A 144,179-nucleotide genomic window follows, 5' to 3' on the forward strand; every position below is an offset into this window, starting at 1 on the left:
ATATTCCTGGACAGTGGGGCTATTTCTTATAGTGTACAGTTGAAATCCTCCTCGGTTCACAATCTTAATTATAATGGCTCTGCATATTGAAATGCTAATTATTTCATTTCTGGCATATCAAATGTGTTTTTTAAAAAGGACTTTGATTGAGATCACAAAGGTGTACTGGAGGGAGCGTCTGTGGAGTTATGTTCCTGAGCGCAGTGCACATAACAACTTGCTTCCCCCTCATGCTCATCACACTGGGGATTACCACCCTTATTTTTCTTCATCAGTCTTATATTGTGGGGAGAAAAAAAAGACCTTGCTTTCATTTGCATTTTTATTACTTATTATTCATCATATTTATTGAAGTTTTTTTTTCCTTTTGGTTATGATTCAAAAATGGAAATCATTTCAGCCTCGGGGAGCTAAAGATTGAGATGCCAGTGCCCTGCTCTGGTGCTGCAAGGGTTAACCGCGGTGTGGTTAGCCTCATTCACAGCATTAGCTGTTCAGCTACAGCTCCTGCTTGACACTGTCTCCTAGAGTCAAAGCATGACGTGTATTGATTAATAGTGTCTCTGTGGAAGTAAAGTCCAGAGAATTTCAGGGCAGTTCGACCCAGCTTGTCAGCATTGTTTATTGATAACAATGAGACTGAAGAGTTGCACCTGGGCTTGAAGCTCTGTTCCCCCTACTCCCGCCGCCCACTTGCCTCGCCTTCCTCGGAGATGGAGAGCTGCTGGTTCCACAAGCGGAAATGTCTATATGACCAGCAACCCAGAAACAACCTCAGCAAAGCCTTCATTTGAATCTTCCACTTGCAGAGGATGCTCGCCACACATCAGTGGGTCCTAAGCCGGGAGACATTTGGCCTGGCCTTTACAGATAGCCAGCCTGAGAAGAGCCCGCATCTGGCCCCTCCAGACACCCTGCTGGGAGTTGTCTGCTATGATGCCTAGCCTGACTTTCTTACCATAATGTGCCCTTTCTTTGTGCAGATATTTGAGCGTGGGGTTTGGGGGAGGGATCATTCTGACTTTTTAGTACAAGGATTGAACCCTTGTGTATGCTGAGCACAGTCTCACTCCCCAAGCTATACCCCCTATCCTGAAGACTTTTTACGTGCCAGTCCTGGAGCAGCATGATTGGGTTTCTGTAAGTGCAGTGTGGCCACCAGGAAAAAAAGGCATATTGTCTGCTAGAAGGGTTTCTTTCAAGGAAGCTATTAAATAAGACAGACGAACCATATTTTTAACTGAATCCCCATCTTACATTATCTTTATACATTTCAGTACTGTTTTACTTGGGTTGTTTTGGTCTCACATTCTACTAGTTTAAATATTTTGACCTTTGGTTTCATATAATTTGCATCTGTTTTGTATATTTTCTCATTCTCTTACATTGGCCTTTGTGTGAGAGTGGATTCTTTCAAATACCACAGAATTGACTTTTCTAATGTAATCTGTAAGGTTTTGATTTTTAATTGCATTAAATTTATTTTTAAGATAAATTGCATTTACATTTATCATCAAAACTACTACATCAAGTTCACTAGGTTTTATCCCTTTCCTACTTTAAATGATTCACAGCCCTTTTGTTTGATGGTTTTTTTTCTCTTTTTAGTTTTTTTTGTTTTGTTTTTATCAATCATCTTCATTACCTGGGAGGGCATAGAGAAGTCCTTTTGGAGCTAGTAAGTACAGTCTTTAAGCATACTGGGTCTAGGAAGAACATATACAAGATTTATAGACTCGTGCGCGAGTGCTGTGTGTGTGTGTGTGTGTGTGTGTGTGTGTAAAGGCAGGTGTGCATGTGCCATGGTTTTAGTGGAGGCTAAAAGATGACTCCTTTTGGGTGTTGATCCCCATCTTTTACCTTATTTGAGACATGCGCTCCTTGCTCTCTCTCTTCTCTCCCCCACCCCCGTCTCTGTCTCTTCAATTTTCAAAGACTTACTGATCAATAGAATAAACTCCAAAGAATCAACATGATATCATGCATTCAGATGAGAATTGTTTCTTGGTTAGGTGGCTTCTAAAAGACCCTTAACTATAAATAGTTCGCTGCTGAAAGCTGAAGTTTGGAAGTTGGGACCTTCTTCAGTTTGCTATAGTCTACATTCACCAAGCAGAACTTACATTGCTCATGGGAACCTGGTTTGTTCCAACTGACATCGGAGTTGAACAATGTAACATATCTTGCTGCTCCAGTACCTTGAGCTCTAAGAAATACAAAGAGGGGAAGCAAGCTTGGCTGTTCTTGGCCCACTGATAGTCTAGAGTAGCACTTTTGCACACAGATAGGAGAACAAGGCCACGAGCACAAGACACACAGCTTCTGCAGAGGCGGAATCTCTTGGCTGTCACCGCATGTGCATCTGGCTGCATGTGGGGGCTGGGCATTTGAATTCAGGTTCTTATACTGTCATAGCATAATCGTTACCCATAGAGGTACCTCTCCAGCTCCAGTTGGTTGGTTTCCTAAAGCAGCGTTGTTGCATAGTCCAAATGTCCCTTTATCTTGCAATTCTTCTGCCTCAGCCTCCTCCAGTGTTGGGATGATAAAGATGCGATACCACTACCAATTAAAGTACTTTGATAGCAAAAAGGCTAGAAGAACCTACTAGATCATAGCAAAATGTGTCGGGAGCCAACATAAATAAGCTTCAGGCAGCTACAGCTGTACTGACAGGAACATTAGTGTACATAATTGGAGTGGGCCAAGACACAATCAAGTTGGAATCTGTGAGTTGATAATATTACCAAAAAAGGAAACTTTATTATTTACTTTTTTAAAACAACTCCACCATTTTCTTTTAGAGAAGTTTATGGCACTGCTAAATAAAATATTTAATCAGAACAACAATATTTTTTGATGCTGGCAATTGAACCTAGGGCCTCACATGCGGAAGCACAAATTCTACCATAGAGCCATACCACAGTCTCATAGCAACAATAGTTAATTTTTAAAAAGCATCTCCCAACCTATATCGCCTGCTTGTCAGTGAAATAGTGGCCTTTAGTTCCTTACTATTCAGCCAAGTTGAATTCATACATCCTTCCCTCCCTCTTTGCTAATAAAGCTTTAGATTTAGATATGGATGAGTTATTTGGACTCTTAAAAGTGCCTTTGTAGTTTTCATGACTTCCCCCAAGTTTTGACCATTTTTTTTGATCCTTCATTGTTGTGGCATATTTTTGCTGGACTCTTTTCAAGACATGTGAACCAATGTTGTTTTTTAACCCAGGCAACAGAGACAAGCAAAGGGCTCAGAGGCTCAGGCTATCTAAGCTCCCTCGTGGCTCTGAGATAAGTTAGTCATGTCACCTTCCCGGCCTTTGGCTTCTCGTCAGTAGGAGGACATGGATAGCAAGAATTCCTGTCTGCCAGGGTTATAAGTTGAGAATGGGTGACTCAGTACATGCATCAACACTTCCCATCAGTGCCCGTCACACACATGTGTCGAAAACAGGCTAGCTATTAGGAAATTGTGAAAGAGAATTTGACAGGCCTTACAAATCTGCACCAGACAACATCTTTCTCCCAAAAGATGCTACTCCATTTCCTTCTGGAAGCTTCTGCTGCAGAGAAGTAGGTGAAAGTGACTGTGAAGCAGCAGTATTTGGCGTGTTGGAGGCCACCTGCCTTCGTTTGCATGCTCACTCCCTGACTCACTGCCATGTGACATTAGAGCAGCTGTTCTCTCTCATCGTGACTGTCATCCCCGGATCCCACAGTGAAAGGTGAGAACCAGCTTCCCCACCTTGTCCTTTGACCTCCACATGTGTGCCATCATATGTACAACCATACACACATACCTACATAAAATTTAAAGGGTGGCACATGTGTGCCATCATGTGTGCAACCACACACATACAAACATAAAATTTAAAGGGTGGCACGTGTGTAGGCCAGAGGACAACTTGCAGGAGGCTCTTCTGCCACGTGTGTCCTGGGGATTGAAATCAGGTTGGAAAGCTTGATAGCAAGCACTGAACCATCTCACTGGCCCAATTAAAAAAAATAGCCAGGCGGTAGTGGCGCATGCCTTTAATCCCAGCACTCAGGAGGCAGAGGCAGGCCTGTGAGTTCGAGGCCAGCCTGGTCTATAAGAGGTAGTGCCAGGTTCTGAAGCTACACACAGAGAAACCCTGTCTCGAAAAGCCAAAAAAGAAAAAAAATTTGGTCTGCCGAGGCCCTTGGAGATTTTACCGGGAGATAACTGGCTGGGTAGAAAAACAAGGCTTAGGAAGTTGCGTGTAGGCAGTGAGGTCTCCCTGGAATGTCCAGTCTTTCATTCTGGAGATACCACCTTCTGAAGCTCAGGGCGCTCTTCTTTGTAAACTACCATTCCTGCTCTGAGCTGGAACAGTAAGTGCCCCTATCTATGCTGGCGCCAGCTCTGTATTCTCCGCATCGCTCATCTCTTTCATCATCTCCCCTCTGCCTCAGAAGGCTGCAGCTCCTCCGGGCTTGGCCCTAGGCACAGTATTCATCACAAGAGTGGTGGACTCCTTGTGCTGGCCCAACATTCCTGGGTCTCTGTGGCACAGGCGAGGCAGCTAAGCAGCCCCAGGCCACATGAGGGAAGGGGTTCTGGTTCTTTCCAGGCCTCCATGATCTCTGTAGCAGCAGCTGCTGGCAGGTAAGTGTGTGTGAGTCATCAGTGACAAGACTCCATGCTTGGTGGAGGGGAGAGAAGCCAAACTCTGCAGGATCCCAGAACCCCTTGCTGCTCAGAGCAGCAGCTACCTGGGGCCTCTCTGTGGGAGCTGGCTACAAGGACACACCCACCCTCAGGCCCAGACTGGACCCTCTGCGTTCCAAGAGGCCCGTTTACAGTGGCCCAGGACTGTGTGAGCATCCAAGTGTGTGGCGATCTGCTCCAGAGCACAGGCTCTCTTGACTTTCCCTTCCTAAGCCTTGTTTTTCTACCCAGCCAGTTATATCCCGGTAAAATCTCCAAGGGCCTCGGCAGACCAAATTGTGGACAGCTCTCTGTCGATTTTCATGTGAAATTCCCCCTAACATGGTGGTACTATTGAAAACTGCTCCGTTGCCAGGCACCTAGGAGTCTTGTATGTACAATTCAGACTTCATTGGAATTTTACCCCTCTTTGAATACCATCCAGGGCTTGCCTCACATTCATAAGGATTCCCAAACTTGCTATAGCTCAGAGTGGCTTCTGTGTGTTCTATACATGAGAACCACAGGTTTGAATACCTTCCCAGATTTAAGATATTGGTCAAGGGGACTGGAGAGATGGCTCAGTGGTTAAGAGTACTAGCTGTTCTTCCAGAGGTCCCGAGTTCAATTCCCAGCAACCACATGGTAGCTCACAATGAGACCTGGTACCCTCTTCTGGCCTACAGGCATACATGCAGACAGAATGATAAATAATCTTTTTTTAAAAGATACTTGTCACTTTGTTCCTACTGGCTAACCTTGGTCAACTTTTCTTCTCCAGTATGGAGTCAAGTCAATACTACCCAATAAGAAGAAAGTATTTATGACGAACACTGGTCACTGCAAAGCACTGGCCTGATTGACCTCATCTTAAACCCACCATGATTCCCTGAAGCAGGTTCCAAGATTCCCACTTAGAAGATGAGAAAATTCAGCGTGGACTAATAAATGAGATATTTCTTTTTTAGGAAAGTATGATTTTCTTGTTGTTTTTGTTTTTTGAGACAGGGTTTCTCTATGTAACAGTTCTGGCTGTCCTGGAACTCACTCTGTAGACCAGGGTGGCCTTGAACTCACAGAGATCCACTTGCCTTTGCCTCCTGACTACTGGGATTAAAAGCATGCACCACAACTGCCTGGCCTAGAAGGGTACTGTTTTTAACAGCAAAAAAATAAAAAAAAACCACAATCATTTCTAGCATGATGGGTAATGGGGGATTTTGCCTTTTACTCCCCTTTCCGTTCCTGTCACAAACACTTGGATAGTCCATTTAGAAAAAGTTTACACTGCTTCATGGCTTCAGGGAAACTGGTTTATGATGTGGTTCTGCTGTTTTGGGGCCGTGAGAGACAGTCCTCCATGACAGAAAGCAGCTTGCAGCCAGGAAGTAAACAAGGGAAAAGGGGGAAGGGAGCACCTCTCCATAATCTATACTTCTCTTACTAATTCCCACCTCTGAAAGGGTTCACCACCTCCCAAGGGCCCCATGCTATGTAACAAACTTTACCTTTGGAGTCTATTTCAGACCCAAACTAAAACACCTATGTAGCTGAGCATAACCTTGAAGTGATCCCCTGCCTAGGATTGCAGGCCTGGTTCATGTGGTGTTAGGGAATCAAAGCCAGGGTTTTATACATGCTAGGCAAATACTCCACCAGCTGAGCTACACGCTCAGTCCCAGCAATCTTTCTTAAAGACAGGATTTCACTCTGTAGCCCTGAAACAGGCTACGTAGACCATGCTGGCCTTGAACTCACAGAGATCCACCTGCGTCTTCCTCTCTAGTGCTGGGAATAAAGATGTGTGCCATCATGCCCATCTCCCACAATCTCTGAAAACTATGAAGCAATTTTGACCTTTTTCTGGCTTGAAAAGTAAATGCTTTTCAGGAATATTTTCCGAGCCTTCCGAGTTGCTCCCAGTTCCACGGTGCCGGGCACCACTTTCAGTCTACACTCTTGCTGCCTATGCACTTCCCCTTAATTATAACTCTGGTGGCAACTCGGACTTTCATCATTGTCTCTAATCCAGTGGTGGAACAGCAGCGCACTATGAGACAGTCTACTTTATCCTGCAGTCTAGACTCCCAGTTCCACCTAGCTTATCACTGGGATTATTCTATTTCCATCTAAAAGATAGTGAGTAGAGCTGGATAGATGGCTGATCAAGAGCATCTCTGCTCTTGCAGAGAACCCTGGGTTCAAGTCCCAGCATCCACATGGTGGCTCACAACCATCTTTGTAACTCCAGTTCCAGGGAATCCAAGGCCCCCTTCTGATCTCTGCAGGCACCCAGCACACACATGTGCAGAGAAAACACTCACACATAAAATGAATAAAATCCAACCAAAAAACTAAGAAAATGAAAGAGAAACAGGTCTATGTGCAGTAACAGACAAATCTCATAGTGTGTCTCCTGGTATGTTCAGTCTAAATGATGAGGCTCTAAATGTCCAGTCCTCTGTCCAGGGAAGGTGCGAGACTGAAACACAACAATTTTGGAGCAAGAATGACACACCTTACAAAGTGCCCCCCTCTTTTCTTTCATGATGTACCTCATAACATGAAGTATGGATTTCTTTTTCTATTTAACTAACTCCATTTGCCTTCAGACTCATTTCAAGACTGCTCACAATTTCACATTGTCTTCTGTCAATCTCACTATTTTGATGAGGTTTTTAATCTTTTCCTCTAAGGTCATGGAATATTTTAATGAAAGTTATGAAGTACTTTACTGGAGGTTGTAAAATCCAATTTTCCTCATATCCTCTTTTAACCAAGTCATCTGTAGCTCCATGGAATATTCATGAATATGTTTTGCTGTTGTTTGACATCTGCTCCCATAGTTCTTTGGGTGAGGAATTCATCACTCCCCAAGCAATCCATATGTTTCTCCACTCACATTTACCCATGCAATTCCCTCTGGCACAAATTCTCTTCATGTTTAGCCTCTAGCAATTCAAGAAAGGACGTATCGATGACACCACCTTGTATTAAGCCTGAGAACTTTTTTTTTTGAGACAAGGTTTCACTCTGTTGTCCTGATTAGCTTAGAACTTTCTATGTAGACCATGCTGACCCTGAACTCACAGAGATCTGTCTCTGTTGCCAGAGTGTTGGATTAAAGGGCATGTGCCATCCCACACAGCCTGACTCCATTTTTATGAGTACAACCAACTTAACTTCAGTGTAATAATATGATGAATTTATTTTTGGTCCAGGGTCTTGCTGTGAGGCAATTCTGTCTGAGATTCTTTAATGCTGGGATTACAGGTATGCACCACCACACTAGGCTCCACTATACATGGAATTTTATAAAAATATATTTCTCTTGAAAGGCATGGGCGCACACCTTTAATCTCAGCACTTGGGAGGCAGAGGCAGGCAGGTCACTGTGAGATGGAGGTTAGTCTGATCTACAGAGCAAGTTTCCAGTTCAGCCAGAGCTACATAGTGAGACCGACCCTGTCTCAAAAAAAAAAAGCATGGGATAAAACCGGACTCTCTGAATATGGTGGACAATGAGGGTTGATGAGAAGCCAAGGACAATGGCACTGGGTATTTTTTTTTTTTTTTTTTTTTGGTTTTTCGAGACAGGGTTTCTCTGTGGCTTTGGAGCCTGTCCTGGAACTAGCTCTGTAGACCAGGCTGGTCTCGAACTCACAGAGATCCGCCTGCCTCTGCCTCCCGAGTGCTGGGATTAAAGGCGTGCGCCACCATCGCCCGGCGGCACTGGGTTTTGATCCTACTTCATGTTCTGGCTTTGTGGGAGCATAGCCAATTTGGATGCTCACCTTCCTAGACCTGGATGGAGGGGGGCGGACCTTGGACTTCCCACAGGGCAAGGCAACCTGACTGTTCTTTGGACTGGAGAGGGAGGGGGAGATGAGCAGGGAGGGGGAGAGAGGAGCGGGGGAGGGGGAGGGAAATGGGAGGCTGGGAGGAGGCAGAAATTCTTTTTCAATAAAAAAATGTATTTCACTGCAGAAATTCAAATCCACTTAATTTGTTGATATCAGTGTTCATCTATACAGTGCAAGGAAACTATTTCTACTATTTTTTGTATCCTTTGAAAAATTTTCCAAAGTTATTTTAATCTGTAAAATTCCTGTTCCTATAAATGTTGCTGGGGAGATGTTTTAAAACTTGCCCAAACTGGGGGCTGGAGAGGTGGCTTAGTGGTTAATAATACTGGCTGCTCTTCCAAAGGACCGGGGTTCAATTCCCAGCATCCACATGGCAGCTCACAACTGTCTGTAACTCCAAGATCTGACAAACTCACACAGACATACATGCAGGCAAACCACCAATGCATATAAAATAAATAAATACTTAAAAAAAACTTGCCCAAAAATAGCCTGGGGTGGAAGTGCACACCTTGGATCTCAGCAGAGCCAGGCAGAGTTCCAGGACAGGCAGGGCTACACAGAGAAACCCTGTCTTAAAAACAAAACCAAAAGAATCTGCACAAATACTTTTTTGTTAATAGACATCATGCATTTTATATTTCAAGCTCCTTGAAAATAGTACCAACATATTTTTCTTGTATTCAGAACATTGTGAATTCCAAACAAGGCCTTGGATTTTTTGTGTGTTTGTTTTGTTTTGTTGAGACAGGGTCTCCCTGTGTAGGCCTGGACGTCCTGGAACTTATTCTGTAGACCAAGCTGGCCTCAAACTCACAGAGAGCCATCTGCTTTTGCCTCCTGAGTGCTGGGATTAAAGGTGTGTGCCAACACACCTGGCTATTTTATTTTTAACTAATTGCTAAACTTCTTAGAAGTAAGCTAATTTGCTGTGTCTAAATTTCTCTATTTGAAAAATCTTGTCAGCCTAAATTTTGTCAAATTGTGAGTGAGTGACTCCTGACAAAATGGAGTGGACAGTGATGGTGCTATAATACATGTAAAGGAGGGTGCTCCACTGGGAGTAATCCAGGACACACCCAGACACCAAGTTCTCGGCACAAAGGACATTTATCACTCCAGAGGGGCAAGCAGGGGGTTGATGCAAAGGCGGTGGCAGCAGCAACACGCAAGCAAGCAGCAAGCAGGTGTTTTTGCAGGAGTGGGTTTTTAGGGAGAAAAGGGGGGCAGTATCTATGCTAGGGTGAGTTGGTAAGTCCTGATTGGATATGTTAGCCAAATAATGAAATTTGATTGTTGGACCTTGGTGTTTTGGGCCAAATACGGTAATAGGCTTTGGGGGCTAGCTTTAGGAATGTAATCTAATGGTTTAACAAGGTAGGGAACGGTAAAAGGCAAAACCTGTCAGCACCATGTTTGCCATACTGGGGTCTGTTGGAGAGCCCTTCAATACCCCTGTCCACCTGGCCCTACTTTTCAACTCTTCATTTGAGGATTACCTCAGTCCACAGCCCCAGCCTGAAGTGCTGGGGAGTTACAGTCCCTGGGAACCACCCTAAACCAATGACTCATGAGAGTTGGAGGAAAAACATCCCAGCTTCCTAGTCTCTCTGATGGGATGATGCTGAGGTAAGGAGGGGGGATTGAATCCAGCTGATCTCCAGAGGATAATGTCTGATGATATACTTGCAGCCTTTATTCCTGTCCTATAGTTATCTTTTTTTTTAAACAGAGCTTAAGTGGGGAGTTTATTGAGAGAAAGAGGAAGAGGAGGGAAGAAAGAAAAAGACAGAGAGAGGACCTATAGTCATCTTAAATTATTTGCAGGTTAGCCAGATGGATCAGTGAGTGAAGGTGATCGCCACCCCAAGACTGATGACCTGAGTTAGATCCCCACAACCAACATGGTGCAAAGGGAGTACTGACTCCTAAAAGTTGTCCTCCGTCCTACACACACACTATGGCAATATGGCCCTGCACAGAGATAAATCCATAAAGTTTTCCATGTTATTTTTCTGTGTGTACATGCACATGCTGGTGTGTGTGGCTGTGAGCATTCATGCAGAGGTCAGAGGAGGATGGCACCATCTCTTGTCCCACCCTCCAACCTCTGCTTCCTGGAATTGTCTCTCCAATTAACCATATTTTAAATCCCTTTTCAAGGAAGTCCAAACTAAGATTAGAAATGTAATTGTATAGGTTTTGCCACTGTCTATTTTAATTTTTTATTTGAAAATTTTATACATTTACAATGTATCTTGGCTATATACTTGTACTGTCAGTTTTCTAGTATTGATTTGATCAACTCTAATGTTTTCTAGTATTGATTTGATCAACTCTAATGTTTTTCATTGTCATTGTTTTTAATTTTTTTCTCTTTTGGTTTTTCAAGACAGGGTTTCTCTGTAGCTTTGGAGCCTGTCCTGGAACTAGCTCTTGTAGACCAGGCTGGCCTCAAACTCACAGAGATCCACCTGCCTCTGCCTCCCGAGTGCTGAGATTAAAGGTGTGTGCCACCATCGCCCGGCTTGTTTTTAAATTCTTAAACACTTGAGTTAAAATGAGCCCAGACATATTTTTCATTCAGAACAAATTTTGCTAGGCACTGTTTTATGTTGTTTCTGCCAGCAGAGTCAAAGTCTGAAATGTTCACCAAGCAGGCTAAAGAAGGCTAGGGTTGGGGAGTATGCCTCAATCAGAGCATTCTGCTTTGTGTGACCTCCCAATGCATTTTTGTCTTCCTCCCTTGGCAGCCCTTTTTTCCATCTTTCCTGTTGAGAAATACCATTTAATCTGCATGACCTAGTGAAAGTCAGTCCCGCTTGACCAAGGACAGAGTTAATTCTTCCATGAAACTGGTCCTCATTTTCTTCCATAGCATTAAAATCCCCGAGCTCCCACAGCTGGCTGCTTTTTCTTCTAGCACTTTTTATTTTCAGTGATTTGTTGCTTACACACCCTCATTAGCAAAATGGATCTTACTTGGGTTGTGGTGGCAGGTGTTTTAATGGGAACTGAGCCTAAGTCCTTGCTCATGCTAGGCAAGTGTTTTACCACTGAGCTACATCCCCAGTCCTTTTTGTGTTTTCAGACAGGATCTCACTAAATTGCCCGGGCAGGCCTTGAACATGCAGTCCTCGTGTCTCAGCTTGTCAAGTAACTGAGATCACAGGCCTGGGATCATCATAGTTGCCCTCTCCCTGAACCTGATGTCACTCCTTTAATCCCAGCAGTCAGGACACAGAGGCAGGCAGATCTCTCCGAATTTTAGGCCATCCAGGCCTACACAAAGAGACCCTATTTCAAAATAGAGGTGGAAGGAGAGGAGGAGAATGACTAGAATTAGAATTAAAATATAAATTTCATCTATTGGTATCCATTTTTTTCTTTTTGAAGTACAGTACTCAGTATCAGTGAGGATATAGCAATCAGGTTATATCCAATACTAATATGGGTATAATACTCCACAATTTTCTGGAGCCAAATCCAGCAATTATTTGTAAGGGACTCTTGAGTTCATTCGGGGCCATGAAAATATGGCTCAGTGATAGAACTCTTCTTATTTGGTATGCATAAGGCCCTGAGTTTAATCCCCAGCACTGCAAAAATAAGTGCATAGAGTAGTATGCTTTAAATTCCATTTTGGATGCTATAAGTATAGACACAAATCAAAATAACTTTAAATGTATGACATTCGTGTGGGGGTGTGCATGTGCCATGGTACACCTATCATCCTACACCTGCAAAGGTCAAAGGATAACTTGTATAATTAGTTCTTTCCACCATGTGGGATCCAGGGATCAAACTTAGGTTGTCAGACTTGGGGCAGCTAGCATTTTCCACTGACCTTATCTTGAAACAAAGAACTTTAAAATATAGTTTGTACTACTAGGGACAAGGTCAGATAAATTGCAGTATATATTTCACAACACCAAGCAGTCATTAAAAATATTTTCAAAGAAATTTAAAGGCAGAGGAAATTGCTTCTAATAAAATTTTACAAGGGGGGACTTAAATGTTTGACACATCTATTGTAGCGGCTTTTGGAGATTAGCTGAGCTTTGGCTGCTCTTAAGTCCTACTCCTTTTAAGTTGTACAAATTATACAAATTCTTTTCTTAGAGGGAGAAAGTACGGCCCTCCTTGTGAAGTGAAACCCTCAACGTGGTGTCATCTTGGCCAAATATTGGTGTCATGACGTAGAATCTGACTGGGCCTGCAGGGAGTAGTCCTATTTTGTAACCCAAAGTGCCTACACTAGATAATATGTTCATTGTCTTCATAACTCTGTAGCTAAGAAAGAATTTTAAAGGATTTATGAGAATTTTTCTTGCATCTATGTCTGTGTATCATGTGTAACCTGAAAACTGGAGTTATAGATGATTGTAAGCCACCACGTGGGTGCTGGAAATCAAACCCAAGTCCTCTGCAAGAAAAAGTGCTCTGAAACACCAAGCCATGATTCCAGTCTCTTAGCTAGACTTTTAAGAATATTCTGGAGAAGGTGAAGGGAATGGGAGGAGGGGAGGAAGTGGGAACTGCGATTGGTATGTAAAATGAAAAAGGTTTCCTTTTTTAAAAAATAAAAAAATACTCTGTGATCAAACATTTAGTTTATATGGCCATAAACAAAATCAGAATGAGTAGAGCAAACTTCTCAGAGCCTTTAATAATTAAAATGCTAAATCTGATAATTTCTCTAAGAAAGTGGAATGGTATATGTTGTTTCCCAGTTGTACTGAGACCAGTGAATACTTTCTTACCCCACATTTTGTGAGACTGATGTTCCGCCAAGCACCTTTTAGGTCTGTTTTATTTGGCATTTTCAGCCTGAATCAGGAATCCCGAGATATCCAGGAAGTATTTGTTGACAACTGTGGTAAGTGTGCACACATCAGCTTTCCAGACATGAGAGCAGTGGTAGGAGAAATGAATGGATGTCTTCAGGGAAGTCAATCTCGGCAGACAAGCTCTCTAATACAACTCTCCCTCCTCAAAGGGAGCATTTTCTTGGTACTTCTCCAATTTTCTGGGTTCTATTTTTATTGAGGATTTACCATGTGCAAGACAAAAGGGACAGTATCTGTCCTTAGTGTACGTACAGTTAGGGGTATAATGGGGAAGGGAGTTATCCTCACATATGAGAAAAGGTGAGACCTAAGTATACACAAAGTGCTATTAGAAGACTAAAGGGTAGAAGTTTTAAAACAACGAGAAAATGTTTGTTACCAAGACTGGTTTATGAAGGCCAAGAAAGGGTGAGTCAAGAGAGGATAGGGTGTGGGGTGTGGGTCAAAAGGCAATGAGGCTTAAAGAAAACATAGCCTATTCAGAAACCCATGAGGTTTGCATAGCTATATAGTACAGGATATAAGACACTGAACAGGGAGTTGGGGGGCAGCTCAGTAGTAGAGTTGTTGTCTAGTAAGTGCAGGGTTCCATCCCCAATATGGAGGGCAGGTCAGAAAAAGGTTTTACATGGCATGCTAGTGATTTGGGACCTTACTCTCACAAGATGAAAGGCAATTATTGAAGAATGTTCTATCTCAGGAGCAGATTTACCTTTAGAGAGCTCTCTCTGGCAACCGTGTAGAAAAGAGAATATGGAAGCTGATCAGAAAGACAATTCAGGAAGTCTAATAGGAACCATGAGAGTATGAACCAAACAAGCTTAAGAAGATGGATGAGAGTTTAAAGTGGCAAAAGACCAGTGTGATGTCAGACCTGTATTCCCTACACAAGGAAGGCTGAGGTAGGATCACCCAGCATTCAAGGTCAGCCTAGGACACAAAGTAAGACTGACTTAAAAAACCCTGGAGATTGGAAAGAGAACTCACATGTTGGGTAAGGACAATGCAGATTTCTGCTTTGAACTACCACAGGCAATGGCAGAGCCACACACATAATCCAGGCAAAATTGTGGCCAGATATAAGAAGGAGTGCAGTACTTAGAAAAATAAATGTCCCCCAGGCTCAGGCATTTGAACAGCTGGCTATCAGTTGGTGGTGCTGTTTGGGGAGGTTTAGGAGATATGGCCTTGCTGGAGGAATCCTGTTCCTGGGGCGGGCTTTAGAGTAAAAGCCTATCCTACTTCTAACCTGCTCTCTTCTACTTCACGCTTACATTTGAAGACATGAGCTCTCTGCTTCATGCTCCTACCACCATGGCCCTGCTTACTGCCATGGACTCTCATCCTTCTGGAGCCATAAGCCAAAATAACTTAAGTTGTCTTTGCTCATGGTATTTTATCACAGCAATAAAAAAGTAACTAATCCAGAAGATAAATATGCTCAGTTTACTATGCCAATGAAACACATGAGGAATGCTTAGGAACTGGCTGGAACCCTAAGTTGAGAAATGTGGATTTGTCAGGTGACAGAACTAAAGTTTGAAAGGAAGCTATAGGTGTGGCTAAGATTATGTAGGAAGTGTGTACATAAAGAAAACCAAGCTAAAAGCCCAGAAACCGTTACCTCTAACTCATCTAGCTCCCTCTAGCACTTGCCTGTAACCTACAATGGAACCTGTCATGCTGCAATGAACACTTACTATGAACATAGCACAGGCTAGTCCTGAGGGTCTTTCCATTCAAGGCAGTAAGATATGGTATTTATATCCAAGGAGACTATTAGAAAGAATTCTGTACTATGCTGTTGTGCAAACTGAATGAAATCAAGAGCTACAAATGAGTGGAGTGTAGAAGAGACAATAAATTCACTGGGTAGAAATACAAGAGGTGTATTATTTTTCTATTGTCATGATAAAATACCATGACCGAAGAAAATCATATGAGAGTTTTAAGCTTACAGTCACAGAGGATTAGACTCCATGATGGCAGAGCAGAAGTAACAGGCATGTAGGTGGAGTAGAAGCCAAGAGCTGAGGGCTTACATTTCTATCTACAAGCAGGAAACAGAAAGTGCACTCAAAATGGCAAGTCTTTTGAAATCTCAAAAGCCTGCCACCACTGACACACTTCCTCCAACAAGACCACACATCCAAGCCTCCCCTTGGGACCAAGTATTCAAATGCCCGAGATTATTGGGGGACATCTCCTTCAACCATCACAGAAGCATTTCAGTTGGGCTTCATAAATTAAGTGGACTGGCAAGGAAAGAGAAAGACAATTTGAAGCTGGACACGAATACACCGAAAGGTAAACAGAATGTAAGAAGGCCACTGGAACAGAGCGCAGGAAGTGGTGGACAGAAAAGCTAGAAAATGATCTGAGTAAGTCAGGTCCTTTGGAATCCTGCTGAGGTTTCTTAGGAGTTCACATGAAAGGCACGTGTGTGTGCATGCACACATACCTAAGACTACTTTCTGCCTATTTTTTAAGTTAAGGAATACCTTTAAGAACAATGAAAAAGGCTGGAGAGATGGCTCAGCGGTTAAGAGCACTAGCTGTTCTTCCAGAGCTGCAATTCCCAGTACCCACATGGCAGCTCACCACTGTCTATAACTCCTCTTCTGGGGGATCTGATTCCCTCATACAGATATACTTGCAGGCAAAACACCAAGATATATATAACATAAATAAATTATTTTTTAAAAAGAACCATGAGAGAAATATCAGAGAAAACATAAAGCTCACCAACTAAAGTTGAGGATCACATGCCTTTTCTCAGTTCTCATATTTCTATTCTGTAAAACTGAAAAAGTCTTGTTAGTAGACCTTTAATAATTTGGCTTTGTTATATCATTTCTATTGCATATAAGAATATAAATCATCTCACTCTAACGTTCTCATTTGAGTCTTCTGCTGAAAACATTGGTAGAAATCACAGTTTTCTTGGCACATTGAAGAATAACAAAGTATAATATTTATTAAGTTATTAATGACTTGAATGTGAAGGATTAAATAAAAGACTAAATAATCAGATAAAGACATACTTTTAAAGATTAAAAATATTTTATTTAAATTTTTTCATAAACACTTTTAACTTTTTTTTCAATTTAAAAACAGAATGGATAGCATAAACATGTTGAATAGATTATATCCACGGCTTGGGAAAAAATTACCTGACAAAAAATGTAAAGGCTTTCAAAACAGGTATAAAAGGCAAACCTTAAATTATCCTAAGATTTTAATATCGGCTCTAGGATTATTTGACTACTGGCCCCAAAGGTACCTAAAGGTCAAAATATTTTTTATAGACAAATTATGCCCAAGAGTATAGAGCACAAACAAGTTAGGTAGAAAAGAACCTTTCTGATCACCTCTTAGGAACATTCCTTCAGAAAGCAAACACCCAATCCTTACTGATATACTGATTAGTAACTTTTAATGCAGTTGCTCCCAAAGAAGTCAAAAGAAAACCCAAGAATTTTAAGAGGGAACAAAGCTAATGGCATTCTCAATGTTATTCACATAATATTGGAAGCTATACTGATATAGTAAAAGAATGGGATTTCCATGAATTATCTATTCCAGTTCATGCCTATGGGGTATCTGAAGTAATAAACTCTCAATAAACTAATTTTTTAGGACTTTAATTTTTAAGATAAATCTCTTTTTAGAAGATATTTATTCCCAAACCGACTCTAGATGCAATTAAACAAATGGATGGTCTCACAAAATGTTCAGAATACCAAAAAAAAAAAAAAAACCAACAACAACAAACTGAAAACATGGTAGGCAAACAAGAAAACTGGCACTAGCAGTTCCACTGCCATATAGCCCTCAAATATTTCTAATTTACACTATTGTCTATGTTGTTTTACTTCGATCTAAAACCTTTAAATTATGTATTCTCAAAAGAGCTAGTTTCTTTTGAGAGCTAGCTTATAAACTGAAATAACAACTTATATTATAAACTGAAATGTTATGACCCACACCCACATACACATATAGAAAAATAGTCCCACAAAACGTTCGACATGTTTACATTATGCAGCTCAAATAATTTGTTAGAAAATATTTTAAAGCTTAGTTTCATGTAATTAAGACAAAACTCTCCATTTTACCACTTCTTCCCCACACAAGTGTGTGTGTCCTTTATTGTGACTCAAGCAAGCTTCCCAGAATGAGGTGTCCAAAGGTGCTGCTTTAAAAAAGATACGAGAAGGGCTCAGTAAGTATTTCACAATTAGAGCAACACTCATACAAGATAGAGCAATGAGGAGGACACAGAAAAAGTTAGCAAACAAAGTTAATCATTCTATAATGCTTTGCCTTTTAGAAACCAGTAGCATTTCTTCCAATACAAAACCGTCAACACGAGAATCTTGTATTCTATGAAAAGGCTGTAGTGCAAGAATTTTCTTTAACATCAAAACGTAGGTCAAAGACATTTAAGAAAAGAAGTGGTGCCAACTAAAAGGCAATTAAAGAAAATTTACTATTTTTTGTGACGTCTACCATTTAAAATGTAAAGTGAAAGATGACACATTTAAAGATCCTAACAGTTAAACCATATCGTTTCAAACCACTTACTGAGTTTTTCAAAATGACAGTCTTGTTCATATACAATGCATATAGACAAAGTGGTTCCAAATGAAGCACAGAAAAGCTTGAAAAAATTCTATGAAAAAATTTTCATAGTTTAGTATAACAAAAATAAATCTCTTGCAGCTATTAAACCATAATTTTAAAAGGGAATGTAAGTTATTTGTGGATTTATAATCTAAATTAGAACTATGATTTCCTCATACATTCAGAACCCAAGCAATAGCAACTAGTCTTAAAGCTCAAAACTGATTACTACTAAGATTATAGTCAGACATGACTTACGTGAAGCTGAACCCAGAATTAGTTCAAGTTAAGATATCATGAATTTTCTGAAACAATCGTTGACCTTGGCCTTGTTTATTCCAAATGGAAGACCAAGACTATTCAATTGTTTACGAAGATGTTGATCTACACAGGACTATGAAGTTGTATCAAAGCAATTAAAGAGAACTGCCACTGGAGTGTAAAGCCTTTGATAGGGGTACCCTGTCTGATATCCTCTTCTTGGTCATTTCCAACAAAAGATATCAAGAAAAATAATGAAGACATTTTCTTTAAAGACACACAAATAAACTTCTAAGTATAGTAGAAAAAAATAGATGGCTAACCTATAGTTTCAAAAAGCAAAATAATTAAACTTATTTTTAAAATAAAAAAAACCCTTTAACTACATTCTAAGGGAAACTCAAATATCAATTTTATTTTCAGAAATCAGAAATAAATGAAAGGCCACCTAATAAAAATGGAAGGATCACACACAAAAGGAGCCACTATTCTGATTCCTGAAAGAAAAAAAGGTTTTCTTTAGAAAGTATACCTGACACTTTCTAAAACTCAAACACCTGGCTTTACAGTTTTGAAAAATCAGGCCTTATTCACACTGATTTGCAGCATGGGGGGAGGGGAAGAAAAACCCAAAATCTTCACATTTCCATTATTTCACACTTCCATTTTATGTTCAATGGTGCCAGCAGCAAAAATAAAACAAAACAAAGTAACTAGAAAAATTTATACAACAGCAGCCATATAGAAGGCATTGCAATATTGCACCAAAATCCAGAGATCTGGCAGGCTATGCCAGTGTAAGATTTAATCAGATACAGACTGCTCATGAGAAAACGGCATCAATTTGAATGACCCACTCACACGGATCACTCTTAATTTTGTCAGCTATATTTTGTTACTTTGCATTTGAAGAGTTGAAATGTGCAGTTAATCCTAAACTATTTATTATAAACGCCATTAAAACAGCTATTCAAGATTCATTTCAAACTTTCGGGTGACTATCCTTCATGCTAGTAGCTTCCAGAAACTAAAAAGACTCTGAGGGTTAACGTATCTCTCTAGTGCCACTGAATATTTTGTACAAAGTGATCAAGCAGATGCATCATAACTCCTTTCTCACCTCTCAGTCGAAACTGACTCAAACTGTGTAAGAGTTGCTGCCCCACATCCACCACCTGCAGCAGCCTTACTGAATAGAAACTATGGGAGTTGCACTTACTTTTACGAGGCTTTTACTTAGGAGTCGGGTAGTACCTGACTTTTCTTAAAAAGTGCTTGCACGCTGCAGGCTGAGAGCTTGACAAAGAGCACTCTGATTCTCACTAAAACAGGGTAACCAAGATTAAACAGACTGCAAAGAAAAACATTTTCAAACAAGGAAAAAACATACATTAATATAAAATATTAATGTTTAGTTTTGAAAACAAAATGTAAAAGTTTTTTATCCATACATGTTTCAGAAATATGAGTTCAAATTTTACTGAACTAGTATGGACTGAAGATAGACTACTTTGATACTGAATGAGGACTCCAGTTATTTTAACTTTCTAAAAACATTAATACAGTAACGACATTACATCTAAATTTCAACAAGTATGGCGAACTGTGTGTGCAAGTGCACTAGCTTAAAAATATAGAATCCTAATCACGCATAAAAGGGATATGCCTTATATATTTATAGGATGTGCGCGAGTATGGATATGCTTTCACTAACACAATGCAGATAAGAGAAGGCAGCTTAGAAATAGTGTTCTGATATAAAAAACTTTTGTAGAAAATTTAAATTTTTGCATTTTCAGCAAAAGCCATGCAAAAAGGTCAAGAGTTTTAAACTTTTAAATAATAAACCAAAACATATAGCAGACTAAAACAATGTCTAAAACGAGTTCAGACAGACAGACACTGAAATCACATCCAGTGACACTTACTGGGTCTTCTCTTAGAAGATGCACAAATCCTACACTAACATCTGGAAGAAATGTTTAAAGCAGAAAAATACACTTCCCAGGTAAGTGGAGAAGTATAATCTGCTTTTGGAAGTAGTTTCAAGAGCTAGTGCTTTAAATGAACTTATTGCATGAGTCTGAGGTCACTCAAAGGAAAAAGATGCTAGCACAGAATGAAAACTTACAATATTAGACCAATGGCTTTGATAGGAAAACTGGTGAGGTTTTTCTTTATGCTTTTAAACTACTTTATTACAAATGCTTTATTTGCCTTTTTAATTTTTAGGGAGAAAGATGACATCAGTTGCAACGCCTAACCTCATCCATTATATAGTCTGGAAAATATAGGTTGCACACTTGTAAACCATCCAGCTTGCAGGGCATTCGAGGATATTCGTCTTCCTTCCACTTATTTTCATCTGGGTCAAAGGTGAGAATGGAATCACTGTAATGACCATTGTAACAAAGCCCTCCAAGGACCATTATTTGTTTGTCGAGCACAGTCACACCATGGCCACTTCTACCAATTGGCATGGATGCCAAGATGGTCCACTGATCGGTATCTGGGTTGTACACTTCTGTGGAAGGGCAGCCCTGAGATTCAAAAGAGGCCCTCAAGATCACACAGACACCACCGAAGACATAAAGCTTGCCATTATAAGATATCATCTTGTGAAAGCATCTGGCATAATTCATCTTGCTCTTATTTTCCCAGCAATTGGTGACTACTTGAGTTCTCCTGGTCCGCTGTTCTATGGTCCCTTCTTTACTGGGATCAAACACACATACTTGTTTAGATGTGGAAGACGAAGTGATTCCTCCAGTGATAAACAATTTGTTATTGAGTACTGTCCCCTCATGTCCATATTTGTTAACTGGATAAGGATCTACAAATTCCCATTTATCATTAACGATATCATATCTTTCGGTCGAGTAGAAAGTCTCATCTCTTGTTCTGCCTGCTACAGCATAAATAAATTTCCCAATAACACCAACAGCAAATTCTGAACGGGGTACAGACATGTCTGCCATACGCAGCCAAGAATTTTGTCTTGGATCATACCTGAACACTTTTGAAGATGCATGGAATTCGCCATCTGGGCCTAGTTCTTCTCCACCTAACAGGAATACAAAATTATTGACAATAGCAAGGCAGTCTGGCCTCAGAGGTACTTGGGGGCCTTCCAGTTCCCACCAGACTCTTGGTTTCTTTAGAAGAAGTATTTTACTATTAACCATGCTATGTCCAATCATTCCTCGGAATACTGTAGTTTGTGGTTTGGCAGAACGAATACGGCTTGATTTCATGTCTAACAAGGGCTGCTGGTGAATATTCTGGAAGTAATTCAATGCTTGGTCAACTTCATAGCGTAGCTGTCGAGAATATCTATAAAATTCTGATGTCTTAACCTAGGAATACAAGTAAAAGAATTTAACCAAAAGATATGGCATAAATGTTAAACAAACTATCAATGCCTACTATGATCAAGATATTTTAAGACTCCTTTGCTAAAACTTTTTTCCTGGAAAAATTACTTTGTTTTCTACAAAGCTTTTTCATTGTATTTGTTTCTGTAACTTGCATTTATAATTACATATATGTTCCCCCAAGCCTTTAAAAGTAAACAATCTCTTTTTAAGGAATAAGTTAATTTTTAAACAGAACAGGGTTTATGAAAAAGTCTATTATCAGACACTGTTATATGTTAGGCCCTAGGCTGCAAGTGGTGATCAGGTCATAAACAGGGCTTCATATTAGAAAAAGACCTCAACTGTAGCTTTTTTAACCAATGATATTACATACCACGAAACAACCTTAAGTGCATCATGTGGAGAGTTATGGTAGTGAGTTAGTGAAAATTTTATGTACATACAGAATTCCCAGAAGGTTTTTGACATGAAGATTTAGTATGTCATCAACAAATCCTATTAAATAACAAACCAGGAGAAAATAGGTCAACTTTTCCTTTGTTTTTGGAAGTAGAACTACTTTAACATGACTACTATCAAGATCTTAGGAAGTACTTCTAAGAGCTATACTAAGCACTACTGGGAGATAGAAAGGTAAGTGTAAGAAGTAGTTTATGCCAGGCAGTGGTGGTGCATGCCTTTAATAGCAAGAGGCAGAGACAGGCAGATCTCTGTGAATTCAAAGCCAGCCTTATCTACAAAGCAAGTTCCAGGACAGGTTCTAAAGCTACAGAGAAACCTTCTCTCAAAAAAAAAAGAAAAGAAAAGAAAAGAAATGGTTTATTTCCTCAAAGAACTTAGGATATATTTATAAAAATTAAAGCATACATAAATTGGTCAAGTTGACAGGTATGAAGTAGTACAGCACATCTCTGTATAGTAGCACTTTAGGTATAAGAATGTATCAGTCAGGCTGGGGTGGTCCATGCTTTTAATCCCTTTAATCCTAGCATTTAGGAGGCAGAGGCAGGAGGATCTCTGTGAGTTCAAGGCCAGTCTGGTCTACTGAGTGAGTTCCGGAACAGCTAGGACTGTTACACAGAGAAACCCTGTCTAGAAAAAATAAGTTATATAATATATATACCTAAATTTGCCAAGAAATACTTTGTAAAAGAGGATGTTGGAAATCAGCAGAGAAAAAAAATCCCGTTTTCAATAACAAGGATTCACTATTCTAAGATGAGGGCTAGAGATGTAGTGGAGTACTTGCCTACCATGTGGCAAGGACCTGGGTGCCTTCCTCAGCAATGTAAACAATTCTACAGATGACCATGATTAATTTGACAGAGTAGGAAAGCGAAAACTTTAATGTGATTTGTGGACTTAAACTTAAGATATTACATGAGTGGTGGATTATAGATGTAAGAAAAGCTGCTAGGCTTTGGGAGAGGCATTTATTTCCCTGGCAGGAAAATTGCTGGCAGGGTGCTGAAGGAGGAAATATCTAGGAGCCTGTTGGAAATCCAAACTGATAGTTCAATAAAAAGTCAAAAGCAGGTATATGAGCTTTCTCTTTTCTCTTCTTAGGTGTTTTTCATTAATCCATCCTGTCATGAATTCTCCCAGGTAAGTCCAAAAAGATAAAGTTAAATGTTTCAACTGTATTCAATATAATTGTTGTCCTTTGTAACTCCAGGCATTTCATTTATGCAAATAAGACCATCACTTTGATATAGAGGTTCCCTCCATGGGCTTCACTAGACTAGGAAAGGCAAAATGTCTTGTCTAACTCCAGAAGATGGTAAACAAGAGCTGTGCTGGGCACTTCATATGTGTAGATCTTGTTAAAATTATTCCACCTGTAAGAGAACAATAACAATCCCTGATTTTCTGCTAAGAAAATTAAGGCTTAGGATATTATGTGACTTACTCGCTCAAATTATTTACATAACTAAACTGGTAGATCCAGAATCTGAAGACAATTTTATTCTAAAGTGCTTATTATTTCTAGTATGTTGGGAATACAGCTTCCATTCTGCTTTAGAAAAAAAGAATTTGTTTTTGTCAAAACAGGGTTTCTCTGTGTAGCCATAGCTGTTCTGGAACTCACTCTGTAGACCAGGCTGTCCTCAAACTCACATAGATCCACCTGCCTCTGCATCCCACGTGCTGAATAGAATTTTTTTAATGTATTTTCCATCTTCACATGGCTTTTTTTTAATTGAACTACACATTTTTCTCTGCTCCCCTTCAGGGATAGAAAATTTTTTTAATAATATGTTCATTAATAAAAAACCTAGCTAGCCAGGTGGTGGTGGAGGTGCACATTTTTAATCCCAGTGCTAGGGAGGCAGAGGCAGGTGGATCTCTGTGTGAGTTCGAGGTTAGCCTGGTCTATAGAGTGAGTTCCATAATGGCCAAAGCTACAAAAAGAAACCCTATATCAAAAAACCAGAAAGATAAAAATCCTAGCAAGTGATTGGACCTAATGACTCATCTCAATGAAAAGAAACTATAACTGTCCTTAGCAAAAACTGATAGCCTGGTGTGTTAGTGCATGCTTGTAATTTTAACACTTGGAAAACAGACATGGGGACCAGAACTGCAAGACCATCTCTGACTACATAGTAAATTTTAAGCAGCCTGGGCTACCTGAAAGTCTGTCTTTTTTTTAAAAAAAAAATTTATTTATTTATTATGTATACAATATTCTGTCTGTATGTATGTCTGCAGGCCAGAAGAGGGCTCCAGACCCCATTACAGATGGTTGTGAGCCACCATGTGGTTGCTGGGAATTGAACTCAGGACCTTTGGAAGAGCAGGCAATGCTCTTAACCTCTGAGCCATCTCTCCAGCCCAGTCTGTCTTGAAAAAAAAAATCAGTTACTGGGATGACAATGATTACAAATTCAGCTCAATTCTTTCTATTAAAACAAGTGTAGAAGAATTCAGCAAATAAAAACTATGAACAAATGACTGCAAAAAGAAAAATATGAAAAAGACCCAATCCTTTATCATTTTAGTTCACATATTTAACATGGAAAGATGCTCACAGAATATTCAGTTGTTTATTTTTATTTTATTATTGTTTGTTTTTCAAGACAGGGTTTCCCTGTGTAACCTTGACATTCCTGGAACTCACTCTGTAGACCAGGCAGGCTGGCCTTGAACTCAGAGATCCACCTGCTCCTGCCTCCCAACTGCTGGGATTAAAGGTGCGCACCATCATCACCTGGATCAGTCAGTTATTTTATTGGTACTGATTACTGAACTCGGGTCTTGAAAGACAGGCAAGCATCCTACCAACTGAGCTATATCCCAAAGCCTCAGTATGTTCTGTTCATTTTTCTGAAGAACAACAGTACCCTGGCACTATACCAACTAAATACATTTTTATATAAGCTTACTTACATTAGTAGTGATTCCCTCTGGAATTTCACAAATATTTTTGGTTCTTTATCATGTATCATATTTGTAAGTAAAAAGGAGTCTTTCCATTTTAAAAATGGGTCCCAAAGTGGATGGGGGTGGGCTGGGGGTCAGGAGAAGGGGAGGGAGTGGGAACTGGAACTGGTATGTAAAATGAGAAAAGACTGCTTCAAAAAATAAATGTCTGGGCTATGGTGGCGCATGCTTTTAATCCCAGCACTTGCGAGGCAGACGCAGGTGGATCTCTGTGAGTTCAAGACCAGTCTGGTCTACAGGGTGAGTTCTCGGACAGGCCCCAAAGCTATAAAGACATCCTGTCTTGAAAAAGCTAGCTAGCTAGATGATAGATAGATAGATAGATAGATAGATAGATAGATAGATAGATAGATAGATAGATAGATAGATAGACAGACTTTTTAAAATGGATTCCAAAGAGTTGGAGATATTCAACTCAATTGCAGAGTACTTGCCTAGCCTATGTAAGCCCTGGATTTGGTTCCCAGAACTCTTAAAAAAGAAATTAAGACCATCAAAACTCTACTTCAAGCCAGTCATGGTGGCACATGCCTGGAATTCAGTAAACAGTAGGTTAAGTGGAAGCTGAACTGATTACCTAGTGAAATATTGTTTTGTTGAGGGAGGTGTGCAGACATGATAGTTTAAAATTTCATGAGTAAAAATGAGTGTTTTTCTACTTTCCTTTCTTATTCACTCTTTCTATAAATTGTCTAATAGTGTGCTGTATTCATTTATCATTTCCTTATTGATTTATTGGAACTAAAAGTTCATACTCTGTAAGTATGGACTAACAAGAATTAATGATGTATGATTAACAAGAATTAAGCATCCTACCAGTCAGAAAGACCAGGTGTTCAAGGTCATCTTCAGCTACATAGGAAGATGGATGCTAGCCTGAGCTACATGAAACTCTATCTTGAAAGAGAGAAAGAAAAGGAAAGTAAGGAGGAGAGAGAAAAAAGTAAATTAGCAGGGACCACAAACCTCAACTTACAAATTTAAGGGTTTAAAGTGCACAACCAGTGGCCTGGGTGCCACACAAATTCCTAAATAATAGAATTTTGTCCAGCATACTAATTAAACAACCAATCCAGTATGGAGATTAAGGATTCAATTTCTGATTTGGGAACACATCAGCTGTACAACCTTGAAGCTTTTGTTTTTTAAATGTGCATTGGTGTTTGGCCTACATGTATGACTGTCTGAGGGTGTCGAATCCCCTGGAACTGGAGTTACAGACAGTTATGAACTGCTATATGGGAACTGAACCTGGGTCCTCTGGAAGAGCAGCCAGAGCTCCTAACCATTCAACCATCTTTCCAGCCAACCTTGAACCTTTAATCCTGTTTCCTCATCTGTTATTATTGGGATATCACCTATGCTTCTTAATTTTGGAGAAGACTGAGATAGCCCACGTGCAAAGGATTTAGTTTAGTGTCTGTCATGTGCCCATGTACAAAATTCATTAGCTGTTACATTAAAAGTTGGTCTGTAGAGACAGAAATCAGAGGAACCTATTTTGGACCTAACTGAAACATGACTGCTAATATACTAATAGAACACTACTTTACAGAAAGCAGCCTTGTTCAGAGATTAAGGAGAAACCTTCATATCCTAGACAGGAAGCTCTCAAGTTTTTCCAAAAAAAAAAATCAGGAACTTTGCAAGGAAGCTTAGGAAGGCTTGGAGGTTCTGTGAAGTATAACACTAACTCCTTAACTGTACAACACCTTGAGGAGAGAAATGAGAAAGTGACCTGATGTAGCAGTTATCTGGAATTCAGATGCTAAGAAACAAGTTCATAGAGCAAGTATTATGAAGAGTGGAATGAAACTGTAAGAATGCAGTAAAATGCTGAATCTTCACAAAGTACCAGATATTAAACAAAAAGCATCTTAAAGTAAAAATAAGAAGAAAAACTGAAATTAACAACAGAGAGGAAAAAAACCTCAGGTGGCACACGCCTTTAATCCCAGAACTTGGGGGGGGGCAGAGTACATGGATCTATGTGAGCTATAGATAAACCTAAGTTCCAGGCCAACCAGAGACCCTATCTCAAAGAAAAAAATAATTAGTTGAATGAACTATGGTATATACCATCATTTTAATGATTGTGTATGATGTGAAATGAACCCAAAATGTACTGACAGATGTTCAGAATGTTAAATGAGGAAAACCAAAGAACAATACATATATTCTTAAATAAAAATCAACTATTTTATAGTTGGAAGCACATATGGGGGATCCACATGTGTTCAATACACAACTACCAGCAAGTTCCCGAGGTCTACCCCAAATTGATTTTATATGGGTTAGAATATATTTTTTTACAAGGGTCATAGCCTTTTTTTGTAATAATCAGTTTTAAAAGGTACCTAATTTGCTCCAAATCGAGACAACTGGATCTCTGGAGTCAACAAGCCCTCTGATACTAGAGGTAATGACTACCAGCAGGAACAGTAAATAGGGGTTCCAGTGTCTCAGAAGACTAGGCTAGATGACCTGACATCCCCTTCCACATTCTAACACTGCTTCTTACAGATCTCATCAAATTGGCCCAGTTTACCTGCTTTGGGAATCACTTTCCAGTCTTGCAGTTTCTACCTAATCTTCTAGTTTCACTGTCCTCTTCCCCATACATTCTATTGTGCTCTTTTGAAACCTGGGTTCTAAAGAGCTTACAAAATTTACTTCAATTCCACGTTCAAGCCCAATCAAACTGTTCTACCCCTAAGTCTCCAATACTGGAATATATGCCTTTTGAAACAGCTAATTCAAAGACCTTCCAACCAAAGAAATTTAATTCCAATTGCTTTTGGCCGAAGCAAGTTCTAGATCTGCTTTGCTCTTTTCCCAGAGCTTCTAACTGCTATGCTTTTTCTAAAATTGCACAGTAACAATAAGCACAACCAATTACTTATTTCAATCTTGGCCTAAGGAATTTTATACATACACATGCACTCTACTTTTAAAAAAGCATGGCGGTAAAACCATATGAAAGAAATCCTTTGAAGTGTATTCATGAAGAGAGCTACCCAAAAACAAATGTGACTCATCTTTTCATAAAAAAGGCATTTCTCGCATCATCCATCTTTCATGTAACAGCTTAGCCATCTGTATATCAGGTGCTCTCAAAAGACAAATATAGAATGACATATCTTCATGTTTTGAATTACTTTCCTTCTCCTTTCATAAATATAAAAAGCTTGTCTTGTTTTAACACTTGGAAAGATTATCACTTTTCCTGCTTTCATACAGTAAGAATTTTGTTATAAAAGTGGCATTTTGTTTTATAATAAAATCCTAGGACATACATATCATCTCTTAAAAACAGTGGTCTGAATTATTAGTTGGCCATTTCTTCCTCAAACATTTTCAATTTAACTTGTGTGCACACATACATGCATATAGTTAGGGAAGGAAGAAATATGACACAGGATTAATTCTAACAGTGGCTCCTTAAATATGTTAAAAACAGCAACTAGAGCAGAGCAAAAATTCTGTTTCTCAAAATGTTATACAATCCACTTGCTAAACAAGCATATTTTTTTTCAGACAGGGTTTCACTATATAGTCTCACTCTATAGATCAGGCTGGTCTCAATCTCAGATATGCCTGCCTCTGACTCCTGACTGCCGGGATTAAAGGTGTGTGCACTGCCATTGCCAGGCTTAAACAAGCAAATTTTAAAGGTAACTTGTTCATACTACCTTAAATTTTGAGAAGTAAAATGAACTTGTAATATTAACAGGCATTTCCCTACAATCTACTAGATTTAACTCAAAATCTGAAATTTTAAATATCTATTAAGCTAGCTAGAGTCTAAAAATTAGGTTTTTAAGCAACAATGATACTATAAGCTGTTTCATGTTTTGAATAGTCCTAGTGATCAAACTCAAGGTCACACTCACTAGGCAAGTTCCCTTTTACTGAACTATAGTATCCTCAGTCATGAAATAATTTTTAAATGTCAAACATATTTCCACTAAACCAAAAAAAATCTTCTATATTAATATTTCCTTCAGTGTGAGATGCTGAGCCACATTCCTTTAGATACTTTCTTCCTTACAGGGAACACTAGTTGGATGAGCAGACACTTCTGACTCTTCCTATACCCAAAAATGCTAACTTAAGCTTCAGAATGATGAGTGTAAGCTTGTATCTTGGTTTTAAGTTTCATTCTCACTTCTCTACCATGATCCCATCTTCACAAGAGAAATACCTAAAAATAAAAGTACTATCATGGGGCTTGTGCTAAAACAAATACTTACTTTTAGAAACCACAGCTGCATTCTGGTTAATTTTGGGTTTTTGGTGGTGGTTAGCAATGAGACAGGTCATACTATGTAATCTTGGCTGGCCTGGAACTCACTATGTAGCTTAGGCTAGTTTTGAACTTATCAGAAATTATTGTACCACAGCTTCCCAGGTGCTAGAAAGTGGCACTACACCTGGCTCGTTTGATAAAAGTTTTGGTTGTCAGGAAAATGTGGGGCAGTCTTCATGTGTTGTATTGGAAAATTACCATGTCAAAGTCTTTATGGAATCATGCTTGGGAGATAAGGGTGTGGTCAAGTCCTAGCCTAGCATTCATAAGGCCCTGAGCTTTCTCCTCAAAAGCACAAAATATTCATCAGAACTAAAGCTTATACTGATTTATGTAAAATAAAAAGCTAGATTCAAAATGGCTTTTATTAACCCCTTTGTTAAAAAATATGGTGATAAAAAATAAGTTTAGACTAGGTGCCAATCCTTTTGGTAGTAATATTATGATTACTCAGCTCTTGGTATCAGAGAGGGATTGGTTTCAGGGCTTTATGCTGATGCTCCAATCTCTTACTTAAAATGGTACAGTGCTAACATTTGGGGGTACACATGTTCCAGCATGCTTTAAGCCATATCTAGATTACTTATAAAAAATTCAAACTAAATGTGCTTAGAAAGCTTAATTTTCTTACAACTTCAGTATGACAGAGCATTGTCAGAAATGGTAAAAGTAGGAAATTATTTTAAAATAATTCTTAATATTTGAATAACTGAGCTGGGCAGTGGTGGCGCATGCCTTTAATCCCAGCAATCAGGAGGCATAGAAGGGCAGATTTCTATGAGTTTGAGACCAGCCTGGTCTACAAGAGCTAGTTCCAGGACAGGCTCCAAAATTACAGAGAAATCCTGTCTCGAAAAACTCTCTCTATATAAAATCTTCCAGATTATTAAAGATAAACGACCTGAAAGTTAAGAAATAAAAATAAAGTTGAAAATTTTTATTTAAGCAATACAAGTTCTAGAATTCATGAGGAATCTTTTTGTATTTACAGAAATATACTCTACTATATATTTTATTCATAAATGTATTTAGCAAGCAAGCCAAATAAAAGGTTTAATTTTAAAAATAATTTCTCAGTAAGTCATGGAATAGTGCTTACGGAAATGTGGTTCATTTTCAGGTAATAAGTTGAAAAACTAAGACTTCAAGCCAGGAGGAGGTGGCACATACCTTTAAACCCAGAACTTGGAGACAAAGGCAAGTGAATCTGAGTTTGAGACAACATGGTCTACAGCTTGATTTCCAGAATGGACAGGGCTACACAGAGAAACCCTGTCATGAAAACACAATAAAATAGTAATACTTCAAGGCCTCAAATCTAAACATTCCCCCTGTTCCTTCTTGCTCCTAACCTTTTCTCCAGTCATTCTGACATTTGTTTTTCTTGTTGCTTTTCGAGACAGGGTTTCTCTGTATAATAGCCCCAACTGTCCTGTAACTCACTCTGTTGACCAGAATGACCTCGAACCACAGAGGTCTACCTACTTATTCCTCCCAAGTGCTGGTATTCAAGGCATGTGTCACCACTGCCCAACTAACATTTAGTCTTTTTTCTTTCAAAGTGATGGAGATGAATCCACGCTAGGGGCAAGCTCTCTACATATTCAGCTCCCTTTAATCCTTTTAATTTTCTGTTTTTCTATTATCTCTCCCAACTTATTAAAAAGGGTTACTTCTCTTACACATCAGCAAAGAGGTCCTTATTCTCTTGACTTTGTTCTTTTTTTTTTTTTTTTTTTTGGTTTTTCGAGACAGGGTTTCTCTGTGGCTTTGGAACCTGTCCTGGAACTAGCTCTGTAGACCAGGCTGGTCTCGAACTCACAGTTGACTTTGTTCTTTTTTATTAAAAAGGGGAACACTGAAATGTTTTTTTTTTCTGAAAACATGTTCTTACCATGTTGTCCTGGCTGGCCTAGCACCCATAGAGATTTGCCTGCCTCTGTTTCCTGAGTGATAAAATTAAAGGTATGCACCACCATGCCTGGCTTAAGATTGAGCTTTCAAATTCCTGTTTTCAACAGGTTCCTGTACACTAACTAACCCCTAACATCCTGACTGCCTTTATCAAGGTTCTAACAGCAGTCAACATCTAGGCTTCTGACATTCTTGAAAAAACTATCAGCCTAAACTGAATCCAAGTCACAGGTAAGGGGGAAAAGTACTCTGTATACACAGCAGATTTCAAAGCCTAAAAAACACTGTGGGTTGCTTTTTTAGAAAAAAACCTGCATATACATTAATTCTGGGCATCTTAGTCTATGGGGTCTGAGAGGAAAGTTTAGCAAAAAGGAGACCAAAGTAACAGAGTATGTTTAATGCTGGCCTGGCTCCTAAACGAAAACCCACCCATTTTTGTTTTCACTCCAAAGAGCAAATGAGTTAACTGTTCATTTAAGCAATTTAGCGTTCTATCTGCAGCTATTTCATAGCTGAAGAGGATTTTAAACTTTTCAACACAACTCAAGCTTACCAGAAGTTCTGGTCAAATGTCTAATTTTCTTTCTTTAGAAATATGTTTACAGAGCTGGGCTCTGTGGGTAAAACAGCACTTGCTGTGAAAGCAAGGGACCTGAATTCAAATCCCCAGCACCCAGGAGCTGGCCGGCCAGAATTGGGGGTCAGAGAAAAGCAGATACCAGGAGCTCAAGGGCTAGTCAACTTTGCTAAAACGACAAGCTTTAGGTTTAGTGAGAAACTCTTTCTCAAAAACTAAGGTGCAAAGTGACAGAAGACTACCAACATCCTCCTCTAGCCTCTCTTTGCATGTACAAGCACCCTACATACATAAACACTTAATACACACATGCACATATAATACAAATACATACCCAAAATATTACTGTCAAAAACACAGCACTTTTTCTCGTATGTTTCTAAAACTGTGAGGGTTACAAGGAAATTTCCACTTATTCTAGCTCTAACCAAAGTAATTAGATATAAATAAAGTCTTTTCAAGAAGTTTTGACTAAACAGTGCTAAAATTACAAGTATCAAGATCAGACAGCATGTTCCAAAAACATACATGAAGGGATTGCAGACCTATAATAACAGGATCTACACTGTACCCATGGGCTGTACTTCAATTAATGAGAATATCATACCACAAGCATGAGATTAAGAACAGTAACTATGTTAACAGTCCACTGTGAATGCTGATGGAGAAACTGTGTGGAGGATTAGTGTTTGGTGAAGAACACTGACGCCACTATACTCTAAGGCATACTTTAGATACTCAAACCCTCATGCATAAATTCTACTAGTTCCTAGGTGACTTCATAATGCTTTAGGCTTGTTTTAAAATGTAGCTTTGATTTTCAGGTGTGTATGTGTATATGCATGTGGTCAACAGAGGTCAATCTTGGATGTCATTCTTCTGGTGTTCACCTGTTTTTCTGACAAGATTTCTCACTGGCCTGAAACTGGCAAATTTAACTAGGCTGGTCACCAGGACTCTCACCTCTGTGCTGAAATTATAAATGTGCAACATCATGGCAGACTATTTTCCTGCATGGATCCTAGGAATCAAACTTGAAGCCTCATGCTTTACCAACTGAGCTATTTCTCTGAGAAACCAAAATGTAGGGGTTTTGCTGGGGGGGGGGGGTATTTTATTGTTTGGTTTTTGTTGTTGCTGTTTTGAGACAGGGTTTCTCTGTGTATCCCTGGCTGTCCTGGAACTCTCTGCCTGCCTCTGCCTCCCTAGTGCTGAGATTAAAGGAGTGTGCCACCATTTGCAGGTTTTTGTTGTTTTGGGATTTGTTGCTGCTGTTTTTGAGATAAGGTCTTATTATGTAGCTCTGGCTGTCCTCAAACTGTGTAGACCAAGTTGTCCTCAAACTCAGAGATTTGCCTGCCTCTGCCTCCTGAGTGCTGGGATTAAAGGCTCAGTTTAAAGGTTTTAGTTTTTTAGTTTCATAGTTTTTAAAGCCATTAACTCTAGGTGAGCATTATGACGCCGGCCTGTAATCCCATCATTCAGAAAGCTGAGGCAAGAAAGTTAAGCCATCCTGGGCTAGATGAGATCCTGTCTTAAAATATCAAAGTGCTAGAAAGCTTTTCTGAAATATTATTTTCACTGACTTGAATTTTCACTAATAAAGACGTATTTTAAGCTATCAAAATTGTCCAAGTGGTAAATATTATATTACATATACATGGGTATGGATTAAGATCAGAGGACAACACTCTCCTTCCACCATGTACGTCCCAGATATTGAACTCAGGTCATCAGGCTTGGCAGCAAGCACCTTTACCCACGGAACCATCTTGCCAGCCCAAAGAAGTAAATAGTCCCAAAATAAACATTTATTAAGTACAAATATATTCTCAGTGATAGAAAAAGTACTATTCTAAATTCTGTACACACAACAGACACACATTATGGCCTTTCCTTCCTAAAAACATTAGCATTGCACTTAAAAAACTGTAGGGACTCATCAGAAAGCCCAGTGGTAGAGTAGATGCCTTTGGGTGTTCTAACCAGAAAAAAAAATAATTTTTATATAAATCCAGTTTTGAGGTAAGACAGAGAATTATGCTTAACCAATAAGGGGGGAAAAACCACACTACAGAGTCTGAATATCATGAGGTAGTTCATAAAGCAATGTGTCTGAAATAAGAATGATGGGTTTACTTAAAGCAGACTATATCTATATAGTCTGATTTCTTAATAAACAGGCAATCAAATCAACTATAAAACCCTAAATACAGAACAGAACTAATTTGTTTCTCTATCCTCACAGGACTTAATAATTTTGAAGCTAATTCATATTAATATAATATCTACTAGAGGGTCAACAGCATGCTGAGCATTACCTTATGCATATTTATGATTTATGAAGATGCTCCTGTTCAAAGATGTTAAAATATGGACAAGATTGTAGCTAAGGGGAAAAAATTTCCCTAGCAAGTATGAGGCCCTGGCTTACCTCCTAGTAGCATCAAAATTAAAAAAAATGTTGATGCCACTAGACTATGTTTTATTATTTATTTTCTGGGTTTTTGAAACAAGATTGTACGTACACTGTAGCTCAGGATGGCCTCAAATTTAGGCCATCCTCCTATCTTAGCCTTCCAAGTACTAGAATTACAGGAGCCATCATTCCTGCTATGTCACTATATTAAAGAAATCAACAAATGTGTTCTAATCAATAATTTAACAATTTTGTTGGGGCTCAGAGGTTAAGAAGAGCATTGTCTGCTCTTCTAGAGGGCCTGAGTTCAATTCCCAGCAACCACATAGTGGCTCACAACCATCTGTAATGAGATCTAGTGCCCTCTTCTGGCCTGCAGGCATACATGCAGGCAGAACACTATATACACTATATATTATATATATAATTTTAAAAATTGTTACAAATAAGGCCTTTTGTGTAAAGTATTTTGGCAAATATGCATTTACTGGATAATTTATTGTATCTATTTATGTATGTGTGGCCATGTATAGTCATGGCATGTGTGAAGGTCAGAGGATAACTTTTGGAAGTCAGTTCTCTCCTTCTACCATTTAGGTCCCAGGGATGGAACTCAGGTTGTCAGGCTTGGTTACACTGCCCTGACCTGCTCAGCCATCTGACAGACCCATATTGTTTCTTGTTTTTTAAGCCGGACAGTGGTGTGCATGCCTTTAATTTCAGCACTTGGGAGGTAGAGGCAGGCAGGCGGATCTCTGAGTTTGAGGCTAATCTAGTCTGCAGAGCAAATTTCAGGACAGCTAGGGCTGTTACACAGAGAAATTCTGCTTCAAAAAGAAAAAAAACCCACAAAAACAAACCAAACAAGACTAGCCAGGTACAATGGCTCACAACCGCACAACTATAATGGTAGCACTCAGGAATCTAAGGTGGAAGAACTGTCTTAAATTCAAGTCTAACCTAGGTTATATGGTGAGTTCCAGCCAAGCTTAGGTTACCAATGAGACCCTATCACAAAACAAAAATAAAACAAAGAGCATGATTTAAATGATTTAACGCTCTACTGAAATTCATTGTGTTAACAGGCCTTATTCCTTGTTAACAGATGCAAAGGCCATCAAAGCTAGTAAAAATGCATGCCAAAGATAACTGCTTAAGTAAAAATTGAAATTATAGTCTAGTTTCAAAACTAAGAATCTTCGACACAAAAACAAATCATAACTTAAACAACTATGTTTCAAAAAGACAAGATTTAACTTGGAATGTAGCTCAGTGGTGAAGTGCTTTCTTAAAATATGTGAAGACATGGGTATAATCCCCACCCAGCATCATAAAAATCTAAATTTGAAAAAGACTCTGAAATTGTGAGGTTTGATTAAACAGTAATAACAAAAATGTGTTTTCATACCTTATATTCTTTCAGGGTTATGAATTTCTTAGGTTTGTGTTGTTCATGCTACCACTTTAGAATTTCCCAATTCTACTAACAATTTCTAAATGACTAAAGGTGAATCACAGGTAAACAGCATGTATTATGTACCTCAAGGGGCTCTGATTAGTCTAGCAGCTTTAAGAAAGATGCTGACATGAGAAATAAGCAGACCTGGATTCCAGTCTGGACAGTGCCACTTGTTCTTGTCCCTACCTTTCTGAACTCGTTTTCTTACCTATATAATGAGAATAACTTTTGGACTCTATACCTATGTAGAAAGCACTTAGTGAACACAACCTGACAAACACACACATGCATATGCACAAAGCACTGTGTATGTGTGTGTGTGTGTGGGGGGGTGCGCGCGTGTCTGTTTCAGTGTTCCAATAAACAGTAGAGATGCCTTTGAGGAACTCAGGAAATCTGGAAACCTTGGCCAAGGCTGACTTCACAGAGCACTCAGTATAAATTGAGGCAGTGTGCTGAGCTGAGAGAAATTCAGAAGGGATTACAGGGAATGATAAGGCAGTAGAATAAACCTAGTAATCCTAGTGATTTGGACAGAGCTAGAGGGCCTTATTCAGATTCCTGAGATCCTATTAGGTAGAGCTCTTCTTCAATGAGAAACATTCTTTTGCTTCTTAAGATGTCATCGCTTATATCTGACAGCTACTACTACAGGAAGAAGTTTCTTCCCAAAGCTTTGTATAGGTGCTTATTTTCCTGATGATAGAAAAAAAGGGTCCTGACAAAGAAAGATGCTACACTCATTAACAGTTAATCTTCATTAAACACACTAAAATCTTTAGGTCTGGGAGTTTTTTTTTAACACTAACTGTATATAACCATAACCAAAGGATGAAAATTTAGGGAGAAGGGTCTAAATATGAGAAAATTAGCTTACTATATGTATATTCAAAGTTGCTAATGAAAACTCACTTCCTTAACTTTAGAGCAGCACTCTACTATAAAAATATAATCCAAATGACAAATGAAAGCCAAAAGATGCAAAATTTTACATGCCCTACTATCCACATTTTAAAAAGCACAAAAGGTCAAATTTTATTTTGATATATTTAACTCAATATATCCAAAGTGCAATTTCAATATGTAATCAATCTTAAAATTATTTAAGTCTAGGGATGTAGTTCAGTAGTAGAACACCTAGCTAGCTAGTATCCACTAAGGTCCTACGTTTAAAATTCTTAGTTCCAGGGGCTGGAGAGATGGCTCAGTGGTTAAGAGCATTGCCTGCTCTTCCAAAGGTCCTGAGTTCAATTCCCAGCAACCACGTGGTGGCTCACAACCATCTGTAATGAGGTCTGGTGCCCTCTTCTGGCTTGCAGGCATACACGCAGGAAGAATATTGTATACATAATAAATAAATAATTTAAAAAAAAATTCTTAGTTCCAAAGTAAATTTGAGATAAACATCCTTTTTGTTGCATTTTTAAAAGATTTATTTTATGGGTATGGGTATTTTGCCTGAATGCATATCTATGTGCATCATGTGCATCCCTGGTATCATGGAGCCCCTGGAGCTAGAGCTACAGACAGTAGTGAGCTGCCACGTGGGTGCTGGGAATTGAACCGGGTCCTCTAGAAGAGCGCCCAGTACTCCTAACTGCTGAGTCATTTCTCCAATCCGACTTTTTGTTGTCTTAATCTTTGAACAGTGGAACTCAAGTCAGTTATACCTGATTTGGGTCATGCTGGAGACTGAATATAGTGCATACTAAGCTTATACTACAAACCGAAATCTCAGGCTCACTTCTTTATTAGGACTCTTTCAATTTTAACCCTTCATATAGTTTTAACTCCAATAAACCAAAGTATTCTACTTTTTCTTTAAGGAAAAAAATTTTATTACTCTAAACGAAACTGAATACAGAACAGAGTGAATAAAATTTTTGGTTTTGGTTTTAGTCACAGATATGAGCTGCTTGGAAACATAATACCAAAAAAAATGATGATTTTCTAAGCCTAATCAGAACAACTAAATGGTTTTCCGAGTTTTTCCTCTGGCATTATAGTATTTTCCTGTAATTGTTCATTAAAAAAAAAAACAAACCAAGACCCTAAAATGTAGCTGTGTTAACAGGAAACAAGGAGTATAAAGAAACTAAATTAACAACACAAGGAAATAATCAGACACATCTAGAATACATCCAGAATGTGAAACACATTCTAGTCTTTCTCAAAAAAAAAAAGAAAAAGAAAAAAAAGGTGGAGTTTGCTGTAGATTAAGAAAGCGTAGATATACATGATGGCCAAAAAGCAATGCAAAAACACTGGATTCTAGTAGATTTTAAAAGCAACTGCAAAAACTAGAATATGCATTAGCAATTTGATGATAGGCCTTAGTGTTACTGTTCCTAAGGTAAAAATAGTATTGTATTTAAATAAGAAAAATCCTTACTCATCAGAGAAATACAGTTAAGTATTTAAGAGTGAGGTATATTGATAATTACAAGTTACAAGTTATTTTCAAAAGCTAGAAAAGCAACAGCTACACATAATACAAGTGTTCATTACACCATTCATTCAACTTTTCATATGTTTGAACATCCTTAAAACAAATGAGGAAAGGGAGAGGCAATTAAAAATTAAAACAAAGACAACCAAATGTACTGTGCAAATCTTGATTAAATTTTAGTTCATGAAAAGCAACCAAAAAAGATACCTTTGAACTAACAGAAAATGACCTAGATGTTACATGATGCTAAAGAAATATTGTTAATTCTTTTGGGTACAACAACAGTATTTTGGTTATGTAGGATGATAGCCTTAATCTTGGGAGATGATACATGAAACAGTTAGGAATGAATGGTCACAATGCCTATAACATTCTTTTATTTTTTTTGAAACCTGGTTTCTGTGTAGTTCTGGTATAATGGCCTTGAATTGAGAGATCACCTGCCTCTGCCTCCCAAGTGCTGGGATTAAAGGCGCATGCCACCACTGCCTGGCTCTACAACATTCATTGAGCCAGTTCAGGAAGGAAAAAAGAACACATACTAAAGACTATACAATCTCTATCTAACAAATATGTTAACAGCTATTAACTTACATATTATGTTTGTTTTGGAGTGATCATTCTATTTTTTTCAACTTTTTTATATGTTTAAGTAAATTTACAACAGAAAATTTAAAACACATAAAAGCTAAAATAAGGCCATACCAACACTTCCTGCCAGATGTGGTACATGCATGTAATTCCTGTACTTGAGAAGGCTGAGGCAGGAAGATTATCCCGAGTGTGAGGCCAACCTGGGTTCTATAACATGTTTAAGCCCAGCCTGGGATAGAGTAAAAAGCCTTACTTGAAGAAAAAAAAATCCATTTTTATAAATTTCAGAAAATGGGGTAAAAACCACAAATCAAAAATAGTTATACTCCTTGTCCCTGGAGACTCTCTTATTAATAAGGAGCAGCATGGATTTAGCTTTAGACTTTTATGCCCACTCTAGGACTAGGTATACATAACCAATGTTAAAAAAAAAAAAACGGCCTTGAAGGCTAGCTGGCCCGGGTCTGAAAAAGCATGGAATAAAACCAGACTCGCTGGTACTGGCTTTGTGGGAGCCTAGGCAGTTTGGATGATCACCTTACTAGACCTGGAAGGAGGTGGGTGGTCCTTGGACTTCCCACAGGGCAGGGAACCCTGATTGCTCTTCGGGCTGACGAGGGAGGGGGAGTTGACGGGGGAGGGGAAGGGAAATGGGAGGCGGTGGTGGGGAGGAGGTCAAAATCTTTAATAAATAATTAATAAAAAAATGAATTAAACTCTTTTTACAAAGAAAAAAAACAGCCTAAAGCAAGGCAGGTGGTGGCCTGTGTCTTTAATCCCAGCACTGGGGAGGCAGAGGCAGGAAGATCTCTGTGAGTTCAAGGCCAGCCTGGTCTACAGAGTGAGTTCCAGGACAGGCTCCAAAGCTCCATAGAGAAACCCGGTCTCGAAAAACCCAAAATAATAAATGGCCTTTAGCAGGGCAGTGGTGACGCTCGCCTTTAATTCCAGCGTTCAGGAGTGAAGCAGAGGCAGGTAAATCTCTGTGAGTTAGAGGCCAGCCTGATCTACAGAGTAAGTTCCAGGACATCCAGGGCTACACAGAGAAACTATCTCGAAAAACCAAAAAGCAAAGCAAAACAAAACAAACAGGCCTTGTTTGGGACTTGCAAGAAAAATACATGGATACTATTTTCAAAGAGATTAAAATATAAAATACATGTCTAAATTCTTTGTTTTGAGACAGGGTCTCTCTATAGCTGGCCTCTGCCTAAGTGCTGGGATCAAAGGTGTATGCCACCATGCCAAACCATATCTAATATGTATTTGCCAACCAAATTCTCCCTAATAGTTTGTTTTTCAAGTTATAGTTCTAGAGATAAGGCCTCTAATCTGCATAATTGAAGTGCATCTCAACATTTAAAAAGTCGTAGATTGTTTTAATAAATCTCACACACTATTAAGGCAATCTTACTAGTATTATTCAAGTGAGAGATTTTTGTATTACAAAAAAAATGAAAAATTTCTTTTCAACTGGGTCTTAAGTTTACCTAAGAAAGTAATTTCAGAAAGAAGCCTTAATAATATTTTTATCGTGAAAAAAACCACACACTTAGCCAATGGTGATAACCATTGTTATGCGATAGGTGCAAAAGGAAATCAGCAAGTTCAATTGCTAGACAACCTACCCAATACTATATTTTAGCCACTATAACAATTGCCTACTTTGAAAACTGATCATTGAAATGCAGACTAGTCTAGCAGCTCAGCATTTACAAAGCATTAACTGCTCTCAGTTAACCATTATTCTGTCCCACAAGAGATGAAATTTTATTTTCTATTTCAGAAATACTTTCTACTTCAATCTCTAATTAAAATGCGGGGAGTAGGGGGCTCTGTTTTAGTAGTGAAAAAGCATCCTCATTTAATGTATAAAGACAAAACATGAATCCCCAGGGAAAGAGAGCAATAAAAACAATAGTAAAGGTAGAAAAAAAAATCAAAACATAAGTAGCAAATGGTTTACATAGTTGATGTGGGGCTGGTTCTTACTGAACAAAAGTATATTCTTTAGTTTCAATTATTTCTGCCATATTAATACATTCTAAGAATAAAGATAAAATTCCATAAAATTCTCTACTAACGATAATAACATTTCTACAAGAGCTAGTTCCAGGACAGGAACCAAAAAGCTACGGAGAAACCCTGTCTCGGAAAAAAAAAAAAAGATAATGACATTTCATAGCAGTTCAGAAGGGAAAAAAAGAAAAACATGCCAGTCTGCTGAGTGTTATTCAAAGGCACGAATTTGTTTATTTTTCAAATGGCATAAACAAACTTCCTTTTCAGAGATTATATTTTTCCACATGATCTGTTAGTAGCTAAAGCTGAGTATTTTAACATGAAGGGTGTCTGTCAAAGAAGTTTTGTGTGCTTTCTAGAAAGGAAAGATGCAAGAGGTAAACATAGCCCCAGAGGTAACCAAGTGATTAGAAACCAATTAAGTTAGGCAATTACTGAAGCTGCTCTCTCTCCTTTGGGCAAGAATGGATCACAAGTGAGACTCTGATATAAAAATGAAGATGCTTACAAAAAAGGCCAAGGCTGTTTTAGAGAAAGTAGTTTAAAATAGAATTATTTACATGTTAAAATGTACACATGGATGCTTGATGAATATACATAGAGGATTTATGGTCTACTAATTTGGAAATGTCAAAATGTTTTTAGGCATATATACTATTTTCAGGGATAAATTTAGTTAGTATTCAACAGTGAAATGGGAAACAGAAATAAGTAAGAATATGGAAGACAATCACTCTGTGGCCTATTGGTCATCAAGAGCTATTTATATCTGCCCTTACTGCATTTTAAATAACAAAATGCATTTAATGTATATGTACCATGTAGAATTGTAACTGCCCCCAATGTCAATTCTAGCATGGATTATTTATATTAACTTTAAAAATCTTAACCCAGTTTATATTATAAAAAGCTAAAGCAAATTTGTAATATTTGTATCACATTGTAAGCCAACCTTAAAAGTACTTCAAAAGTGGAACTATTCTACTACCTACCTGGTTCACCCTTCACTCACAAAATGTATTTTAAAAACAACTAAATACATAAGCTATAACAAAGTCAGCTTTTTATATATAAAATATTTTTATAAAACTACTTTGACTCCTAACCAACTCTGGGAATCTCATCTATAACAACATCTTTAACTAAATGAGGAGTCCTATCTACTGTTTTCAAATGCACCAACCTTCTCAAAAATGCTGGATGGAGTCATCAAACAAAACCTGATGTTCTGAATGATGGTATCTGTATGTCTCCATCGTCGTCTATCATGTCTCAGCCAAGACTGCACAGCCTCGTATAGCTCAATTTCTGGAAACCTGCTCAGATGATCATTATCCAGATAAGACATGAGCTTCTCAAAGCTCAGATAGGATAGGAAGTCAGGCCTGGACATGAGTGGCACAAAGTTGTCTAGCAGAAAAGCGTCCAGCTTCTCCCTGACTCCCTCGATGTTAACACCGAAATCATCTAAGAGTCTCATAATTTCTGCACAATTTTCTAAGCAGATTTTGGCTAATAGGAAAGAACAGCAGAACTTCACCACTTCTATAAGCTGAACATACATTGCCGCCTGAAGGATTTCATGAACAGTATTCATACTCAGTTCTATAGTTCCATAATACATAAACTGAAGAACGTGGCTGAAACCGGTAGCTGTTAGACCTTTTAAATGAATTTTGTTCTGATCTCGTTCCCTCATGTCTGCAGTGAACATAATTCTGAAGTAATCACTTTGGGTGGCCAAGAGTGCTTTATGGGCCTGGAACTGATGATCTTCAATAACAAGAGTGACATCGAGAAGCAATCCCTCCTCATACAGTGCTCTGAACCCAGCAGAGACACTGGTGTCATGGAGAGAAGAACAGAAACCTTCCACGTCCCCTGCCATGAATCACCTGGAAAAAATTAAAGAAAATGGTATTAATCATGACAATGCATTCAGAAGGTACTAAGAGCTGTAACAGTTTTTATAATATCTTAAGTCTACTGGAACAGTCTCAAAAGTGTACAAACCCTTAGAGAGAAGGCAATCTTCTATGAAAGCTTCCAAGCTAATACTTTTGGGTTCCTACCTGGGGAAGAGACTCTACTAAAGATTAATCAAGCAAGCAAGAGTAACCTATTAACTTACAAACACACACCCATCTGACTTACTTTACATAATCCATCAAATATACACATGTTCCAAAACTAGGAATACAAAAGATTTCATATGCAAGTATGTAGTTAAGGAAAAGCAAAAAAAAATTATATCCAGAAAAAAACCAAACTTGAAAATTCCTAGAAATTCACCCAAAGAAAGTAATTAGATAAACATGCCAAGTTGTACAGATAAAATTCTTCTTCCTAGGATTTATAATAAGCTATTATAAAGTATCTGGCACAGTAACATGCATTTGCAGTTATAGCTCCTCAAGAGGCTGGAAGAAAAACATCACTCAAATCCATAGTTCCAGGCCAGCCTGGGCATGATGAAGGAAGGAAAAAAGGAGAAGGGGGAGGAGAGGAAGAACAGAGGGAGAGTGATAAACAAAGCTTGCTGAAAATTCAAAGTCAGCCTGAGTTACACAGCAAGTTCCAGACCAGCTCCTGTCTTGAGCTACAAAGACAGACCGTCCTTGTCAACAAAAAATACACAAAAGCTTGACACTTGTGGGACATGTGGCACTCGGGAAACAGAGGCATTAAGTTCTGGCCAGCTAGGGGTACATAACAAGATACTATGTAAAACAAAAACAAGTCTGACAACAGATTAGTAAATAAATATGGTACAGTCTTATGGTAGATTACTTTAATAGATAAGAGTGGTGGTAGAAATCTGCTTATTCTGACAAAGGATGTTTATTAGCTGCTACCACGATATACTGAGTATAGTTTCAAAAATAAAATATATATGTATTTGTTCAGATGAGGAAAAAGTCTGGAAGAACATATACTAAAATGATGAACCTAGGTAGTAAGTTTTAAGAGACATTTTTCTTCTATACTTACCGTATTAACCTCATTTTAAAAACAGATGAATGCTTTTATATCTAAAATATATAATTTTTAAAGGAAACAAATCTCCACATAGCTAAGAAATAAACCCAGGCATGGTGGTGAATGTCTTTATTCCCAGCACTTGGAAGGCAGGCAGAGGCAGGTGGATCTCTGTGAGTTCAAGGCCAGCTACAGAGTGAGACCTGGTCTATAAAATGAGTTCCAGGACAGCTAGGGATGCTACTCAGAGGAAAGGAAATCTCAAAGAAACGGAGGGAGGGAGGGAGGGAGGGAGGGAGGGAGGGAGGGAGGGAGGGAAAGAAAAAAATTAAGCTAACACGATACAATTAAAATCAGATATGAGGTAGAGGCTGGGCATGGAGGCATGTCTTTAATCCCAACACTCAAGGAAGTAGAGGCAGGTGGATCTTAATTCAAGATCAGTCATGCCTACACATCAACTTCCAAACTATCCAGAGCTACACAATGAGACTTTGTCTCAAAACACAAGAAAAAACAACCAAATTCGATCTATGGCAAGAGGCATAGCTTAGAGGTAGAGTGCATATTTAATATGCAAGTCCTGGGTTCAATTCAAAGTATTACAAAAATATAAATAAGAAAAATAAAATAGGTTCAAGCAAAAAGTAAATTTAGTCGATTCTGCTTATGAACTGAAGCAATTTTCTTCTTCCCACTAGCATCCACCTCAGGTCATCTTCTATCTTGCTCTTTTCTTTGCATGCTCACATAGCTCCTAGCTTCCTCTCTAAGGATTTCTCCATTCGTAAATGCCTTTACAATTCCTTCCACTGTGCCCTGTAGAACCTTGAATTACACATAAACTTCCTTACATGCACATGTTGGTCCAAAGTTCCTTCTCCATCCTTAAATATTTTTCCTCAAATTCCCACCTTCCAGACATCATGCTTCTATTCCCACCTTCACCCATCCTATTAAAAATACTCTTCCAAGGCATACAGATATTCTTAATCCTTTCCTTAACTTCCTACCATCCTTTTCCTAAATAAAACTCAGAATTTTTTATAATATAAAAATCCATCCTCTGTTATCTCTTATTACACACCTCTTGATCAATCACTTTCCCACATAACTGGCACCTCGCTGAGTTATATGTACCCATTCAGCATTCATAAAAGACAATCCACACAAAAACTGAGTCATAGTTCCTCCAAATATTCCTTAACTTCTATATACCCTCCCTTATTCCATTGCAAATCCTTAAGATGTGCCCTTATCCAGAACTAGTACAGATCTGAAATCCAAACTATCAACTTCCTAATTAACAATGCTCCTTTTAAAGAAAGAAACCGGAGGCGGGCGGTGGTGCGGGCCTTTAATCCCAGTACTCCGGAGGCAGAGGCAGGCGGATCTCTGTGAGTTCCAGACCAGCCTGGTCTACAAGAGCTAGTTCCAGGACAGCTAGGGCTGTTACACAGCGAAACCCTGTCTCAGGGGGAAAAAAAAGGCCAGGTGATGGTGGTGCACGACTTTAGTCCCAGCACTTGGGAGGCAGAGGCAGGCGGATCTCTGTGAGTTCGAAGCCAGCCTGGTCTACAAGAGCTAGTTCCAGGGGCTGGAGAGATGGCTCAGTGGTTAAGAGCATTGCCTGCTCTTCCAAAGGTCCTGAGTTCAATTCCCAGCAACCACATGGTGGCTCACAACCATCTGTAATGAGGTCTGGTGCCCTCTTCTGGCCTTCAGGCATACACAGAGACAGAACATTGTATATACATAATAAATAAATAAATATTAAAAAAAATAAAAAGAGCTAGTTCCAGGACAGGAACCAAAAACCACAGAGAAACCCTGTTTCAAAAAAAAAGAAAAGAAAAAAGAGCCGGGCGGTGGTGGCGCATGCCTTTAATCCCAGCACTCGGGAGGCAGAGGCAGGTGGATCTCTGTGAGTTCGAGACCAGCCTGGTCTACAGAGCTAGTTCCAGGACAGGCTCCAAAGCCACAGAGAAACCCTGTCTCGAAAAACCAAAAAGAAAAAAGAAAGAGAGAGAGAGACCAAATAACCCAAGACAGACAAAGACTCAGACATCTTGCTTTACAAGTATAGGATCATAAGCCTCTATCACCACAGCTAGAGGCAATTCTTCCTCTTTCTTCACTTGTCATATCATATCTTAACTTTATCACTCTTTTTGCATCTTACACTTTCCCATGCCAGATCAACAACTCCTGTCAGGGCTTCCATTTTTCTTGCCTCTTTGTCCCACTAAACAAAAACCATGCTGATCTGTCTTTTACTCTTAAGTGTCTGTGGACAGTTATTTCTTCTTTTTTTATTTTGCTTGTTTTTTGTTTTCTTTTTTTTTAAAGATTTATTTATTCATTATGTATACAGTGTTCTGCAGGCCAGAAGAGGACACCAAGTCTTACTACAGATGGTTGTGAGCCACCATGTGGTTGCTGGGAATTGAACTCAGGACCTCTGGAACAGTAGGCAGTGCTCTTAACTGTTGAGCCATCTCTCCAGCCCGTTTTTTGTTTTTCAACACAGGGTTTCTCTGTGTAGCTTTGGAGCCTGTCCTGGAACTCACTCTGTAGCTGGCTTTGAACTCACAGAGATCCACCTGCCTCTGCCACCCAAGTGCTGGGATTAAAGGCATGCGCCACCATGGCCATTCCCTACTGGTGAGTATTGATACACAATCACAATATGTTACCAAACTAAACATAACTGGTATGGACTAACCTCTGGAATATTATATCCATTGGAGGAGGGGTGATTTTGAGACAGGGTTTCAAGAGTCTCACTCTACAGTCTAGGCTGGCCTTGAACTCATAGCATCTTCCTGTCTCAGACTCCCAAATCCTTCTCCACATAGTTAAGAAATGAAGCCAGGCATGGTATCGCACACCTTTTGTCCCAGGACTCAGGAGGCAGAGGCAGATGGGTCTCTGTGAGTTTGAGGCCAGTCAGGTTTACAAAGGAGTTCCAGGACAGCCAGGACTGTCACACAGAAAAACCCTGTCTCTGTATTCTGGAGAATTACAGATATACACCATATTCCCCCACAATATAGCCACTTTGAAAACAGTTTAGAATGTCTCATGATTTATAATTATATGTTTGAGCTATCTGCTGAAACATTACCTACACATCAGGCTTGAAGAACATATTCAAAGATGTAGCAGCCAACATCTGAGGCTCTGAAACACTGCCAAGTGACAATGCTGGGACTCAATCTCAATTTTTTCGTCTGCCTGGGTGTTTTGAACAAGATCCCTTCCAATGGAGCAATTGGCAACATATCTGACTCCTGTCACCTGCCCTATCTTCTCCTTCTAGAGACAACACCTGCCAATCTCACTGTTCTATTACCATAGTTTCCCTTTTATTTACTGAAAGGAAAAACACCAGTTTTCCAGGCACATTATATATGGATGTATGTGCCAATCAGGAAACCTCTCTGTATGCTGGATATGGTTAAGGAGGAAAAGGCAGTGCTCAAGACACACTAAGGCACCAATCCCCCACTTTCATGAGGAGATGATCATTAGATTTCCTACTGCTTCAATATGTTGTTTTAGCTTCTTGACTTTTTAACCTGTTTAATCAGTATTGAACCCAGCCTGAGCTCATGGAACAAAAGAATGTGAATAAGAAAAAAGTCTGAACTAGGTATGGTGACATATACCTGTAATCTCAGCGGAAGCAAAAGGAGGAGGGTCAGTAGTTCAAAGTCATCCTTAGCTACAAACCAAGTTCAAAACTAGTCTTGGTTACACCAGATCCTGACTCATAAGAAAAAAAAAAGTCTAAGCCGGGCAGTGGTGGCACACGCCTTTAATCCCAGCATTCAGGAGGCAGAGGCAGGCGGATCTCTGTGAGTTTGACGCCAGTCTGGACAGGCACCAAAAACTACAGAGAAACCCTATCTCGAAAATAAAAAAAAAAAGGCTGAAAGAATAATATATTAAAATATTTAAAAATGGTTTACTTGGCATGGTGGTGTGTCAGGCAGTTCCACTAACTGCTAATCTATTTTGCAATATAACTGTGATCAAAAGGTATCACTGCTTTTACAAAAACCTTTTAACAAAATCTTTAAAGTCTCTAATTGCCTGGTCTCTGTTTTCCTAAATTCTTCTGCAGCATGACTTAGGCCATTGCCTCATGGCTGTCAGTAGCACATTACTCTGAATCTCTTCCTATGCTAATCATTCTTCATTCTCATTCATGGGGTCATTTTTCTCAAAGTAACCCCTTGAGCACTGGTGTCATCCGCAGATCAGCTCTTGCCCCATTTCTCTCATCTAAACACTGTATCTTTCTAAACAATCTCACCTAAGCCTATGATTTTGAAGGTCTATTTTCACCAATATCTTGACAATCTTTCTGTATCTCAATCCTTACTCCACTCTGTCATATAATAAACCAATTGCATAGCAGACACTTCCGTACACTCTATTTGAGATGGTATCATTTTGTGACTTCAAAATTAATATATCTAAAACAGAATCCTAATCCTATCCTCCCCTACTCTGTTTTTTTTCTTTTGTATCTTCCATCTTATCAAAAGACATATTGCAGGTGCCCCCTACCTCCCATATCTTTTTTTTTCTGAGTCAAGGTCATACTTTATAGCCTATACTGGCCTAAAACTCATTATGTACTCCAAACTTGCCTTAAGTTCACAGCAATTCTCTTGTTTCCGCCTCCCCAGAGAGCTATGGTTATAGGCATGGACTACTATGCTCAACTCTTTAAGGCCTATTGATTCTACCACATTAAATATTCACTAATCAAAGGTAGCAAAAGTATGCACTAAATGAAATTAAGATAAAAATATTTATTTAGTATGCCATTAATTAAAAATTACACAAATTTAACCAGATTTTTATTTTTAGGCAGGGTCTTACTATACAGACCTAGCTGGCCTGAATCTCATTATGTAAACCAGGCTAGTCTTGAACCTGCCTCTGCCTCCTGGTTGAACATGGCTACGCAGTAAGATCTTATCCAAAAATTAAAAACAGGCAAAAATAATCTTTAAAAATATTTAGCTGGGCAATGGTAACACACACCTTTAATCCAAACTCTTGGGAGGCAGAGGCAGGCAGATCTCTGTGAGTTTGAGACCAGCCTGGTCTACAAGAGCTAGCTCCTGTAGGCTCCAAAGCTACAGAGAAACCCTGTCTCAAAAAACAAAAACAAAACAAACAAAATTTTTACAAAAACTTTTTGAGACAGGGTCTCTTTGTAGCCTCAGTTGTCCTGAAGCTTGCTACATAGACCAGGCTGGCATCAAAGTCGCAGAGAGCCTCCTGCCTCTGCCTCTCAAAAGCTGGGGATTAAAGGCATGCACCATGCCTGGCTAAAATAGTCTATGTGAAGTTTTGTTTGGAAAATATAGGACAACAGAAGGCTATCCTTTTTTTAAAATGAAATGTTTATTTATTATTTGTACAGTGTTCGGCCTGCATGTATTCCTGCAGGCCAGAAGAGGGCACCAGCTCTCATTACAGATGGTTGCAAGCCACCATGTGGTTGCTGGGAATTGAACTCAGGACCTTTGGAAGAGCAGGCAATGCTCTTAATCACTGAGTCATCTCTCTAGCCCCAGAAGGCTATCTTTTAAGTGTGCAGGGGGGTGTTCTAGACAATATAATATCAGAACTTTTAATTTGCATATTAAAGATTAAAGTAAGTAGGTAAAGTGCATACTTATAATTCTAGCGTTCAGAGGGCTGAGGCAAGAGTTTGAGCTTTGTCTAGTTACCACAGAAGGTTCAAGGCAAACCTAGGCTACTTACTAATATAATTCATCAATTTTGTCTTATCTGAATATATTTGTTGTTGTTTTGAGACAGGTTTTTCTCTGTATTGCTCTAGTTGTCCTAGAACTCACTCTGTAGACCAGATGGCCTCAAACTCAGAGACCTGCCTGCCTCTGCCTCCCAAGTACTGGGCTCAATGGTATATGCAACCCTGCTAACCTTTTCTGAATCATTTTAAAAAGTTTATTAGCCCAGAAGTTTCAAGTAATAGAAGGTATATGTACAAAAATAAAATACTAGGAACAAAAGTAACCTCAAAGAAAACAGTGTCTGGACAATCACTGATTAGTAGAAGGCTACCACCACACTAATTTTCAAGTAAAACACAATAACAAATTAAGCTGGATGAAAATTCTGGTCTTTCCTTACTTTCTCAGGGTTATGGTTACCAAATATCACTTTCATCAATATACACCAGTCACATTCAATGAGAATTTAACAACAGAAGCCATTACCATTCATATACTATGGCTAGACTGTTTCTGTTATTGGCATTGCCTAAATTATTATATATTTTACTTCCTATCAGAGAGATCATCTTTAAAGGCTAGAGTTCAGTGCTTGCTTACCATGCACAAAGTCCTAATATCAATCTTCAACACTGCTTAAAAATTAAGAAAGGAAAAAATGATCCAGTGTATGCAATAGTTACTACTATATAAAAAGATTGCAAAAAATGTTCACCTTTATGAAAAACATTATTTAAATGGAAAAAGACCCTTTTTCAAGGCTCATTTATTTTATGTGTATGAGTGTTGTGCCTGCACAAATATATGTATGTGCATCATGAACATGGCTGGTTCAGAAGAAGGCACTAGATAGGTGGAATTGGAGTTACAGATGTTTGTGATCCACCATGTGGGTTTTAGGAATCAATTTAACTTTCTGCAAGAGCAACAAGTGCTCTTAACCACTGAACCACCTCTCCAGCCTCTAAAAGAAAATGTTTGTTTGTTTTGGTTTTTTGAGACAGTATTTCTCAGTAGCTATGGAGCCAGTCCTAGAACTTGCTCTGAGACCAGGCTGGCCTCAAGTTCACAGAGATCCACCTGCCTCTGCCTCCCAAGTGCTGGGATTAAAGGCGTGCACCACCACTGCCTGTCTCAAAATGAAAAATTTTAAAGTAGATATGTGGACTGCAACACGACTCAGTATGTGCAAGACCCCAGATTCAATCCCTTTCCTGGGTTCAATCCCTATGCACCAAAAATAAGAGGCATTACACTTTCTTTGGGGGGCATTTTTTGTTTTGTCAGGCTATGCACTTCAGGCCTGTCTCAAGTTTATTGTCCCCTTGGAAGAGATATTAAAAAGTAATCCAGACCCACATGTGGATTTCCCCTATAATCCCAGCTACTTGGAAAGTTGCAGACCATTCTGGCCTATAGTGTGATACTTTGTCTCAAAAAAAGGAATCAAGGAGATTGTAGAGATGGCTCAGCAAAGAGTACTGTATGCTCTTCCTACCTGAGTTCAATTCCCAGCAACCATATGATGGCTCACAACCATCTGTAATGAAATCTGGTACCCTCTTCTTACCTGCAGGCATATGTGCAGGCAGAACACTGTGTACATAATAAATAAATAATTCTTTAAAGAAAGTAATCAAAACAGCTAACTACGGCAGAAATATCATATGGCAATGAAGCAATAGGAAACTTCCTGGTAAAAAAGAAAAAAGAAAAAAAATCACTGAAGACATAAGCAGGTTACCTGTCTCGAGTGCTGGGGTACTGGGTACCTTTCTTGCCAAGCCTGTCTAGAATTCCTAGCAGGGGCTGGAGAGATGGCTCAGCTGTTAAAGGCTAGGCTCACAACCAAAAATATAAGAGTTCGGTTCCCAGCACCCACGGCTGTCTCTCCAGCCACGTAGAATTCCTAGCAGGTAAACTTCACTTTGGTTCTAGCCCCAATCCCACACGGTCAGACCCACCTGGGAAATATGAACCAAGATGAATACTACTTTGTCAAGAAATCTGGAAAGGCAAGGGACAGGAAAAAGGGGAAAAGGAGTGTACATTGACTATGTATGACTAGAATCAAAACATGTTAAAGAGCAGCCGTGGGCATCCACTTGTAGCCTAATTATCACTGAAAAGCAGTCAACTAAGAAAGAAGGCCTAGACAAGAGTACAAAGAGTGCTTTCCCAGTCCCCAGATCTGAAAGGAATCTTTATGTTCTTGAAATAAAGTTTTACTTTTTATTACCTGGGCTGATTTCTACTTACAGCCAAGGGTCCTAAGTAAGTCTTAGCACAGAAATACCTGTTAGTTACTTAAGATTTCTTATTATTCTGTCTCTGTAAAAAATGAAAGCATTAGACAATATCTGAACTTTTGAGGCATAATACTCCCATTTGTTTTTCTGCTTTTTATATGACTGTATAGATATGCAATGCTCTTACATACATATTAAAACTAAAGCTAAGCCAGGCAGTGGTGGCGCACGCCTTTAATTCCAGCACTTGGGAGGCAGAGGCAGGTGGATTTCTGTGAGATTCAGGCCAGCCTGGTCTATGTAGAGAATTCCAGGAGGGCCAAATTTGTTACAGAGAGACTCTGTCTCGAAAAACCAAAACCAAAACCCAAAACCCAACAAACTAAAGCTGGGCAGGGGTGGTCACACCTTTAATTTTAGGACTTAGAGACAGAGGTGATCTCTGAGTACGAGGCCAGCCTGGTCTACAAAGCAAGTTCTTGGACAACCAGGGCTACACAGAGAAGCCAGATCTTGAAAAACAAAATAAATGAATGAATAAATAAACTATAGCTACTTTTAAAGTTCCACCAATACTTTTATCAAGTCTATCTGATCTAAATTAACTTCTAAAGTAATTTGTGACAGCTGGGGCATATGCATTAGTTTTTTTCCGCCTAGGAAACTCAATGAACTTTTCAAATAAGACCAACAGCATTAGGATCAGTAACTTACACTTTTATGGAAAGCATGTATGGAAACAGAAAACCATAAAATACTCCATGATGAACTGATAACACCATACAGTCTCTCAATGAAAGCTCGAGTCAAAGTCTAGATCGAGAGTCACACTCAAGAGATCAAACTGTGATTATTCTTCTACTAGCTCTGTCACTTAGAGCAAACTATTTAGCGTCTCCGTGGCCTGATGTCCTCATCTGTAAAATGAGGATACTAATAGTAATAGAATCTACAATATTGGATGCTCTGAGAATTAAATGTTTTAATGCACATAAAGCACTTACCATAGTGCATGGACCTAAAGTACACTATTAGTACTGCACCTTTTTCTCTTGGTGCCTACTCAAGCCCAATAGTAAACTTGACACTTTTATTAGTAGCTGAAATAATAAATCTAATCCTGCTAACCTCATAGAAACCTCTTCTCCCTACCAAGAGCATTTTGAACCATAGCCCACCTTCTCAGAACCCAGACCAACTGTAACTTACTTGATAGATGAAGACGCTAAGGTTTATGGATGAACAGACTTTATTTGAGGTCACACATCTAGTTAAGTGTTAAAAAGATAGGGTATATAACAATGATAGAAGTAAAGAGTGGATATAAAAAAATAATGTAAGAGAATCTTTTTATATTGAGTTTGCTACTTACCTTAGATATACTTATTATATTGAATAAAATATATTAAAAACAGTTTTATCTGTTTCTCTTGTGATAAAAAAACTATGGCTAACAAAATTTTAAAATGCATTAGTATCTAGCATATTCTACTAAACAGCAAGGTTTTATAGTATCAACATTTAAGGCATCAAATAACCAAACTTACAAATGAACACGTGAAATAAAACCAACTTGTTCACAATTCATACCCTGGACACTACAAAGAAAAAAAGCACAGAATGGCAAGGTTTAAACACAAAAAAAAGAGACCTATAAAACAAAAACACATATTTAAGTAAATCAAATAACTAAGAAAAGCAAAAGTAAGACTTTTAAAAAGGAACTATACAAAACCTTATATAAAAATTCTCTATATAATTATACCAATTTTAGAAAGAAGTAGTAATTCTAAGATGTATAGCACAAAACCCAAATATTTAATTCTATGATCAATGAGGACTGGGAAAATATCCAGTAAGGGACTTTTGAAAAAAATATTACTAACACGTAAAATGTTAAATGTTCAGAAACTCTATATCCTGACCTCTCATAATGGATCTTCAGATCAGGGCAAATTATGGCTTATAAACCCAATGTGTACATATTCTATACTTGGCCTTCAGAATTTAAAATAAATTTTTTTTCCAAAAGAGGAATGAACCTAAATTAGACTAAATTACAAGGCATGCTTATACTACTAGAAAGGAAATACTGAATAGTGTATCTTGCTGTATCAACTTGGCACTGAAGAGGCTACAAGAGGCTAAAGATGTAGTTCATACCTCGGTGACTGAGGACCCTGGATTCAGGATTCAATTCCCAGTACATACCCATACATATGCACACACATACACACCGGCGGGGGGAGATGGGAGAGAGACAACACAGACTGATTCATGTCTTTGGGCATATGATATGGTCTAGAGAGATCTGGAGTCACAGTCACCTGAAAGAACTTGTCAAGGTCAAAATTATTCTCAAAATATTTCAAAAGCTTTGGGGCTAAGAAAAAATAGTTCTAAGAATTAGGATATGTAGCTCAGAGGTAACACACTTAACCTAGCAGCACACATGAATTTCTGAAATTCAATGTCCAAGAAGTTATCTCTTTCACCTTTCCTCTATGATTTTCAGAGGTTTTTTTTTTAAGAAGAATGCACAGAAAGTAAATACCTGTCATATTTTTATAAAACCAAATGTTATAGAAAGATTTGGAAAAATATGGACAGCAATAATCCAATTATCAAGGATCTTTGTTTTGTTTTATTTTTTTTTTTGAGACAGGGATTCAACCTAGTCCAGGCTGACTTTGAACTCAGCAATTCTTTTTCAATCTCCCAAGTGCTGCGATTATCGGCATGAGCCACTACACCTGACTTCAAGATCTTAATTTTCTAGAGGAGATACTCATTTTTCATTAAAAACCATAATTTATAAGCCGGGCGCACGCCTTTAATCCCAGCACTTGGGAGGCAGAGGCAGGCGGATATCTGTGAGTTCGAGGCCAGCCTGGTCTACAAGAGCTAGTTCCAGGACAGGAACCAAAAGCTACGAAGAAACCCTGTCTCGAAAATAAAAAATTAAAAAAAAAAGGAGAGAGATATAAAGAGGCTATGGGACATCTCAAGTATCAATTAAGGGACGATAAAGAGATAAGTGACCACACAAAACACACACACACACACACACACACACACACACACACACACACACCTGCCTTCGAAGACTATTAAAGCTATTTATATCACAAAAATTTCTAATAGTTCAAACTCTCTAGTGACCAGTAAAGAAAGAAGTCTGATGGGGGTAACATTGCAAGGAAATTAAAGGCATAGAAATTAAATGCTTCCCTTTTAGTTAGAAGGCTACCATTCTGATCTGAAGGCAAAATTCTAGACAACTAAATAGAAGATGTTTCAAAATCAACTAACCTCCATGTTTAAGACGTAAGTAGTCATTTATTGTTTTCACATTCCACTCAAAGCTGCCTGAAAACTAAAAAACTGTAAGCTGTTCAGTATAAAAGCTAGACTCTCAAAAGGTTAATGTTTACCCTCAATGAAAAATGTAAATGATTCCAGACTGCCTTCACTATCAAATTGTTCTAACAAAATTGACACCTATGCAAGAAATGCCATACTTCCATATTGAAAGGAAAATGAAAGCTTAGCATTTTTTAAAAGATAAGATTTCCAAATCATAAAATCTCACACAATTTCTATAATCTAGCCAATAATTTTTAATTCAACAATCTCAAATGAGCCATTTCTCAGTACACTGATGGTAAAAGAAAATTTAGAAATGGGGAATTTATTTTTTTGAGCTCTAATAGGCATTCCTTTTATCCTCACTATATACAACCACTCAAGCTGGGAAAGAACACAAGCTGAATGTGGGAGAAAAGACTGCATATTTGTTTAATACTGAAACTCTCTTCATCAAAATATTCTTTTAACTCAGTACTAAATTGCAAATTTAGAAAGATCTGGTCCTCCAGCCTCAAGACTGGCACCTAATACCCAAATTACTTCAGTTTACAGGTATGTTTAGTATCTAGTCACCCTATATTATAAGAAAACTGGAAAAAAAAACCTCAACCAGGGCTGGAAAGATGGCTCAGAGGTTAAGAGCAGTGCCTGCTCTTCCAAAGGTCCTGAGTTCAATTCCCAGCAACCACATGGTGGCTCACAACCATCTGTAAAGAGATCTGGTGCCCTCTTCTGGCCTGCAGGCTTACATGCAGACAGAATATTGTATACATAATAAATAAATAAATATTAAAAAAAAAACCTCAACCATTTCAATGCTATTTTTCATCTTTAATGCTCCTTTACTTATTTCTTATTGTAAGAAGTAGTCCAAGAGTGATGTCATGGAAAACAGCTTCCCTGGTCTTTAGAGATTGGATCCAGTGAGAATTCTAGGAAAAGTCTCTATTGGGAAATAAAATCCCAAATCTTCAAAGCTGCATTTTAACATGAAATCACAAATCGTGCACTGTTAGCATTTTCATTCTCCCCAAGAATTATATAACTAACACAATCTTTTGGAAGCTCCTGAGTTTATGATACAGATTTCCTATAAGTCCATGATGCAGTATTAACTAAATTCAAAGATAATAATCAAGAACAAAAGATACTTTTTCTATCTGACCTTATTTGCTTCAATGATTCAGCTAGATCCCCCCCCCCCACAGCTTGCAGACAAGAGCCCAGGGCTTCACACATGGGATGTAAGTGCTCTATCACTGAGATATACCCCCAGCCTGATGAACTTTAGGTATCTCATATTAAAGAGAGAAAGCAGCTTACTCAGGTGGTGCAGCCTGACGACCTGAGTACCATCTCAGGGAAAAGGTAATAGAGAACCTACTCCTACAAGTAGTTCTCTAACCTCCACATTCATGCTGTGTAGCCTGTGTACATGTATGCACATACAATAAATAAATAAGCAAATAAGTAATTGTATTTTTTAAACATCTTATGGCCAGTGATATGACTCAGTGAGTAAAGAAGCCTGCTACCAAGTGTGATGATCTGAGCTTGATCCCTGGCTACGTGTGGTGGAAGGAGAGAACCAACTCCTACAAGTTGTATTCTGACCTTCACATTCTTGTCGTGGCTCATATGCATTTGAATATACAAAAAAAGAGAAAAATATGAAGGGCTGAGGATATAATTTAAACGTATGGTGTTTGCCCAACACATAAAACCCTAGCTTCAACCTCTACCTCCAAGTATTAAAAAGAAGAAAAAAGTTGGGTAGTGGTGGCGCATGCCTTTAATCCCAGAGGCAGAGGCAGGGGGATCTCTGAGTTCAAGGCCAGCCTGGTCTGTAAGAGCTAGTTCCAGGACAGGCTCCAAAGCTACAGAGAAACCCTGTCTTGAAAGAAAAAAATAGAATATATTTTACTTTTTCACTCTTTATTATTCCGAAATTAAAAGTTCTGGGTCGAGAACGTCATTCAGTCAAAGAGCACTTGCCTGGTACATGTGAGGCTCTGGGCAATTCAATCCTCAGCACCCTCTTCCAAAAATAGTTATAATTCTGGTCTACTGAGATGGCTCAATTTGTAAAGGCACTTGCCCCCAAGACCGACTATCTAAATTCAATCAATTCTTGGGAACGAAATGGTGGAAGATGAGAACCAACTCCTGCATTGTCCTCTGACCTTCATATGTACACTCCTACATACACAAAGACACAGACAAAAAAATAATTTTTAAAAATTCTAACTTGAAAGGTTATCTACTGCCACATGTGTTGGTACACACTTTAATCCCAGTACTTGCAGGCAGAGGCAAACAGATCTCTGTAAGTTCGAGGCTAGCCTAGTCTACATAGTGAGTTCCAGGACAGCTAGGGCTATGTAGAGACCCTATCTCAGAAAAACAAAGCAAAACAAAAACAAAAGGCCATCTACTTATTTTTTTACTGGGAGAAGGTTGTTTATTTGGAGACAGGGCTTCACTTTGTAGCCCTGGAGAGATTTGAACTCAGAAATCTACCTGCCTTTGCCTTCTTCATGCTTGAATTAAAGATCCGGGGAACCATTCCTGGCCCCCTTGTCATCTAAATTTTTTTTTCATTTTGTGGTATGGGTGTTTTGGCTGCATATATGTCTGTGTACCATGAGAGTGCCTAGTGGCCATGGAAGCCAGAAGAGTCTAGGGTGACCTGGAACTGGAATTACATTTAGTTGTGAGCCAACATGTGGATGCTGGGAATTGAACCCTGATCCTCTAGAAGAGCAACTAGTGCTCTTAATCACTGAGCCATCTTTCTAGCCCCATGGTCATCTACTTTTGAGCCAACAGCAATACAAGGTATACCTATGGAAAATGACCTATGGGAGCCTTTCTATTGGTTCCTAAAATGGCAACAATAAGCTCCTTCTACTCTTCCTTTTGTTGCTGCTGTTCCTAGAAAATTAGCCTCACCTCACTTGTTCCTTTTTGCCTAGGATTACTCTATCCAGGTATCTATGACTCCCTTTAGATCAGTCTCAATGAGACCTTGTCCCAAATCCCTGTTAAAATAACAGAACCAGTGGGCTTGGTGGTACCTTTTTTCAGCACTCAGGAGGCAGAGGCAGGAGGATCTCTGTGGGTTCAAGGCCAGCCTAGTCTACAGCCAAGATTACAGCACAGAGACCCTATCCTAAAAAAAGCAAACAAACAAAACATAAATAAATGGGGGCTGGAGAGATGGCTCAGTGGTTAAAACATAAATAAATGTAGGGCCCGGGCTGGGCGCTGGTGGTGCGCGCCTTTAATCCCAGCACTCGGGAGGCAGAGGCAGGCGGATCTCTGTGAGTTCGAGGCCAGCCTGGTCTACAAGAGCTAGTTCCAGGACAGGCACCAAAAACTACAGAGAAACCCTGTCTCGAAAATCAAAAAAAAAAAAAGTAGGGCCCGGGTCTACCCTTGTTCCTGGGGTGAGAGGACAGTTTCTGGTCAGCTGACTAAGCATTCTGTTTGTCCCTGTGCTTCCCCTGTCCCGCCTGGTGATTAGCTGTAGGGCATTGACTCCATTGTTGGTATGGTAATTTCCCACCTGCCTGGGTGGAGGTCCTTGTGCAGCAGTTAGGTACAGAAGGATTTCCCCAAGTTTGAATAAACGGCATTCCGCTGATCTCCTTTAGAATGACCCAGGTCTCTTTGTGTGTTCTTTCAATCTCCAAGCCCTTGCCCGACTGACGTACGGTACAGTGGCGTGCGAACTGTACCAAGGGTGTAACACATAATTGGGTGTTACAAATAAAAATTACAAAACCTGGCCGGGCGGTGATGGCGCACGCCTTTAATCCCAGCACTTGGGAGGCAGAGGCAGGCGGATCTCTGTGAGTTCTGAGCCCCTGGTCTACAGGAGCTAGTTCCAGGTCAGGCTCTAAAGCTACGGAGAAACCCTGTCTCAAAAAAACCAAAAAAGAAAAAATACAAAACCCCTCTATTCCATCAACCAAAGAATCCACATCTTCATCTCTGCTTTATTTTTTTCCTAATGTATATTTAATGCTGAAGTAAAAAACTTTAAGATAGGGTCTCATATTCCAGGCTGCTTCTACTGAAGAAGACTCTCAACTGATCCTCTTGCCTCCACCTCCTAGTACTAAAACTACAGAAATGGGCCACCATAGTTTTATTTTCTCTTCAAATAATTTTGTTTTGTGCCACATATAGTTAGCTACACATGCCTATAATGCCAGTACATGGGAGGCTGAGGCAGGAGGATTACCCTAACTTTAAAGCAAACCTGGGCTACAGTGAAAAACTGTCTGAAAAAAAAAAATCCAAAACAAAAAAATTGTTAAAACTATTACTACTAACTTGAATCCCCAGCACCTAGAACAGTGTGTATCACATAGTAAATGCTTAATAAATACTTGATCTATGAAGAAATTTACTTCACAAATCTCCATGTTCTATAACCACTCTCAATTTAAAGATGAAAAAAAATCCAAAATATGAGGTCAAGTTACTGGCCTAAGGTTATATTACGTAACTAGTGTCCTCCCGAGTTTTCCGAGTTGTACACCTTTCTAATTAACTACCATTACTGCAAGCCCTCACCAATGACCAGCTTTCGTTTTTCTTCGGTTTTTAAAAAAGCCCAAAGGAGCTATGGTATTCTAGTTCTAAAGAAATGTCTGGTAATAAATTAATCTACAACATGCCCCCAACCCAGACTAAGATTCATTGTCCTAACTTAACATTCAGTCATGAAACATTTGCAATTTGAAAGCTCAAACCTGAGGGTGGGCCACCAACATCATAGGGAGAGGGGTCAAAATGGGGGGGGGGGGGAATTCAAGTTAAAGGTACTAAAATATAGCACTTTTTCCTTTCTCCCATCTCTCGACTTGTCATGATGTATTTTTATTTGTTGATATAAGTTGTCCTAAGTAAAGAAAAATTCCAATTTGAAATTATTAACACAAATTTCACTATTCATTTATATTCACACATTATATTTAACACATTAAAACAAGTTTGGGACTTCCCCCTTCTAAACACACATGAATTCAGTCAAGCCAGTCTTGGTTCCACAATTTCATCCCTAAATAACCCACAACAAGGCAGAGATCAAACTCTGAAATTTTTGGTAACGTAGTGATCAGTCAAAATTATCTTTAGGACAAGGGATAAATCCAAAATATAAAAGCAGCCACTTTAAAGTTGGCTGCTCCTTTTCCAAATTAATCCTGCCCCCCTTACATTATTCTGTCTTTTTACAAAACACAGAAGCATACTGTGAAAGACAACTGGTATTAGACTAGGGAATTAAAAAACACTTATTACCAACTAAAAATAATATACTCCAAAATGATCCTTTCACTTTTTATTGACTATTTTAAGTCAAAACATCCTACAGTTTTGAAACTCTAGCAAAATATTTTCAAACCACAAATATTACTAGCTTATCTTTCTGCCAAATTAGCCAGTAGTAAAGAGCATTAATTAACATCCTTTACCACTGACAAACTGTGACTCAAGGCACCTACTGAGTGTTGTGATTGAAAATAGAATTTAATTACACAAATATTACATTAAAAACTAAAATGTTGAGATTCATTACACATTTCTAGATCTATTAAGCATTAGAGAAATATGCATGCATTTGTAAGCTCTTCAAAAAACAATTTTCAAACGGGTAGAAGCATTCAGTCATCCTGTTCCCTAGACATGAAAAGCAAACATTGCAATTAGAGCATATACACTTTTAAAAATGACAACGGCAAATCAGATAGCAAAGAGAAACTCTGAAAAACATAAGAAATATTCTGAGTCAGAAAAGGGCCTGAGAGGCCTAGAAAGATGACAAGCCCTATAGTGACATGAGATCTGAATTAAAGAATACCGTTATTTTAAAGAAGCAGCTAGCATTTTGTAGGAGGCAAGCCAGCCAACGTGCCTATTAAACAGCCATCGATCACAGCACTGTTTTGCTATTCCGTACTTATTTACTTATAATATAGAAATTAAGAGGCAGCAACAGTTAGCCACATTAACCACTCCAGCAAAGGGTACTTAAAAAAAAAGAAATGACCTTACATTTGCGACGACACTTTGCAGCTATAGATTATTTTTACATACATGACCTCATATAGTCCTCACTACCTTCTGATGTGGCTCGGACTGACTGAGGTTCTGCACGGGATTTTCTCAGCCACCCAGGCGGCCCCAGACGTTCCGATTCCACGCTTTATTGCCTCACAATCCGCACAGTTCTATTTCAGGCACAACTCGGATTTTTAAAGGGAAGGAACCGGTTAGGGGGAAAATAACCATGGTACCTGCAGCTCTGTGCTGCAAAAAATGGCTGAATTATGCTTCTTCCTTTTTTTTTCCTCTCTCTCTGTCTCTCCCTCTCTCTCTCTGTTCCCCTGGAAAAAGAAAATTTACATTTCAAACAATTTAAGTAAACTCAAAGACAAATCGGGTCCCAGCGTCTTAGGAAATGTTTGAGCGCCGCCGGTGCAGCAAGGGCCACGGAGCCCGTGCCTTCCTCGGGGCCGCGGGCAAAGCCCGGGCTCCGCAGGCCGGCGGCCAGGGGCGGCTACGCACCTCGGGGGTCCTGTCCAGCCTCTAGTGGACGGCAGTCTGCATCAGGAAGAAGCGGGCCGGTGGGCCGAACGGTGGGAGGGTCGGACGACGGGCGCCGGCACGGACCTCGGGAGGCTCTCTAGACCTCTACCAGGGGCCGCTCCCTGGCCGCGCCGGGGCGCTCCGGCGCGGGGCGAGCGTGCGAACCCGAGGTCCCCTCAGAAGCAGTCCTGGGAAAGAAGACAGCGCTTGAGTAGCGAGTCCAGACAGTTGGGCTAGGCGGGAGGCGCACGGCTGGCGTCGGGGCCGGGGCCCAGACTTGCCGCTACCGGGGAGGGGAGGGGGGTGAGGCTCGCGGCACCCCCAACAGGGTTCGGCAAGAGCACCCCGCGTAGGGCCACGAACCGGGAGAGAGCTGAGGGGGTCGAAGGCAACGGCAGAGACGCTAGCAGCAGGAGCGAAGTCGGCGACGGTGTCTCCGGGTTTCTGCCCCGAAGCGCGCGGAGCCTCAGGATCACCCACGCCGGGGGTGGAGGAAAGCGGGAAAGGGGCGGGAAAGGGGCGGGGCGAGCGGGGCCATGAGCCAGGGGCCGCTCCGGGCCTCGCGCCCCCTGCGGGCCACGGGAGCCTCGCCCGGGGCCCGCCCAGGGAGGCGGGGCTGCTGGTAGGGGGCCCAGACCACGGGGTCGAGGACTCGGAGCCGGCCTCTCCGTGGGAGCGGGCGGGAGCGGGAAGCCGCGGCTTCGAGAGGAGGCCAGAGAGGTCTCCTGAAACCCTGAGGGTGCCCCGTAGGGGCGAGCGCGCCGCCTGCCGGGTGTTTACCTTCTCCCTGGTCGAACGCCAATGCCGCCATCTTCGAACCAAAGCGCGTCACTTCCGGCGCCACGGAGCGGGAGCGGGGTGTGGGAGCCGGGTAGTGGGAGGATTGTCCCACTGCGCGCCTCGTCCCTGAGGCTGGCCTGTCACAGTAGCGGGGACTTGGGAGGGGCTCCGAGGGAAAGAGGTAGCGGAGTGCTGCAGTCCGGAGCCGGTGAGACGTCCCTTCTGAGCACCGCCGTCGGGGCTATAGAGGATTGGCGGTGCACCTCCCCCGGCGACCAGTGTCACCTCGCCTGCCCGGGAGGTGGGCCCTGAGGCGCTGCGGCGAACATGGGGTGCGCAAGTTGAGTGCTAGAAAACCCGGAAAATTCCATTTTTCGCATCTTGCACACCATGGGATGAGGGGAAGCTTTGCCCACAGTACCTGTTATAAAAGTGACTAGAGCAACACTAAATGACATTTCTATAAGGCAATTTGCAATGGGTCGTTGCGTCACAGTTCCACCCGGCTTATTGCATAGTAATTACACATTTCACAGATACATTTCCCAGACATGAAAAAACTCATAGAAAATGGCATGACTTCACCACAGGGAGAAAAGTGCGGACTAAAAAAGCGGATTTCTTTTGCGGCAAAATAGGCAAGAACGAAGTGTGAGTGCGTGCGTGTGTGTGTGTGTGTGTGTGTGTGTGTGTGTTTACAAGTCTGCTATAGAATTTAAGGTCATGACCCTTAAATATCACATTTTCTTGATTTAAGAATATGGAACTACAGCAGAGGACTCTTGTAAATTTATTATGGGTCTCTGTGAGGAAGTCGTAGATGACAGAAACACTTAGTGGAAGCCACTGGTTATACTACCAGTTTAAAATTAAGGCACCCATTGATCATTTCTGACCTTTGCAGATAGTTTTTTGGCTTCTCCTACCTCTACCTCCACCAAGGAAAATAAATTTAAGTTTTATCTTATCTAAATAAACTTATCTTATCTAAATAAACTTATCTAAATAAACTGACACCTGCAGCAGTAATTCCTGTTTTCAATTACAGCCAGGCATTGCTCAACAACAGTGATGTGTTCTGAGAAATCAATAGGCAGGCAATTTCACTGTTAGGCAAACCTAGATGGAGGCCTAATGTGGCGGTGTGCGCCTTTAATTCCAGCACTTGAGAGGCAGAGGAAAGAGATTGTTGTGAGTGTGAGGCCAGCTTCATCTACATAATGAATTCTAGGCTAGCCAGGGATTACCTAGTGAGACCTTATCTGATAGATAGATAGATAGATAGATAGATAGATAGATAGATAGATAGATTCCTTATCTGATACACACACGCGTGTGTGCTTTTTCGAAGGTGCTATGGTTTGATATGACTGGCAGCATGATGGTTCGTTTCTTCCAGAATCAACCACAAAAGGAGTAATGTATTGCACTACAGTTGTTAGGATAGCTGAGACATCAGTAGGTAGTGGGGATTTTTCAGCTCCATTATAATCTTTTGAGAACACCGCCATAAGTGCAGTATGTAATTGAAACTACATCCTTTTATTTATTTATATTCATGTATTTGGTAGGAGAGGGAGCCGTGAAGATCAGACAGCTTGCAGGGGGTGGGTGAGGTGGGTTCCTCTTTCTATCATATGGATGCAGGGGATTGAATTTAGGTTGTCAAATTCAAGTTGCAATACTTGGTAGCAAGTGCCATTACCTGCTGAGACTTGTCTTTGTCACTGGTCCTTTTTTTTTTTTTTGAGATAGTCTCTCAACTATCCCAGGATGGCTTGATCCTCCTGCCCCCACCTCACAGTAGTGTATAGTGCAGTGTGATTCTTAACATTCGTGATGCTGCGACCCTTTAATACAGCTCCTCATTTTGCGGTGACCCCAACCATAAAATTTTTTCGTTGCCACTTCATAACTGTAATTTTGCTACTGTTATGAATCATAATGTAAATATCTGATATTCAGGATATATGCAACTCCAAAGAGATGGCAACCCACAGGTTGAGAACCCCTGGTGTAGTACTTGCCTAGCACACGTCAGATGGGAGGGATTGAATCCGGGACCTCATACGTGCTACACGAGTGCTCTGTCAATTGATCTATATCTCTAGTCCTGAAACAACATCCTTAAGCAACCATGACAACTTTTCTCATCGCGCTGGAAAGTAACTAGAATGCCTTCATTCTGGAAGAGCCCCCAAAAGCCGTCTGTGCCTCCCAAGTTTTAGGATCACAAGTATGAGTGCCCTGCCTGTGTTGTCTTTTCTTAGCTCCCTAGCCTAAGTGTTAAGAATACAATACACCAGCAACCACTTGGTGGCTCACAACCATCTGTAATGGGGTCTGGTGCCCTCTTCTGGCCTGCAGGCGTACACACAGAATATTGTATACATAATAAATAAATAAATATTTTTTTTTTTTTTTTTTTTTGGTTTTTCGAGACAGGGTTTCTCTGTGGTTTTGGAACCTGTCCTGGAACTAGCTCTTGTGGACCAGGCTGGTCTCGAACTCACAGAGATCCGCCTGCCTCTGCCTCCCGAGTGCTGGGATTAAAGGCGTGCGCCACCACCGCCCGGCCCAAATAAATATTTTTAAAAAAAGAATACAATACATGGGGCTGGAGAGATGGCTCAGAGGTTAAGAGCAGTGTCTGCTCTTCCAGAGGTCCTGAGTTCAAGACCCAGCAAACACATGGTGGCTCACAACCATCTGTAATGGGGTCTGATGCCCTCTTCTGACCTGCAGGTGTACATGCAGACAGAACACCTGTATACATAATAAATAAAATCTTTGAAAAAAAAAGAATACAATACATATGTCCCAGTCTGTTGATGTCTGGCTGACTGACAGACCTGAGACATGCTAGAAACTTGGGCTGGGATTTGAAGGCGATCATAACTCGGGGATTACAAGGATTGACAATATTATATTCCCCCCTTGTCCCCTTCCTTTTCTGTTTTGTTTTATGTTTTAAGAAGTTGAAAGCCTACAGTGGTAGTGTGTACTTGCAGTACCAGAATTAACAAGGCTAAGGAAAGAGGTTGCAGAAATTGAACCAGCTAGACCCTACCTCTGAAAACAAAAGAATACCTTGAGCTCTTCTGATGCATGACTAATGGGAAATTGGGATGCATATGAATAAAGGAAGAGTCCTGCTTGGTGTTTAAGCATCTTGGCTGTGACTGGTACCCTTCATTAGCACTGGCTCCTCTTCTTTTCTATTTCCCCTGGCCTCCTGGTCTCTCTTCATTTCTCCAAATTTTTCCAACTCTCTGCCTACCTTTTAATTCATGAACCTGACCCACTTTTCCAGAAAAAGTAAATACTGTACGGGAACTGCATCAAAACTTCCATCTCTTTAAATAGGTCAAGGCTTCTGGAGATGTCTACACAAGGGTTTTCCTCACTTGTCATCCCTTACTGTCAATCTCTAGTTATTTAGTAAGAATCTTTGCATTGTTCCCCTATATTCTCTCATATCACGAAGCCCAAATCCCTCCCCAGGATTCAGATGGGTTAATTCCTTAAACACTAAGAAAGGATCCTGAGTACAAAGGCAAAAAACCACTCTAGGTCATACCTAGCAAGGTCATACCTTACTGTTTTTCAGGAACATAGGTTCTCCACCAGCAAAACAAGTTAGTAATTGCAAAGCCGAATGGCTCACCATGATCTAAGTAACCCACTGCCCAAAGAGAGGCATTTCAAGTGTGTACATTGTATTAGCAACAACCCTGGGAGCCACTCAAGGAAAATAAATCAGTAACTTAAGTCCACATGACCAGAATGACTCAGCAGGATCTGTGTAACCACAAGAGACAGGGTGCCTAAACTGTACATTGCATTATTTCAAAACTATGAGGAGCTATCCACGGAAAATGAATTAAATTTAAATTTACATGACCAAAAAAGAGAATTCATCATGACCTATCCTGAAATCATGTAAATGCTAAACGTTTTTAATGTCTACTCTTGATATCCTACCTAAGCCTTTCTTTTTTGGTGGGGAGTGGGCATGGGGAAGAGGCTGGAGACAGAACCCGGTGCCTGGCTAAGTAAAGGCTCTACCACTGAGTTACCCCCAGGCTTATTTCCACCCTTTAAACTGAGGAAGCAAATTATCTCATAGCAGTATTTAGACTAACAGCACAGCCCCTACAGATAGCCATCAGCGTTCAAAACATTCAAAGCTGGGCTCAGGGCAATAGTTTGAGGTGACATGGGGTAGTCTGGTAGAACCCAGGCTTGGAAAGATTGAGCAAGGCTTCTCAAAGGGGGAGATCTATAAATCCAGAAGGAAAGAGAGGAGGGAGAAAGAGTAAATAAGGCAGCCACAGGCTGCATCTAAACCTAGAAGAAGCAGAAAGCTCTTCAACAACCACTAATAACTGAATAGGGTGAAAATATAGGCCAAGAGAAGGGAAGAAGAGAGTAGCTATAGTTTGCTTTTTCAAAGGCCACAAACAGTAACCTATGTCATCTCTCTTGTTGTTGTTTTAACATGTATTAAGTTTGTTCTTTGATCATTTCATATATGTACAGCAGACATCCTATTTAATCTACCCATACAAACGGTGCAGCTCCTAAGGGAAAGGTATCCTGGCAGTGTGGAACCAAGGAATACCACAAAGTCACACAACAAACCTCACAAGAAGATTGGGAAATAGACAGGAAATGTCTAGCTATGAGAGTCTAGAGGAGTTGTGGGATTATGACGGGCAGCTCTGAAGGGAAGGCAGGAGAAGAGGGCAGGAAGGGGCACAGGAAACTGCAGGATTACAGCTGCAAGGGTAGAGGGGACAGGGTCAGGTGAAGAGACCCAAAATAGCCTAAAGACCAAGGCTGTGGGGTACCACAGTTCCAAGAGTACCAGAGGGCTGCCAGATACTCAATGGTCACCTCCTCAGGCTCAGGGAAGCATTTACATGACCAACAGAAGGGGGAATTGAACAAATTGCCACTGGTGGATGGGGTGCCAAGCAATTGGTGAGCAGGAAGGTGAGTCTGTTGTGGGTGGACCAGAGGTGAGGGTGAGGGTCCTAGTGGGGCTCAGACCCTAAGGGGGAGCACAGGCACCAGGAGAGCCTATGTGAGTCACCCCACAAAAAGCTATCCTGACAGTCGGGAGCCAAGTATTACCACAAAGTCACACTGCACAATAAACTTCACACACAGATTTACTAGGAGGGAAAACTCAGGTAGATGGTTGCCTGGGTTCAGGTGCGAGGCAACAGAGAACTGAACAGAAGGCAGGCCTTATATAGGGTTTCTTGGGGGTTGGAGCTTTCCAGGGTGGCATGGGATTGGTGGGATTGGTGTGGCCTGATCTCGAGGCACGATCAGGGATTAGTGGGATTTTTTTCTGTAGGGCGGCACCTGGCCACTCTCCTACCTTGGGGAGAGGGTTTGGAAAAGGAAGTTATGCTGTTAGAGAAGTCTGGGGGTGGAGCCTAGTCAATGGAGCTTCTTGGGAGCTGGACCTGGCCTTGGAACTCCTCAGGGGCAGAGCCTAGCTGTTGGAGGGCCTAGGGGCGGGGCCTGACTGCTGGAACTCCTCAGAGGCGGAGCCTAGCTGTTGAAGCCACTCAGGGGCGGGGCCTAGCTGTTGAAGCTACTCAGGGGCGGGGCCTAGCTATTGGAGGTCCTAGGGGTGGGGCCTGGCTGTTGGAGCTTCTCAGGGGAGGGGTCAGGCCATGGAGATTCTTAGGGGCGGGGTCAGGCCCTTGGAGCTTCTTAGGGGCGGGCCAGGCCATTGGAGCTTCTTAGGGGCGGGGTCAGACCATTGGAGCTTCTTAGGGGCGGGGCAGGGCCCTTGGAGCTTCTTAGGGGTGAGGTCAGGCCATTGGAGCTTCTCAGGGGCGGGGTCAGGCCATTGGAGCTTCTTAGGGGCTGGGTCTGCCCATTAGAGTTTCTCAGGGGCGGGGCAGGGCCCTTGGAGCTTCTTAGGGGCTGGGTCAGCCCATTAGAGCTTCTTAGGGCGGGGTCAGGCCATTGGAGCTTCTTAGGGCGGGGTCAGCCCATTAGAGCTTCTTAGGGCGGGGTCAGGCCATTGGAGCTTCTTAGGGCGGGGTCAGCCCATTAGAGCTTCTTAGGGCGGGGTCAGGCCATTGGAGCTTCTTAGGGCGGGGTCAGGCCATTGGAGCTTCTTAGGGGCGGGGTCAGGCCATTGGAGCTTCTCAGGGGCGGGGTCAGGCCATTGGAGCTTCTTAGGGGTGAGGTCAGGCCATTGGAGCTTCTCAGGGGCTGGGTCAGCCCATTGGAGCTACTTAGGGGCGGGGTCAGGCCATTGGAGCTTCTCAGGGGCTGGGTCAGGCTATTGGAGCTACTTAGGGGCGGGGTCAGGCCATTGGAGCTTCTCAGGGGCTGGGTCAGCCCATTGGAGCTACTTAGGGGCGGGGTCAGGCCATTGGAGCTTCTCAGGGGCAGGGGCAGGCTATTGGACCTACTTAGGGGCGGGGTCAGGCCATTGGAGCTTCTCAGGGGCGGGGTCAGGCCATTGGAGCTACTTAGGGGCGGGGTCAGGCCATTGGAGCTTCTCAGAGGCGGGGTCAGGCCATTGGAGCTACTTAGGGGCGGGGTCAGGCCATGGAGCTTCGCAGGGGCGGGGCAGGGCCCTTGGAGCTTCTTAGGGGCGGGGTCAGGGCCATTGGAGCTTCTTAGGGGCTGGGTCAGCCCATTAGAGCTTCTTAGGGGCGGTGCAGGGCCCTTGGAGCTTCTTAGGGCGGGGTCAGGCCATTGGAGCTTCTCAGGGGCGGGGTCAGGCCATTGGAGCTACTTAGGGGCGGGGTCAGGCCATTGGAGCTTCTCAGGGGCGGGGTCAGGCCATTGGAGCTACTTAGGGGCGGGGTCAGGCCATGGAGCTTCTCAGGGGCGGGGTCAGGCCATGGAGCTTCTTAAGGGTGGGGTCAGGCCATTGGAGCTTCTTAGGGGCGGGGCAGGGCCCTTGGAGCTTCTCAGGGGCGGGGTCATACCATGGAGCTTCGCAGGGGCGGGGCAGGGCCCTTGGAGCTTCTTAGGGGTGAGGTCAGGGCCATTGGAGCTTCTCAGGGGCGGGGTCAGGCCATTGGAGCTTCTTAGGGGCTGGGTCAGCCCATTAGAGCTTCTTAGGGGCGGTGCAGGGCCCTTGGAGCTTCTTAGGGCGGGGTCAGGCCATTGGAGCTTCTCAGGGGCGGGGTCAGGCCATTGGAACTTCTCAGGGGCGGGGTCAGGCCATTGGAGCTACTTAGGGGCGGGGTCAGGCCATTGGAGCTTCTCAGGGGCAGGGGCAGGCTATTGGACCTACTTAGGGGCGGGGTCAGGCCATTGGAGCTTCTCAGGGGCGGGGTCAGGCCATTGGAGCTACTTAGGGGCGGGGTCAGGCCATTGGAGCTTCTCAGGGGCGGGGTCAGGCCATTGGAGCTACTTAGGGGCGGGGTCAGGCCATGGAGCTTCGCAGGGGCGGGGCAGGGCCCTTGGAGCTTCTTAGGGGCGGGGTCAGGGCCATTGGAGCTTCTTAGGGGCTGGGTCAGCCCATTAGAGCTTCTTAGGGGCGGTGCAGGGCCCTTGGAGCTTCTTAGGGCGGGGTCAGGCCATTGGAGCTTCTCAGGGGCGGGGTCAGGCCATTGGAGCTACTTAGGGGCGGGGTCAGGCCATTGGAGCTTCTCAGGGGCGGGGTCAGGCCATTGGAGCTACTTAGGGGCGGGGTCAGGCCATGGAGCTTCTTAAGGGTGGGGTCAGGCCATTGGAGCTTCTTAGGGGCGGGGCAGGGCCCTTGGAGCTTCTCAGGGGCGGGGTCATACCATGGAGCTTCGCAGGGGCGGGGCAGGGCCCTTGGAGCTTCTTAGGGGTGAGGTCAGGGCCATTGGAGCTTCTCAGGGGCGGGGTCAGGCCATTGGAGCTTCTTAGGGGCTGGGTCAGCCCATTAGAGCTTCTTAGGGGCGGTGCAGGGCCCTTGGAGCTTCTTAGGGCGGGGTCAGGCCATTGGAGCTTCTCAGGGGCAGGGGCAGGCCATTGGAACTTCTCAGGGGCGGGGTCAGGCCATTGGAGCTACTTAGCGGCGGGGTCAGGCCATTGGAGCCTCTCAGGGGCGGGGTCAGGCCATGGAGCTTCTCAGGGACGGGGCAGGGCCCTTGGAGCTCCTCAAGAGTGGGGTCTGGCAGCTGGTGGTCCCGGGAGTGGAGTGGGCTAGCCGGTTTTACGCCTCAATGGGTCAGACTGGGCTGTCAGAGTCTGGGAGTGAAGCCTGGCAACTGGAGGTCTTCAGGGGCAGGGCCTACAAAGGGGGTCTGTGCAGCCAGGAAAGCTGCCCCCACTGCCTGAGTCGGCATGAATAACCCATACCCCCAATTCTTATCATACACCCCCACAAGTCCCCATATTAAATCGTTGTTTTGTCATTTTTTAATGAGATCCATTTTCACCAGGACCATGCAGCAATGGTTTTGGAATTATCCATTGGAGCCTGGTGGGCTCATCAATGGATACAGAACTCAAGACAATGACTGTCCCACCCCCAGAGTCCATTAGGAGCCAAGAGTTCAGCAGGAAGGGGTAGGGGGTTGTGAACTCCTCCCCAATCTCTAATAGACTGGGGATATATTCAGTTTTATTTAGGCCTATTGTACCTAGTCACAGCTGCCGTGAGGTACAGACGGTTTTGATTGTGCCATACCCAGAAGATGCGTGACTCTTTCCTTTCCTTCCAGGTTCTCCACTCTTCTAAGCCCCGAGCCTCAGAGAGGGTGGCATAAATGTCACTTACACTCAGAACCATCCACTGTCGTCATAGGTAGGGTTTCTATTGCTGTTGTAATATTGCTATGACCCAACCAACTTTTGGAGGAAAGAGTTTATTTTGTTTACACGTCCACATCACAGCTGATCATCGCAGGAAGTCCTGGCAGGAACTCACCAGACCAGAAACCTGGAGGAGGGAGCTGAAGCAGAGGCTACAGAGGAATGCTGCTTACTGGCTTGCTCCTCATGACTTGTCCATCCTTCCTTCCTATAGCACTCAGGAGCACCAGGGGTGGCACCACTCAGTGTGTGGGGCCCACCACATCAATCACCAATTAAGAAAACACCCAGCAGTGCGGTGGTGGCACACACCTTCAACCCCAGCGCACCGGAGGCAGAGACTGGCAGATCTCTGTGAGATCAAGGCCAGTCTAGGCTACGGAGTGAGTTCCCGAACAGCCAGGGAAACCCTATCACAAAAACAAAAACAAACAAACAAAAAGCAAAAACAAAAAACAAAAACCAGAAGATGCAATGAGTATTGCTGTGTTAACTGAATATTCTTACTTTGAAACATCATCATAGACAAGGTCTTCTAGTAGTGGAAATATTTAAAAGGAATGAGCTGGACATGTCAGTGAAAGCCTGTAATTCCAGCACTAGGGAGGTTGAAGCAAGAAGATCAGGGATCCCAGGTCCTCCTCAGCTAAACAGTCAATTCAAGCCCACCTGAGCTACAATGTCCCCGTCTCAGAAAGCCAAAACAGGGCCAGAGAGATGGCTCAGCAGATAAAAGTTCCTACCACTAAGCCCGACAACATGAATCTGTTCCCTGGGGCCCACATGGTGGAAAGAGAGAAACTCTAGCATGCTGTCCTCTGACCTACACACTCACAGAGTGACAGGGTTAAGCTGAGCAGGACCAATGAAGAGTTGCTATATGATCTTTGCACCGTGAACTGTAAAAAGGCTCCAGAAATTTCTTTGAAACTTAAGAGTTTGGGGACTGTAGTTAAGAATACAAATAAGAGCCGGGTGGTGATGACGCACGCCTTTAATCCCAGCACTAGGGAGGCAGAGGCAGGCGGATCTCTGTGAGTTCAAGGCTAGCCTGGTCTACAAGAGCTAGTTCCAGGACATCTAAAGCTACCCAGAGAAACCCTGCCCCCCAAAAACAAAACAAAACAAAAAAATCAAAAAAAAAGATTGAATACAGGAACTTGGCTTATTTCTTGGTCCTATAACTAAATTCTTCTTTTTTCATTTTTTAAAGATTTATTTTTGAAACAGGGTCTCACTGTGTGGCCCTAGCTAGCTTGGATTCACTATATAGATAAGCTAGCTTTGAACTCAGACACCTGCTTCTGCCTTTTAAGTTAAAGGTTTATTTTCACTGGGGCTGGAGAGATTGACTTAGTGGTTAAGAGCACTTATTGCTCTTGCTGAAGTCCTGAATTTAGTTCTAAACTCCCACATTGGGTAGCTTATGGCCTCCTGAAACTATAGTTCCAAACAGTCTGTCGCCCTCTTCTGGTCTCTGAGAGCATTGCATGCATATGCATACGAACAGACAAGCAGGTGCACACAGAAATGCATAAATAAAAAAAGAAGCTTCTTTTTGCTTTTTTGTTTTTACGTAGCCTTGGCTAGCCTGGAGCTCACTTTATAGAGTAAAAGGCGGGGATATGGCACCTAAGTGCTGGGATTAAAGATATGTGCCACCGAACCTGGTTCCAATAAAATTATTTTTTAAAAGATTGCATTTTAATTTATGTGATTTATGAACACTCTGTACACGTCATGTGTTGTTTTTAAACAAAATCCTGCAACAGTCATGTCTGTGTGGGTGTCCACAGAGGCCAGAAGAGGGCACTGGATTCTCAGAGCTGGAATTCCAGGTGGTTCTGAGAGGACCAAAGAGGGTTCTGGAAGAGCAGCAAGTGCTCTTAACCACTAACCCGTCTTTCCAGCTACCATCACCCTCTTTTTACTATTTTATGACTTGCTTTAAGACAGTATCCTGTAGTTCAGGCTGCTCTCAACTTGCTCTCTAGCCAAGAATGGCCTTGAACTGGTGGTCACGCTGCTTCCACCTCCTAAGGGCTGGAATTGCAGTCGGAGCACTAGCACGCTGTGCCTTTTCTTCCTTATTTTTGAGACAGCATCCCACTCTGTCCTGTGCCAACGTCCCAAGTGCTGGAATTACAGGCATGTGCCATCATGCACAGCAGAAACTAAATTCTGGGTTGTTTGTTTTGTTTTGTTTTTCTAAGACAAGATCTCATTATGTAATTTTGACTGACCTGGTACTCACAATGTAGACCAGGCTGGCTTTAATTTCACAGAAATCCTTCTGCTGGGAATAAAGGCATGCACCACCAAGCCTGGCTGTGACTAAATTCTTTTTTAAAGTGACTGTAGGTCTTTTTATGCTCAGAGTGTAAAGGTGCCTGCCTCCAAGTCTGAAAACCCGAGGTAAAGTCCCAGAATTCAAGTGGTAGAAGGAATGAGCCAACTCTTTTTTTGTTGTTGTTTTTGTCTTTTGTTTTTCCGAAACAGTGTTTCTGTGTATTCTTTGTGTAGCTTTTGGAGTCTGTCCTGGAACTAGGTTTGTAGACCAGGCAGGCCTCAAACTTACAGTGTGAGCCAACTCTTACCAAGTCTCCTCTGAGCAACACACACTCTGTGGTATTCACATGTGCCCCCACCCTCATCCACACACACTTACACACGCACAAATAAGTGCTTAACAAACTAAAAGCCAGTTGGCTGGTAGTGGCACATGTCTTTATTCCCAACACTCGGGAGGCAGAGGCAGGAGGATCTCTGAGAGTTCAAGGCCAGCCTGGTCTACAAAGCTAGTTCCAGGACAGGATTCAAAGCTACAGAGAAACCGTGACTCGAAAAACCAAACAAAATGAAGAAGAAGAAGAAGAAGAAGAAGAAGAAGAAGAAGAAGAAGAAGAAGAAGAAGAAGAAGAAGAAGAAGAAAAGACGAAGAAGAAGAAGAAGAAGAAGAAGAAGAAGAAGAAGAAGAAGAAGAAGAAGAAGAAGAAGAAGAAGAAGAAGAAGAGAAAGAAAATTAAAAACCAGTGATTGTATAACTATCTCACTTTGTAGTTTACAGGGCAGAGAAAACCTAAAACATTTCTGGGCCCCTCAGCTTTGAATTGGGTTGCTGACTAGAAGAAAACAGGGTACCTTTCCAATATGTGAAGATATGTCACTGTGATTGGTTTAATAAAAAGCTGAATGTACCAAAAAAAAAAGCTGAATGCCCAACAGCTAGGTAGGATTTCCAGGTACAGAGGCCTCTGAGAAGAAGGGCAGAGTTCCGAGGCGATGCAGAGGAGGCATGACATGTAGGAGATGAGGTAACAAGGCATGAGCTGCATGGCAGCACGTAAATGAAAAGAAACGGGTTAATTTGAGCTAGAAGAGCTAGTTAGAAACAAGCCTAAACTCTCTGCCGAGCTTTCATAATTAATAATAAGTCTCTGTGTTGTGATTTGAGAGCTGGTAGGCAGGACAGAGAAAGAGTCACAACATCACTCATATATGAACACTGGGCTCAGACTTGGCCTCCAGGAGCACTGACTTCATGTTGCCTAGAGATGTGGGGAGTACTGCCTTAGTGACAGATGACAGAATGCTAAGCATGGGTGAAGCAAATCCCAGAAGCAATTGGAAGTCTCCATACTGTCAGATTCAAATTCTTCCCAAGTTGATATACAGATTCAAGCCAGTCTCAACCAGGCCGAGGCTGTGTAGCTTAGCGGTCCAGTGAGTGCTTGGCCACTCACGAGGCTCTAGGTTAAGTCACTAGCATAGAGAAAGAGGGAGAAGAGACAAAGGAGAGGAAGAGGAAAAAGCTAGGCAAGCTGTGTGTGAGAGAGAGCACGTACCTGTAATTCCAGCCCTAGGGAGGCTGAGGTAGAAGGTCACGAGTCCAAGGCCACGCTGGACTGCACAACAAATTCCAGGCCAATCTGGACAGCATAGCAAAAGCCTGTCTCAGAAAACAAGAAAGCCCTGTAATCGTGGGTATAAAGTTCCTGTTTTGAAAGATGGAAAAGCAAAGCTTCCATCAATCAGTTGCACAACAATATGTATATAGTTAACACTACTATATTGCACACTTACTCAAATGTTCTCTCTTATAGGCTGATTCTAGCCGATGTGGATGCTTTAAAAAAAATGTGTCAAAAAATGTGGCACCAGAGATCAAACCCACAACCTTGGGGCATACTAACCACACATTCTACCACTGAACTACATCCTCAGCCCAAGACAAGGTCTCACCATGGGGCCTTGGCTAGCCTGGAACTCATAGATCAGGCTGGCCTGGAATTCATAGAGATCTGTTGTGGGGTATTTACACACTGTGTGAAGATGTATTTACTGTGATTTCTGTGGTAAAAAGCTAATTGACCAATAGCTAAGCAGGAGGTATACGTGGGACTTCTGGGAGAAGAAAGGAAGAGGAGGTGAATCAAGGCACTTGCGAGAGATTCCAGGAGACACAGATGTGGAGGAAGCAGTATGAGCAGTACGGAGAGCTGAGGTAACAAGACACATGTCAGAATGCAGATTAAAATAAATGGGTTAATTTAATTTACAAGAGCTAGTGGAGGCCAGGCCATGGTGGTGCATGCCTTTAATCCCAGCACTTAGGAGGCAGAGGCAGGTGGATCTCTGTGAGTTCGAGGCCAACCTGGTCTACAAGAGCTAGTGCCAGGACAGTCTCCAAAGCTGCAGAAAAAACATGTTCAAAAAACCATAAAAAAAAGAGCTAATGGGACAAGCCTAAGCTAAGGCCCAACTTTCGTAATTAATAGTAAGTCCCCATGTCATTATTTGGGAGCTGGCTGGCAGGACAGCAAAACACTCATTTGGTGCCCAATGTGTGGCAGCCCTAGCTTGTCCTGGAACTCACTCTGTAGACCAGGCTGGCCTCAAACTCACAGAGATCTGCCTGCCTCTGCCTCCTGAGTGCAGCGATTAATGGCATGGGCCAGCACCGCCCGGCTCTCAATTTTTATTTATTTTTTTAATTTACTTTTTATATAAAAGTACTAAGGGAATTCAATAAGAAAAGGGTAGTGGTGGTTGTTTTTTACTCTTTGCTCTTTGGAGTCCACCACCTAGCTCCCAAATAAACACAAGGAGTCTCATTCTAGCCAGCTTGTTTCTGGCCAGCTTTTCTTAAATTATCTCATCCATCTTTTACCCCTGAGCTTTTAACCTTTCTATATACTTTCTTTACTCCTAACTCCATGGCTTGCTGGGTGGCTGGTCCCTGGAGTCCTCCTCTCCTTCTGTTGCTCCCCAAACTTCTCTTTCCAGATTCTCCTATTCTCTCTGCCTGCCAACCCCGCTTATCCTTTCTCCTGCCTAACTATTTAACCATTCAGCTCTTTATTTTCTTCAACTAATATTCCACAAGAGGATAGCTTTTATAATGATACTGTTAGAACAACTGAATGTCCACACATAAAAAGGTAGGTGTTGCCAGGCAATGGTGGTGCATATATTTAGCCTATCATTTGGGAGGCAGAAGCAGACAGATCTCTGTGCATTCAAGGCCAGCCTGGTCTACAGAGTAAGTTCAAGGACAGACATGGCTGTTATACAGAGAATACCTGTCTTGGAAAACCAAAAATAAATAAATAAGCAAATAAATAAGTACGTGTCTTAGGGTTTCTATTGCTGTGAAGAAACACCATGACCACAGCAACTCTTATAAAGGAAAATGTTTGAGGTTAGCTTAAAGTTTCAGAGTTTTTGTCCATTATCATCATGGTGGGAAGCTAGGTGGTATGCAGGCAGACATGATGCTGGAGAAAGAGCTGAGAGTTTTACATCTGGATCTGTAGGCAACAGGAAGTGAACTGTCTACCACATTGGATATAGCTTGTGCACGTATGAGACCTCAAAGTCTGCCCCCACAGTGACACACTTCCTCCAACAAGGCCGCACCTCCCAATAGTGCCATTCCCTATAGGCCAGGCATAAAAACACAATTAATATAGTTTCTGTGTGATTATTCGGGTCTGAGTGGTCGGGAAACAAATGAGCAGCCTCCACCCACAGAAGTCATTCCTATTCAAAACACCAGAGTAAGTTTTAACCTTCCTCTCTAGCCAGACATAAGAATGAACTCAAATCTTATGTTCTTTTGCATATACAGATCATAGATTAAAAAAAAACCATTGTGTGTATGTGTGTATTTATGTGCATGACTGTGGGCACACGTGCCCTAGCATGAGTGGGAAAGTGAGAGGACTGCCTCCGACGTCACTACTTGCCTGCAACCTTGGAGACAGGGTTTTTGTGTGCTGCTGCATAGGCCAGGCTATCTGGTCCTTAAGCTTCCTGGAACTCTCCTGTCCCCAGTTCCCATCTTGCCATAGGATTATATACACGTCACCACATCTGACTTATCTGGGATCTGGGGATCCTAACTCTAGTCATCATCACACTTATTTTATATTTTTGTTTTTTTGAGACAGGGTTTCTCTGTAGCTTTGGAGCCTGTCCTGGAACTAGCTCTTATAGATCAGGCTGGCCTCGAACTCACAAAGATCTGCCTGCCTCTGCCTCCCCAGTGCCGGGATTAAAGGCGTGTGCCACCACCGCCCAGCTTCATTTGCATTCTTTAATGACTGTTGAACCTGTGTGTGTGTGTGTGTGTGTGTGTGTGTGCGCGCGCGCGCGCGCGTGCTAGGTGGTGGGGGTGTGATGTGATGGTGCTGGTGATCTGATGCATCCCCGGGCCTCATGAATATTAAGTAAATTCTCTCCCACTGATATATATATCCAGCTTCAGAATCTTCCCATGGACTGGGTGGGGTAGGAGTTGAGGCAGGCTGGCTTAGAACCCTCTGTGTAGCTAAGTCTGGCCTTGAGCTGATTGTCCTGACTCCACTTTCCAAATTTTGGGATTATAGTCACACTTTTTGCATTCATATATAAGAACACTTTGCCAGTTTTCTTTCTTTTTTTTTCTTTTAATATTTATTTATTTATTTATTATGTATACAATATTCTGTCTGTCTGCATGCCTGCAGGCCAGAAGAGGGCACCAGACCTCACCACAGATGGTTGTGAGCCACCATGTGGTTGCTGGGAATTGAACTCAGGACCTTTGGAAGAGCAGGCAATGCTCTTAACCTCTGAGCCATCTCCCCAGCCCCCACTTTGCCAGTTTTAAAGATTTTATTTTATTTTATTTATTTATTTATTATTATTATTATTTTTTTTTGGTTTTTCGAGACAGGGTTTCTCTGTGGCTTTGGAGCCTGTCCTGGAACTAGCTCTGTAGACCAGGCTGGTCTCGAACTCACAGAGATCCGCCTGCCTCTGCCTCCCGAGTGCTGGGATTAAAGGCGTGCGCCACCACCGCCCGGCCTTAAAGATTTTATTTTTATTGTATGTGTATGAGTGTTTTCCCTGAATGTCTGTCAATGAAGTATGTGTGTGTAATACCCACTGAGACCTTTGAAGTAGAGTTACAGACAGCTGTGAACTGCCATGTGAGTACTGGGAATTGAATTTGGGTCCTTTGGAAGAGCAGCCGGGGCTCTTAGCCACTACGCTATCTCTCTTCTTTGGTAACAAGTTTATTTAGACTTTTTCCCCATTTTAAATATCAGGTTGGTTATTGATTGAACTTGAATCCATGTCCCTTGGAAGTGCAGCCTGTGCTCTCAACTGCTGAGCCATCTCGCCAGCCCCTCAATATTTCTTAATATTTTAAAATCTTTAATTGGTATACAAGTTGTAGGTTTCAATATGGTATTTTCTTTTGCTTGTGGAGACAAGAGCTCACTGTGTAGGACTGGCTGACCTGGGACTTGCTGTGCAGACCAGGCTGGCCTCCGCTCATCCAGATCCGCCTGCCTCTGTCTCCTGAGTACTGGGATTAAAGGTGTGTGTCACCATGCTTGGCTAATTATGCCATTTTCTTTTAAAAATATTTTATTACACTTTATTCATTGATTTTTAGAGATTTGTTTTCAGTTATGCATATGGATGTGTCTGTGTGAGGAGGGTCTGCTGCTGTGCCAGTGGAGGCCAGAAGAGGGTATTCAATCTTCTGGAGGTAGAGTTCCTGGTGGTTATGAACCACCCAACTTGAGTGCTGGGAACTGAACTCAGGTCCTCTTGAAGAACAGCAAGTACTCTTAACTACTAATTCATCTCTCCAGCTCTAGTTTATGTATGTATGTATGTATGTATGTATGCATGTATGTATGTATTTAGTGTGTGTTTGCGTGCATGTGTCTGTGTGTGCCTGTGGGGGGGTCAAAGGACAACTTGGGGCGAGTCAGTTCTTTCCCTCTACTGTGTGGGATCTGAGGATTGAACGCAGGTGGTCAGGCTTGGCAGCAAGCTCCTTTACCAGCTGAGCCATCTTACAGGCCCATTATGGTATTTTCAAACATATTTTGCTCTTATTGATCCTCCTCCCTGCTCTTCTTCCCCACCCACTGCCCTTGTCCCTTGTAACCTTCCATCTCTGTGGCTTCTTTTTTGCATGCCACATGGGTCCTATTTTCCTCTTCCCTTCCTCAATAGCTCTTTTCTCTCCCTTGTGGTTTCTTTTCTAGTTTCATGACCTATACCCACACTCACAAGTATATATACAAACATTAAAAGCTAGGATCCAAGGTGGGGAGATGGCCCAGCGGTAAAAAGTACTTGCTATATAAGTGTGATGACGGCCGGGCGGTGGTGGCACACACCTTTAATCCCAGCACTCAGGAGGCAGGGGCAGGCAGATCTCTATGAGTTCGAGACCAGCCTGGTCTACAGGAGCTAGTTCCAGGTCAGGCTCTAAAGCTACAGAGAAACTCTGTCTCGAAAACCCAGGAAAAAATGCAAATTAAAACTGTGGGGCCAGAGTGATAGATAATTCAGTAGTTAAGAACACTTACTGCTCTTGAAGAGGACCCAGGTTTCCCACCCATGTGGCTGGTGCGGCATACAACTGAAACTCCAGTTTCAAGGGATCTGACCCCCCCCCTCTTCTGTACAACACTGGTACTTGGTTTGCATGTAGTAAGAAGGTCATGTGGGAAAAATCATCCATACACATAAAACAAAAATAGTGTTTAGTTGGGGACATTTCTTTTCTTTTTTTTTTTTTTTTGGTTTTTCGAGACAGGGTTTCTCTGTGGTTTTGGAGCCTGTCCTGGAACTAGCTCTTGTAGACCAGGCTGGTCTCGAACTCACAGAGATCCGCCTGCCTCTGCCTCCCGAGTGCTGGGATTAAAGGCGTGCGCCACCACCGCCCGGCTTAGTTGGGGACATTTCATTTCAAGACTGTGATGCTCCTGTTTCAGCCTTCTTTTTTTCTTTTGTTTTTGAGACAGTGTTCCCCTGGGTAACCTCGGCTATCCTGGAGCTCACTCAGAAGACCAGGCTGGCCTCGAACTCATAGAGATCTGCCTGCTTCTCCCTGGGAGCTCTGAGATTAAAGGTGTGAGCCGCCACCACCCAGCCTGCTTCATCCTTTTAATAAGGGTTTTAATATTTTATTAATAGATGTTATGCTCTGCTGTTTGGTTGTTGTTTGTTTTGTTGTTTTGAGACAGGATCTCTCTGTTTAGCCTTGGCTGGCCTAGAACTAACTCTGTAGACCAGGCTGGACTCAAACTCACAGAGATTTGTCTGCCCCTGCTTCCTGAGTGCTAGGACTGTGGTTGGGTTTTTTTTTTTTGAGACAGGATCTGGAACTCAGAAATCTCCCTGTTTCTGCCTCCTGAGTGCTGGGTTTAAGGGGAGTGTCACCACAGCTGTCACGGGGAAATGAATCCAGGGCTTCATGCATGCCAGGAGAGCACTCTACCCTGAGCTTTCACAATTAATCATCATCATGCTTGGTCTCTTTGAGACAGGTTACATGTGGTCCAGGCTGCCCTCAAAGTCTACTTAACCAAGAAAGGCTTTCAACTGCATGGTCCAAGTGCTAGAATTGAAGGCATGCAGCACCATGCCTGGTTGCCCTGTGGTGCTTCCTTCCCTCCTCCTTTTCTCTCTTTAAGATTTATTTATTTATTATGTATATAGAGTTCTGCCTGCATGTGTGCCTGCAGGCCAGAAGAGAGCACCATATCTCATTATAGATGGCTGTGAGCCACCACATGGTTGCTGGAAATTGAACTCAGGACCTCTGGAAGAGCAGCCAGTGCTCTTAACTGCTAACCCATCTCTCCAAGCATATAGGCTATAATGAGATCTGGTGCCCTCTTTTGGCATTTAGGCAAATGTGCAGGCAGATCTATAAACAAAATAAATAATCTTAAAAAAATTTATTTGGGCCGAGAGGTGGTGGCGCACGTCTTTAATCCCAGAACTCGGGAGGCAGGGCAGGATCTCTGTGAGTTCGAGGTCAGCCTGGTCTACAGAGCGAGTTCCAGGACAGCTCCAAAGCGACACAGAGAAACGTCTTGAAAAACCAAAACCAAAAAGAAAAAAATAAGTTATTTGGAGTTACAAATAGCCACTGACTAAAAAAAAAAAAGGAAAAAGATAAGGGAGGGTGAGTTTATAAACAGAAACTTGTTCAGAATGCAAGATGGCAAAATGGGAGCTGGGCGGTGGTAGTAAAGGCTTTTCTGTCTCTTTAAGAGACAAGCCACGCCCACTCCCTCCCCCATCCCCTGAGGCAGGCTGGTCTTCCTTCCTGCTCGCAGTCTGAGTTCTCTTTCCTGTCCCTCTCGAAGAGGCAGCTTCTGCCTCTCTCCCAGGCCTCCACTCCTTCTCTGTCCCTCTCTACTCTTCTCCTCTCTCTTCCCTCCTTCCCCCTTTTTCCTTTCCCTCCATAAGCCACCTAATAAATTTCCAACTTTACTCTACACGATGTGCCTATCTCTGTGTCTACCACCCGCTGCCTATCTGTTGTTGCCGCCGAGGACCAGCCACCTTCCCAGCCATGTGGTCTCTGGGCCTGGCTGCTTTCGAGTCCCCAGCAGTCCTGGAGACTCATAGCATCTGTGCCTCCCACCCACTGCCTGCCCACACTGCTCGCCAGGACCAGCCAGCCGCCACTTTAGTTGGTGGACCTGCCCTGTAGTCTCGACCCCACAGCAACCTGCAGCAAATCCATAACAGTGGTGATGCACGCCTTTAATCCCAGCACTTGGGAGGCAGAGACAGGTGGGTCTCTGTGAGTTCGAGACCAGCCTGGTCTACAAGTTCCAGGACAGGCTCCAAAGCTACACAGAGAAACTCTGTCTCGAAAAAAAAAATGCAAGATGGGGCTGGGGGGTGCAGCTCAGTTAATAGAGTGCTTACCCAGCATGGATGAGATTCTCAGTTCAATCCCCAGAACCCAATGAACCAGGCACATCATCAAAGCCTGTAATCACAGTATTGAGGAGGAGAAGGCAGGAGAGGCAGAAGTTCGAGGTCATCCTGTGATTCAAAGCAAGTTCATGACCAGCTGGGATATATAAGAGCCTGCCTGTCTCAAAAGAAAAACAATGAGAGAATTAAAAAAAATCGTTTTCTTTTTAGTGGTGAACCTAGAGCATCACACATGCCAGGGAAACCACTTTCTGCCAAAACTATGTTCTTAACCCCACCCCCACCTCCCTTTTTTAAGACAGGGTACGCGACACAGGTTGGCCTTGAGCTCATAAATTCCTGATTCCGCCTCCCCGAGTGCAGAGATTACGTGGGCGCCAGCACTCACAGAAAATATCATTTCTTTTTAAACAGACGATGAAAGTAAGATCTCGAAGATATTTAAAATTTTAAATACAGATGCAAAAAAAGAGGGTTTCCTAGGTTCAGCTTTAAAAAAAAAAAGGTGCGGACGCTCTTTTGGCAGCTGGCTTCCAGAAGCTAAATTTATGCGGATGAGACTAACATCACCTCACCATCCCTAGAAACTTCTCCCAAGGAACAAGGGAGGGCCTTTTTCCCTCCAACGGTACGCCCCTGAGCCCCAGGCCTCCGCGCGAGGGCGCTCTGTCCGAGCTCCCTAGGGACCGCGAGGCTTGAGCGTGGCGAGCTCACCACGCGGTGTCATCCTCTGGACCCAGAGCCCCAGCAAGGCGGAAGAGGATTCCGAGCTGATATTGCTTTATTAGGTTACAGAAATAGGAAAAAACGAGTAAATAAATTAATGAAATAAAATAAAAGAGAAATTTCCACTTTCTGACTTTACAGCACAGGCGAGAAGCCCAGATGCCGCGAAATTCTTCCGCCCGGCACCAAAAGGAAACGGAAATGGCTTCTCTGTCCAGCGCGCTGTGTCGCACTAATAACCCTCCCCTCAAGGAGGGGGGAGCAGGAGATGCGCTAACCTGGAGCTGTCCTCAGTTTTGCCTGCACAAAAAAATCTAACAGGACTGCAAGGAATACATTCCAAAACATTGTATCGTGTTTGTGAGTAAGGGTGCGGGTAGTTCCTGTGAAAATTCAAACAGAAAAGTCCAAGCAGTGAGATCAGTGCTGCATTTGCCATCTTTTTTACCAGGTCTGGGCCGTAGTCCACCTTCCCGCCGCTCCTTCTTCGCTCCGCCCAAGGGGACCTGCGTTAAATCAGGCTGCTGCCGAACAGTTTCCTTCCTCTCTGAGCAAGATGGCGGGGGGTGAGGTTGGAGTGACTCTCGGGCAGCCACATCTTTCCCGACAGGATCTCGCCACATTGGTGAGTTCTCGATTTGCGGCGGGAATGCACCCTGAGCTCGGGGGAGGTCATGGACTCTCGGAGGGCGTGGCGAAGAGACACCGCCCTGGTGTCTGGGGCGCGGGAGAGAGGAGCCGTCCTAAGGCTGGACCCTTTAAGGCTAAGGCGTGCCATTTCCGCCGCCAGTACCTTGCCTAGTCCCCAAACTGGTGAACGATTGTGAGACTTGGAACTCCTAGAGTGTGTGGCTAAGCTTTGATGATAAATATAACTAAGGAGTATGGGGTTGCATCTCCCTGTGTAGAGTTCATATTTAGCAGGCGCCAATCCCGGAGTTCCATCCCCAGAAGTGCATAAGCGCACGCTAGTAATTCCTAGTACTTAAGAGATTCCGATAGGAAGATCAGAAGTTAAAGATTATTTTTGGCTACCTATTAAGCTGGAGGCCTACACGAGATTGTCATTAAGTCTGTAAAGAGTTGGAAACCGGATTACACTGCCCACTGTGCTGGACCCTTGAGGACTTGCTGAGGCTCCAGGATTAGATGGCCTCTTATCTCCAGACCTTTCTTAGTGAACGGTGTTGTCTTGCGACAGTGAAGGGGCTCCTAAGGTTCCCAATCTTAGCCATTAAGGGACAAAGCACTTCAGCGGGAGAAAAGTGCTGCTTATACAGGACAGAGTTAGGTCTGGGGACTATCAAGTCAAGGAAGATTTTCTGGTTTATATTGATTTTGTGTTTTGAACTATTGCAGGACGTCACCAAGTTGACACCACTTTCACATGAAGTTATCAGCAGACAAGCTACAATTAATATTGGTAAGATAGCTCGGACACTTGACTTAAAAGTAATTTTAATGTCTTCTTTTCTGCAGTTACTTGAAGAATGTGGGCATTTCCTTGGAGGTTGGCCTGAGTAGGACAGTAACACAAAGAAAGCTGTGGACCCCTTGTGAACAAAGGGTTACTTCATTTTTTTTTTTTTGGAGATATATGTATGAAAAGTTTACGACAGTAAACTAGTACTCAGCAGTGTGTAATCATACGGTAGTACAAGTTTGAAGTGAAAATGCGTTGTCATACAAGGACAGTTTATAGAAGTTTTATTTGATATATAGGCTATAATTAAGAAGAATTCCCCCCCCTAATTGGCACCTAGAACTGTTGAGGCATATTGCTTGAGTATAAATGTGGTGTGGTCTGGTTTTTTTCCTTTTTTTTTTTTTTTAGTTTGGAGTCAGACTTGTGAGGAACCTGCCTGACTCTGTTTTAAAGGCAGGAGCCATTATATGTTTTTAAAAATAACTTTCTGTTCACTGTGAGAGTTTTGTAGCTCTATTTCCTAGAACCTAACCTTCCCCAACCCATGGCCTTGATTTATTTTGAGAATACCCTGACCCATCCAGACCCTCCTTGACCCCTCCTAATCTCATGGTGGGTGACCACATGGTTTTTTAAATTTTTTTATTTGTATTTCCTTACTGCCCCATTATCTCCCTTTTGTAAAACTACTCCGGGATTTTTGCTCCTTAAAAGAGGATTTGTGGCTGTTCTTTTTTTGGTTTTTTTTGAGACAGGTTTTCTCTGTGTAACAGTCCTTGCTGTCCTGGAACTAGCTCTTGTAGACTAGGCTGACTTCAAACTCACAGATCCACCTGCTTCTGTCTCCCAAGTGCTGGGATTAAAGGTATGTGCCACCACCGCCTGGCAGGGCTGCTCTCTAACCAACTTTGGAGCAGTTGCAGGCCAGCTCTTGGATGCACCCCAATAAGAGGCAAGCTTGTTTCGAATTTGGCTCAAGAGTGGTAGTGGTCTAATTCTCGCCATTGGCATTAACACTCGCTATGCAACCCTGACTAGCTTGGTAGTCACTGTATAGCTCAAGCTGACCTCTAACTCAAGGCAATCCCCTTGCCTCAGACTTCTGAATTACTATGATTATGAGTGTGTTCTTTTTTGTTGTGCAGGAGTTTGTCATATTAACTAGGTATGCTTCAATGTTTCTTGATAGATAAGATTTTTTGTTTTGTTTTTTGAGACAGGGTTTCTCTTTATAGCCCTGGCTGTCTTGGAACTCTGTGTAGACCAGGCAGGCCTTGAACTCAGAGATCCACCATGCCCCTGGCTCTTGATAAGCAAGATTTTGAGTATTTTTTTTTTCTTCAAGTTTTATAGCAGGGTCTTCCTACATTGTCCAGGCTAGCCTCAAACTGTCCACCCTGTTTCTTCCTCTCAAGTACATATACTAAAATTAGTCTGAGAAGAAATTTATAATAGGAAAGAGCAGATAGGGAAAAATTGAATTCTCGTTAAACAGTTTTATTTCCATTGTGATTTTTTGTTTGTTTGTTTGTTTTGTTTTTTCGAGACAGGCTTTCTCTGTGGCTTTTTGGAGCCTGTCCTGGAACTAGCTCTGTAGACCAGGCTGGCCTCGAACTCACAGAGATCCGCCTGCCTCTGCCTCCCGAGTGCTGGGATTAAAGGCGTGCACCACCATCGTCCGGCTCCATTGTGATTATTATTAGTGTGTGTGTCCGTCCGTGTGTGACCGTGTCCCCATGCACATGTGTGGAAGTCAGGAGAACTTTCAGGAGCTGCTTCTCTCCGTTCTGGTGACTCAGGCCTTGGGGCTTTTGTGACAAGTGCTTTTACCTGTTGAGCCATGTCACTAGCTCTATCACTTGGTTTTACCTTGATATCTATGGTTACCGTTTTTAGTTTTCTGGTTTCCTTCCTCCCTCCCCCCAAGACAGGTTTTCTCGTTGTTAGCCTAACTGTCCTGGAACTAACTTTGTAGACCAGGCTGGCCTCAAACCCACAGAGATCCGCCTGCGTCTGCCTCCTGAGTGCTGGGATTAAAGGTATGTGCCCCCACCGCCTGGCCGGGTATTTTTTGTTTTCTACTCAGTGCTATTTGAAGAAATGTTTGTACTTGCGTGCAAAAGGTAATTTTGTTGTGCTTTGTCAATAGGTACAATTGGCCATGTAGCTCATGGGAAGTCCACTGTAGTAAAGGCTATTTCTGGAGTGCACACCGTCAGATTCAAAAATGAACTAGAAAGAAACATTACCATCAAGCTTGGATATGCCAATGCCAAGGTGATCTATGGACCATGAAACTAGAAACCATTTAACTTTGGTTGTTGCATAGGTAACAAATCCAGTTTTCTTTTCTCTTTTACATTGAAACTTTTAGATTTATAAACTTGATGACCCAAGTTGTCCTAGACCAGAATGTTACAGGTCATGTGGCAGTAGTACACCGGATGAGTTTCCCACAGACATTCCTGGGACCAAAGGGAACTTCAAATTAGTCAGGTAACTTTTATGTTAAAAGGTACTTTATGCTTTTTAAGTCTCCGTTTTGTGCTTTTATAAACTTAATTGCAGAATGGTTTCATTGTTTTTCTATTATTTCATGTTATTTTATGTAATGATGACAATTGAAATATTTTTTTCAATTAATTTTAAATACTTAGAAAAAGTTCTACAAACTGAAAAGTTGCATGAGGGAGCTGGAGAGGGTTCAGCTGTTGAATGCACTGACTGCTCTTGCAGAGGACCCAGGTTCAATTCCCAGCATCTACTTGGTGGCTCACAGCCATTTCCAACACCTCTTCCAGGAAATCCCACACCCTCTCCTGGCCTCTGAGGGTACCAGAAATAACACTTACTCACGTAAAATAAAAATAAATTTTTTTTAATTCTTTTTTTTTTAAGGCAAGTATTGCATAAGCAAAAAAGGAAGGGAGAGAAAATACAGCTTACTGAATTTCAACAGTGTCATTTGTTTGCTAGATTAGAAAGAATGAAGCCAGTTTTTAAATTACTTCTTTAAAATAAATAGACTCGTTTCCAAACTATTTTTTTTCTTTCTTTTTTGGTTTTTCTTTTTTTTTTTTTTTTTTTTTGGTTTTTCGAGACAGGGTTTCTCTGTGGCTTTGGAGCCTGTCCTGGAACTAGCTCTGTAGACCAGGCTGGTCTCGAACTCACAGAGATCCGCCTACCTCTGCCTCCCGAGTGCTGGGATTAAAGGCGTGCGCCACCATCGCCCGGCTCATTTTTGGTTTTTCGAGACAGGGTTTCTCTGTAGCTTTTTGGAGCCTGTCCTGGAACTCTCTTATAGACCAGGCTGGCCTCGAACTCACAGAGATCCGCCTGCCTGTGCCTCCCGATTACTGGGATTAAAGGCGTGCACCACCACCACTGAGCTTCCCAACAGTTTTCTGAATATGATCACACATGTTGGTCCTTTACCAGAGGGTGCTCGTATCTGGTTACTAATGTCTTTGGGGATTGCAAGTCCATACATAAGACCATTTTAGATTGGGGTAGAGTCATATCTTCATCCCAGGCCCAAAATTTAAGATGGAGGAGAAGTCAAGAAATCTCAATAATCAGGATAAATACTTTAATGTGATCATTTTGTTGTTGCTGGTGGTGGTGGTGGTTTTTGTTGTTGTTTGCGAGACAGGGTTTCCCAGTAGTTATGGAACCAGCCCTCGAACTTGCTCTGTAGACCAAATTGGCCTCGAACTCACAAAGATCCTCACTTCTGTCTCCCTAGTGCGGGGATTAAAGGTGTGTGCCACCAACACCTGGCATTTTTTTTTATTTATTTAATTTGTGTGTGTGCGTTGGTGTTTTGCTGCATGTGTCTCTGTGGGAAGGTGCCGGATTCACTGTGTGTTCCAGACAGTTGTGAGCTGGGAGTAAAGGTGTGCGCCACCACCACCTGGCCTTGCTTTTAGTTTTGATTGGTTTTAAGGCTGATTGTTGTTTCTCAACTGTTAGGCATGTTTCCTTTGTTGACTGTCCTGGCCATGATATTTTGATGGCTACAATGTTGAACGGCGCAGCAGTGATGGATGCAGCTCTTCTGTTGATAGGTAAAATCATCAGAACTGATCTGGACAAACCAATAAAGAACTAATTTGGGTAGACTATGTGAGGAAGATCTAAATCCTTTGGAGGCTATGTCCATTACCTAAGTGAGGCATTACTAGGAATGTGTCATCCAGAATGACATTTCCTTCTACAGCCAAAATACTCCGCAAAAAAGTCCTGGGGTTATGGCTTCTGAGAAGTCGGACAATATCCAAAAAAGCATATATGTATGTTGTGTGTTGTCCCTTCATGTAGAGGTGTGATTGTTATTCACAGTAATTGCCGTGATGTAGTACAACATGGCTGTTTCCAAAGTTAGTTGTGCCTCCTTATGTGAGCTAATAAGAGATTTGATAGGTATGGATATGGTGCTTTTAGGCATGCGAGAGGATATAGTACAGGACACATGAACAGGCTGGGCAAAGTGATGGCTAGCATGGTGAGCAAATCTTGCCTATGGTATGCACTGTTGCTTGTCTTCACAGTGCTCTTCTTGGTTAAGGAATAACCTTAATCTCAGGAGGTTGAGCCTCCTAGGAGCTTGACTGTGCCAGAACATACCCTAGACTAGACTGAGCTAGAAGGCCTAAACAAAAGAGCTCTTGAAGCCAGATTTGTTCATTGGAAACTTCTTGCTTAGAATCGAGAATGGGAGGCTGTAGTAAGCGCAGATAAAGGGTGAAAGCAAAGTTGGTAGAATTTGTGCATAATATAAAGCTTACCATTCATTACTTAAAGGGGACAACTCAGTGAATGGAAGTACATTCAGAATTTCATCACCACAAAAGTGATGCCTGTTAAGAAGTCATTGCCCGATTGCACTCCCTCCAGCTCCTCACAACCAACAATCTTCTATTTTTGAAATTGCATGGTCTAGATATTTCTAGTTAATCTTATGTATCTTTTTTTATCCTCTGTCAACTAGCTGGTAATGAATCATGCCCTCAGCCTCAGACTTCTGAACACCTGGCTGCCATAGAAATCATGAAACTCAAGCATATTTTGATCTTACAGAATAAAATTGATCTGGTAAAAGAAAGTCAGGCTAAGGAACAATATGAGCAGATTCTTGCATTTGTACAAGGTAAGAAGCTATAATAACTTAAATCAGAGGATCACTTTGAAAGGTAATATAGTACATCATCTAAAACAAAGTCAATTTAGGTATCATAAATGTTCTCTTTTTTTCTACCTGCTACTAGTTAGTGATTTGATACAGTGTCCTGATAAGACTATAAATATCTATTTCTGAATTGAATGTACAAAATTAAAACTGAAGTTGGGAAGTGCTACCAGATTAAGTTTTTTAAATCCGAAGGATTTAGAGTAGCGCTCAATGGTAGAGGGCCTATCTGGCATACACAGGGTACTGAGTTCACATCATTGCCTCCCAATCCTTAGTGACAAATGAATAAAAACATTTCAAAAACAATCTTTCTTCTGGGCCTCATGGCACATGCCTTTAATCCCAGGACCCTAGAGGCACAGGTGTGCACAGACTTCTGAGTTCAAGGGCAGCTTGTTGGTGTGTATAGCTGGTTCCAGGCCAGCGAGGACTGCATAGAGAGACCCTGCCTCTTTTTGCAGGGTTCCTTTCTCTAATACCATGGCGTGTTTCACTTTCAGAGAAGACATGATGCATATTACTGTTGACATTTAATTATTTTAGCCTTTTCATGTTGGGAACTTAATTTCAGCATAAAAAAATTATTCATTTTGATTAAAATCTAATTATTTTGGTCTATTTCTTTGACCAGTTTTTCTGACATATGATTAATTTTTTTAATTGTGATATATGCCAGGCAGTCTTTGATCAGCAAGGAGTCTGTAATTTACTCTTGGCATTTATGGAAAGGTTAATTGCATGTTAGAATTCTTTGAGCTTGTAAAGAGCTCCTTCCCCGAATTTTATTCCTTTAAACATAGCATTTGCCTCTGTTAAATATACCCATTGATAGAATTTTAGCAGTTGTCCCCTTAGAGGACAATGAATTCATTTTGGGGAGTTAAAGATAAATATTGTCATATTTCTATAGACTACTTTCTACTTGCTGACTGGCATTTGTGTGGGAATGCTTATTCCTCTGTTAGCTCTAATTACTTTGTCCAGCAGCTGTATAGACCAAGTTTTGTAAGACCCAAGGATTTTGTTCTTTCTGAAATTTGTTAATGTAGGAACAGTGGCAGAAGGAGCGCCAATTATTCCAATCTCTGCTCAGCTGAAATACAATATTGAAGTTGTCTGTGAGTACATAGTGAAGAAAATACCGGTGCCCCCAAGAGACTTTACTTCAGAGCCCCGTCTCATTGGTAAGTGGCAGGAGTCATATTTAACTGAACTCTTCGACATTAGTGCTTCTCCTTCAAGGCTGTTTATTAATACTTTCTCTTTCTGCAGAGGTGATAAATCCATAAAACCTATTTGAAATAATGTCTTATATTGCTGGGTGACAGAGCCTTGAGTACAAAAGAAATTCTTTGTGCTTTTATATATGGTATTTTAAGTAGCCAACATGGAATAATACAGTAGTTTCTAGGGAAGTACATCATGTTGGGGCATTATAGTTCCATACAAATGATGTCATTGTACCATTACTGAAAAACCACTAAGTTCAATTTCACTGGGCTGTGGTTAATGCTCAAAGATATAGGAACACTTTTAAAGCAGGTATTTGGGCCCTTCCAGGCCTTCATTTGGAGCTGTTTGTGTGATTATTGGGGAACGTTCTCTTGGGTGACCTAAGAATAGTAGTCTTAGAATTGCTTTTTATAATTTTTTAAAAGTTATTTTGTATAGTAGAAGTCATATAATACAGAAATCCTATATATAAAAATCCAAGCATGGTGGTGCATTTGTAATCCCAGCTCTTGGGAAGCAGAGGCAAATGGATCTCTGAGTTCAAGGCTAGCCTGGTCTTCAGAGTGAGTTCCAGGACAGCCAGGGCTACAAAGTCAGACACCCTCTCAGAAGCACAAGATAAGTGGCGTACTGCGAGTGTCTATGTACAGTCTCCTGTGCACTTGATTGACTTTTTTGATGCTGCTACAAGGCAAGGGCTTACCACTGATCTACACTCCCAGTCCCTGTATATGCCTTAAGTCATAATAGCTAATTTGTTGTAAATGCTGTGTAAATAGTTATGAGACATAGGAGATGATGACCCTCACCAAAAAGAAAAGACTTTTGTGCTCATTACATAAATACTTTTGCTCTTAATGTACTTTCGGGCTATTTCCATTTTTTTACTCACAAGTAAGGCTTCAATAAGCATTAAAGCAATAATACTAGATTTTTTTAGGAAAAGTTAAGTTTTAAAAGAATGTGTCTTCTGAATCTAAAAGAGAAATGGATTTAATTTGTGTTCAATTTTTTTTTCTAGTTATCAGGTCATTTGATGTCAACAAACCTGGCTGTGAAGTTGATGACCTTAAGGGAGGTGTAGCTGGCGGTAGTATTCTGAAAGGAGTCTTAAAGGTACACTGGCTTGGAATTGTCGCGCTGTGTATTTGTTTGTTTTGTGTGTGTATATACGAGTGCTACAGTACCCAGGTGAAAGCAAGTCAACTTTTCAGGGCTTGACTCCTTCCGTCTAGTGGCTCCTTGGGATGGAACTCAGACATGGTGGTAAGCACCTTTACCCTCTGGGCCAGCTCATCAGCCCGCACTTGTCTTAAGCATGCTGGCCTCGAACTTAGAGATTCCCTTCCCTCTGCCTCCCAGAGTGCTGGAACTGAAGGTCTGCACCACTACACTCAGTTAAAAAATGTTTCTTCATGTTATCAGGTATTGGATACAGATTTGTTTTTGTCTTTGGAAGCTGTCTGACCTCTAAACTTAGAGTTCTCTAGTGAAGGTGGAGCGTGTTTTATATGACAACAGGTTTACTTAGTAAATTGCAACAGTTAAGTTGATCTGATTTTTAAAACTTTTTGGATTTTTTTATTTTATACTTATGGGTATTTTGTCTCCGAATATGCATGTGTCCATGGAGGCCAGAAGAGGGTGTTGGTCTCCTAAAACTGGAGTTAGAGATGGCTGTGAGCTACCATGTGGCTGCTGTGAACTGAACTCTAATCCTCTTCAAGAGCACCAAGTGCTTATTAACTGTTGAGCCATCTGTCTCCTCTATATCAGTTTTTTCCACTGGGGAAAAGAAAAGCTGAGTGTAGTGATGCACATCAAACATTTGGGAGGCAGAGGCAGGTGGATCTCTTGAGTTTGAGGCCAGCCTGGTCTACAGTATGAGTTCCAGGACAGCCAGGGCTACAGAGAGACCAGGCTCAAATAAACCAAAAGGTAATTTTTTTTTTTTGAGACAGGGTTTTGCAGTAGCTATCAAGCATGTCCTAGAACTAGCTCCTGTAGACCAGGCTGGCCTCAAACTCACAGAGATCCGCCTGCCTCTGCCTCCCGAGTGCTGGGATTAAATGCATGCACCACCACCGCCTGGCAGTAAAATTTTTTTTAAAGTAATTTTAACCTGGCATAGTGGTGCACAGCTGGGAGCCAGAAGCAGGCTGGTATCTTGGTATCTGAGTTCAAGGCCAGCATGTTCTACCTATAGTGAGTTGCAGGTCAATAAAAATAATAAGTAAATAAAAGGGGTAATCTTGAAATTAGAGGAAAGAGTACCTTTTTAGTTCTTGTGGTCTTTTTTGTGAGAACATTAGTAGGTAAATAGTAAATATGTTGTTCTGTAGTAATTCTCACTGCTAATTATGTGTTTACAGGTCGGCCAGGAGATAGAAGTAAGACCGGGTATTGTTTCCAAAGATAGTGAAGGAAAGCTCATGTGTAAGCCAATCTTTTCCAAAATTGTATCACTGTTTGCGGAACATAATGATCTTCAGTATGCCGCCCCAGGTGGTCTCATTGGTAAGCATTTCCCTGTCATCTCTCTCTTAATTGTGGAGATTCGTGACATGTTTCATAAGAAATATTAAGAATAGATTGTAAGGTTTGTTTGGTTTATGTGTATGAGTTTGTTTGCATATATATCTGAGCACTGTGTACTGGTACCCAAGAATGCCAAAGAGGTTGTCAGACCCCTTGCAACTGGAGTTTCAGTGATCGTGAGCTGCCATGTGAGTTCTGGGAAACAAGTCCAGGTCTTCTGCAAGAGCAGCAAGTGTTCTTAACTGCTGAGTCATCTCTCTATCTGCCTCCTTCTGGTTGTTTGTTTGGGGTTTGTTTGTTGTTTCTTTGTTTGAGGTAGGGTCTCTCGACATAGGCCTGGCTGGCCTCAGACTCACAAAGATCCACCTGCCTCTGCCTCTTGAGTGCTGAGGTTAAAGGTATGCCACCATATCCTGTTTTAATTTTTGACATAGGGTCTTGCCATGTATCTTTGGCTATATTAGGACTCACAGCAACTTTCTTGGATCAGCTTTCCAAGTGCTAGACTTCAAGGTGTACCACCACACCTGACCTTATTGGTACATCTTGGAAAATTGAAACAAAGAATACATTTTGGAGCTGGCAGTATGACTCAGGTAAAGGTGTTTGCTCACCCACTCATACAAGCAAATAATAAAATATTTTTTAAGGTATGTTTTGGTGGCTAAATACTTAATAGCAATAATTATTTTTGACTACTTTGTTTTGAAGACCTAGAGTTTGGACCTAATGTCTAGAACATGCTAGGTAGAGTCTCTACCACTGAGGTATACCTTATATACCCTCTTTTTTCTTTTTTTAAAATTATTACTATTTATTTATTTTTATGTATAGGTGTTTTGCCTGTGTGTGTGCGCGTTTGTGTGCGCGCGCGCCACATGGGTGTGTGGTACTCAAAGTCCAGAAGAAGGCATTGGGTCCCCTGGGACTGAAGTTATATACAATTGTGAGCTGCTGTGTGGGTGCTGGAAATTGAAAGCTGGGTTCTCTGGAAGAGTAGCCAGTGGGTGCTCTCAATCACTGAACCATGTCTCTAGCCCCACTCTTTCATTTTGAGAAAGGCTCTTACAAGGTTACCCAGACTGAGCTAGAACTTGAGGTCTTCCTGCCTCACTAGCTCCAGTAGCTGGAATTTCAGGTCTGTGTCACCGGGCCTGGCAGAAAATAAGCTTGACGGCCCTAGCATTCAAAGCAGCCAACTACTTAGATATAGTTTGAGGATTTAGGTTTGTGTTACTATCTTGCTATATTTCCCAAGCTGGCCTTAAATTTCTTTATTCAAATGGTCCTCAAGTAGCTGAGACTACTACAGGTTTGCACTAGAGTGAGTGCCTGGTTTACTGTTTGGTGAAACACTTGGTTATAGTGGGTGCTTTTATGTGTGTTTCACAAGTGTAAAGTTACTCAAAAATGTTAATTATACTGTGGTGGCGATGAAAGAAAATAACTTCTAGTAAGTGTGGTAGTGAGCACCTGTGGTCCCACATACTTGGGAGTCAGAAGCAGGAGGATTGCCATTAGCACAGAAAGTTGAGACCAGTGTGGACAGCATAACCAGACTCGAGATATAAGACCTTTCTCAAGTAAGACCTTGTCTCAAAAAAAAAGAAAAGAAAAGATCAAGGTGGTGGTACATCAAATAAGAGAACCTCTACCATGCAGGAGGTGCTGGATTGATTTAAGGGTTTTTAAATTTCTTAAAACTTTTTGGTTACTGAGAAAAGGGCAAGATTGAATGAGAGTCCATAATTTACCCTTGGACTAAAGACTGGAGATGTGGCTCAGTGGTGAGGAACGCCCGCTGCTCAGGCAGAGCTGCTCGGAACCACCTGAAACTCAGCTCCAGGAGAGTCAGTGCCCTCTTCTGGCACCACATTTACGGGCACGGATCCACACACAGATAGTATACATATATACATAACTTAAAAATAGCTCTGCCGTGGTGGCACACACCTTTAATCCCAGTACTCAGGAGACAAAGTGAGCGAGTCTCTGAACTTGAGCCTAGCCTGGTCTACAAAGCCAGTTCCAGGACAGCCAGAGCTGTTACATAGAGAAACCAATGAATGAATGATATAGAAATAAAGCAGGAATTTTGTGAAGCTTAATTTATGTGTGTGAATATGGAAGTATGTGTAAAGGGGTATCGATTTATGCTTGTTTAACTAGTCTTTCAAACAAATCACTCCAGAGGTGTTTCAGGTAAGAAATAAGGCCAAATACTCTTGCTTTATATTAGGAGTTGGAACAAAGATCGACCCCACTTTGTGCAGAGCTGACAGGATGGTGGGACAAGTGCTTGGTGCAGTTGGAGCTTTACCTGAAATATTCACAGAACTGGAAATTTCCTATTTCCTGCTGAGACGTCTCCTGGGTGTACGAACTGAAGGAGACAAGAAAGCAGCAAAGGTAAGTGCTTAGTGTGACTCGTTTTCAGAAAGACACCAACAACAATGCTGAACTCAGTTTTGAGTTTTGGTCTTTTATAGCTAATGTGTAGTTAATTTATAAGTAAATTAATTTCCTGAAAAAAATCAAAAACAGCTCTCATGCAATCAATTTTGTGTTGTTTTTTTAAAAATCCCTACTGAAACAAAAACTGTTGTTTTGGGTTTTATTTGTTTTCTTGTTTTTGTTTTTTCAAGGCAGGGTTTCTCTGGAGTCCTAGCTGTACTGAAATGTGTTCTGTAGACCAGGCTGGCCTCAAACTCACAGAGAGCCACCTGCCTCTGCCTTCTGAGTGCTGGGATCAAAGGTGTGTGCCCCCACTGCCCAGCTCCTATTTGTTTTGGTATGTTTTTGAGGCAGGGTCTCTTAACATAGCCCCTGCTGTCTTGGAACTTTCTTTATAAAGCAAGCTGGCCTCGGACTTCCAGAGCTCTGTCTGCTGGGATTAAAAGTCTTCACACTCTTCAGAGACCATTTCCTTATTTGTTTTTCCCTTTGTTTACTTTCCTAGGTCCAAAAGCTGTCTAAGAATGAAGTGCTTATGGTCAATATAGGATCCCTGTCAACAGGAGGAAGAGTTAGTGCTGTCAAGGCTGATTTGGGCAAGATTGTTTTGACTAATCCTGTGTGCACAGAAGTAGGAGAAAAAATTGCTCTTAGCCGAAGAGTTGAGAAACATTGGCGGTAAGTTTGTTTACCTTTGTCTAAACAGCTTAAGATTTTGGTGAGACACACACACATGCTTCTTGAATACAACAGTGTGGCTTCAGCTCTCACTTTTTTGTTTGAATGGTTTTAGAAGCTGTATTATAGCCTTGATTTGTATTCCTTTATATTAGTACAAATACTTCAATTGGCTTCCCTTTGTTTTAGGTGTAACCTATAAAAAAAATAATGAGTTATAATGTTCCCTCCATTTAGTGTGTGAGAGAAAGAATCAGTCAGAACAACTTGTGGAGTTGGTTCTGCTGCCATGTGGGTTCTGGGGATTGAATTCAGGTCGTCTGACTTTGCAGCAAGCACCCTTTTTAAATGATCTTCTTTTTAATGTGTGTATGAATCGAAGTACACACGTGCCACAGTATACATATGGAGGTCAGAGAACAACTTCTTGTTCCACTATGGGTTCTGAGGATCAAACTCAGGTAGTCAGGCTTGGTGCTGAGTACATTTATCTGTTCAGCCATCTTTTATCAGCCCAGGACTTTACTTTTTTTTTTTTTTGGTTTTTAGCACTGTAGACCAGGCTGGTCTCGAACTCACAGAGTGCTGGAATTAAAACTTTTTACTTTTTTTAAATTAGTTTTTTTTTAAGAGTTTCACACATGCCAGCCAGTGGTGGTGCATGCCTTTAGTCCCAGCACTTAGGAGACAGAGGCAGGTGGATTTATGTGATCAGCCTGGTCTACAAAGTGAGTCCCAGGACAGCCAGGGCAAACAAGTAATTTGACACAAAGTCCTGCTTTCCTTCATCTGTTGTTACTTAAGGGCTCAGGCAGAAGGGATCCTCTGAATACTGTCATAGTGCTGTGCTAAAGAATTTCTAATATCTCGTCACTGCTTGTGAATATTTGGGATCTTTCTAGAAGCCAGTTTTGGTCCATTTAGCCTTTTCTGTTGTTTTGTCAAAAATATGCCGTCTAAATTAGACTATCCTGCAGCCTGGTTTTCTTCATAATTATCGCGCTGTGCCTTGGCTCTGTTCTTTCCTGCTTATTTCCTTTGTCAGCCCTTCTTTGATACTGTGCAGATGACTGTCTCTCATTGCATGCTCTCTAAAATTGATTTGAATTGTAACTGCAATTTAGCAAAAGTTAATCGTTTTGTTATCTCTACCACCACCACTACCCCTTGTGTAGCTCTGGCTGCTCTGGAACTCACTATACAGACCAAGCTAGCCTAGAACTCAAAGTGATCCATCTGCCTTTGCCTCCTGAGTGCTGAGATTAAAGGCGTGCATCACCAGAGCTATCAAAGGCCCTGCGGTGGAGAGCAGTCTGCTTATAGACTGTGTTCCTGTGGTTCTCTTTATTTTCCCGGATGATGTTATTTAAAGCCCATTGATCTACTGAGGCAGTCAGTGAAAAGAAAGCATTTCCCAAAGATAAGTATAGAGAAGTGGGTTTGATTTGTTTTCAAATTTGAGCTGGATGTAGTGGCACAGGCCTTTAATCCCCAGCACGGGAAACAGAGGCAGGTGGACCTCTGAGTTCAAGAGCAGCCTAATTTACAAAGCAACTTTGTACATCCAGAACTACATAGTGAAACTCCTTTTCAAAACAACCAAACACATATAGAGACAGACAGACACACTCATGCATGTTTACATACAAACACATAATGTATTAGAGATGTAATTTGAGTGTACCATCTGAACAGGTAGGTGGATTCTTTTTTTCTTTTGACTAGAGCAGTAAAACAAATATATCCTTTCTGGGGAGTAGTTTTTTGTTTTAAATTTTACTTTATGTGTTTGCCTGAATGTATGTATGTGCACCACATGTGTGCCTGGTGCCCGAGGAAGTTGAGATCTGTGATTGTGAGCCACCATATGGCTACTAGGAGCTGAACCCAAGCCCTCTGCAAGAGCAGTGAGTGTTCTTAACCATGCATTGAGCCATCTCTCCAGCCCTTAGGTTTTGTTTCTCTTTGAGACAGGGTCTCACTTTTAGATCAGGCTGTCCTTGAACACGGATCTGCCTTCCTCTGCTGGCATTGTGCCACTACAGCCGGCAATTTTTGTTTAAGATGGGAGAGCCTCTCACCTGGGTTAACCTCGAACTTACTATATAGCTGTGAACTAATTTTCCTGTCTCCCAAATGCTTGAATTTATTACCACACCCAACTTACTAGTATATTTATGACAGCAGGTTTTGTTTAGAACCTGAGAAAATAGTATGGGCGCTCTTTATAAAGAAGCAGCTTTGGGAACACATCTGAGTTTGGAAGGTGGGCAAGTAAAGCAACCTGTCAGATGATTGTGGTGATACCAGTGTGGTAGTACACAACTCATAATTTCTTCTATTTTTATTTTGCAGTTTAATTGGTTGGGGTCAGATTAGAAGAGGAGTGACCATTAAGCCGACTGTAGATGATGACTGAGGAGTCCAATTTAAACGATGCCTTGGGATGGAGTTCGAATTTCTTTTACTAGCCTAGGGTATATTTTCAAAGCAATACTAGCGAATTACTTTCATAGCTCATTACCTTGGTAGTAGCTGTAAGACTATTCTCATATTTTGGTGATGAAAATAGGGCCCACAAGTAAATGTGAAAAGTGGTATACTATATTGGATTAAATCTACATTTAGCAGAAGTTAAGCATTCCAAAAACATGTCTAAAATCAGTCAGTGCAATTTGAAGTGAAACTTCACCACAACCAGCCTTTGCTATAGCACACCTATCATGAACCTATCAAAGTGAAAATGGTCTCTTTTTTCCTGATTCCTCTATGAGGGGCTCCATAGTAAGGGACAGTTGTCCTCCTATTTGGTGTTCTGTTATCTGAAATTTGAAGGGAAAAGAAGACCAATGAGCTCAAATGAGCAAGGCTCTTAGAAATTGAGTGCTCACTCCCTTGCCACGGGCAGACCTTTCCTCTTCTCTTTTTCCTGGATGGGACCATAGGACTCCAGCATCAGAAGTTCTTGCCCTCTTCCAGTGCCCTGAGACTGTGTCTTTCTTAAGCCTAAAATCTCAGTCTTCCCTCACTTGCAAATAGTATTATAACAATGGCTGATTAATGGTAGTTGACAAAGTTCTGTCCAGGTTGTGTTTTCTGGGGTCTTTGTTTTAGTAAGCTAGGGATGGAACGGTCTCCTGCATGATGAACAAGCATTCTACTGCCCCTCGCCATGGTACTTTTCCTTAGTTGGTAGGATTATGGTGTAAATTGTGCTATTAGTAATCTTTGAGCCTTGGAAGAGAGAAAAAGTGTCAAAAGCAGAGTGTATTGGTTCTAAATCTATCCCCCATGTGCCTGCAATTTTCCTGTGCTGTACTTTTAAATTAACCATGTTTTTGCTTAATTAGATACTCCAAGAGCCGTGATTTCCAGCTCTAGCTGACATGAGAATTGCTGCGGAAGGTTTTTTGTGTTGTTTTTTTTTTGTTTTAATTTTTTTTAAAAAGGCCAGGCTATTGTGGTGCAAGCCTTTCATCCCAACACGATGAAGGCAGAGGCAGGAGGATCTCTGTGAGTTCCAGGGCAGCCAGGGCATCACAGAGAAACCCTGTCTTGAAAAACTGGGGGTTTAAAAAAAAAAAAACTTCTCAACATTGAGAAAGAAGTTTAAGGAGTTAAGAAATATGCATACTAAATGATGTTACTGGCTTTTGATAGTTTGATCCTCTTTTGGTTTGCATAAAAATGGGATTTCATGCCACAATTAGTTACTGTGCTGTGATCTTTTGAATACTGAAGCTGCCTTATAGAGGTTTAGAACTGTGGCTGTGAGCCTTAAAGAGTTTTGAGGGAACTATTGACATGTATTTGATTGACTCTGAAGGGTTGTATTGTAGCATGAAGAACACATTTAAATAAAACAAAATTCTGAATCAAGCATTAATTTTATATCTATGTGCCCCGTGTTTTGTAGATACTTTCTACTAAAAATTCTGGTATGAGACTGAAAATACTGAATGGCTTATGTAATCTCATCAGAACTGAAATAAGAATCTCTTGTCATTAATTTCAAGCATTTGTGTGAATATCAATTTTGTAAAGCACTGTGCTTCGTGTAGTGGTCATATAGGTTTTAAAACAATGTACCTTGTTGTCTTAAGATCTGAAGTCCCTTCAGATCAATGCAATGGTTCTCAACAAAACATGTACCTGATTTAAAGTTAGTCTAAGAAGAATAAGGGGCGGGAATATGCCACCTAAGAGCTCTCTTTCTATACTCTGTATGTAACCTACAAGGATGAGATATGTGTGCTAAGTTTTTTTTACAGAAGAATAGAACTAATAAGTGTGCAAATAACTGAATTCATAAATCTGATTTCTTAAAAAAAAGATTTCATTTGGTGATGCTTTCAATGAAATAGATACTTTGGGTTTTTTTTTTTTCTTCAGAAAACAAGTATACTTCAGATTGATGCTCAACCAAGCATAGTGGCACAGGCCCCTAATGCTATAACACTCGGAAGAAAATTGAGGCTGGAGGGCTGAACTCTAGGCCATACAGGCAAAATACCTATGTTTTTAAAAAAGACAAAAAGCTTCTGCAAAAAATCTTGACAAGCTAAGTATATATTTTGCTAGAAAACATCATGATGAAACCCATTACTTTATTATTACGAATTTCTGCTATGAAAACATGGACAAATTCTGTGGGAAATGGTTAGGAGGTATAGAGTGCCAGCCTAGTGTATATGAGGCCCTGACTCAAGCTCCAGCACGACAAACACAAAATGAATTGAGTATTTTCATGTTGGTATAAGGTCCGCGTTAAAACTTAGTGAGTCTATTTTAGTGCCTGAGTACATATATGTGCACCACGTGTGTAGGAGCCCACCAACGTCAAAATAGGGTGTCATCCCCTGGAGCTGAGTTGTGAGCTGTTGTCTGCGACCTTTAGTAAGAGCAGTAAACACTTTTAACTACTGAGCCAGCCATCTCTCCAGCCACTTTTGCTTTCTTTTATTCAGTCTATGAACCCAGCCATGGGATTGTACCACTCATATTCAGAGTGGGTCTCCCCTGCTTAAAGCTTTCTGGAAACATGCTCATATACAACCCCCAAAGAGATGTGTTTCCGTCTTGATTATAAATTATTCAGTCTTCATAGCTCCACCCTTTGTCAACTACATCACTTTAAATCATAACATTGTACCCTAAAGTCCCATTTTCAGGGCTGGAGAGATGGCTCAGTGGTTAAGAGCATTGCCTGCTCTTCCAAAGGTCCTGAGTTCAATTCCTGGCAACCACATGGTGCCTCACAACCATCTGTAATGAGGTCTGGTGCCCTCTTCTGGCCTTCAGGCATACACACAGAATATTGTATACATAATAAATATTAAAAAGTCTCATTTTCATATCTACAAAATGCATCAGTCCATCTTTAAAAGTCTCCATAGTCTTTAAGTGGTCTTTTCTGGGACCTAAAGCAATGTCAAAATACAAATTATTTTGTGACACAAGGTAAATATTCCCATTAGCACAGGGAGGGATGGATGCATAGGAACAAAAGGTCTAGGCAGAGTAAGGCAAAACCCAGAACAAACACCAGATCTGCAGGTCCTTGGCAGGCATCTGAGGATCATGATGAAATCATCTGGGCTTCAGAAATCTTGGCTAGTCTCAGCCCTCAAGCTCTATTGCCTGCCAGTACACAGCCTCTCGGGCCAGCGCTACATCACACTTACACGGCCTGGGCACCTCACTATCCTGATAGCTTCACTATTCTGTGGTCTCCACAGCAGTTTAGGCTTCACCTCCAGAGGGCCGCCACACAAGAACCTCTGCCTCCTCAGAAGGAATCCTACCCTGTCACACATTTCTTGGCCTCATCGAATCTTGGCAGATTTTATGGTACCACCCTATATGCCTTAGTGCTTTTGGATCTTGCATGCCCATAAAACCAGGGCCACGTGGGCAAAGCTGCCAGTTCTAGATTTAGTCAGATCAAGTAATACCCTGGCCTCAGCACCTAGGTGGTGGTTTTAGAGCAGGGAATCCCTGTTTTCTATTTAGGTTAGGTTCCCTCCTCGCAATGAATTTGTATATTCACAAGGTGGGGCCTTTGCTGGCTAGGATGTTGGCCCAGTGCCGTACAGGAGGTTCCTCTTTAACTGTGCTAATTACTTTCACAATTAGAGCTGCAGTTTCAACACCAGACTTGTTTACAAATTTGAATTCCCCACCCCTGCCAAACAATGTTTTTCCATATTTTACTCCCTTTGTTGTCCTACTGTGGACTTGAACAAAAGCAGTGACAAATGACAGCTTGAATACGATCTTGTCTTGACATTTCCTCTGCCATTTTTTTTTCTTCACAGGGTTTCTCTGTATTCCTGGCTCTCCTGGAGCTCATTCTGTAGACCAGGCTGCCCTCGAACTCACAGAGACCCGCCTGTCCCTACCTCCTGTGTGCTGGGATTAAAGGCATGTGCCTGGCTAGACCATTAATTTTTAATCCAGCCCGACTCAAATTCAAATTCTCAGGATGGAGGTAGAATGCAGTCAGCTTCTTTACCTGAATATATATATATATGGCTTCTAGAGTTCGTGTTCCCTTCTGAAACCTCTCAAGGTGGGCCTTCGCTTCCGCATTCCTCGCGGCATTGTGGTCTTCTAAGTCCTCACCAGAACAGCATTCTAGCCCATAGTTCCAGACTCTTATTCCCCCTGAAAATAATTTCCACAGGCCCAAGACGGTGTATGTAGGTTTACCACAACAGTCCTACTTAGCAGTACCAGTTTTCTGGATTTGGTACTTTTCTCACTACTGGATACTTGGCAAAAAGCAGCTTAAGGAATGAGGGGTTTGTTTTGGCTCACAGTTTGGGGGATCAAGGTGGCTGTGAAGGCGGGGTGGGGGGGGAAGGCAGCTGATCGACTGTGTAACAGTCATGAAGCAGACAGATGTTCAACTTGCTCTCTCCATTTTATTAAGTCCTGGAACATAGTCCAGGAGATGCTGCTGTTTATATTCAGGGTCAGCCCTTCCTACTTATCTAAACCTTTCTGGAAATAACACTCATTGACATACCCAGAGGTGAGTGTCCATGGTAATTCCAAGTCTACTGAAGTTGGTTGGCAATGAAGATTAATAAACACATTTGGCTAAGTAACATATTCCAAGCCAGCCTGGGCTACATGACACACGGTCTCAAAAAATAAAAGGGGATAAAGAGGTGGCTAACAAGTTCATGCTGTACCTGCAGAGGACCCATGTTCAGTATGCAGCACCCACATTGGGTGACTCCAAACTGTGTAGAGCTCCAGCACCAGGGTGGTGAGGGGTCTGTGGACACCAGAATTCATGTTTGCGGACACAAATGCATACATGTGTGTAGAGCTCCAGCACCAGGGTGGCGAGAGGTGTCTGCAGACACCGGAACTCATGTTTGCGGACACAAATGCATACCTGTATGCATAATTAAAATACATTTTTTTTTAAAAATGAAAAGAGCTGGAGAAATGGCTCAGCAGTTAAGCTACTTGCTGCTCTTGCAGAGGACCAGAGTTCAGTTCCCAGAAGCCAAATCAGATAGCTCACACGTGCCTTGTGACTGGAGCTCCAGGGGATCCTGTGCCCCTTTCTGGTTTTTGAAAGTATCCTTGCACACACAGGTATACATACACACTCACACATAAACACAATATTTTTGTTGTTTCTCTGTTCAACAGCCCCTGACTGTCCTACAACTCGAGTTGTAGACCAGGCTAGCCTCAAATGCAGAAATCCGCCTGCCTCTGCCTCCAGAATGCTGGGATTAAAGACATGCACCACCATGCCTGGCTCATAAACATAAATATTTTTAAAATTTAAAAAGTAAAATCCAGCAATTATTTCATTCTTGTGTCCATATGAATGTTTTATAAATTGAGGGGGAAATGGCTTAGAGATGCATTTGGTAGAATTTTACTATCAGAACCATCATATTTAATGAAACAGTGGGGCTAGGGTGCAGCTCAGTGGTAGATCGCTTGTCTGGTATGTCCAGGGCTCCAGTTTCCACTCCTTACTCCTGTAAGGCAACCTTACTGAAACATCAGAGTTTAGTATGATCTCATAGTACCACAGATAGGGCAAGTTTTTATATTGCATAAAAACAAGAAAGCCACTGGGTGGTGGGAGCGCATGCCTTTAATCTCAGTACTCAGGAAGCAGAGGAGACGCAGATCTCTATGAGTTCAAGGCCAACCTGGTCTACAAAGCAAGTTCTAGGACAGCCAGAGCTTCACGGTGAAACTGGAAAAAAAAAAACCCCACCACCAACAACAAAAAAAGCCGAGAAAGTCAAGTATAGTCTCTCACATCGGTAGTTCAAGCACTCAGGAGGCCGAGGCAGGAGAATTGTAAATTTGAAGCTACTCTGAGTTACAAAACAAGACTGTCTCAAAAGGGAATGAGTGAGAACTGTGGATTAATGAAGTTGCTAAGATGAAATTCAGAGGATGACATTTCACTGGATTTGAATCCATGCTCCTAGTTAGCATGACCCCAGCCTGACCGCCACTTCCCATTTCAGTTCTGCAGTTTTCTCACCCAGCACTTAGCAAATGGGGATACATATCAGTAATAAAAAATACAGAACATTATTTACAAAGTACAGGTTATTCACTCAGAAAACCTAACTCGGGACAGGTAAGAGAATAAGGCGACAAAATTCAAGGTAAACATACAAAATTACTCCTTATCTACCAAGCATACACAATAAAAATGCAATCGATTAAACTATTCAGGCACGCATTTAACTGGAATAAGATATGTGTGATTAAATCTAGTATTTTCGATAAAAATCCAAAATATGCTGGGCGGTTGTGGCACACACCTTTAAGTCTCAGCGCTTGGGAGGCAGAGGCACACGGCCCGCGGCTCTCTGTGAGTTCAAGGCCAGTCTGGTCTACAGAGCAAGTTCCAGGACAGGCTCCAAACCTACAGAAAAACCCTGTCTTAAAAAACTAAATAAATAAATAAATAAACCCAGAATATATGAACAATTAGAAAGTGGACAATATTCTTGGTTGAGACAACTGTATTATAGAGATGTCAATGCCTCCCAATTTTTCCTTCCATTATATGTGCTCTCAATCAAAATTTCACTATGTAGCATTGGCTGTTTGGAGCGCAGTATATAGACCAGGCAGGCTTTGAACTCACTGAGATCCTCTTGCCTCAGCCTTCCACGCCCAAACCATATATGTATTTATATTACACAATTCTATACTTTTAAAATATCTTCTTTTAAGAGGCTGGAAAGATGGCTGAACAGTTAAGAAGAGCATTGGTTGCTCTTGCAGATGACCCGGGTTAGATTTTCAATACCCACGAGGCGACTCAACCGTTTGTAACTCCAGTTCCAGGAGATCCAACGCCCTTTCTAGGCACCAGGCACACATGTGGTGCACTGTACACGCAGGCATACAAAGAAAATATACAATAAAACAATAGTACAGTTTTAAGATTTATTTTTATTACTTTTAATTATGTGTGTGTTGTCTGGGTATGCACGTGTATGCGAGTGCCTGCGGAAGTCAGAGGCGTCCAATCCCTCTGGAACTGTTCAAAGCAAGTGTGAGCCGACGGATGGGGGTCGCCTGCAAGTGCAGTAAGTACTTTGAACCGCTGAACCATCTCTCCAGCCCAGGCATGCCACATTTTAGAACATCTAAAAACATATGTTTGTTCAATTTTTAAAATTACATTTATGTTATTAATTGCGTGAGGGGTATTGTCACAGCCCATCTGGCGGTCTAAAAACTTCCTCCATGAGTCGCTGGATCGAACTCGCTGTTAGGCTTGGCAGCAAGCACCTTTACTGTCTGACTCGCCACACCAGACCTAAAAGCATAATATTTATAACTGTGCAATTGCTGCAGGGACAGATCAGTCATTGCACCAAAATACAGCTACACGTGAAATTCTAGTAATGCATTTTATAGGCAGCGTATGCTGTCAAAGAGGAAAAAGGCTTTCCTGCTTTCAACAGAAAAAAATAATTCATTGAGCAACAACAACAACAAAAAACCACGCCTAAGACATGGCAGTGTTAAGTTCCGGAACAGACAATTTTGATAGACAATTTTGTAATAAAAATGTCTAGCTGTTGGGAATTTTTTTTTCTCTCTTCCTTGTATTCAGGGCGGGGCATGCGGGTGGATGGCGGCGGCGCCCGCGGCGCGCGCGCGCGCAATCGACACACGGAAGGAGTCAGAGCCAAGTCCTGCGCTGAGTTCACTTCCGGTCACGCCCTCAACCCCTCCCCTTTCCCCCACCCGAGGTGTCTCCGCCTCCACCGTGGGAGTATGGGTGGAGACGAACCCTTCCCGGGTCGGCGGCCGCTTCCCGGGTTGGCTGCCCCTTCCCCGGTCGGCGGCCGCTTCCCGGAGCTCCGTTGAGCGTGCGCGGTGCGCTGCACCCGGAGGATCGAGCCTGGAAAGCTATTCGACTTTTTCCGGCCCGAAACGAGCCCTCGGAGCGTGTGCTAGGCAAACAGGAAGTGACGAGGCTGGGAAAAGGGGTGGGCCCAGACCAGTCAGTCATTCAGGGAGCGGAGCTGACGCAGTCTCTGTACTTTGCCTGCGGAGCCATTAGGCCCCAGCCTCGCTCCACCGCGCCCCACGCTCGTCTTCCACGTGGAACGTCTAAAGCGAGCTAGGAGTGGCCTCCTTTAGCTCCCCGCTTGTCCATCCGCCATAGAGGCACACAGCACCTTTAGACGCATGCGCACTAATGCACGCGCCGCCTTCTCAGACGTGCACTCCAGCCTTGTTCAAACATCCGCCCCGCTGAGCGTGTTCGCTCACGCAGCTTTGCTTAGGACGCCTCCATGTCTGCTTCTCCTCTTGCTTGTATGCGCTCAACTAAACTATGTGCCATAAGCCTTAAGTTACACGTTTTGATTTTTTTTCTATTTGAAGATGAAGATTGATTTTTTTTCAGGTTTTTAAATCTAGGTTTCCAATTAAGTATATCGTCAACAGCACATGTGATAAGTTATTTTTATAATAGAAATTGGGGGTGGAGTTTGCACGAATGCTTATTGTATTTCATTTTAAGATAAAATTTTTGTGGTGTATTAAAACATTCTGGCAAAAGCCATCGTGGATTTGAAATGCTGTGAAGAGCTGAATTAATCTCCAAAGCTGCCTGTCGGTTAAATTAAAACCCCGAACTTCAATGGGAGGGAACGAGAGTCTTTGCTGCTATCAGATTCCCCACTTCCTCGCCTGAAACCCTCATTTTGTTTATTCCTTTTTCTTTTTTGGTGCAGGTTCTCATTCTATATCCCATGCTGGTCGGGAATTCTCTATGGAGCTGACAGCAGTCTTCCTGATGTAGCTTCCCAAATACTGGGATTCTAGGATGAGCCACTGCACCCTGCTAACTCTGCCTTTTAAAGCACATCGTTTTTCCTGTGATGGTGGACACCAGCCTGAAGCCTTCTTGACCTGGCTTAATTTGTTTTTTTTTTGCATTGTGTTGTTTTTCTAATAGAGCTTCAGGACATTTGCAATCTCATAGCTATTCAAGCTCCATTTCCTAAATTTTAAGAACTTAAATTGAGGGCTGGCAAGATGGTTCAATAGATAAAAATACTTGCCAGGTAAGGCTGCTGATCTAGGTTCTAGCCTGGGGATCCATAGTGAAAGGAGAAAACAGACTCCCAGAAGTTGTTCTCTGTTCTCCACATGTGCTCACACATCTCTCTCACACACACTAATAAAATTTTCAAATTAAAAAAAAGATAGAGCTGGGTGATGGTGGTGCATACCTTTAATCCCAGCACTTGGGAGGCAGAGGCAGATGAATCTCTGTGAGTTCAAAGCCAGCCTGGTCTACAAGAGCTAGTTCCAGGACAGGCTCCAAAGCTACAGAGAAATCCTGTCTCGAAAAACCGAAAGAAAGGAAAAAAAAGGAACTTTTGCCAGGCAGTGGAGATGCACACCTTTAATCCCAGCACATGGGAGACAGAGGCAGGCAGATCTCTGTGAGTTCAAGACCAGCCTGGTCTACATAATGAGTTTCAGGACAGCTAGTACTGTTACACAGAGAAGCCCTGTCTTGAAAAATCAAATAGTTAAAAAAAAAGAAAAATCAAATAGTAATTAACAATATTACTTAATAAAAATAAATTTAAAATTTCAAGTTCTAGGGATTCTGATATCCTCCTCTGATCTCCAAGTGCAGCTTGCGTGCGCATAGTGTACATACACGGAAAACAGTCACAAACATGCAATTTAAAAATGAATTATTTCATGGGGGCTGGAGAGATGGCTTTAGTGGTCAAGAACACTGGCTGCTCTTCCAGCACCCATGTGGTGGGTCACAGTCATCTCTAACTCCAGGTCCAGGGGACCCAACACTCTTGTCTGGTCGCTGTGGGCACATACATGTAGCACACATTCTCAGGTGCATGCATACATACATTTAATAAAAATAACTTAAAATTTCTTGTATTTTGTGTGTATGAGTGTTTTGCCTGCATGTGTGCATGTGAACCACATATCTACAGTGCCCATGGATGCGAGAAGAGGATGTTGGAATCCCTGGAACTGGAACTCCAGACGTTTATGAACTATGGTGTGGGTGTGGGGGAACCAAACCCAGGTCCTCTGTAAGAGCAGCAGGCAAATCTTACCCACTGAGCCATCTCTCTAATCCCCTATTTATTTTTTGAGACAGAGTCTTACTGGTCTTTAACTTATGACACCCACACTGGCTGGTCTTTAACCAGTGTTTGAACCTTCTGAGTGCTGAGTTTGCAAGTATGCATCAGCAGGCCTGGTTTGGCTTCTCGATGTTTCCACTTAAAGTAATACTTGCAAACACTGAGCATCGGGTAAATCACACTGTGTCCTGGGGAATAAAGAATTACTACCATTACTTTGTGGCATTGAAGGCCAAGCTAGAGCCTCACATGGTAGGCAAGCTCTCTACCACAGAGTGGTATCCCCAGTCCAGGATAAAGCAGCTCCAGCAAACAGTACAACTGGCTCCATGCTTATGAGAACATGGAAAACCTCTTATGCAACAGGCATATGTATATACTTGAGTAATTCATAAAAGAGAAGAATTGTCAGGCGGTGATGGCACACACCTTTATCCCAGCTCTTGGGAGGCAGAGGCAGGTGGATCTTTGAGTTTGAGGCCAGCCTGGTCTACAGGGTGAGTTCCAGGACAGCCAGGACTGTTACACAGAGAAATCATGTCTCAAAAAAGAAAAACCACAACCATCACCACCCCGCCGCCAAACGAAAGCGAAGAATTGAAAACCACCAAACTCCATCAGTGAAGTGCCCAGACTATGTAGGCCCGAGGAACAGGAACGCTAACAATGAGGCAGTGCTACCTAGGCCCACTCTGTGCCAGTAGTTCTATGTTACTCAAGTGACTAAGGGGGAAATCTTTTGATCCCACCTGTTCCAAACATTGACTATAGGTAGAGCCCACCCCCCTCTCTTTAAAAGGTATTTTATTTATTTATTAAAGATTTCTGTCTCTTCCCCGCCACCGCCTCCCATTTCCCTCCCCCTCTCCCAATCAAGTCCCCCTCCCTCGTCAGCCCAAAGAGCAATCAGGGTTCCCTGCCCTATGGGAAGTTAAAAGGTATTTTTTGATTTATTTATATTTTATGTACATTGGTGGGTAGGTGTCAGATCCCTGGAACTGGATTTACAGACAGTCGTGAGCTGCCATGTGGATGCTAGGAATTGAACCCGGGTCCTCTGGAAGAGCAGTCAGTGCTCTTAACTGCTGAGCCATCTCTTCAGCCCCGAGCCCATCTCTTAAAATAATAACAGGGTAGGGGTTGTAGCTCAGTGGTAGAGTGCTTGTTTAGCATGTGTGAGGCCAGAGGGTCAATCTTCAGCACCACAAAAAGAAAAAAAATATTGTCTGTGGTGCCAGGACATATTTCTCCCTGAGAATTGTAAATCAATGGGATATTCTTTAAGGGTGGCTCTTTGAGACAGCTACCAGCATTTTAGAGGTTGAGGCAGAAAGCGGTTTTGTTGATGTTGTTTGGTTTTGGTTTTTTGAAACAGGGTTTCTCTGTGTAGACCTCTCTGTCCTGGAACTTGCTCTACAGAGCCGCTCCAGGGGATATGATGCCTCTGGCCTCTGCAGGCACCTGCTCTCACACACGATCTTCCCTCCCCCTGCACACATATATACACGTAATTAAAAATAATAAAAATAAAATTTAAAAGATCTTTCACCGAGTGCTGGTGGCACTGGCCTTTAATCCCAGTACTCAGGAAGCAGAGGCAGGTGAACCTCTGTGAATTCGAGACCAGCCTGGTCTACAAGAGTTCGTTCCAGGACAGGCTCCAAAGCTACAGAGAAATCCTATCTCGAAAAACCAAAAAAAAAAAAAAAAAAAAAAAAAGTAAAATAAAATAAATTAACAAAAACTCACTAAACGAAAGATGGTTGGTAAATTGGCTCAGTGGGTAAAGGTAACTTGTTAGCCTTACAATCTGAGTTTGATCCTGGGGACCTACATAGAGGAAAGAGCCAGCTTCCCCAAGTGATTCTCTGACCCCCGCGCGCGCATACACGCACATGCTCACAGTGGCATGTACTTTTCCCCACAAAAATAACATAATAAATAAATAATAAATGTAGTAACTGGTTGAAGCCTCCTAATGATGGAGAAAACATTAAATTTCTATTTGTAAAAAAATGGGACTGGAAAGATAGCTCAGCAGTTAGGAGCACTGGCTGTTCTAGAGGACCCAGGTTGATTCCCAGCACCCATGTGGCAACTCACAACTGTCTATAACTCCAGTTCCAGGGGACCCCATGCTTTCTTAGATATACAGGAAAACAAAACACCCACACACATAAAATAAATTAATTAATTAAAAAAAACAAAGAAAAAAGAAAACCTGCTTATGTTCAAAAGATACATGTACAAATATTAATTCTAGTATTATTTATTATGACAAAATCATAAATCACCTTAATGTTAGTCAAGAGGATGATTAAACATGTTTTGTGGTTTATTTATTCTATTATAAAATGAAGGCATGAGCTGCCTTTCATTCTACCCTGGTTAAAATTAAAGGTGAAAATATTGATCCGGAAAGTGTTTTGTTGAAATCCCTGAGAGGAAATAATCATTTTGAATGAGAGTGATATGAGACTTCAACACGCAGTATCGATTATCACTCAGCTCAAGGCAAAGAAGAAAGAGGACGGTCAAGGGAACAAATGCCACATCAGTCTTAGACAAGCGCCTCATCAGTCTCATCATCGAATCTATTAGAGGCACAGCCTTCTTTTCTCTAACAGCTGTATAGGGAGAAGCAGGGTATCATGTGTAGCTCAGGCTGACCGTAAACTTGCAATCCTTCTGCCTTAGCATCCTGAGAGCTGGGACTATAGGCATGCCCCACCGTGCCAAGCTCTGCCATGTTCATATTAGTATTTGGCTGAGGTATCCATTACAATAAATTTTCCTATCAGCTATAATTTCCTAGCTGGGTGTGGTGGCACACACCTTTAATCACAGCACCCAGGAGACAGAGGCAGACAGATCTCTATGAGTTCAAAACCAGCCCAGTCTATATAGTGATACCCTGTCTCAAAAATCAAACAAACAGACTGGAGAGATGCCTCAGCAATTATTGTTCTTGCAGTGAACTTAGGTTCCATTTCCAGCACCCCACAGAGGCTCCCAACTATCTGTAACTCTAGTTCCAATTGGTTCAATTCCCCTTCTGACCTCTGAGGGCTCCTGCATGCACATGGTACACATACATGCATTCAGTCACACACCTACACATTAAATTCAATCAATAAATGTTTTAGAAAACAATAAATCATTTCCTATTACAGTGAATCATATATTCTCCAACATGAATATCTGGTGGAGATTTAGCAGATTTAGCAGAGACAATTTTAAATGCTAGAGTCCAAAAGTGATAAGCTGCGTGTGTATGTGTGTGTGTGTGTGTGTGTGTGTTAAAATGTCACAGTAAAAACTTCAAGGAGCCGGGCAGTGGTGGTGTATACCTTTAATCCTAGCACTCGGGAGGCAGAAGCAGGCGGATCTCTGTGAGTTCGAGGCCAGCCTGATCTACAGAGCGAATTCTAGGACAGGCTCCAAAGCAACACAGAGAAACCCTGTCTCAAGAGCCCCCCTCCTCCACAAAAAAAAAAAAAACTTCAACTAATCAGGAATGCATTTTGGAGTTAGTAAGATAGATAATGTGTACTTCAAACTTAAACAAGAACTCTGCCCTGTTGTGAATTCCCCTTAAGTCCTAAAGACCTCATCATCTGTAATCATCAACCTCCAAAGGGTTGTGAAAATCCAACAAAACGTAACAGCTCTGTAGCAACCTCAAAAGCACTAATCCTATAATCTTGTTTGTCTCAAGGGTTCTTAGCCACATGACTTGTTGGTTTTTTTTTTAATTTTACTATTCTTTTCAAAAGACCAGTTTTTGACTTTGTTAATTTTTCCTATTGTACTTTATTGCATGTGTCTGGTACATCTGCGTCACAGTGCACGAAAGATCAGCAGCCAGCCCTGGGGATACTCTTCACCTTTCATCTTTTTCTCTTCTTCTTGTTTGTTTCTCTGGTTTTTAGACACAGGGTTTCTGTGTGTAGCTCTGACTGTCCTGCAACTCACTCTGTAGACCAGGCTGGCCCCAAATTCAGAGAGATCCACCTTCCTCTGACTCTCAAGTGCTGGGATTAAAGGTTGTACACCACAATACTGGGCTCATCTTGTTTTCTCTCCTCTCCTCTCCTCTCCTCTCCTCTCCTCTCCTCTCCTCTCCTCTCCTCTCCTCTCCTCTCCTCTCCTCTCCTCTCCTTTCTTTCTTCCCGTCTTTCTTTCTTTTGTTTTTGAGACAGGGCTTCTCTGTAGCTTTGGAGCCTGTACTGGAACTCACTCTATAGACCAGGGTGGCCTCGAACTCATAGAGATTTGCCTACTTCTGCCTTCCCATCTTGTTTTCTTCTAATAAAAACATTTAAAGTGAAGTGTTTTCTACTCGAGACTTGCATGATTAAATCAAATAAAGTTTTGTTTACTTATTTGGATATTTTATAGTCAGTAAAATGTACAAATCTCAAGAATTTACTTCAAAAAGTTTGACTTGTTTATATATTCATGTATCTGTCAGACCAAGCAAGATACAGAATGTTCTCACACTCCAAAGATTTCCCGCATCATTCTACCACATGCAATGTTTTGGCATCTGAGCTGCTTTTCATTTTGTACTTACTTATCTGAGAGGGGGCCATAGTGTCATGGCATGTGTGTAGAGGTCATAGGACATCTTACAGGAGCTGGTTCTCTCCTTCCACCATGTGGGTCTGGAGAATCAAACTTAGGTCATCAGGCTACACCTTTACCCACTGATCCATCTTGCTGGCCCACATCTGCATTTTTTTCACTTCAAATATTTTTGAGATTCATGTATATTGTAGTGAGTACCAGTTTTAATATTTTCATTGCAGAACAATATTCTACTGTAAAGATATGCCACACCCTGCCCATTCATTCTCCAGTTAATGGACATTTGGACTGTTGGCATTTTACCTACTGTGAGTATAATGCTGTTGTAGACATTCATATGTAGGTCTGTGTGTAATGATAAGATTCTCTGCAGCAGATCTTAGAAGTGTGATGTTAGGTTATATGCTAAGTCTATGTCTGCTTTTTTAAAAAAATATTTATTTATTTGTTATGTATACAATATTCTGTCTGTGTGTATGCCTGCAGGCCAGAAGAGGGCACCAGACCCCATTACAGATGGTTGTGAGCCACCATGTGGTTGCTGGGAATTGAACTCAGGACCTTTGAAAGAGCAGGCAATGCTCTTAACCTCTGAGCCATCTCTCCAGCCCCTATGTCTGCTTTTTTTTTTCTTAAATATTTATTTATTTATTTATTATGTATATAATATCCTGTGTACATGTATGTCTGCAGGTCAGAAGAGGGCACCAGACCTCATTACAGATGGTTGTGAACCACCATTTGGTTGCTGGGAATTGAACTCAGGACCTTTGGAAGAGCAGGCAATGCTCTTAACCGCTGAGCCATCTCTCCAGCCCCCACTATGTCTGCTTTTTAAAAGAGAACTGTTATACTGGTTTTGAAAGTCACTACTCCATTCTATATTCCCATCAGCAATGGAGAAGGGCCTCAGTTTCCCCAAGTCTACTCTAATGTTTTGTACTATCCTTTCCATGTTTATTGTGCAGTGTTTGTCATTTCAGTTAGTATCTTCCTAACTAGTGAACATCTTTTATGTGCTTAGTAGTGTTTCATACTTTTTACATGCATCCCCCCCCCCGCCCCTGTGTAGTTGCTGGGAATTAAATCGAAGGGCATGCACATGGTAAGCAAATTCTCCAGTCTTTCAACCTGTCTTTTCCTCCTTTTATTTGTTTATTGGTTTTTCCAAACACAATTCCCCCCCCCCCTTTTATTGATTTTTATTGAGCTTTACATTTTTCTCTGCTCTCCTCCCTGACTCTCTCCTCCCCTTCAACCCTCTCCCATGGTACCCATGCTCCCAATTTACTCAGGAGATCTCAGACAAAGTTTTTCTGTGTAGCCTTGGATGTCCTGGAACTCACTCTGTAGACCAGACTGGCCTCGAACCCAGAGATCTGCCTGACTCTGTCTCCCAAGTACTGGGTTTAAAGGCATGCACCACCACAGTCTGGCCCTCCTTTTCATTTTTTAAACACATGTACTGATGTAGCCCAGGCTAGCCTTAAAGTTACAGGCCTGTACTACCATACATGTTTTTTGTTTGTTTTTTTGCTTTGACTTGTGACAGGTCTCTTTATAAAACCCTGGCTTGACTAGAACTCTCTACTTAGACCTGGCTGGCCTTGAACTCACAGAGATCCACCACCTTTCTGCTGCCTAAGTGCTGAGATTAAGGGTTTGTGTTATCACACTCTGCCAATTGTGGTGCTGGGGATTGAGCTACACTAGGGCCAGAGCCTCAGGCATGCTCAGCAAGCAGTGTGCCACCAAGTTACATTCCCAGGCCTTTGCTGTTGTTTGTCCTCATTGGAAAACATATTTAGCCCATCTTTCATTGTGTTTAACCACCCCCTCTTTGGGTGTGTGTCTTGTGTCTTTTGTTGGGGATCAAACTATAAATTGCTGGGCAAGCACTCTACCTAAACCCTCAGACTTTGCTTTTTCTTTTGGTGCTAGAATTTGAACCCAAGGCCTAGCACACACCAAGCACACCCTACCACTGAGCTACAATCCTAGCTTTATCTTTTTTATAAAGATAACTTTTGAAGTCCAGAAACTTCATTTTTATGAAGTACAGAATGTTTTTCTTTTAGAATGTGTTTTTAGTGTCATAGCTAAGAATTCGTTGCCTACTTCAAGATCACAGATATTTTCTGTGTTTTCTTCTAGAAGTTTTATAGTTTTTGTTTTGTTTGGTTTGACAGTGCTGAGGATGGATCCCAGGATCTCACACGTGGTAGGCAAGAACCCTAACTCTAAGCTACATCCCCAACTCTTTTATATTTAAGGCTGTTTTGACTATTTTAAGTTCTTGTTTCGGCTGTTTTTTAAGGCCTTGATTTCCATGTACTTTCAGTACCAGCCTGCTAATTTCTCCAAAATAGTCTGCTAGAATTTTGTTGAGGATTGTAATACATTTCTAGACCAGTTTGGAGGAAATTACCATCTTGACACTCTTGGGAATTCCAGTGACTAAGTGTGGAATCTTTCCATATTTCATTCTCTTTCATGTTTTGTTAATTTTCAGTGTACATGTCTTATACTTCTTTTGTTAAATTAATTCCTAACTAGCCATTTTATGTTATTTTTAATTTCATTTTTGAATTGTATATAAAAGTACAGTTGGCTTTTGCATATTGACCTTATTCAGCCTTGTGTGCCTGAAGCATGTGCTTATTGATCTGGGTAGCGATTGTTTCCTTGTTTCTTTCACATGTGTGCATTATTTGGATTTTATTTTACTTGATTTTGGCAACAGAGTTTCTCTCTGTAGGCTTGGCTGTCCTGGAATGGGATTTTCATCACAGAGGATCATGTCTTCTGCAAGGAAAGGCAGCTCCATTCCCGTCCTATCTGAATGCTTTTCATTTTTCTCTACTGATTTAGTTTGCTAGTCAGAACCTCCAGAACACACAGATACTTTTTTTTTCTTCGTTTGTTTTGTTTTTCAAGACAGCGTTTCTCTGTGTACCAACCCTGGCTGTCCTAGAACCGTCTTTGTGGACCAGGCTGTCCTGGAACTCACAGAGATCCACCTGCCTCTGCCTCCTGAGTGCTGCTATTAAAGGCGTGTGCCACCACTGCCCAGCGCACAAATAACATTTTCATGATGCTTAAGGTCAAATCCCAGGTCTTGCACAAGTTGGTAAGAACTCTGGCCCAGTGCCAAACCTAAGTGACAATAGTAGATATTCTTCTTTTGTCCCCAGTTTTATTTCCTTCTGAGAATGGAACTAAGAATCTCACATGCTGGGCAAGCACTCTACCACTAAACAGCATTCCTAACTCCTACTAATTAATTTGGGGATATTATATTAACCTTGTGTTCCTAGCATATCTTCCAATAGTAACATCTAACATGTTTAGGTTTTTTCAATTTTATTTTATTTTTAAATTTTTGAGACAGGGTTTCTCTGTAGCTTTGAAGCCTTGTCCTGAACTAGTTCTTGTAGAGCCAGGACCTCAAACCCACAGAGATCCGCCTGCCGCTGCCTCAGGAGGCGTGCAGTGGTCACAGCAATTTTATTTTTTATTGGTTTTTCGAGACAGGGTTTCTCTGTGGCTTTGGAGCCTGTCCTGGAACTAGTTCTGTAGACCAGGCTGGTCTCGACCTCACAGAGATCCACCTGCCTCTGCCTCCCGAGTGCTGGGATTAAAGGCGTGCGCTGCACCATCGCCGGCTGGCTTATTTATTTTTTATCTTATGCGTATGCGTATTGGTGTTTTGTCACGGGTGTAGGGTCCCCCCTGGACCTCGAATTACTGGAATTACAGACAGCTGTGAGCTGCCATGTGGATGCCAGGAATTGAACCCTGGTCCTCTGGAAGGGGAGTCAGTGCTCTTAACCTCTGAGCCATCTCTCCAGCCCCATGTGTTTAGGGTTTTAAAAACCCATTACCTTGTTTCTTAGAGTGGATACGCTGTTTTGCATTCTCTTAAGCAATGCATCCTGTTTTCCTGAATCCTTCCCAGGAATTGACACCACCCCTTTTCATTTGAACTATTCTAATAGGCACGTGACCGCCCCTCTAGCAGCTGATGGGATTGGATGCCTTTCCATGGGCTTATTTGCCTTCTGTGTATCTCTTTTGACAAAAGTGGTTCATAACTTTCCCTCATTTTGTACTTGCGTTATTTGCTTTTGTATTGTTGAGTTTTGAGATACCCGTCCTTTGTTTAATGTGTGGTTTGCAAATATTCCCCCCCTCCCCCGTTTGTAGCTTGCCTTTTCATCCTCCAAATGGGTCCTTCCCTGGTATAACACTTGGATGTCAACCCTAAGAACACTTTGTCTGGCCTCAGATCCTCCTGTGCATTCGCTTGTTTGTTTCCCCGAAGTCTGTGTGTTTTACATGTAAGACTGGGATGTTGGAACTAAGTTTCTCTGAGACGTGAGGTTAGGCTGAGTTGTATTTTTGCTCATGGTGCAGAATTGCTACAACATCTTTTATTGAAAAAAGTTGTTCTTTCCCCATTTAATTCCTTTTGCACTTATTTTTTTAAAAATCAATTGGGTGCTGAAAACTGAACTCAGGTTCCCTAGAACAGCAGGAAACGGAAGCACTCTAATGACTGAGCTAGCCCTCCAGCCCCTTTATAGACCTCATAGAGAGAATCATACCATCTAAATCAAGGGACAGTATAGTCAATTTCTGGTCAATTAAAAAAAATCCCCTATTTTGTTGCACTTGCTAGAATTTCCAGTGTCGTGTTGAATAAGGTGACAAAAGGGGACAGCTTTGCCCTTCACTAGTGTATATGTGAACTAAAGAATTTTTTGGCAGCTTTTCTTTATCAATATGAAGAAGAATTTTTTCTAAGTTTTATTTTTATTTTTCGCCTGAGTGTTTTGCCTGCATGTGCGCCTGGTGCTTGTGAAATCCAGAAGAGGGTCAAATCTCTTGAAGCTGGAGCTACACAAGGTTGTAAACCATCATGTTTGCTGGGAGCCAAATCTAGGGGCTCTGCAAGAGTGGCCAGTCAGGGCTCTCAACCCCTGAGCCATCTCTCTGGCTAGCTTCTGCAAAATCTGAACAGGAATGGTGGTTGGAATTATAGATGCTTTTTCTTAATCAGTTGATATGCTCTTGTCCATGGTGGCACTTACCTGTAGTTCCAGCCCTGGAGAGGCAGAGGCAGGAGTGTCAGGAGTTCAAGGAAAGCCTCGAGTACATCCTGAGGGCAAGGCCAACCTGGGGCTATGAAAAACCCCCTCCTCAGAACCAAATTGAGGACTGGAGAGATGGCTCAACAGGTGCGACCACAGACTGCACTTCCAGAGGATCTGGGTTTGATTTCCAGCCCCCAGTGACAATTCAGGACCTCCTGTAACTCCAGTCTGTCTTCTGGCCTCTCTATGGACACTAGGATTATAGGTGGTACACAGACAGACATGCAGGCAAAACACTCATACATATAAAAATAAAACCAAAAAAACCCTGATAATGATTTTCTGATCTTTCTTCTTCAGCTAATCAATGTAATTGGTTACACTGATTTTAAATATTGAACCAGATTTGCATCCATGAAATGAACCTAACTAGCTTGTAGTGTTTGATTTTATTTTTTTTTTTACTTTCACACGAAATACATATCTCATTTTCACTTTTTTTTTTTTTATTTTCGAGACAGGGTTTCTCTGTAGTTTTTGGTGCCTGTCCTGGAACTAGCTCTTGTAGACCAGGCTGGCCTCGAACTCACAGAGATCCTCCTGCCTCTGCCTCCCAAGTGCTGGGATTAAAGGCGTGCGCCACCACCGCCCGGCTTCATTTTCACTATTTTTTTAAATGAACAATTGATATCAAGGGCTTTCACGGCGTTGGGCAACCATTCCTGATATCTAATTCCAAGACATCTTCATCTCTCCCGAAGGAAACCTTATACCCATGAAGTACGTACTGCGCATTCCCCTTCCCCTCTGCCCCTGACAACCACTAACACTTGTTTTTTGTTTATATGCATTTGCCAATTCTGGATAACTCACATAAATGGAGCCCATATTCTGTGTTCCTCTGTGTCTGGTTTCTTTCACGTAGCATACTGTTTTCAAAGTTCATCCATGTTGCACCCTGTGGCAGTACTTCATTCCTTTCCGTACGTGCATAGCATGCCATATTTTGTTTATCTGTTCATCTGTTGATGGACATCTGGGTTGTTTTCATTTGCAGATAGTGGTGCAACGAACATTTGTGTTCAGGCCTTTGTTTGAACACCTGCTTTCAATTCTTTTAGGTACATACCTAGAAGTGGAATTGCTGGGCCAAGGTAATTATATATTATACCATTTGAGAAACTGCCAAACTATTTTTCCAAAGTGGCTGGACCATTTCACATGGCATTTTTAAGCTTAAGAATTCAGTGTCTGTGGGTGGGGGATGTGTGTGTGTTTCAGTGGTAGAGTGCGTGCCGAAGATTCGTGAGGCCCTAGGATGCTGTGCACCACTGAAAAGAAAAATTCCGTTTTCTTAAGAAACTTGGGACCAACCAAGCATTGTGGCTCTCGCCTGCAATCCCAGCTACTTGGGAGGCTGAGGCAGGAGGATTGAAAGTTCAGGGACTGCCTGGGTTACACAACACGTTCAAGATAAGTCTGAACAATTTAGGAAGATACTGTCTCCTAAAACTGAACAACAAAATTAATTTTAAATTTTCTTTTCTTTCAATTTATTTTTGAAAAAGTAGAGAACTGTGTTTCATATTGGGTTCTTTGTGGTAGCTTGTGGGTTATCTGAATTTATTCCATGTGCATTGGTATGAAGGTGTCAGATCCCTTGGAACTGGAGTTACAGACAGCTGTGAGCTGTCATGTGGGTTCTGGGAATTGAACCTGGTTTCTCTGGAAGTGCTCTTAACCACTGAACCATCTCTCCAGTCCCAAGTAGTTTGTGTTTTGAAAGTAATTAGTGCACTTCATCGTATTTGTCAAGTTCTTGTGTGTTGAATTGTTATTGTCCATTGAAGTCCTCAGATCTCTACCTCCCCGGTTTATTTCATGGTTGTTTTTTCTGTCCTTAATTCTTCTCTATCATCCTGTGGTCAGAGTGATTTCTGTGCTGTCTGTGTGTAAGGCATGTGTGAGGATAGAGCAGGTCCTCTGCATGAGCAGAAGCCAGCACATTGGTGTCTTCAATAACTACTCTTCGGGTTTTTTATTTGTTTTGTTAGTTTTTCTATTTGTTTAGTTTTTGTGGTTTTTCTTTTTTTTTCTTTTTTTGATTTTTCGAGACAGGGTTTCTCTGTAGCTTTGGAGCCTGTCTTGCAACTAGCTCTTGTAGACCAGGCTGGCCTCGAACTCACAGAGACCCGCCTGCCTCTGCCTCCCAAAAGCCACCACCGCCCAGCTATTTGTTTTTTGAGACAGTGTCTCTCACTGAACTTGCCGCTTGCCTTTTTTGACCAGACTGGAGGCCAGGAAATCTAGGGCCTGCAAAACTAGTGTTACAGACATGGGCCTTCACATGGCTTTTACAGGGGACTGGAGATCTGAACTTTGAACTCAGGCCTCGTGCTTGTGTGGCAAGCACTTACCTCACTCAGCCATGTCTCCATCTCTTCAGGTCTAGGTGTTCTCTTTATTATTTCTTTTTCTCCTTCTTCTTCTTCTTCCTTTTTTTTTTGTCAAGACAGGGTTTCTCTGTAGCTTTGGAGCCGGTCCTGGAACTAGCTCTTGTAGACCAGGCTGGTCTCAAACTCACAGAGATCTGCCTGCCTCTGCCTCCTGTGTGCTGGGATTAAAGGTGTGCGCTACCACCACCCTACTCTTTTTCTGCTTCTTTTGAGTTTAATGTTCCTTTTTCTCGAGTTTTCTGTCAGAGGCCTAGACAAATGCCCTGAGTCTTTGTCCTTTCAGCAGTGCTTTTGCTGGGTCTTGAGGAAGTTTGTGCACTTGTTTTCCTTCTGTATACGGTCTTTAGTAATAGGTAATTTATTTTCCTTTCCAGTTTTCCCCTAACAGATAATATCTTTGCATTTTAAATTGTGATTTTTAAAAAAACAGAGTGAAGCCGGGTGGTGGTGGTGCACACTTTTAATCCCAACACTCAGGAGGCAGAGGCAGGTGGATCTCTGTGAGTTGGAGTCCAGCCTTGTCTACAAAGCAAGTTCCAGGACAGCCAGCGCTGTTACAGAGAAACCCTGTCTCAAAAACCAAAACCAAAACAAACGAACAAACCAAAAACAAAAAAAAATTAATGAATTTTACTATCTTAACGTCTTCAAAACCATTTTTCATCTATTTATTTTTGGCGGGTGTTGGGAGTGGGTAGCACAAATACCATGGCATGCACGGAGGCCAGAGGGCAACTTGCAGGAGCCTGTTTGCTCCTTCCACCACATGGGTTCTGTGGATGATTTCAGGCCAGCAGGCCAGCAGGCTTGCCAGCAGATCTCCTTACCCGTTCAGCCATTTCACCCGCCCCATCGTAACCTTTTTGCTGTTGTTGTTGTTTGTTTGTGAAATAGGGTTTCTCTGTGTAGCCCTGGCTGTCCTGGAACTCACTCTGTAGACCAAGCTGACCTCGAACTCACGGATCTACCTGCCTCTGCCTCCCGAGTGGCGGGACTAAAGGTGTGCGCCACCATCACCCATCTGATCTTAGCCATTTTCAAGTGTATGGTTCAGTAGTAATAAATGTTCATATTTCTGTGAACCAGATTCCCAGGTATGAAACGAGCTAGCTTAAAACTCTTTACTCAGACTGTGGGTATTGCTCAGTTATAGAAAAATTTCCTACTATATGTGAGAAACCCCAGCACCAAAATAGATAGATAGATAGATAGATAGATAGATAGATAGATAGATAGATCTGAGTGTGCTAACACACACCTATAATCCCAGTAGTAGGTAGACTGCGGTGAAAGGAGGAAGGGTCTCCAGTTGGAGGCTATCCTGGTCTACATAGTTAAGACTCTGTCTAAACAACCAAGAATTGATGTGGTTCATGGGTAAAACACTATTTTGCTTGACATGTGTAAGGCCCTAAGTTGGGTAACCAGAACCGCAAAATAGATAGATAGATAGATAGATAGATAGATAGATAGATAGATAGATAGATAGATGGATAGATAGACAGACAGAGATAAAATTTAAAAACAGGTGAAGTATAGTGACGTATGCCTCTAATTCCAACACTAGAGAGTCTGAGGCAGCAGGATAATCATGAATTCAAAGTCAACCTGTTCTACATAATAAGTTATAGGCCAGAGTGGGAAAAATTAAGTGCAGCCTTCATTGAATAGTCTTTTTAATTTTTTAATTTTATTTCATTGCTTTGAGACAGATCTTACTATGTAGCCCTGGCTCCCTGAAACTTGCTATACAGACCAGGCTAGACTTGAATTCTCAGGGATCTTTGCTGCCTTTGTCTCTTGAGTTTTAGGTGGTTTATGCCATCATGCCCAGCTAAATAGTTCCTCTTTATAATTTCCTCTGACCTCATGTTAATCATCATTAAAGTTTGTGTTTTTATGAATTTGAATGATTTTGACACCTCATATAAGTAGCTATATAATATTTATGTTTTAACTGTATTTTGGTTTCGTTTCCTTGGCTTTCCTCTCTGATCTAGTCGTTATTTAGAAGCCTATTTGTTCCCATGTATTGAGACATTTTGACTTCTACTCTTATTGCGTTGTTGTCCGAGAAGATTCAATATGATTTCAGCCCCTTTAAATTTATGGAGACTTGTTTTACTGCCTATGCCATAGCTTATCCTAGAGAATGTTCCCTGTGTGCCTGAAAAGAATGTGTCTTCTGAAGCGGTTGGATGGAATGTTCTAAAAGTGTCAGTTTGGCTGAGTTCGTTGCTAGTTCTGTGAGTCTTTCTTGTTGCTGTAGTAATTGCCACAAAAGCAGTCGTTTACAATAACAGGAATGTACTGTTGTGCGTGCACGGCAGGCAAAAGTCTGAAACAGCTTTCACTGGGTGATGGTGATACTGGCAAGGCTGCATTTTCTTCTCGTGACTCTAAGGAAGTGGTATAGTTTGGATAGAGCCTCTCCCCTAATCTCGTCTCTCCCTGCACAGCATTTGAGGTTGTCTTGCAAAGGTCCCAGCATTAGAAGCTTGGTCTGCAGTGATGTTCGGGGTGTGGGGTGGAAACTCTTAGAAGTGGAGCCTGTGGAAGTTTATTGGTCTCAGAAGAGATTTAAAATAAATCTTGGGCTGGGGAGATGGTTAAGTGGCGAAGATTCACAAGCCTGACGGCCTGAGCTCTATCCCTAGGACCCACATAGGAGAAGGAAAGGACCCTCCTTCTGTAAATTGTCCTCTGTCCTTCACATGTATGACTCGAAACAGACAGACAGACACACAAATAAATAATGTTTAAATTATATTACCTGTGGGAACCCTGAATTAGTTCTTTCTTACCCTCGCTTCTTTTCTTGCCATGAGATTTTTTATCATATTCTTCCCTCCCTCCCTCCCTCCCTCCCTCCCTCCCTCCCTCCCTCCCTCCCTCCCTCCCTCCCTCCGTCCTTCCCCCCTCTTTCTCTTCGCTGATACTACCATGATGTCTTACACCACGAAGGGAAGACCCTCCCCAGAACCAGCACCATGTTGTTCAGACTTTCAGCTACCAAAACTGTGCGCTATTTAAATAGTCGCCCTTCTTTGTAAAGTAGCCAGTCTGAACTTTGTGGCCAGGATAACAGAAGATGGACTGATCCAGGGAGTAGACATTTCCTTGTCTTTTCAGCTTCTCCAGGCTGCCTTCATCCCTTGGCTCAGGGTCCCTTTCTGTCTTCAGTCAGCAAAGAACTGGTTGTGCCTTTCTCTTCTGCCATCACGCCGATGCTCACTCTCCTTCCTCGCTCTTTCAAGTAGGAGAACCTTTGTGGTTACACTGAGCCCACCCAGAGAATGCACAACAATCTCCCTATCTGAAAACCTTTCATTTCATCACACCTACAAAATCCCACTTGTCATACAAAGTGCCATATTCATAGGCACCGGTGATTAGGATGGGGCAGCTCCCAGAGACCGTCATTATGGTAACGCTACCACATAATGTAATTTAAATTTTCTTCTTTTTCTTTTCTCATCCCCTCCTCCTCTGCCTCTTCCTCCTCCTTCTCTTCCTCTTCTTTCCCTTTATCTTTATTATTTCTTAAACAAGGGTGGGGTTGGAGGACAACATCTCAATACGTAGCCCAAGCAGGCCTTGAACTAGTTCTCCCGTCTCTCAAGTGCTGGGCTCACAGAAGTGCACCACCGCACTCAGCTACTTGCTGTGGATATCTTTGCCTATTGTTTCTGAATTAATTAATGCACCTTTGATGTCTTTCATTATTTTTTCATATGGTTTGAGATTCTTTTTAGGTGTATATACAGTCTATGACTACTATATCTTCCTCACACAGTACCACTTATAGCCCCATGAAATAAATGTACCTGTCAGTCTCTGATAATGTTTCTTGTCTTTAAGTCTGTTTTACTTGATGCATCTCAACCAGGAATATGATTGCTCCTGTCACTATGTCATCACTGGGCTAGAAAAGACGTTGGTCCTCCCATCTCTACCTTTACCTAAACTGTCACTTCTTTTCTGACAGTGCTTGCATTGGCATCACTTCCTGCTCCAGTTTGAGTGAAATCACTTTGTAGATAGTAGCGCAAATAAGAAAAACCCAGACACAGATCCAGGTGGTGGCGGCGGCTCACATCTTTAATGCCAGTACTAGGGAGTCACACCTTTAATCCCAGCACCAAAGGGGAATATAAGACAGGAGGAGACAGAGGCTCAGCTCTGTCTGCTGTCACCCAACTTTAGTAGAGGTAAGATTTTTCTAGGGATTTGGCTGTTTTGCTTTTCTGAACTTCAGCTTGAACCCCAATATCTGTCTCTGAGTTTTTATTCTTTGTGCCACATTGGATGAAAACCTGCCAGTTCCCATAGGTAACCCAACCACTGCAGACTTTCTATGGTAACAAACTGGGGAGGGGGAGTGCATCCAGGAGAGGCCTCCGGGGGACTGTCACAGTCTCCCATGAAGCTTTCGTGTGTGGACACTTCACAGATCATTGTATGGTTGTCCTGGTAAAATTTGCCCAACTTTATAGTCACTTTTTGGGGGAGGGAAGTTGACTACTATCCTCCTTGGAAGTTGCCTCTCTACTCCATAGTGTTTTTAATACTCTGAAAGGAGTTTTTTGTTTTGTTTTAAATAAATGAGGATTTATTATCGCTTAGGGTTTTTTTGTTTGTTTGTTTTGTTTTGTTTTTCGAGACAGGGTTTCTCTGTAGCTATGGAGCCTGTCCTGGAACTAGCTGTTGAGACCAGGCTGGCCTCAAATTCACAGAGATCTGTCTGCCTCTGCCTCCTGAGTGCTGGGATTAAAGGCATGTGCCACCACCGCCCAGCTTCTTTTCTTCTATTTTTGTTTTTGATCTCTTAGGTTTTCAATGTGAATCTATAAAATAGATCACTATATTTTTTGATGTGAAATTCTTTGTGATGTGTTACTACTGTTTTGGTTACTGTTCTATTGCTGCGATGAAACATCACAAACAAGGCGTCTTAGAGGAAAAAGCATTCAGTTGGGGGGGTGGCTTGCAGTTTCAGAGGGGCTAGTCCATGGCCATCATGTCAGGGAACATGGCAGAGACAGGCATGCAGGTATGGTGCTGGAGCAACAGCTGCGAGCTCACATCTGATCTGTAAGACGGAGGCAGAGGGAAAGCAAGACTTTGTGCCTTGTGCCATCTTTTGACACCTCAAAGCCCACCCTCAGTGATAAACCTCTTTCAACAAGGCCATGCCTCCTAATCTGGTCCCAAACAGTTCACCAACTGGGGGCTAAGCATTCAAATATATGAGCCGATCAGGGCCATTGAGAGCACCACAATTACTCATAAAAGCATACTTGATCACTCCACATTACTTCCTTAATACACTGCAAAAACCGAGTTTGTTATATTATTTAGAAATTTTAGGGCCAGCAAGATAGCAAGGTACATAAAGACACTTGCTATCAAGCCTAATGACCCAAGTTCAATCCCTGGTGGTGGAAGAAGAGAACTTACTCCTGAATCTGTCCTCTGACCCCGACATGGGAGCTGTGGCAAGTATTCCCACTAAATAAATGTAGCAAGAAGAAGTTTTACATACATCTTAATAAATATTAGGGGACTGGAGAGATGGCTCAGCGCTTAAGAGCACTGACTGTTCTTCTAGGAGACCTGGGTTCAATTCCCAGCACCCACATGGCAGCTCACAACTTGTTTATAACTCCAGTTCTAGGTGTTCCAACACCCTCACAAAGCCATACATGTAGGCAACACCAATATACACGAAATAAAAATAAAATAAAAATAGTATTGGTCTAAATATTATTTTTAAAATATTTTATGGGTTTGATGCCAAATTAGCACTAGCTTATAGAAAGGACTAATGCATTTACTTACCTACTTTTTGTAGTTTAAATCTTTTAAGTTTACTTATTGAAATAGATTATTTTCTCATATAATGCATCCCAACCACAGTTACCCTCCTTCCATTCCTCCCAGCCATCTCCCATCTTCCCTCTCCCTGAGATCCACTACTCCTCTATTTCCCTTCAGAAGAGAACAGGCCTTCTAGGGATATCAACGGAACTGGGCATATCAAGATACAACAAGACTGGACACAAAGTCTCTTATCAAGGCTGGACTATGTAAGCTAAAAGGGGGAAAAGGTCCCAAGGCCAGGCAAAAGAGTCAGACACCTCCATTCCCACTGTTAGATGTCCCACAAAAACTCTAAGCTAAACAACCATAGCATATATCTCTAGGAGCAAGCGAAGACTCATCCAGGCTCTGTGATTGTCCGTTCAGTCTTTGTGAGCCCCTTCAAATCTTGTTTAGTTGATTCTGTGGGCCTCTACTTTTGTTTTCTAAAAATGTACAGCACAATATAGAGAGATCATCTTCCCTTTGAAAGTCTGGGAAGATTTTTGACTAATTCTGACTGACCTTGCTAATTCTTATAATGAGAGACATTTATATTATTATTATTATTATATTTTTTAGACAGGGTTTCACCATTCAGCCCTGGCTGTCCTGGAACTTTGCTAAGTAGACCAGGCGCCCTTGAGCTCACAGAAATTCTCCTGCCTCCTGAGTGCTGGAATTAAAGGCATGCACAACTATACCTGACTTGTTTTGTTTTGTTGCTTGAAACAGAGCTTCACGTCGTACGCCACGCTGGTTGGAATTTACTGTGTAGGCCAGGGTGGCCTTGAAAGTATGGTAATCTTTCTGCTTTGGCCTCCTAAGTACTGGGATTGCAAGTATCCACCACCACACCTGTCTTAAAAATTTTGTTTTCTGTCATTAGTTTTCTGCTTTTCTGTTCTCACAGGCCCCTGACGTGACTTGCTGCCCCTTTGACTCTGCTGGAGATCAAACCCAGCACCTAGCCTCCCACATTAGACAGGCATCTCTGACCCCAAATTCTTGGACTGTTTTTCATAGTCTCTTGTATATGAATTTTTTTAGATACAATTATTTTATATACAATTCATCCAGCATGAAATTCACACGTTTAAAGTGTGTAATTCGGTGGTTCTATGCATACTTACAAAGTTGCGTGATTACCACTCCCAGACTCCCCCACCGCTGAGACTGGGTCTCAAGTACCAGAGATTGGCCTTGGACTCCGGATCTTCCTCTGTTCACTTCATGAGTGTTGGGATCACAGATGTGTACCACCATGTCCAGTTTTATGTGGCACTGGGGAATTGAACTCAGGGCTTCCTGTGTGCTCTACTTCCCAACTGAGCTCCATCTCTAGCCCTACTCCTGGCTAATTCCAAAATGTGAAATTTCATATCCATTAGGCAGCCATTCCCAACCCATCACTACCCAGGCCCTGGCAAGGACTAAACCAGTTTCTGTTCTTCATGGATTTGCCTTTTTCTAGACATTTACATACAAGGAGCCATATGATATATATAGACTTCTTTCATTTAATGTGATTTTTTTCAAGGTTCAACTATTCATGTTGTTGAATGTTTTAGTATGTGCATTAGTCTTTAGAAGTAGTCACAACAAACCACCACTTGGGTGCCTTAAACAACAGAAGTTTATTCTTAGTGTTCTGTGGCTAGAAATCTGATCTCAGTTACAGCTTTGAACGTGTCATTTTGACGAAGCCCAGTTAGTTTTTGTTTTGTTGGAGGTACTTCTGATAGTTCATCTAAGAATCCATTGCAAAGCCTAACTAAGGCCGTGAAAACTTGCTCCTGTTCTCTTCTACTAGTTTTATAGTTTTACCTCCTAACATTCAGGCCCATGAGCAACTCTGAGGTCGTTTTTGTGCGTTGTATGAGAAGGGTCAAACTTCATACTTTTGCGTGTGTATCTGGTTGTCTCAGCAGCATTTATAGAAGAGACTAGACTATTTTTCCCCCATTGAATGATCTTGGAATCTTTTTCAAAATCTGTTGACCACAAAATATAAGGGTTTATTTCTGAACTCTTAATTCTGTTCCATGAATTTAATGTCTTTCTTAACATGTATGTATGTATGTATGTATGTATATACACACACAATTTTAAATATTTTTCTTTTTACATTTGATTTATTAATCTGTGTGTATATGTGTTTGTGAGGACCACAGCATGAGTTAGTGTAAATCAAAGGACAACTTGTGGCAATCAGCACTCTCCTTCTAGCATGTGAATACCAGGGATTAAACTGAGGTCAGCAAGCTTCATGGTGAGCATTTTTACTCACTGAGCCATGCAGCCCTTGGGAGGCAGAGTCAGGAAGATTGCCACTAGTCCAAAGGACAGCTCATTTTACATAGCAAGTGCAAGGATAGTCTTAGCTACAGAATGTAAACACCAGCAACCATTGAAACCACACCAAAACAGCAACAAAACAAAACGACAAAATATATTTCACAATATTTTTGCAATATTTAAATTTCAGTTGAGGTAGAAATATGTATTAACTTTTATTTTGTTCTATTCTTGTTTGATTTACTATAATCTATAGTTTGATCTTCATGTAGTCCAGGGTGGCCCAGAACTCGCTATGTGGACAAGGATGGCCTAACTAACTTCTGATCCTTTCTGTACTTCCCAAGTGCGGGACTTACAGGGATGTGCCACCGTTCCTGGCTCAGTTTGGCAATTATGGACGAATATGCTATGAACGTTCACATACAAGTTTATATGCTGACCTGTTTTTAGTTCATTTGGGGAAAATACAGTAAGCATGTATTTAATTTGGTAAAAAATTACCAATCTCTCCTCCAAAATGGTTGTTCTATTTTTCATTCTTACAATAAATCAGAGTTATTGTTGAAGATTTTAAATTCTAGCCTTTATGGGGCTGGAAAGATGACTGTTCTTGGAGAAGATCCGGTTTTGATTTCCAGTAACCACATGGCAGTTCGCAATTGTCTGTAACGCCAGTTCTCGGGGATCTGATGCCTTCTTTGGGCCTCTACGGGAACTGCACATGTACTGCACACATTTGGTGCCCAGATGTGCACAGACATGCACAGACATATATGCAGGGGAAACATCCATACACAGAAAAATAAATAAATCTTTAAAATTTTAAAAAAGAAATTTACTCATCCTATGGGCTAAAAAGTGGCATCTCATGGCCATTTTGATTTGTCTTCTCCTAATGGTGAACAATGTAGGACATCTTTTGTCTGTGTGCTAGCTGTTTGCACATTCCTGGGAGAAATGGGAGAAATACAGGCCTTATCTCCCTAGATTCTTTGACATTTGTTTATATTGGATTTTCAGCTGTTCCGAGTTCTTTATTTATTCTAGGTACAAAGCTCTTATCAGATCTGTGATTTGTAGATATGGTCTCTCTCCCTGTGGCTTTCCTGTGCATGGCATTGCTAGTGACCAGAGCTTTAAATGCCGATGAAGAATTTATTCATTCTCTCTATCACTGTAGCTTCTGGTGTTATCTAAGAATCATTTATTAAATCATGACTTACCAATGAACCCATGACTTATTTAGTAGCATTTTAGTGTCTACACACCTTTATTATTATTACTATTTTGACGTTCATTTGATACAGGGAATTCCCATATGTCCCAGGCTGGCCTTGGACCCCTGGTCCTGCTGCCTCAGTCTCCAGAGTGCTGGGATGAAAGGCATGCACCATCATGCCTGGTCTAAACATTTACTTTTTATATTATCCCTTTATTTTTTTTTTCATCCAAGCTTGGGGCTTGTTTAATCTTGATTCTTTGAAATGTGTTGGAATTCTATTTGTCATTTATAAGTGATCATTTTAAATAAATACCTTCTATGTGATTGAGAAGAATGAACAAAATATTTTCAAGTATTGAATGATGATATGTACCTATGGCCTTCACTACTTGGGAGGCTGAGACAGGAGAATTCACTTGAACCTAGGAATAACAATAACCTATACCAAGAAAGTTAATTTTTTTCTTCTTTTTAGTGAGTTTGCACTGCTTTGGGTTTGCTGATCATGAACCTTGATATTCATCTTTTTCCAAGTTTAGAAATTTTCAGTTATTTCTTTCTTTCCTTTTCTTTTTTGTTTTTTCAAGACCGGTTTGGTTTTTTTTTGTGTGTGTGTAGTCCTGGCTGTCCTGGAACTTGCTTTGTAGACCAATCTGGCCTCGAACCTGAGATCAACCTACTTCTGCCTCCCGAGTACTAGAATTAAAGGCATGTACCACCACCACCCAGCCAGTTATGATTTCTTCAAATATTTTTTCTGTTCTGTGTGCTCTCCTGGGACTGTGTTGTTATAAATGTTAGACTTTTTCATAAATTTTCATAAGCCTGAAGTTCTGTTAATTTTTTTTTCAGTTTTCTTTCTTTTCATTCTTCAGATTACAGAATTCCCATTGTTCTAGCTTAAAACTCAGTGACTTTATTCTCTGCTATTTCTGATGGTAAATCTTAGAATTACATTTTGTTTATTTATTTGGGGGGAGCACACATATGCCACGGCACACATGTAGAAGTCAGAAGACAGCTTTCACAAATTGGATCTTCTTTCTACCTTGTGCATTGAACTCAGGTTGCTAGTCTCGACAAATGCCTTTCCTCACTGGGCCTTCCTGTTGGCCCAGTGGTTAACTTGGATAGATTATGGTACCTGTTGTTTGTTCAAACACTGGGGTAGATGTTGCTGTGAGTCTAATTTTTGGATTGGATTAATGTTTAAGCCTGTAGACTTTGAGTAAAGCAGATTGTCCTCTGTAATGTAAGAGGGCCTCACCCATCCCACCAAGGTTCTTGGGAGTAAAGATTGACCTTTCCTGACAAAGAAGGAATTCTGCCTCCAGACTGACTTTTGGACTCAAGCCTGAAGCCTCAACTTTTTCCTGGTTTCCAGACTATGGTTGTACTCTACAGATTTTGGGCTTTCCTATATATTGTATGATTATATTCTATTGGGTCTACTTCCCTGCAGAACTCCCCCTCTCTTTCTTTCTTATTTTTTAATTTTTCAAAACAAATAAATATTTTTCTCTGTGTAGCTTTGACAGTCCTGGAACTCACTTTGTAGAACAGGCTGACCTCAAAGTCACAGAGATCTACCTGCCTCTGCCTCCTCAGTGCTGGGATCAAAGACATGTGCCACCACTACCCCGTTTGTGTGTGTGTGTTTATAAGATCACTTAGTGATTTTTTAAAATTTCATATACTGTATTATTACTATTGAACATTAGTTTTTTCCTAGCTTCCTCCTTTCCTTTTGTCTTTGACATGATCTCATATAGCCCAGAGAACTCTGTACATATAGCCTAGAACTCTGTACATAGCTCAAGCTTATTCAAACTTTTGAACTTCCTGCTTCAGCCTCCTGAATATTGAATGTTCATTTTAAAATAATTATTTCACTTATTTATTTATTATATCTGTGCATTGGTGCAAAGGTGTCAGATCCCCTGGCACTAGAGTTACAGAAAGTTGTGAGCTACCATGTGGGTGGTGGGAATTTTACCCGGGTCCTCTGGAAGAGCAGCCAGAGCAGCCAGTGCTCTTAACCCTTAAGCCATTTCTCCAGCATTCTTGAATTTATTTTTATTTATTTTTGTCTATTTGTTTGTTTATGAGACAGAGCCTCACTATGTACTCCTGGCTATCATAAAACTTGCTATGTAGATCAGGCTGGTCTCAAAATTTCTATGCATACCAAGTGCTAGGATTAAAGATGTGTGCCACAGCTGGACAGTGGTGGCGCACGCCTTTAATCACAACACTCGGGAGACAGAGGCAGGTGGAGCTCTGTTAGTTTGAGGCTAGCCTGGTTTACAGAGTGAGTTTCAGGATAGGCTTCAAAAGCTACACAGAGAAATCCTGTCTTGAAAAACAAATAAACAAACAAAGAAAAAACAAAATAAAACAAAAGAAAGACGTGCGCCACCATGCCTGGCTATAATTTCATTATATTCTACCGAGACCTGTATCTTCATTTATTTAAAGCAACATGTTTGTACTCATGTAACAGGTATAAGGCTCTGGGTTCAATCCCAAGCAGTGGAAAATAAAAATAAAAATAAATTTGTTTACCTTTATCTCACAGATCAGTATTATAACAATGGCTTTAAAGTCATTGTTAAAGGGGGCTAGAGGGATGGCTCAGTAATTTATAGCACATGTTGCTGTTAAAGAGGAGCTAGGTTCAAATCCCAGCAACCAAGTTGCAAGTCAAAGCCATCAGTAGCTCCAGTTCCAGATTGTCTTTTGCCGTCTAAGGGCAGCAGGCAAGCACATGGTGCACACACATACACAAAGGCAAAACATTCATGTACACAAAATAAGCTAAATCTCAAAAGATAAAGCCATTGTTAATCTCAGCAACTGAGTCATCTTGATTTTGACATTTACTGAATGTCTTTTCTCTCAGAAACTAGTGTTTTCTTGGCTCTTTCTGCACCAAGTTTTGTTTCTGTTTTTGCTTGTGGTACTAGGAATGGAAGCCAGGGCTTCTCAAACGCTAGGCAAGAGCTCTAGAGTTATATCCCCGGGCCTGGTTCGGCTCAGATTTAAACTGTGTTTCATCTTCTGTGCGCAGCTGTTCCACAAACAGCCCTGTTTCCAACGCCTTTGCCCAACTCCTTTGGGTTTGCTTCATCTACGGTTTACTCAGGGGTTAGTCTGGGTGGCGTGTGATATCATAGTTCAGTTCTCAAGGTCTTTGTGGTGTTGCTTTGAGGCTGACGAATGTTTGTCCAGTTTAGAGGTAAGCCTGGGATTCACGCTGTGCTCACACAAGATAAAAAGTTGCCTCCTCAGGCTCTCTTTGTGCTCACGTTGTGTGCTTTTCCGAGGCCCTAAAGATGGGATTTCTCAGAGTCTGTCCTCTTTCGCAGTTTACAGTTCCTCAGGAAGCAGGGGTTGATGGCATAGGTAATTCAGCCCTCTGAGAATTCTTTCGCTTGGTCTGGAGAGATGTTTCAGATTAAAAGCGCCTGCGGCCAAACCTGACAATCAGAGGCCTATTTCCAGGACCCATCCGGAGGAGGGAGAGAAGCACCTCCAGAACTCTAACCTCTGGTCTCTACTGTGCAGTGTGCTACATGCTCCTTAAGAACTAAAGTGTAAATTAAAGTATTTTACCTATAAATATTATATTTCAGAATATCTTCCCCGATACATTCTCCTCTCCCTCTTTTCTTCCCCCTTCCCATCCCCACTCCTCCTCCTTTTCTCTAGAAAATTTCTTAAAAAAAAAAAAGATTTATGCTAGGCAGTGGTGGTACATACCTTTAATCGCAGCACTCAGGAGAGAGAGACAGGAGGATCTCTGTGAATTCAGGACCAGCTTGGTCTGCAAAGAGAGTTCCAGGACAGCTAGGGCTGTTATAGAAAAAAATCCTGTCTCCAAAACCAAAACCAAACCAAACCAAACCAAACCAAACCAAACCAAACCAAACCAAAGATTTACTTATTTCTAGTTTGTGTATGAGTGTTTTCCGTGCATGTATGTAGGTATACTGCGTGCATGTATGTAGGTATACTGCATGCATGTGCCTGGTGCCCATGGAGGCCTGAAGAGTTTCTGATCCCCAGGAACTGACGTTGTGGGTGGTTGCCAGGTGTAGTGGCACACATCTTTAATTCCAGCACTCAGGAAGCAGAGACAAGTGAATCTTTGTGAGTTCTAGCCTAGCTTGCTACATAGTGAGTTCCAGGACAGTCAAGGATATAGAGAGAGACCTGTCTCAAAAAAGAAGGAAGGAAGGAAGGGGAGAAGGAAGAAGGAAGGAGAGTTCTGCCGTGTGGGCCCAGCAACAAGGCTTGGGTTCCAGGCAAGAGCAGCAAGTCCTCTTAACCTCTAAGCCATGTTTCCAGCCTTTCTAGACAATCTCATTTCTACTGTTATTTAATCTATACATATAAGATTTTGTGTAGGAACTATAAATGAGAGGAAAAAGAATATATTTTTCAGACTGATTAAATTTATGTAATGTGATTATCTCTGTCCACCATTTTTTCCCTCAAATGTCATAACTTTATTTTCCCTTATGGGTGAAAAAATTTATATATAATATGTATACATATAATATCTATTTTCCTTATCCATTTCTGTCGTTTGAGACAGAGTTTCATGTAATCCAGGCTGGCTTTGAATTTGCTTTGCAACTGAGCCTAGTCACGAACTCCAGATCATCTGCTTCGGTCTCCCAAGCTCTAGAATTACAGGCAAGCCAATTTTTCAAGTTTTCTGTTTTGCTTTGTTTTTCTGGAGATTGAATTTAGGGGTCTTGAGCATTTTTTTTATGGCCGTCCCGGAACTCCGCATGTAAAGAAGGTTGGCTTCAAACTCTTAAAGATCGGCCTGCCTCTGCCTGAGTGTTCGGACTTAAGGTATGCGCCAACACGCCTAGTTTTTTCAAGTTTTTTTTTTTAAATTTGTTTGTGCAGTTTTGCACGTCACAGCGCTTATGTGGAGGTCAGAGGACAGCTTCGTGGAGTCAGTTTTCTTCATCCCCTAGTTCCGGGGACCAAGCCCCGGGTCCAGAGGGGCGTGGCTAGAGCCTTTATCTACTGAAAGCCCTCTTGCTCGCTCGCTCACTAGGCACGGAGGCGCGGACGGAGCCTGAAGAACGTTTGTTCTCTCCTCCAGATCGGCCTCTTCTGGCTTGCTTCTCCGAGACCTCAGGTAATTCTTTTTCTTTTCTACAGAGACGTCCGGTTGCTAGAAGCAGGTAAGAGTGATTATTGTGGATTTATTCCTGTTTTGGTTGACACCAGAAATCATTGTTTCTTTTTTGAGTCGGGGAAACGGTAGACTTGGTCTTTGCATGCTTGTGAATTTTGCCTTGACTCTGAAAAGTGTGTTTACCTAGGTATACAACCTTTGGAGGCGAATAACTTTTTTTCCCCCGCTTTAAAATGTTCAGAGCTCTTCCCAGTGGTTGGCGGTTAGCTGCTAATGATCTAACTTTTATTTCTTAGCGGTAAGGAATTTATCTCCTGTGGGATTGTTTGTTCATTTTTTTTGAGGCAGAAGCAAGTGAGTCTCCGTGAGTTCAAGGCCTGCTTGGTCTACACAGCAAGTTCCAAGTCGGCTGGGGCCTCTGCCTCCCACGTGCTGGGAATTAAAGCTGTGGGCCATCACGCCTAGCTTCTTGTGGTTTTAAAGATTCTCTTAGCATTTCTGTTTTGCAGTTTTGTTTTATTGCGTTAAACAAACAAACACATACAAACTTTGAAAATGTCAGCGGAGGGCAATATCACCCATAGTATCCATAACATTCTTGGGAGAAAATCCCTCCTTTGTCTGTGTCTCTGTGTCTTTCTCTGTCTCTGTCTCTCTCTCTCTCTCCAGGCAGGGTCTTGCAATGCACTCCAGGCTGGCCTGGAACGCAGGATTCTCCCACCCCCCACTCCAGACAGCACTGAGATAGCAGAAGTGTGACATGGCGAGGGGCTCAATTACTGCCCCTTTACCCTGAGGTTGCTTTTGGACAGAGACTGTGGTTTGTGAAATTTGGGCTGCAGATCTCCAGTTTCTCCTAAATTCAAAGGCCTGGCTAATCTCCTTTTTATAGACAAAATATAGATTGTGAAGTTTTAAAATACAGGATGCGCACAGGATCTTCCTCCCGTGGTCATCTGTCCTGCTAATGCCCGCTTCTTTTATCGGTTCGTGGAAAACTCTGCAGCCTTCACCAGGGTCCTGGATGACTGTTTCGTACCTTTGCGCTTCGTTATTCTTTTTCAGATATTTAAAGTATTTTGAATAATTACTTTTGTGTGCACGTATGTGTGGCACATGCACGCCTGGTATATTCATATGTGTGCAGGTGTGTCTTCTGTGCATGACCACGTGGAGGCTAGAGCTCAACAGGTAGGGGCCCTTCCTCTCTCGATCTCCACATTGTTGCTTTTAGTCTTTTGAGTGAAGGTCTCATTATGTGGCCTTGCTTTCCTGGAACTCATTAGGTAGACCAGGCTGGCTTGGAATTCACAGCCACCGGATCCCGACACCTGCCCTCTAAGTGCTGGGCTTAAAGACTCCAGCACGCTGCCTGGCTTCCATCTTAGTTTTTGAGTAGGTCTCTCGCTTGACTTGGAGTGTTGATCCAGTTAGACTGGCCGGCCAACAGCAAGCTCCTGCAACTCTCCTGCCTCCACCCAGCACAGCACTGGGGTTACAGCTCCTCATGCTAGTGCAGCAAGTGCTTTTGTCCACTGAAAAGGGGGTGTCCCAACCCCCCTTTTCTGATATTCAGATATATTTTATCCTAAAAAAAGGCACTTAGGGCCATCTCATCGACTCATTTGCCCTTCCTTCCTTTCTTTCTTTCCTTTCTTTCTTTCTTTCCTTTCTTTCTTTCTTTCTTTCTTTCTTTCTTTCTTTCTTTCTTTCTTTCTTTCTTTTTCTTTCTTTCTTTCTTTCTCTTTCCCTCCCTCCCTTCTTTTTAATTATCCACTTGTTTGTTTAACATTAATTGAATTAAAATACCAGGTTCTGTACTAGGCCTCGAAAAAGAACAATAAATAAAAGCTTTCCTCCAGGTTCCTTTAGCCTTTCCTGCACACTGTTCATCCAGACAAAACAGTTTCATGTCCTAGAACAGAGGCTTAAGGAACACGTGAAGCTGTAGCAAGTTTTTCACGTAGTTCATTTCTAGGGGTTTTTTGTTTGTTTGTTTGTTTCTGAAGGTTCTGTAAAGCTAGCCTAGCTACTTTCTTTCTATGAGAAATCCATTACAGAAATACTTAGCAACCCTGGGCAGGGTAGTTAGGAGGTATTTCACAATGCTTATTGTCAGGTCAATAGAGAAATTGCTACAGGATTATCACTTTGGGGAAATGCTTTTTTGTCAGGCTGTGTTATCCCTATAATGCCTCCTGTTAAATGACGTACTTGAGATAGAATATCTAAAATGAATCTGAGTAATTTTTCAATCAACTTAACAACGTTTCAAATGAACATTTTAAATTATCTAATTTTTGTCTGTCTGAGACAGGGCCTCTCCATGTAGCCCGGGCTGTTCTGGAACGCAACTCTGTAGACCAGGCTGGCTTTGAATTCGCAGAGATCTTTCTGCCTTTGCCTCTTGAGGGCTGGGATCGAAGGTGTGCAAGGCCATGCCTAGCCCTAAAATATCTGATTTTTGAGCCGAAGCATTAAGCTGTAAGTTGTGTTTCTTCTTCTCTTCTGACATTTATTTGTTCCTTGGGGAGAGGTGGGCACGCATGTGCCGCAGCATGAGGACAGCTTGCAGGATCAGTCCTCTCCTTCCAGCACGTGGGTTCCGGAGACCCAATTCAGGTGACAGGCTCGGCAGCAAGCACTTTTATCTACTGGATCATCGCGCTGGTTTTTTTTTTTTTTTGAAAAGTCATTTCAAAAGCATGCAGGTGCCCTGTTCGGGGGAATAAGTACTTGCTGGCAAGCAAATGATTTGTATGATAATTTTGCCTCCACTGCATTTCCGTGAGTTGAACAATATTCCAAAATTTATTAGAGAAACTCATGTATGAAAAAAATCTTTTAATCCCACCGCTTGGGAGGCAGATCTCTGAGCTCCAGGACAGCCTGATCTACACAAAGAAACCCTGTCTTGAAAAGTAAAAGAAAAAAATATTTTAAGCCACATAATGCTACATTAACAGGGGATATTAAACTTTTGTTAAGAGTTGAAGGGAATTCAGGCTACCGCATTGCAGAGTGCTTTCACAGACATAGATGACTGAAAGAAGCAAGCTTTAGAAATAAAGAATAATCGGTTCCTTTGGGGGAGGGGGCAACACGAGGGGAAAGAGCCTTTATTTTCATTGCTGTTGTTCACAACTTGAGTCGTGCTCTTCCAAGGAGGAGTCTCAGTAGGATAAAAATCCAAGAAATTAAGGGAAACACCATATGGTGAGCTGGAATTGAAAACATTTCTGTAAGCACATGGCTGAGAAAAACACGGCTGGAGAGTTGGCTCAACAGTTAAGCGTACTCGTTAGTCTTGCAGAGGACCCAGGTTTGCTTCCCAAAATCCGTGCGGTGACTCAGTTCCCGAGGCTCTCATACCTTTTTCTGACCCCCACACACCAAGCACTGAAGTGTCTGGCTACAGGCATATATGCAGGCAAAACACTCATACACATTTCAAAAATGAAACAAACTTAAATTTATTATTTTTTAGCTAGAACTATATCAGTTATCTGTTCCTGTTCAATAGTTCTACCACAGCGTAGAGGTTTGAGACACATGGCTTTTGCATGCTTCCTGTGAGCCAGGAGTCGGAACATGGCTTGCGCCAGGATGCTGAGTTAAGGAGTGTCTGCACTGTCTGTTTTAGGGTCTCATAAATCTTCATGCACAGAGGGTGAAAGGGTGAATGTGAGCTTAGCATACCTGAAGCCCTGGCTTCAATGTCCTACTCCCAATTCCCCGCCCCCCCCCGCAAAAAAAACCCAACAAGCCAGAAGCTGTCCCCAGTTTTTTGCCACATGGCCTCCTTCATAGTTAGTCTGCTTCTGTAAAGCCAGCAAGGGAGGAAGTCTCCCTACAAGAGGGACAGCCCACCATGTAATCATTATAAACATAATATAATCGTGTATATGTCCAGCTGAGGCAGGACTATTGCCAAGAATGTGAGGCCAGCCTAAGGGGGAAAAAAACAAAGACATGGTGACTTGAGTTCAATTCTGGAACCCACGTGGCAGGAGAAAAGGAGAAAACCAATTCCCACAAGTTGTCCTGTGACCTTCACACGCACGCACCAGGGTGTGCACACCCACAAACATACACACAAAAATGTAGGAAAAAAATAACAAAAGCTGCGATGGCGCACACATAATCCTACCACCGGAGAGATGAAAACCAAAACCAGGCCTGGGAATGTAGCAGTTGATAGAGTGTCGCCTAGCATGCACGGTGGCCTGGGCTCAATCTCCAGCACCTCATAAACCTGGAATCCCAGCTTTCTGGATGTTGAGGCAGGAGGATTAAAAATGCAGGGTCATCCTCAGCTCCACCGAGCTATGTGAGCTCCTATCTCAAAAGTAAAATAAAATAGCAACAGCAAAATTGTACGTCCCATCACCTCTGCTATATACTACTGGTTAGATGAAAGGAACCAATGGTGTGGGAGGTCCTCTTTCGTTCAAGAGGAGCAGCTCGCACAGGAGCCTTGGAGGCAGGGATTATGGGGGCAGCTGTAGAGTTTGTCTGCCCCAAATGTGTATGGGTTTCCCAGCTTTGTAATGAGTGTCCCCAGTGCTTGGGTTGTTGTCTTTTAACTCGTTCTCTGTTAAGAGGAAGCTGGGTCCTCTGCAGAAACGGCTTGTTCCAGATAAGGAGCAAGGAAAGCACGCACAGAGCCAGGGGTAATTTTATGGTGCTGGAAATCAGTAACGTTCAAGCCAGACATGGTGGCGCATGCCTTTAATCCCAGAACTCGGGAGGCAGAGCTCTGGCAGATCACTCAATTAGAGGCCTGCAGAGGAGGGGGGGGGAGGGGAGAGAGAGAGAGAGAGAGAGAGAGAGAACAGAATCAGTAAGGTTCTCAAGGATGAGTAGGGTTGTGTTTCATTGGACAGTCATGATATTTATAGCATATAAAGGCTAATGGTGGCGATGAAATGAGACAGATTGAATTTACATGAAAATTCACTGCCTAATCATGATGTTCAACTTAGGGAAGGTCTGAAAATATTTGTTAGTATCTAAAGAAGATATTGGGGCCGGGGAGATGGCTCAGTGGGTAAAGTGCTTGCCGTGCAAGCCTGCCGCCCTGAGTGCTATCTATCCCTGGGATCCATGTGGCCGGAGAAGCGAGTCTACAAAGCCGTCCTTTGACTGCCACATGCTCAGGGAGGCATGCCCCGACCCACGCCCACAGACACCATGTGCTCACGGTCACAGTAAATAAACTTGTTAAAAGAAATAGATTACATTTAACTGCTGATGGGGCTGGAAAACTGGCTCAGCAGTTAAAGAGCACTGGCTGCTCTTCCGAGGACCCTGGTTCAGTTCCCAGAACTCAAATGGCAGCTCAGAACTGTCTGTGGCTCCAGTCCCAGGGGATCTGACACCCTCTTCTGACCTCCAAAGGCACCAGGCAGGCACATGGTGTACATACATACATGAGAGCAAAACACTCATAGACACAACATAAAGAAATCTTAAAAAGTTAATTCATCTTAAAAAGCCAGGTATGGTGGCTCAGGTCTTTAAGCCCAAAGCCAGCCTGGTCTACACAATGAGTTCCAGGACAGCTAGGACTATATAGAGAGACCCTAACTCAAAAAAAAGGTTAATTAAAAATGAAAGTTAAAGAAGTTAACTATTTGCTTGTAGGATTTAGCTCAAAATAATATAGGACTAATGAAGCAGATAAGAGCTTGTAAAAAATTAAGTTAATTATTTACTGTGAAAAGTGGTCATTAATAATGCAAAATTAAGCTTTTTATCCAGCCTTCCCAGAATGTTATATATATTTTGTCAACTAAATATCACTAGACAACAGGGAGAAGCTGTACTCAGGTGAAATCCAACTAATAAATGTGGAAAGGATGGTGGATTTAGCAAAACACAACAAAGATTTTTAAAGTTTTTAAAAAGCTTCATGTGTACGTGTGGGACTGCATGCACACAGACCACGTGCGTGCAGGCGCCCAAACTTCAGAAGAGGCCCTCGGATCCCCTGGAACTGCAGTGAAAGGCAGTTGTAAATTGTCATGTGAGTCTTGGGAAACCAGCTCCAGTTCTCTGGAAGAGCAAACACTCTTTAGTTGCTGAGCCATCTCTCCAGCCCCTGTCCCTCATACGCTTTAATGAAATTATTAGGATAATGATAATTTTCACGTTGGTCATTAGATTCAGACATGATGATCAACTGTTGTCTAGTGAGGAACTTGGTGTGGTAGCGCATGTGCGCACTCCTAGAACTCAGGGAACAGGCAGTTGAATTAAGAATCTGAGGCTGAGCCGGTGGTGGTGGCGGGGCAGAGGCAGGCGGATCTCTGTGAGTTCGAGGCCAGGCTGGTCTACAAAGCGAGTTCCAGGACAGGCTCCAAAGCAACAGACAAACCCTGTCCTGAAAAACAAACAAACAAACAAAAAGAGTTTGAGGACAATGAGAGACCAAAAAAAAAAAAGCAAGGGCTGACCGGCTCATACTTGTAAGCCCAGTTTTGGGGAGGCAAAGGCAAGAGGATTGCTGTGAGTTTGAGGCCAGTTTGGGCGACTCAGTGAGTTCTGGTGTAGGAATCAGCCTGCACGCCTATCAGCAGATGAATGAATAAAGAAAAGGTGGCATAAACACACAATGGAGGTTTCTCAGTGATAGCAAAGGGAATTTGCCAGGTGTGGTGGCACAGGCCCTTAAGTCCAGCACTCGGGAAGCAAAGGCAGACAGATCTCTGTGATTCAAAGCCAGCCTGATCGACATAGCGAGTCCCAGCCCAGTCAGGGCTATGTAGTGACACTTATCTCAAACGGAAAAAAAACATAGTTAAATATTATATTTTTCAAGTGATGTGAAACGTGGGTAATTAATATTTTTTAGCTCAGTGTAAAGTATAATTGTCTCATTTAGTCAGCATTTTCTTTTTTGTACTAAATCAGAAAATTCTGACTCAGAGTTATACATTTAAACAAACACACAAACAAAAGACAGGAAATTTTGGGGGTCAGAAATTTCTTCCGTATGCCGGATTGAATGGGGACTCATAAATGGAGAAGTCATTTCTTCCATTCAGTGTGGCCCCAGACAGTAAAAATGTAAAGTTTCATACTGAAATTCTGCCATGTTGACTATTTTACCTTAGGAGAATGGAGATTACTGTGAGCAGCATCCCCCAAAGGTATGCTTCCAAAACGTGGGAAACATTTTGGTAATTATAGTGATTAACAGGAATCTCCTGACGAGGGTCTCCTAATGAGCAGTGGGCAGGAGCCAAGAATGTCGCATTTCTGACTGCATGTGACATTCCTAAAGATTTTTTTCTACACCTTCATGCTTTCCAAATACTCCCCCGACACGCATGTATTTTAAAGGCCTACCTGTAATTATCGTTCCAAAGCCCTTGTTTTCTAGCTCTAAAATTGCGTTAAAGAAAACTAGGGAGTACGCTCACAAAGCTCCATGTCATTTTAGAATGGGGCCACAGGGTGCTTCTCTGTATAACTGCAGTTGTAGCGTATTGCTGCTGAAGCAAGCATAACTCAAAGTAGTTTTTGTATGGCTTGAATGTACACGGAATTTTCCAGGAATGGAACTCCTATGTAAATTGAAAGGAGTGTGGAGCAGTGTTTTGTTTGGAACTTTCCCAAGAATGGCTTAATGCTTTTGAAAAACCACACCAATGACATCAATGCCATTTATGGGCTGTGCTGAATATCTTTCCCGACCCTTCCAGACACTTTCTATCCTTCTGTGTCACAGAAAGGGGCTGTGACTGACAGGATTCCCTACCCTCCATCTTCTGCGAGGCATGGACGGATCCAAGATCTGGAAGATGGACGGCGGATGAGTTAGGGTTCTTAATATAAGCGGCAAGAGCTAGGCCAAGCATGCCTAGCTCTTTTCCATCACCATGTGATTGCATTGTGTCAATTTGGTTCTCAGGGTGGGTAGAAAGCACGAGTCAGCTGTGGGGCATGAAG

At 41.8% G+C, this 144,179-nt stretch overlaps 2 protein-coding genes across 5 annotated transcripts; one reads left to right on the top strand and one right to left on the bottom strand.

Moving 5' to 3' along the window:
* Positions 1-16,440: 16,440 nt before the first annotated feature.
* Positions 16,441-62,658, bottom strand: Klhl15 (kelch like family member 15). Of its 4 annotated transcripts, none has more exons than XM_075958873.1 (4): positions 62,603-62,658; positions 61,802-62,010; positions 42,026-42,737; positions 16,441-21,631 (listed from the first exon to the last, which is right to left on the bottom strand). In XM_075958873.1, exons 3-4 carry the CDS (start codon positions 42,728-42,730, stop codon positions 20,522-20,524), a joined length of 1,815 nt encoding a protein of 604 aa, XP_075814988.1. In that variant the 5' UTR covers positions 42,731-42,737; positions 61,802-62,010; positions 62,603-62,658; the 3' UTR covers positions 16,441-20,521. The 4 variants fall into 4 exon arrangements, with proteins under 4 accessions (XP_075814988.1, XP_075814989.1, XP_075814990.1 ...); XM_075958874.1 differs by lacking the exon at positions 62,603-62,658 and adding an exon at positions 62,186-62,303; XM_075958876.1 differs by lacking the exon at positions 16,441-21,631 and adding an exon at positions 23,130-23,490.
* A 20,704-nt stretch (positions 62,659-83,362) lies between these two features.
* Eif2s3 (eukaryotic translation initiation factor 2 subunit gamma) lies at positions 83,363-101,210 on the top strand. Its single transcript, XM_075956611.1, has 13 exons — positions 83,363-83,716; positions 83,808-83,981; positions 84,716-84,779; positions 86,932-87,059; positions 87,157-87,278; positions 88,755-88,849; positions 89,773-89,931; positions 91,023-91,157; positions 92,228-92,322; positions 93,579-93,723; positions 95,984-96,153; positions 96,704-96,876; positions 99,232-101,210. The coding sequence occupies exons 2-13, from the start codon at positions 83,913-83,915 to the stop codon at positions 99,293-99,295; spliced, it is 1,419 nt and encodes a 472-aa protein (XP_075812726.1). The 5' UTR covers positions 83,363-83,716; positions 83,808-83,912; the 3' UTR covers positions 99,296-101,210.
* The last annotated feature ends 42,969 nt before the right edge of the window (positions 101,211-144,179 follow it).

This window comes from Microtus pennsylvanicus, chromosome X (genome assembly GCF_037038515.1).
Source record: "Microtus pennsylvanicus isolate mMicPen1 chromosome X, mMicPen1.hap1, whole genome shotgun sequence".
Taxonomy (NCBI): Eukaryota; Metazoa; Chordata; class Mammalia; order Rodentia; family Cricetidae; genus Microtus; species Microtus pennsylvanicus.

Coding starts and splice junctions, on each gene's coding strand:
- Klhl15 (XM_075958873.1), bottom strand. CDS start 42,730: ATGGCAGGGGACGTGGAAGGTTTCTGTTCTTCTCTCCATGACACCAGT. Junction 21,632..42,025: donor CATCCAGCATTTTTGAGAAG/GTTGGTGCATTT, acceptor TTGTATTCCTAG/GTTAAGACATCAGAATTTTA.
- Eif2s3 (XM_075956611.1), top strand. CDS start 83,913: ATGGCGGGGGGTGAGGTTGGAGTGACTCTCGGGCAGCCACATCTTTCC. Junction 84,780..86,931: donor ACAAGCTACAATTAATATTG/GTAAGATAGCTC, acceptor CTTTGTCAATAG/GTACAATTGGCCATGTAGCT. Junction 96,877..99,231: donor AGAGTTGAGAAACATTGGCG/GTAAGTTTGTTT, acceptor TTTATTTTGCAG/TTTAATTGGTTGGGGTCAGA.